The sequence below is a fragment of the Coffea arabica genome, chromosome 6e (assembly GCF_036785885.1).
Source record: "Coffea arabica cultivar ET-39 chromosome 6e, Coffea Arabica ET-39 HiFi, whole genome shotgun sequence".
Classification (NCBI taxonomy): Eukaryota; Viridiplantae; Streptophyta; class Magnoliopsida; order Gentianales; family Rubiaceae; genus Coffea; species Coffea arabica.
In genome coordinates, this window is record NC_092321.1 from 13,144,679 (window position 1) to 13,266,465 (window position 121,787).

The 121,787-nt window shown below is 35.7% G+C and overlaps 13 protein-coding genes, 3 long non-coding RNA genes, 2 other non-coding genes and 1 pseudogene across 25 annotated transcripts; 12 read left to right on the plus strand and 7 right to left on the minus strand.

The window, feature by feature from the left end:
• The first annotated feature begins 4,273 nt into the window (after positions 1-4,273).
• On the plus strand, positions 4,274-6,234 carry LOC113697396 (CBL-interacting serine/threonine-protein kinase 6-like). Its single transcript, XM_027216994.2, has one exon. It carries the CDS (start codon positions 4,646-4,648, stop codon positions 5,951-5,953), a length of 1,308 nt encoding a protein of 435 aa, XP_027072795.1. The 5' UTR covers positions 4,274-4,645; the 3' UTR covers positions 5,954-6,234.
• Positions 6,235-15,723: 9,489 nt separating this feature from the next.
• LOC113695246 (uncharacterized) lies at positions 15,724-17,076 on the plus strand. 2 transcript variants are annotated; one of them, XM_027214266.2, is made up of 4 exons: positions 15,724-15,912; positions 16,051-16,188; positions 16,291-16,366; positions 16,794-17,076. In XM_027214266.2, exons 1-4 carry the CDS (start codon positions 15,829-15,831, stop codon positions 16,799-16,801), a joined length of 306 nt encoding a protein of 101 aa, XP_027070067.1. In that variant the 5' UTR covers positions 15,724-15,828; the 3' UTR covers positions 16,802-17,076. The 2 variants fall into 2 exon arrangements, with proteins under 2 accessions (XP_027070067.1, XP_027070066.1); XM_027214265.2 differs by lacking the exon at positions 16,794-17,076 and having other exon boundaries at positions 16,291-16,626.
• Positions 17,077-25,952: 8,876 nt separating this feature from the next.
• On the minus strand, positions 25,953-31,076 carry LOC113697153 (bHLH transcription factor RHL1-like). Its single transcript, XM_027216631.2, has 7 exons — positions 30,293-31,076; positions 30,052-30,144; positions 29,758-29,928; positions 29,529-29,594; positions 28,303-28,368; positions 27,834-27,896; positions 25,953-26,617 (listed from the first exon to the last, which is right to left on the minus strand). The coding sequence occupies exons 1-7, from the start codon at positions 30,782-30,784 to the stop codon at positions 26,177-26,179; spliced, it is 1,392 nt and encodes a 463-aa protein (XP_027072432.1). The 5' UTR covers positions 30,785-31,076; the 3' UTR covers positions 25,953-26,176.
• A 6,818-nt stretch (positions 31,077-37,894) lies between these two features.
• Positions 37,895-42,715, minus strand: LOC113696176 (NADP-dependent glyceraldehyde-3-phosphate dehydrogenase). Its single transcript, XM_027215552.2, has 9 exons — positions 42,338-42,715; positions 41,612-41,805; positions 41,368-41,496; positions 40,297-40,416; positions 39,874-40,010; positions 39,633-39,788; positions 38,463-38,841; positions 38,247-38,363; positions 37,895-38,128 (listed from the first exon to the last, which is right to left on the minus strand). Exons 1-9 carry the CDS (start codon positions 42,480-42,482, stop codon positions 38,015-38,017), a joined length of 1,491 nt encoding a protein of 496 aa, XP_027071353.1. The 5' UTR covers positions 42,483-42,715; the 3' UTR covers positions 37,895-38,014.
• Positions 42,716-47,084: 4,369 nt separating this feature from the next.
• Positions 47,085-50,813, plus strand: LOC113694775 (uncharacterized). Of its 3 annotated transcripts, XM_027213638.2 has the most exons (5): positions 47,090-47,487; positions 48,917-48,951; positions 49,033-49,124; positions 49,461-49,802; positions 49,937-50,813. In XM_027213638.2, exons 2-5 carry the CDS (start codon positions 48,921-48,923, stop codon positions 50,603-50,605), a joined length of 1,134 nt encoding a protein of 377 aa, XP_027069439.1. In that variant the 5' UTR covers positions 47,090-47,487; positions 48,917-48,920; the 3' UTR covers positions 50,606-50,813. The 3 variants fall into 3 exon arrangements, with proteins under 3 accessions (XP_071911430.1, XP_071911429.1, XP_027069439.1); XM_072055329.1 differs by lacking the exon at positions 49,033-49,124 and having other exon boundaries at positions 47,085-47,487; XM_072055328.1 differs by lacking the exons at positions 48,917-48,951; positions 49,033-49,124 and having other exon boundaries at positions 47,085-47,487.
• Positions 50,814-50,891: 78 nt separating this feature from the next.
• LOC113696399 (uncharacterized) lies at positions 50,892-52,227 on the plus strand. The gene is made up of 2 exons (XM_027215820.2): positions 50,892-51,467; positions 51,538-52,227. The coding sequence occupies exons 1-2, from the start codon at positions 50,949-50,951 to the stop codon at positions 52,198-52,200; spliced, it is 1,182 nt and encodes a 393-aa protein (XP_027071621.1). The 5' UTR covers positions 50,892-50,948; the 3' UTR covers positions 52,201-52,227.
• A 451-nt stretch (positions 52,228-52,678) lies between these two features.
• Positions 52,679-54,028, minus strand: LOC113696400 (large ribosomal subunit protein uL30x-like; annotated as a pseudogene).
• Positions 54,029-54,612: 584 nt separating this feature from the next.
• On the plus strand, positions 54,613-54,715 carry LOC113697662 (U6 spliceosomal RNA). The gene has a single exon (XR_003449945.1). It is a non-coding gene; the product is annotated as a U6 spliceosomal RNA (small nuclear RNA).
• Positions 54,716-54,775: 60 nt separating this feature from the next.
• Positions 54,776-56,383, plus strand: LOC113697481 (uncharacterized). The gene has a single exon (XM_027217120.2). It carries the CDS (start codon positions 55,010-55,012, stop codon positions 56,153-56,155), a length of 1,146 nt encoding a protein of 381 aa, XP_027072921.1. The 5' UTR covers positions 54,776-55,009; the 3' UTR covers positions 56,156-56,383.
• A 2,264-nt stretch (positions 56,384-58,647) lies between these two features.
• Positions 58,648-58,721, minus strand: TRNAT-AGU (transfer RNA threonine (anticodon AGU)). The gene has a single exon. It is a non-coding gene; the product is annotated as a tRNA-Thr (tRNA).
• A 3,976-nt stretch (positions 58,722-62,697) lies between these two features.
• LOC140004075 (probable CCR4-associated factor 1 homolog 7) lies at positions 62,698-64,098 on the plus strand. The gene is made up of 2 exons (XM_072055330.1): positions 62,698-63,001; positions 63,150-64,098. Exon 2 carries the CDS (start codon positions 63,220-63,222, stop codon positions 64,042-64,044), a length of 825 nt encoding a protein of 274 aa, XP_071911431.1. The 5' UTR covers positions 62,698-63,001; positions 63,150-63,219; the 3' UTR covers positions 64,045-64,098.
• A 147-nt stretch (positions 64,099-64,245) lies between these two features.
• Positions 64,246-68,949, plus strand: LOC113697497 (uncharacterized). Of its 2 annotated transcripts, none has more exons than XM_072055332.1 (5): positions 64,246-66,194; positions 66,302-66,752; positions 66,941-66,999; positions 68,267-68,386; positions 68,575-68,949. In XM_072055332.1, the coding sequence occupies exons 2-5, from the start codon at positions 66,713-66,715 to the stop codon at positions 68,584-68,586; spliced, it is 231 nt and encodes a 76-aa protein (XP_071911433.1). In that variant the 5' UTR covers positions 64,246-66,194; positions 66,302-66,712; the 3' UTR covers positions 68,587-68,949. The 2 variants fall into 2 exon arrangements, with proteins under 2 accessions (XP_071911433.1, XP_071911432.1); XM_072055331.1 differs by lacking the exon at positions 66,941-66,999 and adding an exon at positions 68,054-68,127.
• Positions 68,950-69,111: 162 nt separating this feature from the next.
• LOC113697498 (uncharacterized) lies at positions 69,112-74,998 on the minus strand. Its single transcript, XM_027217143.2, has 8 exons — positions 74,784-74,998; positions 74,411-74,499; positions 73,829-73,892; positions 73,028-73,105; positions 70,817-70,893; positions 70,660-70,726; positions 70,464-70,571; positions 69,112-69,529 (listed from the first exon to the last, which is right to left on the minus strand). The coding sequence occupies exons 1-8, from the start codon at positions 74,853-74,855 to the stop codon at positions 69,500-69,502; spliced, it is 585 nt and encodes a 194-aa protein (XP_027072944.1). The 5' UTR covers positions 74,856-74,998; the 3' UTR covers positions 69,112-69,499.
• Positions 74,999-76,155: 1,157 nt separating this feature from the next.
• LOC113695504 (FIP1[V]-like protein) lies at positions 76,156-87,717 on the plus strand. The gene is made up of 9 exons (XM_027214630.2): positions 76,156-77,381; positions 78,906-79,150; positions 81,246-81,372; positions 81,555-81,623; positions 81,745-81,885; positions 82,138-82,239; positions 82,348-82,688; positions 83,252-84,926; positions 86,453-87,717. Exons 1-9 carry the CDS (start codon positions 76,338-76,340, stop codon positions 87,011-87,013), a joined length of 4,305 nt encoding a protein of 1,434 aa, XP_027070431.1. The 5' UTR covers positions 76,156-76,337; the 3' UTR covers positions 87,014-87,717.
• A 1,246-nt stretch (positions 87,718-88,963) lies between these two features.
• Positions 88,964-91,719, plus strand: LOC113694652 (ABC transporter I family member 1-like). Of its 3 annotated transcripts, none has more exons than XR_003449442.2 (3): positions 88,964-89,490; positions 90,121-91,060; positions 91,364-91,719. XR_003449442.2 is itself a non-coding variant. In XM_027213508.2 (2 exons), the coding sequence occupies exon 2, from the start codon at positions 90,253-90,255 to the stop codon at positions 90,940-90,942; it is 690 nt and encodes a 229-aa protein (XP_027069309.1). In that variant the 5' UTR covers positions 88,964-89,455; positions 90,121-90,252; the 3' UTR covers positions 90,943-91,161. The 3 variants fall into 3 exon arrangements, 1 of the variants encoding a protein (XP_027069309.1); XR_003449441.2 differs by having other exon boundaries at positions 88,964-89,455; XM_027213508.2 differs by lacking the exon at positions 91,364-91,719 and having other exon boundaries at positions 88,964-89,455; positions 90,121-91,161.
• A 1,718-nt stretch (positions 91,720-93,437) lies between these two features.
• On the plus strand, positions 93,438-97,939 carry LOC113695038 (uncharacterized). Its single transcript, XM_027213997.2, has 9 exons — positions 93,438-93,828; positions 94,243-94,326; positions 94,984-95,018; positions 95,123-95,234; positions 96,556-96,629; positions 96,995-97,097; positions 97,287-97,417; positions 97,512-97,560; positions 97,645-97,939. The coding sequence occupies exons 1-9, from the start codon at positions 93,649-93,651 to the stop codon at positions 97,720-97,722; spliced, it is 846 nt and encodes a 281-aa protein (XP_027069798.1). The 5' UTR covers positions 93,438-93,648; the 3' UTR covers positions 97,723-97,939.
• Positions 97,940-100,237: 2,298 nt separating this feature from the next.
• On the minus strand, positions 100,238-101,601 carry LOC140009524 (uncharacterized). The gene is made up of 2 exons (XR_011816956.1): positions 100,943-101,601; positions 100,238-100,849 (listed from the first exon to the last, which is right to left on the minus strand). It is a non-coding gene; the product is annotated as an uncharacterized lncRNA (long non-coding RNA).
• A 2,010-nt stretch (positions 101,602-103,611) lies between these two features.
• Positions 103,612-108,753, plus strand: LOC140009199 (uncharacterized). Of its 2 annotated transcripts, none has more exons than XR_011816556.1 (3): positions 103,612-104,087; positions 104,753-104,946; positions 108,558-108,753. It is a non-coding gene; the product is annotated as an uncharacterized lncRNA (long non-coding RNA). The 2 variants fall into 2 exon arrangements; XR_011816557.1 differs by having other exon boundaries at positions 104,753-104,930.
• Positions 108,754-110,852: 2,099 nt separating this feature from the next.
• On the minus strand, positions 110,853-112,541 carry LOC140010031 (uncharacterized). The gene is made up of 3 exons (XR_011817289.1): positions 112,370-112,541; positions 111,302-111,455; positions 110,853-111,122 (listed from the first exon to the last, which is right to left on the minus strand). It is a non-coding gene; the product is annotated as an uncharacterized lncRNA (long non-coding RNA).
• Positions 112,542-121,787: the final 9,246 nt, after the last annotated feature.

Consider the following 121,787-nt stretch of genomic DNA (forward strand, 5'->3'; position numbering starts at 1 on the left):
ATTGGATACATATATTGAAATCGCACGATGCAACCACTATTGTAATTGGAGTTTTACTTATGCACTTTCAAAAAAAAAAAAAAAAAAAAAAAAGTGATTCCTAAAGTGGTCAAAAATTTTGTTGTTCCCGAAGCTGCGAGCATCTCCAATGGGGGTGTAATGGCTCCCCATTACACCCCTCCATGACACGGCTCCCCATTGGAGCCGTGTCATGCGGATTACACGCATCATACATATGATGCGTGTAATCCGTTGATTCTTCTTCCCATGGCAACGGTAATATAACATTCCAACGGCACAATTTTCTTCCGATTGAATTTAACATTCCAACGGCATTATTTTTTAGAATTCTATATAAATACACAACACTTTTTACTAAAACATATCCCAATATTCTACTCTATTATTTCTTTTATTCTCTCACACACTTCTACTCTCTCACTCATTTAATTCATTTTTTGTGATTATGGATGAAAATTGGAGTAGTTTTACAAATATGTTAAATGCTCCAAATATAGAAAATTCATCATCCTCACAAAATCAAAACCCCCAAATTATTTGTTTAATTTCCTACATAATTATTTTTTAAAAAATAACAATATATTATTTTTGAAACATAGAAAAAAATATATTATTCAAACTTAAAAATTAATAATATCATTTTTAGAAAATAAAAAAATTCAAAATGTACAAAATTTAACGAAAGTTAGTACTTTATTTTTTAAAAATAACAAAATTAGTTTTAAAAATTACTTTATTTATTTATGGGATATGAGTTAAGCATTATTAAAATAAATATTTGATTAATTGTGGACCCATGCTATTACACCTTGTGGAGTGTAATCCATTGTGAGTGAAAGTGTAATAAAAGAGGAGAAAGTGGAATGCTGACGTGGCATGTGGATTACACTCCATAAAGTGTAATTCATTGTGGATGCTCGGCGGACTAAGTTCTATTAATCAACTTCTCGAGACAATTCCTAATTTCTGTCCCATTTTTTGAACCATTTTGCTTTGCTTTCATTTACACACAAGCTGCATATTTAAGCTTTCAGTTTTGTCGAAGCCATAGAATAAATGCTAGAATCACCGTTCATACTTAAGGGCTGTGATTAATATCTATGTATCTAAGAATTATATTTTGTCTTTTCATTTCAAAGTGGACCTTTCTAATTGACCCAGTGGTAAGTATTTAGGAACATTAAAAGTATGCATAAATTTAAGAGAGAAGTAAAGACATGTGTAGCCGCTGGTTGTGAAGTCAAGTTACTTTTACAAGTGCACTAATTACGAATATCTAAATTATAGTTAAAAATCAGTAAAAGATGCCAGATCAAAGGGGAAAAATTGGCATTTAAGATTTACAAACTGACAGCTCTAATACTAATAAAATACTGACGGATCAAGGGGAAAGATGGCAGATCAAGGAGAGAAAAAAAACGTTTAAGATTTACAAAGTGACAGCTCTAAGACTAATAAAATATTTTGCAATACCTTAATTTGAGTTTCTTAACATAAGCTTTAATATATTCCAACCTGAAATGTCGAGTATGCTTTAATTATTGATCCATATTTTCTATCACCTTTTCTTTTTTTTCGATATTTATACAATAAATACAAAAGTGAGACAACTTCATTTTGATGAGATTATTTGAAAATTATTGTTTTAATATTTACAAAATACGTTTTTCAATCATATTTTTATTTCACATAATTGACATTAAAATTTAAAATATCAAAACTTCTTTTTCCAAATAACTATCGATCCAAACAAAACCCTCGACACGTCTAAGAAACCATTGGCTTATCAAAGGTTGTCCCATGAGAAGTCCAAGTGGCCTAGGTCAAGGTTACCCCGTGAGAAGTCTAAATGGCCTAGGTAATTTTATTAAATAAGGGATGTAAATGTAAATGTGTATTAAATAATATATTAGATTAAAGTAAAAGATAAACATTTTTTACATGTGAATATTTATTTGTTGATTTAGACAATTTCCATATAATCTTTTTTAAAATTTTAAAATTCATATTTTTCATATGTGATACACATCCGAACACGTTAAAATAAAAATATCTTTATGCTGATAATTGATAAAAGATTTAACCTAAATTAAATATATTAATAATTACTTAATAAAATCCCTTCAAAAATTATACTATATATACACACACACACAGTTTCATTGGACTATTAAGGGTTCCTAAAAGAGAATCTTGCTTTCAGTTACAACAATAAGTCCAAAAGATTTACTTTAGCGAATTGTTGTTGTTGCAGTTTTTTCTTCATAGAAAAAATTATTTCATTCAATCAATTTGTACTATAGAAATACATCAAATCGAACATGACACAGATATATATAGATACAAATTTGAAATCAATAGATACAACAAATCTAAAAAATCAATACAAATAAAAAATGTGGTTATTGTAAACCCATGCATCTGTGCGTGTCTTCTAACAATTAGATCTGATTAAAAACTGGTTCAAACCGAAAAAGAAGTTTGGATTTGACAATAATAAATGGAGAAATTAGATCTATAAAATCTCAAATTTCATAGGAAAAGATAAAAACTGAAACAAAACTCTTACAAAGAAAAACTCTAGGAGCGAATAAGATTCTGAATAGAATAATTTAAGAGAAAGGAAACTGAAACTAGGAGATTTTACGCCAGAAGAATCTCTCTTTAAGATCTCTCCTTAAAAAAACCCTAAAAGAGAAATTATTTCTATAAAATAAGCTAAAAAAAAACTCGAGAGAGGGCTTTCTTCCATGGAGATCCACCAAATGAGTTGTTTCAACTCGGAAGTTTCATCATCTTAGCGATGTTTTGAAAATAGGACCGAACTGCCTGATTTGACCGATTGGATTGTGAACCAGCTCCGATTCACTATTAGTGTTGACTTATCATAAAAATCGATCAAAAATCGCAAAAAATCAGCTAGATCGTTCAATCTGGGTTGACCCATGAACTGTAATTTTTCATTTTTTTTCCATCTTTTATATTAAATGAACCTAAACATAAAACTCATCTATCGAATCTTTTGTTCTCTACCCTAATTTCTAAAAGAATAACCAAACTCTCTCTATTGCTCACCCTTAAACTCAAAGATCGTCGTGTTCTTTTGTAGTTTTATTAGATTTAGTTTAATTTTAGAAGTTCCAATGCATTTTGTTTAATTTGAGAATATGGTTGTGATTCATGTAGGATTTAAGATTTTTTTCCAAATAGGTACAATTGAGATGAATATATTTGTTTGAATTCACAATTTTAAATATTTATTTGTGTTTAAAAATATTTAACATTTTATCCGATGATATCTTAACTTGGTCCATGAGATATCTTATTAGATAAGCGTGTCATCGAACTAGAGTTGAACCTGTTTGAATTTCGATTCGATCACTCTGCCGGTTCAATTAGCGGTCTGAGTTTTAAAACATTTTATTATATCTCAGCAGACAAAAATTTCATGGTGTCAATGTCTTCAATCTCCATTTGACAGCCGACGTTTTGCGGCCTATCATTCGATGAATCAAATGGCGCTTGTGCATTCACAAAAATCACCAGCCCACCGTCTCCTCTTCTGCAATATCAGGGGCCACACAACGTCATTGTGAGCAGTAAGTGCCGTGCGGTTATAATCACGTAGTATGCTTTAATTTCACCACAGTTCTCTAAGCCTACATATTCTCACCGTCCAGCGCTGTCTTACGTGGAACTCTCATTATGCTTGCTGACGTCCTTTTCTACGAATAAATAAACCTCAATAATTGACTTCCTAATTCAACCTTTGCCATCATACATTCCCAAAATTGCACAAACTTTAGACGTTGACGATGTTGCCCCCACCTCAATTCCACCCACATCGTAGACGTGGCACTTCTGTAATTGTCATCTTTTTCTTGGACTACAATTGCATCATATTATATGTATTACTAATATAATAATTTTTTTTTCCTAGTCTGTGCCTTAATATAAATATTATGTACATATAAAACATGGTGACAAGAAGGACAAAAAAGTAATTTCGATAAGACAAGAAGTTGGCTTCAAAGTGTTTTACTCGCTTACCTCTGCTCGTTTACCGCATGTGCCGCACACGTGTCTCGCCCAATCATTCACATAATCCAAACGCTGCAGTTAGTACCCATCGACGATCTTGACACGTAATCCTTCCATCAAGCTGATCACAGCCGTCAGATTGAAGAGCCGGAGGATAATCTAAATTGACCATTTTACCCTACATCGACTATATATTTGCCCACCTGAGGAACTAGGCAAGAAATTAGAGAAGAGAGGCGACTAGAGAGCTCTCGTTGGTTTAGCTCGCCAACCCTAGTGAAAGCCCTTATTTCTTTGCCTTCCTCTACTGCCCCAGTTGCGAATGCAGAGAGATGAGAATTGCTTCGCTTCTTAACCCCCATTTGGGCGGCGGAAGGTCCCAAAAACAACCCACCGGCGGCAGGAATTGCCACCGGAAACACGTCGAAGACGGGTGAATCCTTTCACCCCTTCTCAGCCAGCTTAAATATTTTCCCAGTCCAACAAAACAGTGCAGTTCTTCAGCCTGTCAACCAAAACAAACCCTTTAGTTTTCTTGTACTATTTTCATTTTTTTTCAGCAAAATCATTCTACAGAGCGCCGATGACAATGGGGTCCGAGGAGAAATGCGGAGTACTTCGCGGAAAGTACGAGCTGGGGCGGCTTTTGGGCCACGGGACTTTTGCTAAGGTGTATATGTCGCGGAACCTGCAAACGGGCAAGAGCGTGGCCATGAAAGTTGTCGGGAAAGAGAAGGTGATAAAGGTAGGGATGATGGAGCAAATCAAACGAGAAATCTCCGTCATGAAGATGGTGAAGCATCCCAACATCGTGGATTTGCATGAGGTATTGGCTAGTAAAAGCAAGATTTACTTTGCCATGGAGCTTATTCGCGGCGGAGAATTGTTCGCTAAAATCGCCAAAGGCCGGCTCCGGGAAGAAGTCGCTAGGAATTATTTCCAGCAGTTGATGTCGGCCATTGATTTCTGCCACAGCCGCGGGGTGTATCATAGAGACTTGAAGCCTGAGAATCTCCTCCTAGATGAGGATGGGAATTTGAAGGTGACAGATTTTGGGCTCAGCGCCTTCACCGATCATCTCCGGCAAGATGGACTATTGCATACCACATGCGGAACGCCGGCCTACGTCGCACCGGAGGTGATTGGCAAGAAGGGTTATGATGGGGCTAGAGCGGATATCTGGTCATGTGGGGTAATTCTCTTCGTGCTGTTGGCCGGATATTTGCCTTTCCAGGATGATAATCTTGTTTCCATGTATAGGAAAATTTACCGCGGAGATTTCAAGTGCCCGCCTTGGTTGTCACCGGAAGCTCGGAAATTGATAACCAAGATGTTGGATCCCAACCCAAGTACGAGGGTTTCCATTTCCAAGATTATGGATTCTTCTTGGTTTAAGAAATCGGTGCCTAAAACTTTGAGAAGTAAGGAGGAGCAAGAATTCGCGGTGGTGGAGGATGAAGGTGTTGTAGCAAGGGGGAAGGAGATTGAGACTTTGAATGCTTTCCACATCATCTCTTTATCGGAAGGATTTGACTTGTCGCCCCTTTTTGAGGAGAAGAAAAGGGAGGAGAAAGAAGAGTTGAGATTTGCAACGACAAAGCCAGCTAGCAGTGTCATCTCTAAGCTTGAGGAGGTAGCGAAAACAAAGAATTTCAGCTTCAAGAGGAGCGATTCCTGTGTTAGATTGCAGGGGTTGGAAAACGGAAGAAAAGGCAAGCTAGGAATTGCTGCTGATATCTTCGCCGTGGCACCTTCATTTGTGGTGGTTGAGGTGAAGAAGTCTAGTGGTGATACTTTGGAGTACAACCAATTCTGCAACAAAGAGCTCAGACCAGCACTCAAGGACATTGTTTGGACCACTCCAGCTGGGAATTCAATGCCTGCTGCTTGATTATGCGGGGAAACCAAGATTCATCCATCATATGATTGGATTATCCATTGACGTTGTATTTGTTTCTAGTATTATGTTGAAATTGTGATACTGCTCTTGAATTATGAGGCTCTGAATTGGGATTTGTTCATTTAGCTATAGGATATCTTGATCATTTGTCCAAGTTTCAGTTAGGTTACGTATCCTTGTGTTTTGCTGTGAAATTGTGAATGGATCTGTGAATCAGAATTTCACTGTTGAATTAATCAACTTTGTGAATGGAATCGTGGCTTTTTGTGCAACTTGGATTATTATTTTGTTCACTGTTCCTCTTCTTAGAATATTCATAAAAGGATTCTCCCCTTTAAAACAAGATGCTATCAATTTGTAAGGTTTCAAGACTCGCATCTGCATGGAAGAGAAAGAGAGAAGAAAGATAAAAGAGAATGTTTTAAAAGCTGATTGTTTCGATCATTTATTTAAAACTTGATAGTACGTTAAAAGTTAGGCAGGTTTCAATAACTCAAGTAGGGCTCAAACCAAACCATGTTCATCATCCTACAATAATTGTTGTCACTTTTTCTGTTCCAACTTGCAAGGGACCATGTGCACTTTTTCCAGTTTCAGGACAGTTTGTACCCTCAAATCCAACTTTGGGTTCGGGTTGGGGAAAGATTATGTGAACTAACAACAAATCGTGATCTCTTTTTCTGTAGTATTATTTGCTTTTCAACGCAGAAGGTGTATCTTGGATAGAAGCCAAAAATAGTCCTAGTCCACCACTTGTGTGATTTACCTGCTTTCTTGATGAACATCTTGCAAAAACAGTAGTAGTCTTCCCTTACTCATTCCCTACTTTCTTGATTTCTACATTACTTTCATAGCTGAGATGTTAAGCTTATTGTTAGTGTGATGACACAAGGAATTATAAAATTTCACAAAAAATGTTATACTTTATTTTATGATATCATTTCATAGCACTAAAATTTTACTTCCCCTTTTTTCTGCCATGGGGAGTTGGGTCCAAAACCTTATTGAATTGTTGTACAGCGAAAATAACCCACATCTTATCTCTGTTGGTAGGTGGTTCTATTCTACCCAACCCCAAAAAAAAAAATATCTGGCAGGCGGTGTAAAATGATGGGTATGCATTGCTAAACTGGGCTGTTAAGTTTATTTGGTAGGATCCAAGCTCTACTTCTTTCGCCGGGCCTGCTGTTAAATTTAGCACAAGGGCTTATCTTTAGTCAACGTCACAGTCACATTCATTTTAGGTCTATGATTGAATGTAAACGCTGTCCTGTCCCAAAATTCAGCTAGGCAAAGGTCACAACATTAAAGCAAGGAAGTCACAATATTGGCGAGTGATAAAAACGACTCCAAACACTTCATTTGTATTTTTTTTGCTTGGGATTGACTGCAAATAATCGTCCCAGCCTGACTACTACCTTTTATGACAATGAGAAATTGTTTGACAAATTAATGGTAGTATTCAAGAATCACATTTTATACAAAAACTATTAATACACGATAGAAAAACATACTTTACTTACGATGGAGCTTGGTGAGTTGTCAAGAAGAAATTTGTTGTTGCCCCAGCTTGGTGGAGTAACTAGTACTGTTAGATCTTCTGACCCCTCCAAATTGTGGTAATTGCATGTACTTCAGTGATTCGAACAAATGGGAAAAAGCAAAAGCAATCCTGAAGTACTCAACATTTGTCACATACATGTGAATTAGGGATCGGATGATATGATTTGGTGCCAGAAAACTAACACTAGTCAGTTGCATAACCCTGAAGTACTAGACAGAAAAGCAGGAGGATAAGAATTATTGGTTCCTAAGTTTTGCATGCAGTCAAGACATAGGACACAAGTCCCGTGGCCATGCATGAAATTATTTGATTTCTTGTCTGGTGTTCATGTGCATTATCACTTTCATTTTATGTATATAGCTCACCAATCAATCAACAAGGCTAGGACAGTTAGGTCTTCTTGTTTTGGCAATTCAACTAACTAACATACGTGCATGATGTCCATAATGTGCCACCATTGTTTTCATCCCAAAGATGGATTCAGTTACCATCCCTTGTAGAATTAGTACATGCAATACCCAGAAGATTGCATTTTTTTTTCCTTCCAATTTTTTTTTTTTAAAAATTTGTCCTCTTTTTTTTTTCTGGCAGTTGAGTATTTTGTTAAACTGGGGAGAGAAGATGTATATATATATATTGTGTGCTGAATCAATTGCTTTGGAACCAAGAATATGTAGATTTCAGCTGTTTTTACTTTAACTCCCCGGTTGCTATATATCAAAGCAGGCAAATGGCACTTCGAGATGTAAATATTTTGAGTGTCACGTCATATTTCAGTTTGTTGTTATTCAAATTCATAAAACCTGAAGATTTATACTATTCTCATCGATAACCTAAGCTATCTTATATCGAGAGATCAAAACTAGCACCAAATTAAATCTATAATCGCTTTAGATACAATCTTAGCCAAAATCAGTTGTATCATTAGAGACAGCATAATCAAAATCAATGACTAAAATTACCAAAACTTGTAAGAGAAACTCTTTCCTAATTGAACTTATGATAATTATTATATTCTTGCCATTCAAATATCAGAACTGTTCATACATGTCTGTATGTCTGGTAACTTTGTTGATGAATGACACCTAGCTTAATTAGGAGAATGAAGGAAGATCACCTTGGTGCCAACAATGATAATTAAGACACTAAAAACCACGAGTCTTTCAATAACTAATCAAAGATTCGTCCATGGAAAAACAGATGAATATGGACAAACAAAGCATTAAATAATTGAACTCTCGGTTGTCCAGAGATATCTAGCTTATCTTTGTTATAAAAGAAACAAAAAATGGCAAAGCATAGCATTCGCCATCTCCATCTCCATCTCCATCTCCATCTCGTACAAATTACAAGTAAACTCATAAATCAAGTCTACCTAAAAATCTCATCAGAAGGAAGTCGGCAACCATCATTTATCATATGGATACACTTTTGGTCATGACTTGTTTTTATGTGATAACAGTAGTAGTGTATGCTGTGCAAAAGGTCCCTCGTACTGTTTTACTTTCAACCTGAACTTAGCAATACGTACGTCTGTTGAGTTGCCCACTATAACGGTACGCAAGTATTATGCGCGAGAACAATACAAGAATTTGAGTTACCGGTTAGACACATGATCCTGATGCAAACTGCAGTAGATAGTAGCTGTATTCACATTTTCCTCTTAAGGAGGGGATATTTAGGAAGGATGAAGTGAGTTGTGCTTTCTTTCTTTATACATCTTGATATTTTTGCGTTTGTCTGTCTTCATGAGAGACACGCAAGCCCATATGCTAAGCTTAACTTTATCCATGGATAAACGAAACATTTGATTGACATGCTTTGCAACTTCTTGCTTTATTTTAAAGCATGAAATGAAATTTTGATGCAATTTTGTACCCCCTATCCTATTAAATCGTTGTCTCCCTACCTATAACTGGAGTAAATGTCTGCTACTACTTCAAATGATGTCAAAAAATCATTGGTGGGGGACATGTGCCTCTCGTGAGCTTAGAAAGCTATGTTTTTGGTTTCATGCAGAGATGGCCATTGGTAACTCATCTCTGAAAATTCTTGATCGCTAGGACAATTATCATTAGGTAAGGCAGCCAATGAAGAAGGGTTTTTGGTGGTAGTAATTAAAATGAACTTGCATGAATATTTGTTATCATGTACATGTATATATGCAAGTCAGGTGATGTATAGATTAATCATTCATCACTTCATTTTCAGTTTTCTACTCTTGGCTGAATGCCAGAACCCTCATTCACGCAAAACCACATAGCAGTTATTGCCTGAATTTAAAAGTCACACCTAATTAGTTGGATGTTGCTCTATCAAATCGACAGCCATTCTATTCTATTACTCCATCTGGTTATAGCCGTATTCAGTGCCCATAAAAATCATAGTTGCTTGGATCATGCATTCATTTCTTTGCATGTGAAAGGAAAAGGAAAAAGCCGGCCAGACAGAGAGAGAGAGAGAGAGAGAGATGAATGAGTTCCCTTTGGCCTCCTCTATTTCTGTTGAATTTATGTTAGATAGGGAATGTTTTTTAGCATTGAAACTCACTCAAATGTTTCAATGGTTGTTTTGAACGTTATTCTGAACAAAGTGAAACATGAGTAATAAATTGTTTAGCTGAGCTTAAAGACCACTTTCCAAGACTTGCATGCTAGTTACTGTGGTTTGTACTTCAGTCTGCAACTAATCCTGTTAAAAGTACTGAAGGCATCATTTGACAATGGATGCCAATCAAGCATAATTAGTTAACTTGGTGAGGACAAAACTGCAAGTAGCGGCCAACTAATGCAAAGGCGAAAACCTAGGTCAGTAAAAAAAAAAAAAAAACCATTATAGTTCATGTCCAACAGTCCAAGAAAAATACATATTCGCATGAACAACACCTGAAGAATGAGTGTTTTAATGTTGAATGTACTTGGGTCCTTAATTGGACGACCTCTTTTTATTTTCAATTTCACCTGAATGTGTTGAGAAGTTTGTGGGATTTTTTTTCTTATTGGGTGGGAAAAATATGAGTTCTGAGATGCAAGTATAAAGACATGCAACAAAATTAATTGCCTAGTTTTGGTATATAGTTTGTCCCTTTTTCCCGTTTTCTTTTCAAGGCAGTATGTATGTAGTCATCCCTATACTCTTATGTAGATTTCTCTTCTGAAGAAACTACTGATAGAGATGTGGTGTACAGCCTTGCTTACTCTTCAATCAAATCGTCTAATACTAATTAGTTAAGGCTTACTCCAGAAGTAAGAGTCATTAGGCGCGTTAATAAGAATCAACCCAATAACTAGTCAAGTTAAAAAGCAAGAAAAAAAAAAAAAGGGGAAAAAACTAATCAAGTTGAAAATAGCTACTATTAGCAATTCTTTTCTCTGATAATTAATCACCCCTTCCCAACCAGCCGCCTGGTTGATCTTATAACATCGGCTAATTCATAAATAGGGTTTAATCTGGTCCAAAGCTGTCGGAATGAATCGTTTGCTTCTTGTCCCATACTCGTACACTATTATATAAATCATGATAAATCATAGTTATCCTCGTCAAAACATTCATAACTATCCTCGTCAAAGTTAAGCTAGAAAAATAAATTAAAGGACAGCTTATTTCATTGATTTTAGAAATTTTTATATTTCCGTCTATCGTTTCAAAACATGGTATCAATCACTTTTTACAAGTGGATTCTTCGTTTAATTGTAGCCACAAGTCTACAGCATTAACATCTCCACGATGGGACAGTGATTCGATTCACAGGTTCAATCAATTGGGCAAAATATGGTCCATGTTTGATCGTACCAGAAAATGGACCATGCCGATTGCCAGCAAATTACCAGGTGGACTACTGTCTCGCTCGGCTAATTTTGCATATCGAATTGACCTTCCCGGAAGCAATTGAACAAGTTAATCAAAGATCCAGAGCCAAAATCAATTCACTCGGTTTCAGCTTTGAAAAGATATCCCGTCTCTCTTTGCAACTTCTTATCATAACGAAGACAAACTCTCAAGTTGCACACAATTTCTATGCAAGTTCCAGCGAGCTGATGATGAACATTGTTCTGCACACCAACTTAAAATGCAGCAAATCAAAGTCATTTTCCCAGTGGGATATTCTTTTCTTTCCTTTTTTTTTAATGTGGGCATTTTGCCATTGACAAAATCATAATCCCACAGAATTGGTCACATGTTTACCGGCTAGGAGAACGCTAAATTGGAGAAATTCATAGAACAATATGATTAATGGAGAAGAATTTGGATTGTAGATCCATTTGGAAAAAAAAAGGGACTAATATATTCACTTACCAAAGATCCATAAGGAAGAAAAGGGCTCATTATGTTATAATAAAATTCTAATCAAATGTTAGACAGTGATTAATAAAAGTACTACCTCGTACAGGTGAATTAAAGGAGCCAACAGCACATACGTGCTAAGATTAATTATAGGATCATTAAAGTAGAGGATACAAGTTAGACAAGGATTAGTGGATGGGACCTACATCCTGAGAGTGCTTCTATACAGCCACAACTTTGCTATCTGAGGAAGGCTTCTTGGATTTCATTAGTGACATTATAGCTTCTAAATAATGAGTTCTACTGATTAGTGACATTGTAGCTTCTAAAGAATGAGTTCTCCTAAACATATTCTAATTGAGAAGTTGACAACTGATTGGTTATTCAACTAGGAGTGAGTGGTGGTTATGTAGAGACAATTAGTAGTTGGGAGAAGTGCAAATTCACCGATTGACATGATAATCTCTTTCAGCTAACGTTTAAATTGGAGAATGTGTTTAGATTCTTTATGTGAATTGGAGTGCATATGCTGAAGGAATCTCACCTTGATTATTCATTGTCCTAATCGTGATCAGAGAGATATTTAATGGAAGAGGAAATGGAATTATTGTCCCAACGACTATGTTGTTCAATTATTGAAGTCATTGCGACATTGATAAATTTAATATTCCAACACTTTTTCACGTGTATGCCTTTGCATCGTACATAATTTTACAAATAAATGGGTTCGTGAGACAGCTCCTATCTAGATTTGAGTTCTTTTTTTTGGGGAAATTAAATATGGTGCTACGTCAAAGACAAATGAAAAAGAAAAAAAAAAAAAGAACGAAAAATGAATGCTGACAAGAGCATAAAGCTGAAAACATGTTTTTATTTTTTGCTTAAAAAAAATAAGACTAAATGCAACTCACAGTTTAGGGATGAATAATATAGCCAGCTGATCAAGATTAGAGATAATCCACACTGGGTGGTATACGTACTAAAGTTATAGCAAATTCATACTTTGTGAGACATGATCCTATAATTAAAGGATTCCAGTAGTATCATAGACGCTATAAAATTACAAATGCATATTAAACTGCCTGAATCTAGACGCTGCAAAGTTGCAGATCCATATGAAACTGTCTGAATTTTTACTTGTATTGCTCTGAAATATTAAATAATCGTGAAAGTGTCTAAAAATTTATAGGCATAAGGAAATAGGATAATAATCAATTTGAAAAAATTTTGGCTAAGAGTAGTTTGTGCTTTCTCAAAATTAACATTCCTATTCTCCAAAAATGAAAACACGAACTAGCAACGTACTCCTTGGATCCTGTCATTTTGTTGGTGGAACTATTGATTAACGTTCTTAATTGTGAATTATTTGGTTCAGCTTTCCTTAATTAAGCAAGTTCAAGATCACTTTTGCAGATACGCAGCTAAGCATAGTTTAGTTGCATGTTATTTAATACAAGAACTTCATGAAACAACTTAGTTGCATTTAGTAGTTTGGACTTTGGGGGGGAAGAATTTTGAGGGGATGGACTAATTGAATTCACCAATAATTGTTAATTAGTTGAGAGAAAATACAACAGCACTTTTGACCAAAAAAAAAAGATTAAAAAAAGAAAAGAAAAGTACAACAGTACTGTTAATTAATAAAGATGTATATTTGATATTTTCTCCAAGTATGGGCCTTTCTTGGGCCCATTGAAACAAGTAAAACACAATTCGAGTCTCAAGTGGTCTGTATAGTTGATTTATCCAAAAAAATAAATATAAATTTCACTCAAATGGATAGGTGGGGAAATTTATTGATCCTCTTTCAAAAATTAAAAAAAAAAAAAAATTAGCACAAAACAACATATGAAGTCCCTATTCTTATTTTACTTTTCTTGTTTTCTTTACATTGCTAACTATTTTGCACAGTCTATACTTTGGGTGAGGCTTCCATTTAAATTTGGATACAATTTTTTCTTTGAGAGTACAAGATTTGGAAACAATCATTTCTTTTGAAAGAAAAAGGTTTGGGTACAATTAGAGCTGGCAATTTGTCCCAAGTCCCAATGGGCTACCCATACCCAAAGGAACTTTGGGCGGGATGGGTATTATAATTTGGTATTGGGTTTAAGTTGGGACACATCCCAACTATACCCATTAATGAATGGGAAAGGATGGGAAATACTTGGGTACCCATTGGGCTCAAATGGCAAGGGCTCCGTTTGGATTAGCTGTTTTTGGTAGGTGTTTTTGAAATATTTTATTGTAGCAGTGTATATGAAAAATTTTTACTATAAAATTTTTTTGAAATATTTGATATATTAATATGGATGGGATGTTTCTTGAGTTATTGTATATTACTGTAACATTGTATTTGAAAAACTTATTTTTTGAAAAAAAAGTCAATCCAAACGGAATCTTAGATTCAAAAATTATCTTTAATAATTTTTATAGTCATACCAGCGAATATAATCTAGTAGTCTTCCTAGTCATTATCCACAAGAATTTCCAGCATTTCAGTTAGTTTAGACCTGTCATCCTTGGACAATGATAAGGATAAATATTCAACATCCTAAGGACCTTGGCCATCTTGATATATGTTGGAATATGGCTGTATATCTATCTTTTCCTTTATTTGTTAATCCAATTTTTGGTGGGAATCTTGAGTATAAAGCACTTGCATGTTTATTTAATAAAACTAAAAGAAATTTAATAAATCAAAAATATTAAAATTATATAAAAATAAAAAATGAATTAAAGGAAAAAAAATATGTAGAAAATGGATTTGGGTATTGGGCGGGATCAATCTAAACCCATCCCAAAATGATCCCGCCCAAGTTAGTCCCAAAACACATATGGGTAAGGTTGGGCCCAAACCCATATGACTCGGTTCCATCTCAAACCCAAGCAAATCCCGCCCATCCCGCCCATTTTGCCACCTCTAGGTACAATTTATGATCCCAAAGGCGATTAAACCCAAAGTTTGACTGGGCCAAAATCCCAATTTTTTAGCAAGTAACCACCCCCAGTTGAATAAAATAGTTCTGCCAGTCCCCGGCTCTAGCAAGAACTTTTCTTTCTACAAACGAATAGTACGTAAATGGGCTTCCGAATGTGCGTTAATGTTCTGAGGACATAATTTTAATCAAACAGTACTCCTGCTGTCCTTAAAAGAGACCAAGGTTAATGGCTTAATTCCATGGTTAGTGCTTACAAATGGTCGTAGCTGCTCTCTCAAGGAGTCAAGGACCAATCAATAAGCTAGACCTCAACATAAGTGCGACAAAAAGTCTTTCTAGATGTAAAGTAATGCAGCATGAGCACATTATTAAACCAATGGGCTTTGATACAATGACCATTAGGTTGGAAGTTCAAACCCCCCCCCCCCCTCTAATATATTACAACAAGGAAGTATTTCCCATGCATTAGGTTGGGCGTTGAACCCTCCACCTGATGCACAGCAAGGAAGTATTGTTTGCCACATACATACTTATCATCGTATCTTCTTGATCAAGATCGTGAGATTCTTATTTGTTCGATCGGTACTATTGCATTAATCAAAAATCAACTACTAGACTTCCCCATACGTACCTATCATCATATCGTCTAGATTAATATTATGAGATGCTTATTTGTTGGATCGGTGCTATTATATTAATAAAAAAAATCAACTATCAGGCTTGCCAAACTTAGTAAGTGTCATTTTATTTGTGAGATCCTTATTTGTTCGTTTGGCACTGTTACATTAATAAAAAATCAACTACGAGACTTGCCAAACTTAGTAAGGGTCATTATTTAATATTAGTCAGTGTCTTAAGGCTCTATTGGAGAATCACTCCATTTACAAGTTAATGAAGGAAAAATCCAAATTTGGCCCATCATGAGCCCAAATTTTGGCCCAATAGACGATTAAGGAGTTAATTTTTGTTCCCAGATTAACGCACTGCTATGCCATACTGTTCGCACTTCCAGCGTGAGAGGCGCAGCTCAATAGGACCTTCTTGTTGTTCAAGACGCACACAGAACACACAGTGAGATGGCGCTGGAAGCCTACGCCTCCCAGAACGCGGGCAAAATCCAAACTGACGTTCTCTCCCAAGCTAGACAATCTTGCTATAAGGTAATTTCTCATTTTCTTGTGCACACAAAGTGTGTTGAAATATTGGATAGTGTTATTTGGGCTATTGATTTCGGATAATTTTTCCGAATAAATCTTGAAAGTTGCTGATTAGGACTGAATTTTTTTGATACCCAATAGGCGCGTGATGCATTTTATGCCTGTTTGGAGAAACAATCAAGCAAGAAACCTAGTGAAATTGGCTACGTGGGGCTGCTATACCCTGTGGAATGCAAGAAACCTAGGGAGGAGTTTGTTAAGCAATGCAGGCCTACTTGGGTTAGTTTAGTTTTCTAATCTCAGGAAATTTTTTGGGTTTTTGTGGTTAATTTCGTTTGTATAATTTCTGGGTTTTGATTATCTTTTGCCTTTTGTGGTTAGGTGAAGCATTTTGATAGGCAGTATTGTGCTAAGAGGAGGGTTCAGAGGCTTTTGGATGACAATGAGTCAAGGAGAGGTCCGTTGTCACTCCCACAGCCTTATACTTTCAAACCCAGTTATTAATTTTTGCTGACTAATACGGACACGAATGTATAGAGATGTGGAGGAAAATAGATGTTCTTGACTTCGTTCTTAGAATTTCATTTTTGTTGGAAAACTGTGTAAAATTGCTCCGGTTGATCTTGCAAAAGATACTTAGAAGAACAGAATTGCGGATGTAAACAATTACTATTTTGTCAGCGTGCATCCAATTAACTATTGATAGCTTTACTGTTATCTTGCTGTTACTATTTTGTTTTCCCACCTTTATGCTTGGTGGAGAAGTGACCTCCGAAGTGTTATACTATTTGCTTAGTTTTGGGAAAATGGAATAGTGCTGTTTTGATTATTCAAATTCAAATTGGTTATGGTTTCGTTGGCTTTGAATTAAACTATTTTGGCAGGGGTGTAAAGCTGGGCCCCTGGGAAGATGCAAATGAGTTTATTCGGGTAGCCAGGTTACTTAATCGGTATTTTTGCTTTCAACTGTGCAAAAGTTTCAAGTAAGATCAAGGAGATGTAAAATATGCTGAATCAATTAGGATTCTCTTAGTGAATAGCCTGTTTGTGGCATTCTAGTGGCTAAGTTAAGTTGTCCAACTTTTAGTTTTGTTGTATTGCTGTTTCCTCGGTACCTTGATGGGTTGTAATGCTACCAGACCAGTAAGGTTTTCAGGTTCTAGTTCATGCTTTTGTTCCCTACACTCCCCCCCCCCCCTCTCTTTTATGTTCCAAACTGCTATTCGCTACTTACTATTAAACGATGCAATATGTTTTACCTTTTTAAGTAGTGGTGTGTATTAGTTACTTGTTTTGAAGTTTTGCTTCTTATTGAGAAACTATGTATAGTTTTGAGATGCAGGAAAAACCTGTAGGTCCTTGCACCATATATCTAGTCTTACAATTCTGAGGTATCACTGTTAACAATTCTAGATCATCAACACTTGCATAATGAGGCTGGCTTAGGTAATACACCTAAATAACTGTAGTTGTATGGCTGGAAACCTTGAGGTACCCAGTCCCTTTGCTATTTCGAGACACACTGCTGGCACAGTGGTCTTTCTTTCTGCAACATTCAACCTTCCTCCATCTTAAATCTGATCATTGAGTATAGTGAGTAGGGTCCATCCTAATAGGATTAGATTTTGAAGAATCTAATGTTAACAAATGATGAAAGAAGTAATATGAACTTTTACATCTGGATTGAAGTCAGTTGATCTCAGCATATGTAGATGACAGCTTTGACCAAATTAAGAATATATTTTACTCATTGTTAATTTGCACCTCACTTGTAATTTGGAATTCTAGCAGAAGAGAAGTTTGTTTGACAAGAAAAAATCGGCTGAAGCTGATAACTTAAGCATAAAGTAAAGCAGGTTGACTCACTTAAAACTTTGATTTTGAAAAGAAGTAGTGATAGTATGCATGCCCTTTCATCGTGATAGAACAGCAGTTCAAGTTTGACTGTTACATAGGCTATCAAGTGATGCCCCATATTGGTTGATTACATGAGCTATACAAACAAATGAGAGTGGATAATATATAAGATTAGAAATTCATATAGAATCATCACTTCTACTTACCATGTGATTAAGCAATAGATTTGTTCATGTGGTATAGTATTGTGAAGAATTTGGTTTAGTAATCTCCTTCCTCTCTCTACTCCTCCATACCTCACCAACCAATGCCAAGCCACCAAAAATAAGTAAATAAATTGATTGAAATAGGAAACAGAAAGTGTAACAAATCCAGAAAATTGTAACTTAAGTAAGAATATTTGACTGTGAACTGATATATGAAAAGATTATCCTTCATTGTACTCTTGCTCTGGGAGGAATGCAGGCGTTCATGGATCATACATGCACAATATCTCATGGAATCAATTCAAGCTATGAAGATAATTTGGTTTTTCATTCTTAGCTTTGCGATATAGGCCTTTAGTATGTCCATTTGATACATTGGTGCTTCATCTCATAATATAATAGATATCTTTTCCTTGCATAACTTGTATTAGTGGTGTATTGCTTGACCTTTCTTACTAGATGACATTGCTGCATATTGTCTTCGATGATACTTACTTTTCAACACTATAATTTCTATTCTGTTGCCATAAAATTTGAAGTGCTTTTAGAGCAACCTGATATTTGAAAACTTTGGGGAATAGTTCTATTATGGACTCAATCCAATACTGCTCTTGATAAGGGAAGCAAATGAAACCACCGTATTTGCACCTTAGGATGTCCTTGTCTCTCCTTCAGAAGGGGAAGTTGGTCAAATTGTACAGTTAATGTAGTTTAGGGGAAATTTCAACTGTTTTTTGATTTACCTGAAGTATATTCTAAGTGCACCTTGTATATTTGCTATCACAACCTTTTGGCCTTTTGGTAATTGAGGGGTCATTTGGTTTATGAGATGATGCAGGATTGCATTATTAATCGTGTCATCCTGTTTTGCTGTGTTTCTGGTTGGGATCCATTATCCCATTCTCAAATTTTGTCCTATAGACTAGCAATACATCCTTGTTATTGATGTGCAAACCAAACTTATTCTCTTCCTTTTTGATTTCCCTGTATATATGTGTGTTATATCCACTCCAATTGTATTATCTGCTCTTTTGTATTTTAACGTGATTGTGATTGATATGGTTTTGTGTTGTAAGTATTTGATGGTAATATCTTGGGGAAGATCAAATAGAGGCACACATAAAAAGAGATGCACATGGACAATCACACACACATGCAGGTTTTTTTTGGGGGCTTTTTGAGGGGGGGTGGGGGAGAGGTGAAGAACCGCTTAGGAGAATGAAATGGTTTTGGGAGTTCAAGCATCTTCCTCGTGTCAATCTCCATACCTTTGTGACAGATGACTCCAAAGTCGTCTTATGATTTTTTTGGCAAGCAAGACTGACTTAGTTTGACCTTCAGTGGGGGAGAAAAGGGAAAAAGAATAAATGAAGGTGAAAAAACAGAGGATCATGTTAATAAACATCATACTTAAGAAGATCTTCAACAAAGAAAATGGCTTGTCACCCTATAGATATAATTGAATGCAACATCCAGGAAAAAACAGATTTGGTTTGTGTAGCTGTACTTAGTAGCTGATTTAGCGTTCGTCTTTTGGATGTTTATTTTTAGTTTGTGTCTGTTTTGCCAAATAGTCTATAAAGAGCTGAATTGGAATGCAAAGGGGATTGTGAATAATAGTTAAGTGCTTGGGTAATATCTAGTTAGGAGGGAAAGGAATACTGAGGTCTTTTAAGTTGCTCCCAAATAGTTAATGTTACTGAGTTCTAGGGAAGGGGCCTTCTTTATGTTGGTATCTGCTGTTTGTTCTTAAGCTTTATGTTGGATTGGGTAACCTAGTTAGAAGTATGTATTTGCTTCGAGTGAATAAAGATTCAGTTCATGATCAAATTTGACAAGCAACATTTTGATGTATGATGTGTTTTCTCCCAGTAATTATTAGTTTGGAATTCGATAGACAGAACGAAGATATCTGGACTCGCTGGAACTTCACTGCTTTATCTGCAATCATGCTTGTGCTATGCTGTCATCTTTTTTGACAAAGATGAATCATTTTGAGATCAACATCTCCCATCTTTATCCCATGAACCTTGCCTTCGTTGCATCATGTGTAGACAAAGTTTGTGAAGTCAAAGTTTGTGAAGTGCTGAAGTCCCATCCATCGTCTTTTGCAGTGGGACAGCAGAGCATTTTTTACAATTATGTTCATGGGATAAGGTAAAAATTGAAACCGGGCATTTTGTTACTGTTATTTAGCAAAGGGAAGCGTGGACTTCTGGTGTAAAAAAACAAAAAAAAAAAAAAAGGCAGACGGGTTGCTTTAGCTGATATCAATGAGAAAAGCCAATTTTCTGCTGAAACTACTGATTCAAGATGTGCAGTTTACACCACATATTGTACTCTCGAAACACCACCACTGTACTATAATAAGAAGAAAAAGTTTGCCCTGTGGTGTGGTGCTCTTCCCATTCACGACACGGATAGAATAATGGTAGGATGCTGCTGCTCCCATCAATTTCAGTCAATGAATTTCCGGAAACGCAACTTCCAACTTAGAAATTACGATGGTTTCTTAAGATTTAATGACTCATGTTAGGTGGGAAATTTTTATACATTTTATTACAGCTAAAGATAGCACTAGAAGTCTTTTCATGATGGTGAAAGTTTGAATCTGAGAAATCTATCTTCAATTTTTTATTTTTTTTTAGTTAAAATATGTACTCAGCACCATGTTTGTCAAAAGCGTGTCTTCTTTCTTCGCTACTCAGCACCACCATGGTTTTGGACCTCAGCCACTTCTATTCTGCCGACTTATCGTCCATGATTTGATTCCATAATCATACGTCAATGACAAATAAATTTCTTGGTTGCTTATTTAATGTATACCTTAATTCTCACTTTATCCTCTAACCCTTTTAACCGTGTTACTTCACCCCCTGTTAGACCAAATTACACCCTCTATTATTCTATTCTCATATGCTCATTTCTTAATTCCTCCTTTCCATCCCTGTTGCTATTAAATTCTTTTCCCTTGCACTTGGTTATCATTATTCAAAAAAAAGAAACGAAAAAAAAAACTAGATTTGATGGATTGCTGCTGCCATCAAATCTAGTCAAAGGACAAGGATGATTTTCAATAAAATGTGCTGTATAATTGATGAATTTCATCTTTCAAATCACGATTGAAATAATTGAGGCTGCAAAGTGCAAAGGACAAGGATTGAGTTCCCCTCTCTCTATATATAGACTCTATGTTTATATCCCAGAAAATGGACCATCTCTAATCCCTTTCCCATTGCTTTAATTAAATGGTGTCTTTTGCTATTTTCTTTTTTTAACAATCTATTATTACTATGTTGTTTATTCATTAGTCATCTAACGAAATTAGTGGCTCTAGAATGAAGAGACGATGTGAAAATTAAAAAAAAAATTAGAAAAGATAGAGAAGAGAAAAGAAGACAAAGAAAAATCGAAATTAAGATCAAAGAGAGGCAATTTTGTCTCATGGGGTAAAGTGACACAATTGAAAGGCTAGGGAATAAGGTGAGAATCAGGCCATACCTAAAGGGGATTTATGGTAATTAACCCTAAATCTCTACTTCAAATGATTTGAGAAGGTTATGAATAAAAATGCATCCTAACATTATTTTCTTTGTGGGAGATGGATGTCTAATTCGAATTAATAGTGACTTCTCGTGGTGAAGTGCGGGTTTTTTAAGGTTATGAGTTCAAAATGATTTTTGGGATGTCAAAGGTCATTGGACCGCTGTCCTTTCTTATTAGTTGGTCTTGATTTAGGAAAAGAGCTAGTAGTACTGTGTAGTTGGATTTCATATTATTTCGATTGGACTTTTGTGATGAAACCTTTCGTTATAGTTATCTTTTTTGTCTAAACGGAAGGTTACATGATTTGTCAGATCACCTAAGCAGGATGTTATCATGTTTTCTCTTTTCACATTTGCACTAAGAGATGAGGTTGCAAAAATTTCCTTGTCAATTCGTTTCCAAAAAAAAAAAAAAAAATTTTTTTGATACAAATTGCAAAGATTTTGGTGACACATAAGTTTAGCAATAATTTAAAAATCTTACTAGCGGGTTTAAACTATAATGAAAAATCATACTGTGCTTCAGACAAATGTAGCACTAAAACTAATTATGATTACTAGAGGGTTTAAAAGAGTAGAGTGATAGTGCCAAACTAATTATGATTTTTCTCTTTTTTTTTATAATTGGGAGACTTTGAATTCAAGAACTCATGCTTACAATCAAATCAAAATTTGGTTTTGTGTATTATGCAGTCAGCAAGTAACTAAAACCTTGTTTGGCAAGCAAGTTTTTGGCTAAGTTTGTTTGCTACGAGTTTTTTAACAACTTTAGCTACAGTAATCTCAAAAAATTTCTCAAAGTTTTTAAACTATACACTTCAAAATATCCAAAAAACTACACACTTCAAAAAATTTTTCTATAACTTCTACAGTAAGTTACAATAAAGTTTTGGACAAACACACAAAAAATTCACTTGCCAAATGAGACCTAAATAACTAGTTTAACAATTTCCACAGTTATTTTTGTTGCTGCTCATCCTGATAAGGCCAAGAGATATGATGCTTAAATATCTAGTCTTCTGAACACCATCAAAACCAATTAATTAATTGTTATGGTGGAAACAGTTATCCATCTAAAAGTCAAAGAACCAATCTTAGAAAGAATAGGTTCCGTGGCTGTCAATGAGTTATGGGCTTTATCACACGACAATTCTTGATCAAAAGTAAGACCAGCTAATCAGTCACTACTGGAGAAGGATTAACTTTTCCTGATGTTAATTTAGGTTTAGAAAAAGAAGTCTTTTGGCATAAATTTCCTTACGGGACAAAATTCAATGATGACAACAACCAACCATTCTTTTGGTTTTTTTTCTTTTTTTTTCTTTTTTTTTTTTGTGTGGGGGGGTGGGGGGCTGAAGTAAGTGGTCTAAGTGGTTATGTTAAGATGTGTTCGTTGACCAAAGCACCACAGCTCCTATGAAGGCAACTTAATTTAGGTAAGAATTCAGACATTTGAGTCAATGGCTTAGTGTGAGAATTCTTTGTAAGTTTATCTTTGGACTTTTATGCGTTTCTCGTTTGTATCAAGTTGTCAATTGGACGATTTGGACAGAACTCAAAAGCAGCCGAAATTAGCAATTCAACAACAAGAAACATGTTTTAATTATTGAGAACTGAGAACCCAAAAGTATTGACAAGAAATGTTTAATCTCTAAGCCTAAAAAGAAGGACAGAAGTCTTTTTATTGTAACCATGCACTTATTAAGACTTGATTCCGCCAAAGCTCTACCACCTTGATGTCTATTCCCAGTTACGTATTAAAAGGATTGTTTTTTTTTATTATTATTTGCTTTAGTTATTTTCTTACCTTTTGGATTTTTTTTTTTTGGAGAATTAATTACCTTTTGGAATTCATTCCAATTAACTGTGAGTTTCAGAAGTCTTTTAGAACTTTTGTTTCGTCTATTTCCTCAATAATTAATTGATCATGAGTGTGAATTTGTTTACGTGCATTAGAATAACTTAATGGCACAATTAATTATTCTTTAAATATATGTCATACGTGATTTATAAAAGAGTAAAAAACAAAAAAAAACCCCGTGGTAAACCAAATATACAGAAAAAAAAACCTTCCGTGGTTTCAAAACGTACAACACGAGATCTCATGTTTTGAATTAAATTGTAAAGGTGACGGAATCCGTTAAACTTAACAAAAATGGATGAAATGATAAAAATGCCCTAATATAATTAAGCAAAAGACAGGTCAACAAAATCATTTGTTTTATCCTCTAGAGAAAGCAAATTGAGAGTTAAGGGGTAGAACAGGTATATTTGTTAAAAATTAGATACAAATTTTTTTTTTTAATTCCAATAAGCCATTTCCATCAAGTTTAACGGATTCCGTCACCTTTACAATTTAGATTTACCACAAAAGGTTTTTTTTTTTATTTTTTACCCTTTATAAAAGTGTAAATTGGTCATTAATTGCTTGAGTATTGCAAAAATTGAATGGGGTTAATTTGATGGAAAAAAAAAAAAAGAAAAGAAAACGCATCTTTTAGAGATCCGAAAGTGATGGAAAACAAAGGGTGTCTTTTACATAATTGACCAACTTGGAACTTTTTGGAAAATGATAAAAGCAAGATATAATGTACACACTAAAAATTAATCTCCTTCTTCTAATAAGCTGGAGAGCCACTGGATTTACACGAAGCAAGCAAAAGAGAATCTAAACAATAATGAGTTTAGAAATTGAATTGAAGCCGTGGACAAGGAATTGCTTATTCCGAATTACTCAAAACAAGAGCTGGATTTTGTGATGACTATACAAGAGACGAATATTTTTGGATTCTTCTTGAAAGGTACGGTGCGTGCGTGTTGTGGAAGGATAGAAATGGGTAACTTTGCTTAAGAGAGACAATTGGTATCATTACAACCTGTAAATGCAGGCGAGTTAAATGTGTTTGCTTCCCGTGTTGTCTAATGCATCATTGGGCTCTAAAGGTGAGAGAATCAGAGGAGGGGCAGGGAATCTCGTCTAGCGTGTTTCTCACGTAGACTGCATTGTTTGGGAAGGCATTTTTCTAAAAAAAAAAAAATTACATTTTTCGTGAATATATTTTTTTATTTTACATTTATTAAATTGTTATAATATAATTTTTTTATAAAAATTTCAAGAAATAGTAATCCAAAAAAGATAGACAGTCGAATTCTTTTACGAAACTATGGCATAATTGCTTCACTCTTGTCCCCATCCCTTCCTCTGAATTTTGATAGTATCCCCTTTAACTTCGTAATTGTCCCCTAAAAGAGTATGAGCAGTATCTTCAACATTTCTATGAGGAAACATTGAACTAAAATATATAACAAGCTGATACTTTTTTCCTCTTGTAATAAATGTTATTTACTCATTGAACCTTTCTTAATTAATATTCAACCATATGAATTACAAGTGAAGGAAAAGCATTCATTTGATAGTTTGATTTTATTCGCTTCCTGTATATATTAATTAGAATCTTAATCTTGTATTTTTACTTTAAATTTTTTCTCTTACATTTCATACCGTTAGATGACCTAGTAAATGATAGTAAATCACAAGCAATAAATTTTTTTATTTTCTAATAATGATTACTGAACAAATTGCTGTACTTTTAATAACAAATATTTATTAGTTGTTCTAGTCGAAGAGATCTTGATCTAGTGATTAAAATTGAGAATTCTGAATTTTAAGGTCCCGAATTCTTATCCCTTCTTCCCTTTCCCCCGCTATAATCACTCCTATACACTAATATATAGGGGAAGAAAAAGGAAAAACTGACCTTGAGACAAGTAGAGAATTTTTACGCAAGATGGATCCGAACCATTAATATGTATGTTTGGATTGTCGAATAATTTAGCAGTTTATGAGATGCAATTGGATATGTCAAATGAATCTATTGGCAATCTCAAGCATAATAATAGAGCCAAGAAACCCTAAAGATGTGAGAAATCCACTTCCATTTCGTCCTTTCCACCTAAACAATGCGTTGACCTGAATGGATCGGATCACACATGCACTACTTGCAGTTCCCTTTTCCTTTTCTCTTAAGAGCTAAAGAACCACGGACACATATTATTGTATTAGCTTAGCCAGAATAATTAATTTAAACCTTCCAAAAAAAATTATTTTAAAAGAAGGGATAATTAAGGTGAACCATTGCTGTCAGGGACTTTTTCAAGGCAGCACGAGACCCTATTTTGATCCTTAATCTCCGTCGTTATTATCTTGACTTAATTCATTAATTAATCCTGTTTCAATCATGTAATTACTAATGATACCATCCATTATATTAGTATAGTCAAAATCATCACAGCTCATCTTCACATCATTAGGAAAAAAGCCCAGCACATGATCATACCAATATTTAATGTAAAGAAAAAAAGAAAAGACATAATTCTCAATAAGTTGCATGAACTTATAAAAAAAATATTAAAAGAGAAAAGAAAAAGGAATTCATTTGGAATTTTAGATGGATCTGTCCTTCTGTACTTTTGTTAGCTTCAAGTTAAGCTTCGCTTCCTCGTGCCAAGTCCATCCAAATACGGCGTCGTGCTGCTTACGCATTTGGGTAGACTTGACGGCAGTCGACGAGAGTTTCAAACTTCGAATCAAACACAGTGCAGTCTTTCTCCACTAAACAAGGGTCAGTCAACAGTCAACGCCGTTACGACTCCCAACTTTCAAGGCTTGGAAACGGAAGCCGCGTCTTTGACGGAAGAGGGCTCGCCACCAGGTCCGCCACCACCGTTAACCATCGTGGCTGACTGAACGGTCAACACCGACATGCTAGGAGATGAGGGCCCACCGGCTTCACCAACCCCGTTACCGTTGGCTCCACCTCCCAGCCCCAGGAGCGGGTTGTTAGCGCCATTGCCGTTGAGACCGGGATGCATGGGATTCCTGGAGTGACACGTGGCCGTAGAAATAGCCGTAGCCAGAGAAATAGGCATGAGGCAGAGCCCCTTACCCTGGAGATACTGCATAGCCGATCCCATGTCCTCTTCCATTAGCTTAGCCACCTGGTGCTCCGTTACCGTCATGCTATCATTATTGTTGTTGTTAGATGATGACGCCGTTTGTGTTCCGTTACTGCTCCTTCCATTCCCACAGTCACCGCCTCCCTTTTATATTTATCACAAACAACACAGACACACCAATGTACAATCAAATTAACCAATTATTAAACCACATATTAAATTTTTTTTAAAAAAAAGTGAAAATAAAGGGAAGGAATAAAAAAATAGTAATAGCATTAGGTTGAATCTAGGGCCTCAGCAGCAACGTAGAGTAATGCCAAATGCCAAATGATTATGCCCCCTATATATATAGTTTATTTGCAAAAGTTTTTTTTTTTTTTTTTTTTTAAAGAAAGGTTATTTTAAATAGAAAATTTAGATCATTTTAGAATTGCCATTTTTTGAAATGTTTGAAGAAGAATGTAAGTACTATAGTGATTTAATACATAAGAAGAGATAAAATAAAAAATAATTAAAAAAATATGTTCACGACGACAAAAATGTAGTAAAAATTTTTTTACTGGAAAACTACAATAAAAATGTAGTAGTCACTAGTCAGTCTCTTGACTATTATTAATTGCACGGAAACCAAACCGGGGGTTGCTGAATCAGCCAGCCGCCCCTGCGGGCAGGGTGGTAGTGGTGGGGGAGGCAGTGGAATGTGGAAAGCGAGCACGCGTGATACACTTTTTGATAAATTGTCGTTTTCTAAGGACAAGAAGAGTATTTGATTTTGATTTGAGGGGAAAAATGTAGGAGAAAAAGGTTCGAGGTGCGTGCGTGGTGGTGTTTGGTTGGTTTTGGGAATGTTGCTAATAGGCTAGTATATAGCTCGACGATTCCTACTCGAATCTTTTTTCTGTTTTTGGAAAGATTAAAAGGTTGGAGAGTTAAAGTGAGTTAGAGAGACCATCATCTTATCTCAATGCAAAATATTTGCTGGCTTTTTTTGTTCTAGCAGCTTGGCTCTAGGGAAAAGCAAGGAGCATAGAGGTAAATTAATGCTATTTTTGGTTTAAGTTGAATTAGGTGCTTTTGGTAAGATTAGATTGGCTAACGCAACAATGAATCACTAAAATTTGGTGAACGGAGATTTGTACATTAGATTAATGTGGTGGGATCGTGCTACCTGTCCTGTCCTGTGTGGATTGTTATTTTTTAGAGTTTTAATAGAAAAATATATTATAGTTATTTAATTCTACATGTAAGATTTTTTTTTTAAGAAAAAATTGATTAGAAAATATGTTTACAGAACAGAAGAAAAAAAACGTAAAATTTTTTTTGGATAGAAAATTGCAATGCAAGAAATAGAATGTAGTACCTCAGAAGACATATCGGCAACGAGGGGGGCAACAGCACCACCTAATCTGCTCATGCTCAGAACCTGCGTTACATTGTATAATGACCAACTTAAACGGTTTGTTCATCATCATTAACAAAAAAAAAAATGAAAAAATAAAAGTTTGGTTTTCAACTTTACTAATTATCTTAATCAACCACCCCCAATCCCCATTACTGTTGGTCATGGAATTTTTAGAAACTCGCAATAAACAACAACCAAAGAGAGGAATTTTCTCGGACAACAAAATAAGACGCCCATGTTCACCCAATCCATCTGATTAAAACTATAATAATAGAATTTGTCAACTAAATAAAAGAATCCCTCCCACTTCATTTTTAATAAAGATAGACATCTACTACCCCTCCCATCATCTAAAAGAACACACTACTGACGCTACTTTAATAGTATTAAAGTAAGGAGTGGAAAGGGGGGGATTAGGAGTAAGTACTTTGACTTGGAGCTGGAGGAATTTGACATAGTCGATGATCTCGTCCAGCATTGAAGCCTTGTCCGTCTGTCATTCCCCCACCAAATACATCCAACAACAACACGTTATCAGCCCCATTTAAAAATAGTCTTGAGCAGTACCATATTTATCTAAACATTAAAAACTGTATTTGGAATGCAATTTTCAAAAACAAAATTATTACATTTTTTATGAATATATTTTTTAATCATCTTTTTATCTCACATATATTAAATTACTACAATAATTTTTTAATAAAAAATTTAAAAAAAATACAATCCATACAAAGCGTAAATTTTGTAGATGTGTGATGTACATCTGAATCCGCTAGCATATGCCCTGGTTAGTTCATAAAAGATTATAGTAGTAATATAATTATACTGGCCAAAAGATTCAAGAAAAGTGGGGAAAGAAACCAGGAGTGCCAGTACATTTAAGTCAGGGACTGTGCTTTTTTTTAGGAGGAGTAGCTATCATCTGATTATGAATGATCCCTCTGTCAGTCTCTGTGCTTTCCAGCTTTATATTTTCAGGTACGCACGGAAAGATATATACTGAACAAACTCTCCCCACTTTACCAGAGTCTGTACTCTGTAGTCTGTACTCGCTCTCTTCATGATTGAGTACAAAATGCAGTCCTACCCTACTATTTTGCCCTATGATTTTCACAAATTTTCTTTGAATTTCAATTCAAGAAACCCTCTTGCTTGTAAGTTTGTTCCATATATGATGAAATGGTTATGGAAATTAATTTTTGGTATATACGAAGAAAAAGAAAGCCCACATATATAGCTGCAATATGGGACATATAATTCTTTCTTCTATTCTAATGAAAGCATTAGAAGAGAAGTATAAATGACAAAATGGATATACCACACACAGTAACAGTAGTAAAAGGCTGTAATAATGGTAATAAATTCTTATATTTTTTTTAGAGCTTCATATTATGGTACTATCATTGGATTAAGCAGTTACAAAAAAAAAGCTTCTTAGGAGAAAGCTGCCGAAGTTTAAACACTTCATTGAAGTTCTCCAAATTAAACCGAAAAAATCTTAAATAAATTTGATTACGAGAAAATAAAGAGGGCAATTTGTGGAAGTTTAATCAATGAAAAATTAAAGTTATCACTAATTCTTAGTAGTATTAATCAACAAAAGAAAGAGACAGAGGGAGAAAGATTAGAGTGAAGTAAGTAGGTAGTGTATACCTTGTTTGCATTGGGCACCAGTTCCTGCAGAGCCTTCATTCTCTCTGCAATTCTCTCTCTACGTAACTGTCATCACCCACATTATACAAACAAATTCCAAAAACAGAATCACCAAATTTCAGAAACTAAAAAACAAATTGAAACAAACGAAAAACAAGAAACAAATTTTTGTACTGCTAAACCACTAGCCTAACAGGACTGCAAAGTTACGGCTTCTAGTATAACGTACTCTTTCAGCAATGCTATGTGGATCCGTGGCTTGTCCTCTCCGGGCCCTCACTCTCTGCTGTCGTGGCTGCGCCGCCACCATCCCTCCTCCTCCGGCGGTTCCCATTGAACCGCTTGCCGCTGCCTGGTTCATTGCCTGAGCTCCAAAATTTTGGGCTTGCATCGCTCCGCCCTGTACAAATTAAGCCAAAGACGCAAATAAAACGAAATCCCATTTATCAGTAGAAGTTCCTTTTTAACAAACAAGGGAAAAAAAATGGGATGAATTAGATTTGAAAATAATTAAGAGAGAGACCTGAGGGTGGTGAAAATGCTGAGGCTGAGTAGAGGGTTGACCAAGAGATCCAGTAAATCCGTTGTACAGAGCTTGAACTGATGCATCATTTCCCTGTCATTAAATTCTCAGTTAAAACCCATATTTAATACTACTACTAACAAATTTTTAATCATATAAACTGAAGAATAATTAAATTAATTATAGACCTTAATTAGACTCGTTAATTACACTTGGCCAGAGAAAAACAAAATGAACTCACAGGATTAGCAGATTTAAAGGGGGACCCATCAACGATGACTTCATTCTGATCGCCGTTACCGGCCAAATTCAGCGGCATGGCCAAGAGGCCGCCGTTGGGGCCAGGAGGGGATCTGAGGCCATTTCCGGCGAGGCCCCGAGGGAGCATTAACTGTTGATGAAGCATTAAAGCTTTGGCGCCGCCGATCTGGTGCTGCCGGAGCTTAGAAGCCAACAAAACCGACTGGTCCTCGAGAGAACCCAGAGGGGTCTGGGAAGCAGCAGCCGAGGACAAAGGGTCCCAGGGGGGCTGGGTTTTAATAAGGTCAGGAGCAGGCCAGGAAGAGGTGGAGATGGAAGAAAGCATTTGTTCGAGGAAGTCGTCGTGGGACGACGTCGTTGAGTCGAAGTGGTGGTGGTGGTGCTGTTGGCCGTTTTGGAGGTCGTGGAGTTGTTGGTTAAGGAGGGAATTCATGGCTTGCATTTCTCTGCTACTACTACTACCGGGTTGCATTTTCTGTAAACGTAGGAGAAGTTCTTGAACCTTAAATGTCACGAATAACGAGAGAACTTAAGCTAGCAGTGATTTGGTCTTCTTTCTTTTCTACTATACGATGATTTTCGGCACTCGGGACGAGAGAGAGAGAGGACTTTAGTTGTCAATTGTGCTACGAGACTAGAAGTCGAGAAATAGTAGGAAGTGGCAAGTGATGGAGAAAGAAAGGGTTGTTGTTACTTGTTACTGGTTTTTGAAGATGAGAAGAGGGCTGTGAAGAAGAAGTTTTGTGTTTGGAAATGGAATGTTTCGATTTGTGGGAACTTCTTCGACTGAATAAATAGTGTTTAAGCATTGCTTCTTCTGCTGTTTCTTTTTTTAAAATTAAAAAAAAAAAAAAACTAGTAGTATTTCCTTTTTTATCTTTTTGTTTTTTGAGATCTTTTGGTTGTATTCTTAGGTAGGTTCTGTTCTACTGTTTGGGGATTTTGTTTTGATATTGGATGGATTCACACTTGTAAGCTCTCCTGCCACTTACACATCCAAATCAGTGAATCATACGCGCTTTCGGTTTTTTGTAGTGTCGTTTTCTTTTCAGAATATATATATATATGTTTTTCATTAATTGAATGAACAAATAAACTCCAATTGATAACTGTTTAGGACGTATCATGGTTACTAAATACTCGTATTATACTCTATATAATATATGTTCATATGTGTGATTTAAGAAACTCTCATACTTAGTACGTTTCAAAAGTATTCTGAAATATATTTGCACTCTTCGATTAAACTTGTAATAAACTTTTGATGTTTTATAGTTCATGAATTATACTTTAATATTTTTAAAATTTAAGGTCAATAATTTATCTTTCTAATTATACACAAAATAATACCCACATATAACATAATTATATAAATTTATATATAAAGGTAATAAGGCGATAAAACTTTAATATATTTAGGATCTCATACACAAGGTCAAGAGTTTAAATCTGTATAAATATACCATAATTTTTAAAAATATATATAGTAGTTTTAACCATATTTTTAATTCCATGAATTTCAAATATAATTTTACCATTCACGTACGAATTTATATGCCTAATTTTGTTGAACACGTTTTCTTGCACCGAACTTTAATCGTACTTTTCAAAAAAAAAAAATCGTATAATATGCGACGTATATTATACACGTCTGGCATTTTACTAATTATGGGTCATAGTAAAAATATGGCACGGGAATAATGTGAAATATTGGACGTGTGCATATTATATAATTTTTTTCATCAAAAGTATAGTTACAAGTTTGACTGCAAAATACAAAATTGACAAATTTATGTGAATAATACGAATATGTTTGAAAATTATGGGACAAAAGATACAAGCCCATTCACAATGAGTTTTTGGATGTTATGCTCTATTAATATTAGTTTTACTTCGTGCTTTGGTCCATGAAATAATATATAGATTATGGTTTTATCAAATAAATGTTTTTATATGCATACACAACACAAGGGGCAAAACTTTTTTTTTTTTTTTTTTTTGGGTTGCCCGCCCGGTATCCGAAGCTTTGCCCGACTAATATACAAGGGGCAAAACTATGATACAAGTGTTTGTTACCTTTTTCATAGCTCATAAGGTACACTTTATTACGTGTGTTAATTTTTTTTTTTTCTAAAATGTGTGAGTAATTTTCATAGCATTTGAAAAATCTACGTAATGTGGGAGTTTTTTTGAAATATAGTTACAGAATTACAGATATATAAAGAATAGTAAGAGTTTAGACCGTACCTTTTGATAAGGTACACTTGTGATTATAGAAACTCAGTACTACCAAATTATTGCAATCAAGCTTCCTCTATTTCCTTCTACAAAAAGCTCGATCAATAGTGCGCAGCAAAGTTTTTTTTTTTTTTTTTGATAAAACATCATCTTAATTTCACTAAAATTTACTCTAATGATAGAAGTTACATCATCAAATATACACGGATATCAAAGAATAAATCTGAAAAATGGATGCTATAGATCTAAAAAAAAAATAGATAAAAATCATACTATAGAGCTCCAAAAACATAAATATTTTGTTCCAATCCAATCTTAATTCAAGGGCTGATTTGGATAATTGTCGGTTAAGTGATTTGATGATGAAGGGCAAAAATGAGAATGACTTCCCTTATTCATTTTCTCATCTAATCGCTCTGTCCAGAATGTTACACAAGCTTGCGAAGGGGTGGAGAAAGATTTGCTGAACCACAAGCGGAAATTAGAGACTTGTTGGGCCGTGAATGATACGAAAGGCGCGGCTTTGCTATATTTTACTCTTAGTTAATGGACCATTAAGTCCTCCGATGCACCCAAAAAAAATTGCTCTCTTAATTAAATTTCCAATGAGAATCAATTGAAATTTAAAACATTGAAGGACCTTTTTCTTTTTTACTTTTTCTATTTTTCGGCATGTAAAGAGATAGTGAAGAATATCAAGGCCATTTTTCCAATTCTCTTAAAAAGTAAAATGGAAAAAAAAATAAAAAAATAGCGTAATATAATGCAGTGCACATTGATTTTTAAATGGGCTAGGATTGCAAGACTTTTAACCTAGAATTAAGAGAAGGTATGTTTATGCATGTATGTAATTTCACAACTACATACATATAAGCATACTTGCGTCTGTGCATATGCACACATAATAGTAAATTAGATTATCTTCGAATGACCAAAATCATTTATATATTTTTACGTTCATGGTTCCCAATTAAAAAAAAAAAAAGCTTGGCTTCCCCATGACATCTTGCAACAACGTGATGGCCTTATTAAATAGGCGTTGCTATTTGTGAATACTTTCTCGTCTGGATTGCTATATTTTAGATAGAGTTTCTGTAAACAAATGTACTGTAATAATTTGATATATGTAAATTTAAAAAAATGATTGGAAAATGTACTCGTTAATAATTTGATAGAAAAATGCAATGCAAACACTTATTCACGATTATAGTGAAGAATGTAAAATACACCAATCACCAAAAGATCTACGTGCAACTTGGAACATTTGTTTTTTTTTTTAAAGCATCTTGCATGATGCTATGTGTGATTAAGCGTGATTTTCTAGAACTACTAGTGAGGTGCATGTACATTGCATCATTTGAGATCCAGTAGATAAATGAATCGTATTAAATAAATGAGCCATGTCTAAAATCTTACCCTGTTGATGTTATGACAACGAGTAATTGATTTAAGTTAAGATTCATAGAGAGAATTAAAATAAATTATAATAAAAAAATATTCTCTTAAAATATTTTTCTTTTAACCACTTTTTTTTTTTGGTTTACATCCATCAAATCTCAAAATAATGATACATTGTTATTATTATTTTTTTTAATAAAAGCTCCTCCCAAAACATATATACAATCCAATTGTGGTTGTTGATTAGAATTGCACACTTCTTTCTTCAGTGTATCGATTGTATTACAATATATTTACGCGATATGGGTTTTGGAGAAAAAAACTAATTTGCATTTCTAAACCAAAAAGCACGCCTCCAGCCAGCAAGTGATACTGAATACTCTATATGAATAGAGAAAATTGTAGGAAATTTCATCTACCTCATGCATCCCAAAAAAAAAAAAGAGTACAACAAGAGAATTAATGCATGCCTACATATTTCAAAAATGGCTTTATCAAGAGACGAGTCATAGCCCCTCCTGGGTAATTCGGTTGGTCACGGGAGTCTCTTTAGAACTCGTTGTCCATTCTTCCCCACTAGGGATCGAGTCCCAGTAGTTACCGGTTCGAGGAGATAAGGCCTCTCCTCTCGGGTCTCAGGAGGATTAGTCGGGTCCGGCATACCTGAAGCTCGGATACCCCCTGATTAGACAAAAAAGAAAAAGAAAAAAGAGACGAGTCATACGCCCTTTATAACTCAAAACTAGAAACCTTCCATGAAAGTGAAATCCTAAGTTAATAATTCATAATTGGTAGATATATGTCTTTTAAACAATTATTTGTCTACACTTACCCTTAACGAAAAAAAAATCTACATTAGCTTTAGGGGAGGGAGGGATTGGGTGGTTTGTAAGATGGGAGTATAAATTGGAGATCTCAGATTTGAATCCTTCCCCTTCCGCTTTAAAAAAAAAAAAAGAAAGGAAAAAAATACAATGCTGCAGCAGTAGCAGCAGCTAGCTGCTTAGCAGTTGAATATATCTACAATTATTTTGATATTATGCCTTCGGAATATATCTACAAATAAGTACATGAAAAGTCATTCAAGTCCTTTTTTTTTTTAATCTTATCGTTTCTTGAGAAAGAGAGAGACTTTACAAGCTTATGATCAATAACAATTAGTAAAGCTAGACACTTGTGAAGACGAAGAATTTGTAGGTATACGTCCTTTTCGTGTACCTATCACTGACTCTTTCATTTACATGTTAAGATCCTTCTTTACAGCTCGCCACCACACAAACTATTGATAAAAAGATGAGCTCCATTGAGTTTCATTACAATTATTATATCAACTGAATTATCAAACTGAAAAGGCAGGAATCTTAAGCCAAGTGCACATCTTGACAACATATGGAAATAGGGGAAAAAAATTAATAACAATAGATAAGCTCGATATTTCTTAGACAGCGAAACATTGTCTGATTGGTAAGATGTTTTATCTGTAATCAGGAGATTACGGGTTCGAATCACAACGGGAGTAAGTAGAGAACTGCTATTGATCCTCTTAATAAAAACGAAAAAACAAGTCCGAAAAAGCTTGTATTTATTTTTGAGAAGAAAAAAAAGGAAGCGTGCTTGGGTTTTCCTTAATGTTTCTAGATTATTTTCATTTTTTTTTCCGTTTGACTATAGAGTTATCGATCAGAAACATCTAGCAGGTGTGTTTCTAAATTCGTAATTTTTGTGTTCCATAGCCATTAGGAAAGTCGAATTTTCAAAATAGTGTCTTTAAAGAATCACTTTTCTGTATATATGTTAATTATTAAAAGCTAAAGCAAAAGAGAAATGACTTGGAGAGAATTTCTTGAGAACAATGATTGTTAATTGATGAATGATATGCTCGTCCATATCACACAAATCTTTCATAATCACGGATTATCAACTGTCTCGAGAACTCTTTGAATGACTAAACATTCCATCATTGTTTTAATATGGCACACTATAAGTAGAATTGTACTTGGAAGAAGGCCAACCCACCTCCAAAAAAAAAAGAAAAAGAAAAAGAAAAGAATGAAATAATAGGAACAGGTAATGATATTTAGAAATCTTTCTATTAAAAAAAATGAAAACGAAAACATTACATGGCTTCACATATTAGGCATAGTTGCATGATTGCGTTTTCTAGTTTTTTTTTTTCTCTAATGATAATTCACCTAAAACAGGAATGAAAAAAAAAAAAAGAAAGGAAAAAAAACGTAAAACGAGAATGATGAAGGAGGAAAAAGAAAAGGGTTTATCCATACTTGACAAAAAAAAAAAAAAAAATGAGCCAATTGATTAACTAGAAAATGTAAGTTTAACTAAAAAAAGAGAAAAAAAAAAAAAAGGAAATCAGGGAGCTTATATTCCTATTGAATAAAAAAGAAAAGTGAGATGCTCTTTACAAAAGTAAAGAATTAATAATGTATTAATGATTGGAAGCATCAAATTCAAATCAAGAATTTGTAGTTACATTATTATAATAACCGGAAAATACACTTTAATTTGTGAAAAGGCGACCATGCTTTTGGCTGTACAGATAATTGAAGACCTGATCATTTATTCTAGTCAACCCTTATTGCTAATATTTAATTAATAGTTGTAATTAAAGTGACAGAGGTGTAAGTAAATTCTACTAATATTTATACCACAAAAGCATATTCTGTCGGCAACAGATCCTAATAAAATACATTCTTACAATTTGTACTTGCAGTCTAACAGCAGTGCTAATATTCCATTTTTGAAACTCTGTAAGGATTTTTCTAACGAGTAGCTCGAAATATTTAACGTTGCACTTATTAAAATGTCTAAATTACACCTAATTCATCATGTGAACGTGAATGTACGCATTCACATTATTTGTCGTCTGTATTTAAATGTTTTTTCAAATTAGTTTCTCTTACCAAAAAATTAACAGTTGGAACTATTTAAAACGAGTGTCTCTGTGGATTTGTTAGCCAAATTCAACTCCTATTAAGAAAATTATGGTTTAGAGTAACTAATCTTGTTGGATTAGCCGATCGTAATGGGATTAAGTGCAGCCATGTCAGTGAAGTGACACTCATATATTTTGCTGTTTGCATTACTTTATTTTGATTTCTTCTCTTTAAATATGAAAATTGTGAGATGGAGAGCTGAGTTTGTCTAAATAATATATTTGGATTCGAATAGAGAGCAGAAAATGTTTGTTTCAGACTCAGATCAAGATTCAATATGTGATTTCATCTTGCATATATATTAACTGAACTCCCAAGCAAGATTAAAGACACATAATTTCTGAATTATCATGATTAATCTTGGGATGATTCATCTAATGCTGTTTGCCAATAAATTATTAAAGAGTTAAAGAGTCTTGGATGGACTAAATTGAACTAGGCCTTCACAGAATTTTTTTTTTTTATTAAATTCCATGGTGTAATGCCCAATCCAAAGTGGGCTGGCTTTCAACCAATATGGCTTTCAACTTGTGGAATTTTGATGTGTGAATTTACAGGTTTTGCTGATCAGCTCAATAATATTTTTTTTCTAGCTATTTATATTTGTTTTTGGGAAAACAGAAATTGAATTTTGATCTAAATTTATTTCATGCATGTGAGGAGCGTCAATGAGGAATTTCAACAAATACCTAAGATCGAAAGAATATAAGAGAAAAAGATACGAATACATTACTGTGATCAACGGATTGCTAAGGTAGAGTAGAGATATACAATAGCATACTCGTACGAATAACAAATGTGCCTTGTTTGGACAGCCATTTTCCGCCGGAAAATTGCGTCGTTTTCCGTTATCATATTTCCCTATTACCTTTTTTCCTCACATACATCAAATCGCTACAATAATTTTCCTACAAAAAAATCCTAGAAAATGCAATCCAAACACAATTGGGTAAATGCCTCAATTTGCATCATCAAAATAGACAATAGGGGGCTGCTCCATCAAACAACATATTTATATAGTGCAAAAACAGAATAGAGGTTATTCTATATAGTTGCTGTGTTGTTGTTAACAACACACGGAAATTATTGGTGCTAATTAGCTATTGAAATCATTAGCCCATTGCGTAGGATGGGCATGGCAAGTTAATCACAGTGCTCTTGACCTTAACCATCATGTTAATGCTATTGGTGATGCCTTGTGATCCTATTCCACTGTCCTTAATTCCCTGCACATTAAAATCATATTGTTCTTAGAGACGATGCGGAGGATAGACTTGAAGAAATGAACATTATATAGATGGTTTCTTGATGATATGCATGACTAGGTTAGACTTGTAAGTTCACCTGGAAGGGAAAATGATCAGGTCCACGAGCTGGAGCGGAGTTAATCTGGACGGTTCCCGTCTCCATGGCATCGCTGATCAACATAGCTTTGTTGATATCTTTGGTGAAGACACAACCCTGTTTTTTTCGTGATACGGATCAAGATGTTCAGAAAAAGAAGCACAGAAAAATCTTTTGAGGCTGAGATATTTAGATGGTAAGCTAGATGAGTTATACCTGTAGGCCAAAATTGCTTGCATTGCAATGGTGAATTCCTTCTTCAGCAGAGGTAATCCTAATCACTGGCAAAACTGGCCCAAATGGCTCCTCCCATGCTATCCTCATGTCTGGCCTCACATGGTCTAGCAAAAGTGGCCAGATTAGATTACCCTCTCTTTTATATTCCTGGCAAAATGTTGCTCCCTTCTGCTTAGCATCCACAACTAACCCTTCAATGAAGTTTGCTGATGACTCTGAGACAACTGCAGTTATATCACAATCATCTTCGGGAGGTCCAACTTTTAGTTTTGCTACTTTGGCATTTACTTTTGCAACAAGATCATCAGCCACGGATTCCATCACCAAAACAACCTTAACAGCTGTGCACCTTTGACCACTGTTAAAGTCCAACAATCAGTTAGAAGTTCTTGCTGATTACAATAAAAACAACACGCAATGCAGAGTAGAGCTCCATCCATTTCCTGAGGCAGCTAAAGGGTGTAAAAGGCAGTGCCTAAATCTTGTCCACCATTACCACCCCCTACATTATATGGGATAGAGGTTCTTCTACTTGTGAGGAGTATGAGATTGATCCTAAAATTCTGAATAAGTTCCAAAACTTGGATCTTTAGTAGTACGACCAATCTAAACTAGCAAAGTCCAGTCATGTGTAGACATTAGATCACTCAAAGATATTGGCTGTAATAACCTATTTGTGGGGAAAATTGAACTCTGATATCCATCTCCACCAAGCATTCATTTTCCTAATTTTATGTTTCAATTTCAAGTTATTTTAGACATTTAATTGTTGTTTTATTCATCAACTTCCAACTTATGATGTAAGTGGATGAATATTCTTTAGTGAGTGGGCCTAATTTTTTCTGTAATCAAGTGCTTTTCTAATCCTTTTAGCCTTCATGTATTGACTAATGCAACAGCAATAATGCCATCTTCGTTTGTCCAATTCAACCTGGCATGTATACATTCATATGAGTTGCAAGCATCTTTCCTTGCTTAATTTCAAGATGAATGATGAAGACAGCAATTTATGTGTATGGCACAGACCAAAAATAGAGAAATCGCAACTCGAACAATTTCAGAGGTTGAAATTTCAATGTTGGTACCAAGTTTTAGATTGATAAAGCAAGTTTTCTAGAGCACCATAAGCAAAAAAGAGAGATGCTAAACCTGTAAGAAAAACCTCCTTTGATAATATTTGCTGCAACCAAATCTAAATCTGCATCCTCAAGGACAATACAAGCATCTTTTCCTCCCAGCTCCATTTGTAAGGGGATCATGCCTGCTTTCTTTGAGATTGCAATCCCAGTGTCACCGCCAGTAAAGCTACAGAAAGCACGCAATTTGTACTATCAGCATTACTGGAAAAAGTGGCTTAGGAAACCGCCAAGAATTAAGAAATCTGGTTTACCTTATACAGTTCACACCAGGATGCATGGTGAGGAAATCACCAATCTCAGAACCTTTCCCAGTGACACAGTTAATAAGGCCCTTTGGAAAACCAGCTAAGTGGAAACAATGAACCATATGTAGGGCTGACACAGCACCCTGTATCAAAGAAATAAGGCACTCTTTTAGGTAACCAAGTCCCTATACACAAGAAGTATATGGATTGCACTTTTACGGCACATGTAGCCCAAAAAGTATGTGGAGAGAGAATTATTACTCAAAAAGAAACCAATGAAAAGTCACAACCTAACAACTCCTGTCAAGCATTCGAATGGACCAAACTGTGAATGCTTTTGTTCCATGGTTATATTGTAGGAGAATACATAACAACTAGCCAGCTTGCTTAAAACCTACATGCAGCAATTAGTAAGTTGCATGGAAGTACCTGAGTAGGAGGCTTGAGAACAATAGAATTCCCAGCAATCAATGCAGGCGCTAGTTTGGAGACGGCAAGGTTAACAGGATAGTTAAAGGGGGGAATGGCTAGGACAACACCAAGTGGGATCTGTGGCACAAAATTTGATCAGTATAATAAATACTCAGTATCTTGTGAAACAAGCTTTCCTGATTCTTTTGGCAATGCTGGTCAGGTAATTGTCAAAAATAAAGCATAGTAATAAAGGTGCAATTGATGCTAGGTATCTAATGAGAGTTTTCCATCACCAATCAACTGAAAATAATTGAAGAAGACAGCCGTTCTGAAGCTGCACACTAAAACACTCGAATGCCGATGACCAAGTAAATTCATCCAGATTGGCAACTGAAAACATGATCTTGAACCTTTAAGGAAATTCTCTATTTGATATAGCTTCTTTTATTTTCTATGATGGGCCATGATTTCAGATTAGGAATACATGTGAAGATAGTTCAGTGGCAATCAAGTACACGGACATCTTAAGTAGAATTGCTGATTCAAAATGATGAAGGATTGGTAGAAGTCATCTTAGATGAAGCCATTGCAAGTTGTGCAGGTTCCAGTCACTAATTAGTAAGTCCAAACAATCAACTATCTTTGGCATTATTCTGCTTACAATAGCAAAATTATGGCTATTTATTACTTCCCAACATGTGACAAGCGACCTCTGCCAAATTTTTGTGACACGATTTTGAAACAAAGGTGGCAGCATAGAAACTTTCATTCCTCTGAAAAGAGATCATTTTAGTGATTGAATCCACGAAAATTATGATTCATGCAAAAAAACCAAATTTAAGAAGATCAAATTGCCATATATAGTTCATAAAGATTAAGGAACTTCAGGTGTGTTAATTCACAATTTATATATACATATAGTACAAGAAAAATGGAATCACGATCTGCAATTTATGACTGGATTTTGCTACTTTGGTTGAGTAAATAAACCAAGCAGTAAAGAGAAGAAAATTTTAACTTTGTTAGTCCAATATTCGTGCAGTGCATTGTGCATTAAGTTTAGTAGAAAATGAGAGCAAAATGTACCTTGGAACTGAGGCAGTATTTGGTCCTCTCATTTCCAGGAAAACTATCAGAGACCAAGTATGTGCCCTGTCCCAAAATCCTTACTCCTTCTTCAGCAGTGTAAGAAACCAGATCTCCAGACCTCACGACCTTCATCAAATCCAAGTGACTATTATCATTATGTTTTGCTAACAAGATCTTGATTCTATGTGCAATGCACACTTGCTAGAGCAGCAAATTTTCAAAAAGTACACATATCAGCTACCTCAGTGACAGCATCTTTTGCTGGTTTTGCAATCTCCTTTACTAGACATTCTGCAATTGGCGCTTTGTGCTCTTTGAGAATAGCAGCGGCCTTGTGAAGCAGCTCTGCGCGCTTCCAAAGTGGAGTTTTGGCCCATAACTTTTGTGCAGCCTTAGCTATTTCCATTACCTTGTTAACCTCTTCTTGTGTACATGCTGGTTGAAAATTTCATATATCGAGAATCAGAGGCCAAATCTAGCCCCAATCAAGGTTGCTCAAATAAACTCGACAATGACGGTAGCAATAGTTCATCTTACATATAACCAAATTTCTTGGCAATCCCCTACCGTTTCTTAGAGAAACAAAAGCAAGAAGATGTGGGTAATAGTTATGATGTTGGAACTGGTCAGTTAAACAAGGTTCAGCATTTCTGAAAAGGTGGAAGAGAATTTCTTCATATCGATTTATCAAAAATAACAAGAGTCCTTGTATCCAACTGGAGTCAAATTCGCTGGATAATGCCGAGAAATTTCACATAACATGTAGTACTAAAACAAAGAAACCGTTTGACTTTTAATTGTACAGTGATCTCTTCAAGCAAGAGCTGCAAAAACCCTGTAAAATTATAGCTGGTAGGCCAATTCTATGATCAAATAGTTCTACAGGCTACAGTACAAGTAGAAATTCAAAAGAATCAAAGTCCATCATCATCAATTTCAAGTCAAACATGCATAACAAAAGTAATACCTTGTACTTTGTACTGAGTTTTTCTCGTAGTTGGATTAATGATAGAAACAGATTTCCCAGAGGCAGACTTCTTCCACTCCCCTTCAATGTAGTACTTGAACTCATCTCCATCAGTAATCTCAGCAAAAACTCCACTCCCAGCCATTGCTAATTTAGACACTAAACTGCTTTTCGTCTCAAGACTGATCAACCCTCTTGGAACGGAACAGAACAAAACAGATGAAGAAATTGAGGGAAATTTTTAGCTTCAAAGCTCAGAGAAACAGAATCAGGTTGTTTCTTCTGCTGCCCTGGGAGTAGCTACCTAGCGAGTGATGATCACTGGTGAGTATTTGGGGGTGGGGCCCTTTAAATAGAGGAAAAAGGTTAGCCACATTTGGGCTTCAGGGAATTCTGAGGCATAGATTTCTTGTTCTCTCGGATTTTGACATCAGCTTTTTGGACCAACTGGATCGTGGCAGCTGTGGAGGAAAAGAAAAAAAGAAAAAAGAAAAAGCCAAAGCTTGGTTGATGACTAATCACTTTGATATTCAGCTCCGAGCCGTTGGAAATTAAATGTTAGTTGGCCACGTTTTTACTTGGTGTATCCACCACATGCATTCCATTTTTTTTTTTTGGGTAATAATTTTGGGGATTAATTACTACCATAATGTTCTACACTTACTAGGTTGATATGATATATTGCACAACACGACGTGCAGGTGTTTTCACTTCTTCCATTGGATTCTTTTTTGGTTCTTGTCTATTTCTTTTTTTTTTTTTTCTAAATTTATGGTTCTTGTTTTGTTGATTTTACTAGTGTTTGGTTTTGCTGGTTCAATTATGGTGTGAATTAGATAGAATTGTGAAGGTGAAATGGGTTTGTTTGGATTGTGGTTTATTTGTCAAAATATATTTGCTTACATCATCATTACAATTTCCAACGCACTTTTTTATCTTCTCAATTATTTTTTTATCTCACATACATCACATCACAAAAAGTGCTATAGTAAAAATATCTCTAATAATTCACAATCCAAACAAACCCACTGTACTCTGTCGGAATTTGGACCAGACGACCATATTTTGAAACAATCGAAACTAAAATCAGTGGAAGTTGGCCATAAATCTGTGACCAAGAATTTGACAAATACAGATGAAATAGTCTTGTTCTAGGGAGTAATAAGTTGGGTGTTTCGGAGAAGTAAGTGTAAATAAAAAAATCTGAATTCAAATCATCTTACTTATATCTAAAAGAAAAACAAGGTCTGGTTTTGAGTTTCGTCAATTATGAGTTAAAGATTTCAATAATCAAAGAAAGGTGAATAAATGTCAATTTTTAGTGTAAAATCAAAAGAATGCGTGACACCATATGAATCCAATTCAACGAAAGGGTATCATAAGCTTGATATCAATTCCTAATATACAAAGTTTTGAGATGTTTAAGTTGAATTAGTTAAACATTTTTCTCTCAAAATTAAGGATGGAGCCAAAAGTTAAGCATTTTTCTTCATCCAATTGGCTTGATGAAATGCAATTATTTTACATCATTGTTTGCAAAGACCCTTCCAAGTTCCAAAAACCAGAGAAAATCAGAATAATTAAGCAACAAATTTTGGTGAAAAAGATAGAAGAACCTTTTCTGGAGCTCGTGCAAAAAGTGATGGTAGCAAGAACCCTTTTTTTTTTTTTTTTTTTTTTCCCTTAGCATGAATCAAGACAAATTTTAAGAACTTTTCCAAATGCCTTTTTTCCCCCATTTTTTGATAACTATGGATGTTCATAAATATGTCAGCAGGAGCAGTCAACGGAAGTTGGAACCGTATACAATTCTTGTCCAGATTATGAATAAAACTACAAAAGCAATTCAATCAAACAAACCCTATCGGTTTCTGCATGTTTCTATATCTTCTATAAACTCCCTGCTACTGGGAATGGGTAATTCAACCATGCTTCTTTTTTCTTTCTCTTTTTTTTTCCAAAGAATAAATGCTGTAACCATTCTGTTTACGAATATTCTTTGTATATACTAGCGTGATGGTTGATCCTCCCCCAGTTTCCATTGCAACGTTTTCAATATGTAACTTTTTCTTCTCAAAAGGAAGAGCTAGTAGAGAGTAGGGAGGCCAAATGGACCATTCTCTGCCAAATCTGTCCTCCTCATTTTGGAGGATGAACTGAAGAAAAAGAACCCTCGAGGAGATTTTCCCCCGTGGTCTTGGGTTTGGAAGGCCAAAACAAAGTCCAAGATTAAACATTTTCTTTGGCTAGCTTGCCAAAACAGACTGCCTTCTAAGCCAGTCCTCCTAGAGAGAAATATCACTGCTGACTCTTCTTGCCCTCGTTGCAGCCATCCCTGTGTAAGATTCAGCGCATGTTCTTAGATATTGTTCCCATGCCTGACCCTTTTGGCAAAGCCTCAGCATTCCTACCTCCATTGGTTGGTCTACTGATCTGGATTTTACATTTTGGCTTAAAAATGGTTGCTTGTCAAAACATATTTCTCCTTTTTATGGAATTCCCTGGGGTACTTTTATTTCTGTTGCCTGCTGGAATCTTTGGATTGCCAGAAACAAGGCTATTTTTGAACACTCTAACCCCTTCTCCATCCTGCACAATACTCTAGTAATGGTGGCTGAATACTCCTTGCTAGGACCTATTCAGAACTTAGCACCCCCTAGAACTGAAGTGCTCATTAATTGGATTCCCCCCAAACCTTCTTATTTCAAAGTCAACACTGACGGTTCCTCCTTAGGGAATTCGGTCCAGCGGGATCAGGTGGCATGATCAGAGATCACCTAGTCCACTGGGTAGCTGGCTTTGGCCGAAAATTAGGCCATGCTACTAATGTCCTTGCCGAACTGTGGGGAACAAGCAAAAGGGTATGCTTAGCTTCCTCTCTCAACTTGCAAAATGTTGAACCAGAAGTTGATGCTACAACTGCTTTGGACTTGCTTAAATCTGCTGATATCTCAACTCATGAGCATGCTTCAATTATCTATGATTTCCAAGTTTTTGATCTCTACTCTACCGAAAGTCACTCTTAGACATGCTTACCGAGAAACTAACAACTGTACAGACAGATTGGTGAAACTGAATTCTCAACAAGAACGCAAAATAGAACTTTCGTATTCTATGAAAGTGTCCCTCCCAATTTAAGAAAACTAGTAAATGAAAATATTAAAGGAATTTACTTGACTCGTTTTGTACCTAATTCCTCTCCTTACCAAAAAAAATATATATATATATATTCTGCTAGCATTGTCTCCACTTTCCAGTCAGAGGTACGGAGCAGGTCAATACCAAGCAACAGTACACTTTATTACAGACTTTGATTTACAGATTGAAAATACTCCATAAATTCCAAGCTGCAGTTGCAAATTTAAAATATCCAAGCTATGTCCTCGGCACTATTTTAAGAGAAATTAGTGCCTATATCTGAAGTGTCTTACTAGTTTTAAATGAATTGAGGAACACTTACATTGTACCACTTGCATCTTAATTAACCAATTATTCTTGTACAAAGCTAGAACACTTATCTTGACTACACATGGTGATGACTTATGATACATAAAATAATATGGTTCAATGCTTATAGCAAACATCAATGATTTGAGCTTGTGACAATATAATTGGATGGTCTGCGAATTTAGAGTTTCAAATTGGAAAAAAAAAAAAAAAAAAAAGAGTTAAGATTGAAGTCACTTGACATGTGTGCAACATATCCTTCTTGTTTTATCACCCATATGATAACATCACATGATCACATCACTATTTTGTATGTAGGTGTTACTCTGGGATAAAAAGAACACAGAAGAAAGAAAAAGAATAATAAAGAAAACCATAGCGTAGCGCTATTGAGCATTTGAAAAAAGATGGGCAGATAAAGAAATCCAAGTATGCGGAACACGAGATGAGATTACAGCCATGAAGAAGAGCGGGCCAAGAGTTATGAAAGAAGTGACTTCATGATGGAGTAGCTGGAGGATAATTTGTGGCTTAGGCTAAGAGTCGGTGGGCTTCCCAACTCTTGGGTGTGGCAGAGATCGCCTTCTCTTTTATCCTCTTCAGAACCACCAGTATTCTTGTTTCGGACCACTTCGATATTTCCAAACCAATTTCTGTATTTTGGAGATTGAAAATGCTTTAGGAACTAAATAGAGGAACTAAATAACATGCCAAAATATATATATAGATTTTTTTTTGTTACAACAATTACTTTCTAACCTATTTCTACACTGTGAGAAAAGGGGAAGGACTCAATGGTTTGACAAGGGAGCAAAGAGGGGAGGAAGGCACCTTCTTCAATCCAAACTAAAGCATTAGTGCACTAGTCAAGACAAATTCCAAGAAAATCCCAAGAATAATGCAGGCTACCTAAGAGGGACTCAAGTCCTTCGTGATGGTCACTAGATCAAGGTCTTGGAAGACAAAATATAGAGTAGGAATTCATTCGAATCTATGATGTCGTCGACAGATTTGATGTGTGGATCTTCTCTTGAATTTTTGTCACGGCTTGCTTTTGAGGGAAGCCCGTCTCAAAATTTATTATTGAACTAGATAAAAGATTACCTAACCAAAGCCCATAAAAAGCTTCATCAATCATCAGTAAATGCTTCACCGGATTAAATAGCACCGGACATCAACTAATAATAATGGCCCTGTTTGGAACGTAGGTTTTTAAGCAAGTTTGTTTGCTACTAGTTTTTTAACAACTTTTGCTACAGGAACCCCAAAAAACTCTACAAAACTTTCTTGGAATGGTCTGAAACTTTTAATGAAACTGCGTCGTTTTGGGCAAAAACTCAAAAACTCAAAAAAAAGTCTGCCCGTCCTCGCGTCTTCGTCAACTCAAAGAGTGCTAGGTTCTTCCTCAGCTCAACGCACAGAAGGCAGGCTTCCTGTTGCTGAATCGCAGGTGAACAAGCTAGATCGTGTCGCTGGTAGGCTGATAAACCCAAACACAAGCTACGGACGAGGTTGTTCTACACTTCTGTACTGGTGTAGCAGTCTCGCTGGTGCCGACCTTGGAGTAGCATTTTCATTTTCATCGGTCGACACTTGCTGAAGTCCGGCAAGAGCCTTGGGTGGCTGATAGTAGTGTCGTCCACCACGGTGAGCTCTGCAACAGCTACCCTTCTCCGGCCGCTACAAAAGCCCTCTACTTTCAGGTGCATAACTGGTAGAACTGAACTCTAAGATTAGCTCGGATGCTTGATTTTTCTTTTTTTTTTTGGAGCGGCAGCTTGCTAAAATGACTGAGCAGTCGCTTGTCCTAGTACATTTCTTTCCATGTGGGTAATTTTTTTTAATTGGTGGGATTGTTGCTAATTTTTATGGCCTTTGCGGTACATTTGTAATGTTGTGGTCAACTACTTGTGAATAATTTCAGTTGAAGCCAAGAGAACTCTGTGTGTAATTATTTGTAAAAAAATTGCTACTGGTCAGATCTTATACTTAAATTAGATGCTTTTTAATGGAAATTATCTTATGACACGGGATTGAAGTATGAATTATGAAGACAAAAATAGTTCCGGTTTGGCCATGATTTGGTGTTTTTCCTGATTACTTGAGTTTTTTGTAATCTGTTGGATGGACCATCATAATTGACTCTTGTAATGGAAAAAAGGCGAAAGCAAATCTGGTATTTTAGTTAGGAATATGTGTTGGTTTAGAGTGGTTGAATGGCCATTATTTCCCTGTAAGATCATTTTCCAATATTTGGAATTCATTTCTGGTTTAGAGTGGTTGAGGCTTGTGTAAGTCGCACCTCCTAGATGTTGTGTGTATGAAATGGGCATGTTGTGTGTATGGAACTTCCAAGTTTTCGAACTTTGCACTATTTCTTGGTTTTTCTATTGCATTTTGTTCACGGAATTCATACTAGAGGTTGGTCTATTAGACATCATATTATTATTTATTGGCCCTGTAGCATGCAATTAATTTCATCAGGATGAATCTGCTATTGTATATACTGGTACTTTGAGAGTAATTTCCTTTTTGCAGCCTATAAATAGCTTTTAAATTTTCTGGAGTTACTTGAGTATTTGTTGCTTGTTGCCTGTTTAGTTGGTTGCTTTTTCTTGGGCCAGCAATGGTACAAATTTCTACAGCTTAAACTAGCGAATAAGATGGACTTGCATGACAACATGAGATTTAATCATGTCAATAAGTTGTTTTTTATCGCCAATATCTGGTCTTAAATGTTTGTTTTCCAGATGAAGATGTCAATATCTGTTTACATATGAGTACAGTTTGTGTTGTTTGACCATTTCTTTTAGCTGTAAAAACACTGGTTCTGGATATTAAGATGCTTTTTTCTTCTATGCACAACCCTATCGGTTCGGTCCAAGCAATGCCAAATGCTAATGTGTCTTCACCGTGATTATATACCATGCCAAATGCTAATGTGTGTGCTGAATTGATTCGTTATATACTATGGCAGTTTGACATGGAATTGACTGGAAATAGCTATCTTGGTTGAATGTGGAATTTTTCGTTTCTTTCTTTAGCTCATTTTTCTGTTTTTTATAGCGCAGTGGTAATTTGGTGCTTATTTCCAACATGACTTATCATAGCCATACATTCTTCTGTCCACAGGTTTATGCCGCCGCGCACTAGATCCATTTCTAGAGGTTTGTTTTGTGGTTTTTTTTTTCAACTTGCATGTCGGATAGTTAAGAAATGGACTAGCTAATTTTCACTTTCGCTAACAGTAGCAAAACTCTTACTTCCTGATCCTGTTACTACTGTTTGGTCCGAGTGTGGAGAGAACAACTTACAGCTTTGTATCACCAATTACTTCAAGGTATTCTATAACCAGTCTCTTTTGCTTTTCGGATATATAAGAGTTAACTATTTTGTGTATCCTGAGTTGGGATTGGCTGTCCTAGTTGTTCTTTGCTATTATTTACACGTGATTCACCGGTGTTAATACTCCTATTGCTATATATGCAATAAGAGAATCCATACATAAATATCTGTATAAGATTTCTATTTACTTTCATTGGGGCTATAGATAAATTACTGTTTATTTTTTCTTGGGCTATACATATAAACTACTTGCATTGGATGCTATAGATGCCTTTCAATTTCTGTTTAGCTTAATTGCCAAGTTTCGCTAATCTATTTTCCCTGCATAAAGTGTAAAAAATCAATGGCTGGTAAGGTTGGTTCATCAAGGCAAGGTCGCGCCCAATTTCCAATGGAGCGAGAACTTGAATTTGCGGAGTACTTGGTTGAAATTAAACGGGATAATAGAATGAACAAGGGCAACTTAAAGAGCGAGGTCTTCCCGGCAATTGTTGATAAATTTGCCAAAAAAGGATGCCACTTTGACAAAAATCAAATCAAGGCGAAGTATTATGCATTAAGGCATCTGACACAAGAATACAATCGCATGCGATTGAGGGTGACTGGGGCCGGATGGGATCCCCTCCTCCAGACTGTAACCATGGACGAAAGCAAATGGCAAGCTATTATTAAGGTAGAAAATTAATTTTTTGTATTTCATTACATAAAGTGAAATGGCAAGCTATTATTAAAATGGCAAGCTTATAAAGTGAAAAAACTGTTTTTTTAACATCCTCTAATGGTACATTTTTGGTGTTAAATGTGTAGGAGAACCCATCTTTTGAGACTTTCCATAACAAAGATTGCCGTGTCTTCTACATGTTATCGGAGGTGTTTGACAAAATGGATGCCCAAGGCCGATATGCAAGGGACTCAAATCAGCCACCAGTTGACATCAATGATGAGATAAGGGTGAGGCAAAGTCAAGCATTGAACAATATGGGTGGCCAGAGCATGGAGCACGTGGACCTGACTGATGAAATGATCTCTCCTATGGCTCCAACTGGAAAATCAGATGCCAAACATTCAAAAAGCAAAGGCAAAGGGAAAAGGAAGACTCCGGAATCTTCATCCGGCAGGGACACCGACCTCCCGCCTGGTCTAAGTCGCACCTCCTACAATAATGCCATATCTTGGATGGATGCGACATTTGCTTCCGATCGGAACACCTCCCAGACCGTAGATGCCCCAGCACCCCCACCTGCTGCTACTCCAGCTCCTCCTTCTCCGATTTACGTGGATGATGACCCTTTCAGCCCTCTAAAGGCAGATGCAGCCTTAACCAAAATAGAAGGCTTGCCCGAGAAAGTATACATTAAAGCAGCTGTGAAGTTGGCTGATTCCGCTGACCATCGGAAGATGTTTTTGAGTCAAAAGAGTGAAGCTAGGATGCGGTTATATGCAATGACTATTGGGGGGGGTGAAATAGATGATTAAGACCTGCATGTGCCTCGAGGTTCATCACCAGTTGGAAGGCCATAAGTTTGCATGTTTTAATGTAAAATATTTGTATTCGTGGTTGTACGATGCAGGTTTTCCCTGTTGGGAAACGAACTTGCACTGTGGTTGTCTTATTTCATAGTTTGGATCATTTTAAGACGATTTGAGAAACTTTCAGTATTTCGGATATGCATTTTTTAGAAAATTAATAATAAATAGGATTTCTACTTTAATATAAGCGTTGCTTCACTAGTTCACATATTCTTAGCTTTTCAGCCATGAAAGGCCTTATCCTGTACTCTATTTCCCCATGCAGGTGTTTTGTCTATACAGAGGATAAATGGCTAGCGCTCCGCCCAATTTTGGAGTAAATTTAGATGACCCAGAGGATGCAAGGAGAGCCGCAACAGCTGTGTTGATTCTACAGTGGCACTTTCAAACCCATCGAGTTCCAAGGACAAGGCAGCTAGTCCATACGAGTGCTATGACTGGTCAGGGTTGGGTTGAGGACCTACTGGGGGGAAAGTGCATTAGGATGCTTAACAACATGCGCATGGATGTGGCCACATTTATTCAACTATGTCGGATAATGCGAGAAGGTGGATACATTATTGAGGGTCCCTGTGATAAAGTGACAGTAGAGGAAAGCGTAGCAATTGGGTTATATGGGTTGAGCCATGATTTGACACAAAGAGTGCTAGGTGAACGATTCCAGCATTCCACTGAGACAATTCATCGACATGTTCGCCGTCTATGCCAGGCCTTAGTCCAATTAGCACCTATTGCACTCCGACATAGGAATACAGATACTACTTATCCTCGGATTCGGAATAATAGACGATTGTATCCTTGGTTTAAGGTACGTGGCCGAATCTTAAAACTCATAAGTTATATTAGATAGATAATTTACATTCAAATGCAATATGTAGGATTGCATTGGCGCTATAGATGGAACACATGTATCGGCAAGCGTGCCAAGAGGGGAACAGGATGCCTTTCGTAACAGAAAAGGCACGCTTTCACAGAATGTTTTAGCTGCATGTGACCACGATATGAGGTTCGTATATGTCAGAGTTGGCTGGGAAGGAAGTGCCCATGATAGCCGCGTCTTATTGGATGCTCTTTCCAATCCGGATGCAGCATTTCCCGTACCACCGGCTGGAAAATATTACGCGGTTGATGCAGCCTACAGACACATGCCAGGATTCATGGCGCCTTTCAAGAGTGGTCCAGGAGGGAGATCACAGACTGCACAGAAAGGATTATTTAATCGCCGTCATTCTTCGGTTCGGAACATAATAGAGAGGACGTTTGGGGTATGGAAAATGAGATTCAAGATTTTGGATGGACCAATGAAAAACTATCCTATTGAGGCACAGAGGAACATTGTAGTGGCATGCTGTGTACTGCACAATTTCATTAGGGAGATGCAGCCATACGACGTTTACTTGACCGATGAAGCGAATATGGAAGGCGCAGATACCGAAGGAGCTCAAATGCAACAATTCCATGTTACTCCAGAAGCAATCCATGATTGGAAGGAATTACGCAATGCAATGGCTGATCACATGTACTTTCATCGAAATGAGTAGTATATGGTTGCCACGCTTGATTTCCACGTAGCCCTAACTAATTTCAATTGTATAATATGACTCTTTTTTAATATTTGGGATGAATATTTGGTACTGTAAAAATTTAAGCCTTCTGGTCAAGGTTGGGTTAACGGATTCCTTTTCCACTTGAGTGAATGTAATATTTTCACAACTTGTCCAAATTATTTTGTTATAACAAATTATTTGCATACAGGTGTGAGAATTTATATTACTGTGAAATATAAGAAAAGTTCCATGTGTATTTTTTTTAAAAAAATTTTAGAACAAAATCACCATAAATTCTCACAAAATCTAAGGTCCGGCAAAATTGCTTTAAGGTGACAATTAAAAAATGAAAATAAAAAATTGATCTCAATACGATCCTAAATCACGTCTACAAAAGGGGTTATGGATAAACTTAAAAATCGATCGGGAAGGACGTCCAAAATTTAGACAATATGATTCATTTATTACTACAATCAATCTAGTTCATTCTCCTGATAAGTTCATTGATATAGTCTTCACGGTTGCCAGCATCGCCTAGTGATTTCTCTTCTTCTTCAAGCCACTAAGAGGTGCCATAAGTTTGAATGGCCAGAGAAAATTGTTTGCTACTAGTTAAACTGAGGTCTAACTGTCAGGATCTCATGGGCAAGGTCAAATGCAGCTAATACCATGTTTTTAATAAGCCCGTTCAATGATTGAGTTGTCAATTAATGCAATTCTCTGCTTGTTTACCTTGTCATAGCCTCTCTTGTAAATCAATTCCTTAACACTCTTCAAGTTGGGTATCCATAAGCAACATAAGGCTCAAGTCGGTGTAGCATATTCAGCATTGCCTTGTTAACCTTTAAGAATACACCATTAAATATCTGTCTCAGGTGCAGAAGCTGCAAAATCTTCTTAGTCATTGGATGCATAGCATTGATACCTCGAATGCGAACAATGAAAAGCAACTTGGCTTCCGGGTTGAAAAAAATGTAATCCTAATTTTGATACAGTAAGAGCACAATTTTTGGAAAAAGGAACAAAAAAATGTAGGGAGGAGTTTTTTTTATAAAAAAAAATTTGTAAAAAAATTGCTACACTTTTTGTAATTTGTAAAAAAAATAAAAAATTGCTACAGTAAAGTTTTTAAAAAACTTTATACAATAGTAAAGTTTTTTCTACTACTTCTACAGTGATCTACAGTAAAGTTTTAGACAAACTCCCAAAAAACTCAGGTTCCAAACGGGCCCAATGTTCCTTAGGCAAATCCGTTAAATTGTAGATTTGTTATTTCTAGTGCGTGTTTAATTTGTCGTATTAAAATAATGACGTAAATTAAATTGTGCTGAATGATTTCTAAATGTCCCTAATAAAATTTGCATTTGTAAAAAAGAAAAGTCCTTTGGGGACAGCCAAAAAATTACCATTTATAGAGAAGATTAGTTTAGTCCCTATGCAATTACGACAGTCGAGAAATAGTTTGATTTTCTTTTGACAATTCTGCCCATACTTCTCGCGGGTGATGTTACAAAAATACCCATTTCTGACTCCTCATAAAAATGGTATGCTGCACAACTTGGCTTCCATAGGGATCTGTAAAGTGTAATTACTTTTAATTAATTTAAATGGTTTCTCTGTATAATTTGTTTTATTTTTTATCGGACTTTTTTTTCCGAGTTTCTCATCTAAGTTGATGTGATTAAAATTAAAAAGAACAAATTTTGTTTGAATACTTGTTAAAAGATTGAAGATGTAAAGTGAATTACTTTTTTTTTTTTTTTTTGGTTATCAAAGAGAGCTAAGCAGCTCAGTACAAAGTGAATTACTTTACCTCACCCATTAGCCCCCAAATACCGTGTCAATTTTGGAAAATTGAAATAAGTAACTTGATTATAATCTTCAGAAAACCTATCAGAATTTGATTAATATGTATCAACTTCATAATTTTGTCCTGTACATAATAAGTTTACCTATCTCGATTGAAGATTATTTAGAGAAAAAATTTTCTCTTTGATGCAAGCAAGCGATTAACAAAAAGAAAAAAAATGTGATTGAAAATAATTTTTTTAAAAAAAAATAATAATGAAGGGTGTTTTAAAAATCTTAAAAGAAAAATGCCAAATAATTGCTATCCAAACAAACTCAATAATGTTAGAAAGTTTTCTAACGTTTTGATTAATCAATATGTGAATTTCTTGACTACATTCTCTACATTATTAATAAGTGGAAATTAATTTCCATCTACTTTCTCCAAAATCTTTTTGACTACAAATGTAAAAGAGTTACAAGTTCATCAAAATCGCGGATGTAACAAAGCCCAAAGTGGCGTCCCTTGGGATGTAACTAAGGCCCAAGAGTGTCCCACATCGACTAAATAGCAGCTCCTTTAACTCTTTAAATACATCAGCTCCGCACGGACAAGACGTCCCTTCGGGGACATCCGATAAAATTGGAACGATACAGAGAAGATTAGCATGGCCCCTGCGCAAGGATGACACGCACAAATCGAGAAATGGTCCAAATTTTTTTTGACTATTCTGCCCATACTCCTCACGTGTCTTTTTACCGAAACACCCCCTCTCTTTTGACGATTCAAGGTCGGTGCACTAGATCTCAAGTGCACCCGTAATACGAGATAGCCCCGTCCCCAAATACAAAATCCTTGTAGTTGGAGAGTTTGGTGTTTATTTCAAAGGCGGCGGGGCGCTGAAATTCATCCGGAGAGTTTCTTCGCAGGTACACTTTCTGTTTTCCAGCTCCGATCAATTTCTTGAATATTTTTGTCGTAATACAAGCGAATTCTGATTTATTTTTTGAAAAAATGATCACCAAAACTCAAAAATTTCAAGTCTTTATTCAATCCCCTGAACTACAAATCCCAACCCAAGCTCTAAATTTCGAAAACCCTAACCCTAATTTCACTTTACAAGATCTCAAATCCTCTCTCTTCGCCAAAGCCCATCAAAATCTTAGCTCCCTTTACTTCACCTTGAATGGTAAACCCCTCTCTGATTCGACTAAGTTACCGAATTCCCAAATTGCCCCTCTTTCCACATTAACACTTCGGTGCCGCCTTCTCGGTGGCGGTGGAGATGGCGGCGCCACTGGGGCGGAATCCCGGGATTGTTACCTTAACATGTATGCTATTAAAAAGCCTGATAAAGTTGACCCGAATGAGACGAGGCTGTCGAAATGGCTGAATTGTGCGATTTCCAATGAGCCGTTGAAGCGGCCGGTTGTGATCGATAAGCTTGGGAATTTGTTCAATAAGGAGGCGTTAGTTGAGGCGTTGTTGATGAAAAAGGTACCTAAGGAGTTTTGGTATATAAAAGGTTTGAAGGATATGATCGCGGTCGAGTTGGATGTGATTCCTGGGTTGGAGGATGAGAGAGGGAGTCGGACCGGGGCAAAGTTTCAGTGCCCTATAACGGGGTCGGAGTTCAATGGGAAGTATAAGTTTTTCGCGTTGAGGTCATGTGGACATGTGCTGAGTGCGAAGGCATTGAAGGAGGTTAAGTCGTCAGCATGTTTGGTGTGTCATAAAGAGTTCTCTGAAAGTGATAAGATGCCGATCAATGGGAATGAAGAGGAAGTGACGGTTTTGAGAGAAAGAATGGAAGCAGAAAGGGTTAATATAAAGGATAAGAAGGTAAAGAAGGTGAAGACTGGGGGTTTGGTGGCTAATGGTGCTGAGGATGGGTCAGTGGGATTGCCAAGGTTGAGTGGGACAAAACATGGAATTGATACTAAGGTACCTGACAAGGCTTCAGCCAAAGTGGAAGGAAATTCCAAGCTCGTGTCGACTGGCAAAGTTGAGACGAATGGAACAGCTAAGAGATTCAAGGCTGTTGATGCTGCCCCAGCTAATGCCACGAAGGAAGTATATGCATCTATTTTTACTTCATCAAGAAAGTCTGACTTCAAAGAGACGTTTACATGCAGGTCACTGCCACTTGGGAGAAATTAATTGAGGTGGGATTGTTAAGGTGATCTTGTAGTGTTGTTTAGTTGCATTGTAACCTGGGACTATATATTGATGAAGAAAATGAATTGTTTCCTCTGGTTATTAGCTGCCGTGATTTGCTATACGGAAGCTTTCTGTTGATGTATCATATTAGCAGTGATTGTACTGTGAATAATTACATTGATGACTTGCTTCCCTGATTTATGGAGTTGGATCTGTTTCTTGTGGTAATATATGTTTTCATGAGATGTCTCAAGCGCTTCCTTATTTTCACATTGTATCAATGATCCAGCAGATCATTACGCTTTTCAACTTAGTTGATGAATATATACCTGAAAGATTCTTTACTTCTATACTGATAAGATTAAAAATAAAAACTTGCAAACATAAATTAAAGAAAAAAAAAATGGTAACTGTGAAGAACGAAGACTTCTCAATATCTTGTAGCGACTGTGATCTGAAGTCATTTTCTGTCTGTAGTCATGTGTTGTAGTTGGCAGCTGCCTGCAAGATATGAGATAGGCATTTATATCTGGCTAGCTCATTGTAGCATACTGAATCATTTTCTGATATGCTTACATTTGATGAATTATTGTGTTGAAGTTTTGTTAACAATGAATTGTGGAAGTCAAATTTTTTTCTCCATAAATGCATTCTATAAGTTTTATAGATTCTCCTAGCACTTAATAATGCCATTTACAGGAAGTCAAAATTGTACAAGCTGCCCATCATGATAGTGGAATTAGATATAAACATGTAATGAATGTTCCAAGGCGTGGTGACCAAGTGGTGGAAATTTGGAGGGTGTCATGGGTATTTAGTAGAGCTGTTTTTACCTTCTCTGAGTTGTACGTTTACTTGCTTTTTTCCTTGCAAAAGTTAGACATTACCTTAATTTTTTGAATCATGTGATATATTGCTCAGCAAATGATTATTAATCAAGATAAAAGAGGAAGTTTATGGCCGACTGGGCAGAATTATTGGTTAGAACATGAGACGTAATCTCTATTTTTCTTTGTTCTGGGTTGTGAGCTTAACATCCCGTGCTAGCTTCTCATGAGGCTATTAGCCAACTAGTACTACAGAACATGAGTTTTGCCAAGTTAACTTTAGAAGATAAACAAGGTGTTTTGCTTTCCAAAATGGCTTGTTAATCTTGTTCCCCTTTTCACAGTCTCTGAGCTTCAATTCAAAGGGTAACTGCTTTGAAGCTCACTGTTCTTTGTAGTAGATTTAGGTTCACCATATGCAGAAGGCAAGTATGGATTGCATGTGCAGAAGCATTTTGGCAGTTCTGGTCTCTGCTGCTGGATTGCCGCTGCCATCAGCGCATTATTCACTGCTACAGTTGCCATCCATCAATGGCATTTGTCCCACCGCTACCATCATTATATTAAGTTACTCGTGCCCGAATTTTTTTAAATTAATCTCTTCATTTGCTTGATTTGAAAAGTTTTGAATATAACGTGTCATGTAAGTGGTGAATTTCAACTTTCAGACCACAATTGAAATAATTGAGGCTACAGAATGCAAAAGAAAAAGATTGAGTTCCTTTTCAATCTCTCTATGTAGACTCTTATGTTTGTATCCCAGAATATGGTAAATCTATAATTCCTTTCCTTTTACTCCAATCAAATGGTGGCTTTTGCTAACTTTTTTTTTTTTTGGGCCTTTTAATGGTCTATGTTTTTTTTTATTCATTAGTCATCTAAAGATCAATGGTTCTTGAATGAAGAGATGGCGTGAAAAAAAAAAATGGGAATAAGCTGGGAGAAGGAGAAAGAAGGAAAGAAAGAAGACAAAGGAAAATCAAAATTAAGATTACGAAGGAGATTTATTATAATTAACCCTCACTTAAAATATTAGAATCCCATCTCAACTAGTTGGAAGAAAGAATGTCAGACAAAAATTACCTGTCTCACAGGAATGAGCTTTCTATCTACCATTCTGCTGAAACAAACTAATCCGTTTGGATTAGCTGTTTTTTAGGGGTATTTTTGAAATATTTTATTGTAACAATGTAGTTGAAAAACTTTTACCGTAGATGAGGTTATTTTTTAGGTTATTTTTTGTATTTTTGGTGTTTTTTAAGGTTATTTTTTTTTATGTTTTTGGTATTTTTTAAGTTGTCTTTGATATTTTTGAGATTATTTTTGTTTGTGTATTATTGTAACATTGTAATTGAAAAACTTGTTTTTCAAAAAATGATCAATCCAAATAGATTGAAGAATTAACTGAAGCTTGAGGTTTAATCTACAAGAGTTGGTATTTACTGCAAGTTTAGACTTGGCATTTGAAAAATAATAAAATTAAATCCCTCTCGAAGTGGATCTTTGAAGATATCCTGGCTTGTTATTCAAAGAATCAAAAGGTTTCTACTGAATTTCTACTTTCCGTTTGTACTCAGAACAGCCAAAGTACCGTGGAACCTGAAAGGATCTCTTTTGATTCGTAAAGTACTATAGGGTGGGGAAAAAATAACATGGAAGCATCGTTGCTCTCGTTGAGAGTCGAACTCAAGACCTCCCGCTTACTAAACGGGTGCTCTAACCAACTGAGCTACGAGAGCTTGTTGCTGATGCCTTCGCGTTCTTATAATGGTAGTAGAATACAAGAAATTCGTATATCCAACCAAATAGTGATCAATTAAGTAAAAGATAAAATTTCATTTTTACAACAAGTGAATCTTTTATTTTAATAAATAATTGAACTCTTTTAATTTATACTTCGAACTAGGGTCAATACTAAAATTCAAACTTCAACTAAATAAATTATCTTCTTTAAAAATTGGACACCAAGCCAGCTTATGAGCACTAGTACAAATTACTCAGTACTATATCAGATGGACATTTAAAATTCTAAATGGACAAGATGTGCTAATTTTTTTAAAAAAAAATAAAAATAAAACTTGGTTACTTTGCTTATGAATTCATTGCTTTTCTTTTTTATTTTAATTACTTTTATGTATCTTAAATTTTGTGATGGTAGACATACTTGACAAAGACTAAAAGCTCATAGCAGTTAAAAATTTGAAGTCCTTAGCACTGAAAAAATTCGTATTACATCAATTCATATGTTCTTTAAACCTCATTAAACTGCAGTTAGATAAACATTTTCTTTGTTTTAAATTTAATCATAACATTTCCTTATATATAGATAGTTCAAACCATGATATTATAAAGCAGAAAAAAATTTTACTTTGTTTTTTAATCATGCTAATTAGTGGTAGTTTGTACTGGTTATCCCATTAAATCATTTCTTTTCTTTGTCTTGTGTCATAAAGACAAATGCAAATAAGGGATTTGGCATTATATTTTTAAACTTTTGTCTCATCTTGAAATTTTTCTTCATGAGAAACATTCTGATTCCTGAAGTTGTGATTGACACAGTTTTTGCCAAAATAGCCTTTATGTATTTCTTTAGCTAATTAACTCCTCCGAATCTTAGGACCATGAAAAGCTAGGGTTAATTGCACTTGACCCTCGTCAATATTAGCCAAGTTGCACGTTACCCTCTTGAATTTTTTCAGGGGATTAAACTATTTCTACAAACTTCATTATTTTTTCTTTTCTTTCCTATTCGTTTTTTTCAAAATTTTCATCTCTTCCCTCTTATTTTTCTTTTTCCTTTCATCCTTTTTCAACACTACAATATTATATTTAGTGCACTCATTGTTAAAATTTGTATAGCGTATTTTAATAAAATTTTATAGAGTTTTAGTTACTTAGATGCACTAATTGTGATTTTTTAATAAATAGTGCATTTAAAAATAAAAAGCTACCACCAACTTTATCATTTTAGCTTGTTTAACTTTATACTTTTAGATATAGTTAATTTCCAATTTTAATAATCCATAAGAAGTATTGAATCATATAGTCTATATGCTGTGCAATTTAACACGCATATATTTTGTTATTGTATAGAGTTGATGATGAATTATTAAAAGTGAAATGTAACAAATACACAAATGTGAGTGGGGAAGGGATGAGTTTGATGGTATGTAGGGAGGGAGTGTAAGTGAGAGATTTCGGGTTCGAGACCTTCCACTTATATAAAAAAAACTATAATAGGAGAAAATATTTTAAAAGAAAATTAAAATATTTAGCATAAATATTTTATTAACAGAGAGACAAAAGTGCCTAATAGTGTTAGAGAGCAAGGAAATAGAAAAAAATTAAAAAAGGAAAAGGAAAAGTGAAAAACAAAAAAAAAAAGTAAAAATAAAAATAATTAAGATGGCAGTGATGATTTTGTCCAAATACATCATGAGAGGGTTAAGCGCCTACAAAGCAAGTTGAAAAAATACAGTGCAACTCGAATAATAGTTGGAGAGGGTTTAGTACAATTATCATAAAAAAATTGGATTAATTATAAGAACCACCAATGAGGTTTCGTCAAATTATAGATTAGGCCCTAATGTTTGATGATATTGCGAAAAGCTCCTCTATCCTAAGAGATGTGTAACAAATACGCCTAACGTTGACAACCATATTCTAATGACATCAGCAAGATTATTCTCCCAAAAGTCCCGAAATACCCCAAACGTTGGACTTTCTCTTTTTTCCCTACTAATCCTCAACAGCCAAACAATTCCAGTATCGCTATAAAAAACTTAGGTGTATCACTAAAGTAAATCATTACTCCGACCATATTTATAACCTCAAAAGTATTGAAGTGTAGGAAAATTAATAATATCAAATCTAGTCAGCTAAACATTCTTAGTATTCTATATCTTTTTATTCTTGAAAGCACAAATACGGTCTTCTTTCTTCTCCCCTCAAGATCTTCTTAATCTTTTTTGATTGCTTATTCATAGTTCTTCTATACTTTCCTCAAATTCTCACAATGAAAGTCGTTACACGGACAAAATTGAACAATGAGATATACTTGAACAAATAGACATGGGGCTCTTAGACATTAGTTGCATTGGCAATAAGATGATATGAATAAAAGAAATTTGTAAAGGGCGATGGTGGGCGGTTTAGAGTGGAAAAGTAATGGCCCAAAGACAATCCATTGAGGTTTAGGCAAAGGAATGAAGGCATTTTTGATAAATAATTCTTAAATGAGAGGGAAGAACAAAGAGATTTAAGGCTTGGAACAGATAGAGGATTAGGGAGAATTGTTGAGGAAAGAGTTTGGAAGAGAGAAAACGAACAACAAGAAAATTGAGAGGGGTTACCAATAGTGGCGAGTGCTTTTATTCCAAATTTTGCTTCTTTTCTTTTGCTAATTTTTGGAGATTTTGGCAAAAATAGTCTTTTTCTAGATTTCCACCTTTTTATTCCCTTATTTGATCTCTTGTTAGTTTTGTGATGATTGTGGACGATTTTCCTCAGTCACAGTACTTGATTTCACAAATATATTATTCATGCTTCTAAACTTTTTTAATGTTAATATTGTGATCTTTAACAGGAAAAATTGAGCTTTTCGTACAAAGGGTACTTCTATAATTTCATTGGTTCCGTTTGTTGGGCTTAGGCGTTGTTAGTGATAGGGGGCTAACAGTAATATAACTAAACCACAAGGCTTGATTTGTATTATGGACAAATCTCAAGGAAGGCAGATATATAATTAACCCAGAAAAACTAGGACAAAAGTCAAATAGTTATCAAATTGTTTGGATAAGAGTTTATTTGGATGATTTATTTGAGATATTTACTGTAGCACTTTTTGTGATGTGATGTGTGTGAAATAAAAAGGTGATTGGGAAAATAAAAAGGTGATTGGGATTTGTGAGGCAAAATTTTTTTTTCCAAATTCTCTCTACCAGGAAAAGCGAAGAAGAAAATTGCTCACATCAAAATGCATGATGCCATTAAGATCAAATTACATTTTTCAAAGCAAAACGACTTAAATTAGAATTCTTAGACTATGAAGTTAATATATGCTATTAAAATGACTAGCATTCACTTTCATGTGTGACTATCTTTTTGAATAATGTTCCAAAATTACCTAAGACCTCGGCAATTGCATTAAAGGCTCTTGATAATGCATAGGATGTACTATAAAATTCCTTCTAGATTTAACGAGGATAAACTTAAGAGAACCTTTACCTCCATTCTAGCAATTCCATATATTGGATCACTAAGTAATAAATAACTCATGAATCAGTATCTTGGATCTTTATTTTTCTTTTTCATATATATATATATATATATATATATATATATATATATATTAATGTAAGTGAGAGGTGTTGAAGTACAAGTGATAAGTGGGAGGTCTCAAACTCGAGAGATATTTGATTCGAGATTTCCTATTTACTATTTACACTTTGTCACGTTTTACTTATATTCTCTTTCTTCAATACCAACAACTCATCCTTTCTCCTTTCAAAATTACTATATTGAACATATTATTGTTATCTTAGAGAAGCCAAATGATATGATTGAAAATTTTAGAAACTTCTTACCAAAAAAAAAAAAAACAGAAAATTTTAGAAACTGATACGAAACCAAAAGGTTTGATGGTGTAAAACGCAAATAAGATGCTCTGTTTCTAGAAGCGCCTGATCTGCATCTCTATATATACCCGACTTCACTGTCAAGCCCCCACTTTCCTGCCCCCGCTTTCCTGTTCACCTGAATAAACTTTCACTTTGTAAAATGCTCTTACAATGTGAGAGCTAAGGGGACTTCCGAGGCCCCATTTCGATTTTTCAGTCAATTTTGCCTTCCTTTTTTAAAATTGAAACCTAGCTCTCATTCGTCCTCAAAAATCCCCAATTTTATTTCATGAATCAAAGTTGAGCCGCCTACATACTTTCAAAATAGCGCAAAATTTTTATCAACCCAAAACCCAGAAGAATCCATCCCTTCTGAACCATACAAAGTTCGAAACTTTAAGGTCAGATCTATTTCTTGTTGCATGTTTTTCAATTCCAGCCCTTAGTTTAACTTGATTTCTGTATTTTTGTGAGGTTCTATTTTCTGGGTTCTGTTCGATTTTGTTGATAAGGACTTGTTTGGATTTGTTATTTTGTTGATGTTTGCAGATTTAGGGTCTTGGGTTTGTTGTACTGGGTTTTGTGGGTTTTGGCAATTTCCTGCAAATTTGATGAGAAAATGACCGTGTTGCCCAGCCATGATTCAATTCATATAAGGGAAGTTTGGAATGACAACCTTGAGGATGAGTTTGCACTGATCAGGGAAATTGTTGATGATTACCCTTATATAGCTATGGATACTGAGTTTCCGGGCGTTGTTCTTCGTCCTTTAGGGGATTATAAGAACTTCACTGATTTTCATTTTAAAACCTTGAAGGCTAATGTGGACCTTCTCAAGTTGATTCAGTTGGGCCTCACGTTTTCTGATGAGAAAGGAAATCTTCCCACCTGTGGAACTGGTAAGTACTGCGTCTGGCAATTCAATTTCCGGGAGTTTAATCCCAATGAGGATGTCTATGCTCATGACTCCATCGAGCTTCTGAGGCGAAGTGGATTTGACTTCAAGAAGAATGTTGATAACGGTGTTGATGCTTATCGGTTCAGTGAGCTCCTGATGTCGTCTGGGATTGTGTTGAATGATAGTGTCAGCTGGGTTGCCTTTCACAGTGGATATGATTTTGGGTACTTGCTGAAGATCCTGACGTGCCAGAACCTGCCTGAAACTCAGGAGGGTTTTTTCAAATTGATCAAGATGTATTTTCCAACTGTTTATGATATCAAGCATATGATGAGGTTCTGCAATCACCTCCATGGTGGATTAAACAAGCTTGCTGAGCTGTTGGAAGTGGAAAGAGTTGGTATCTGCCATCAGGCTGGTTCAGATAGTTTGCTTACTTGTTGTACATTTATGAAGTTGAAAGAGAGTTTCTTTCATGGGACAACTGAGAAGTATGCAGGTGTATTGTATGGTCTTGGTGTTGACAATGGACCTAATAGTACTTGAAAGAAAAGAATATCAACTCATAAATAACTAAATAAAAAGCTATTTTCTCGTGAATGGATGCCTACTCCTTTTGCTGTCCTCTGTGTGTTCTTATTTCATTATTCTTAGAAGACCAGTGTTCATCTTCATTGATAGTCATTTTTTCTTTCTAATTTTGGTGTTCTTGGACACAGTTGACTTGAATAGGAATCCTTTCAAGTATTTTCCTTCGTAAAGCATGCCTCTGCATTCTTATGGTACTCCATTTGTCATTAGAAAAAGCCCAGGAAAAAAACATGCAAAAACTAAAAGCATGTGTGTTGTTTACCTGTAACGATATGAATACGGAAAGTTAAGCAGTGACAGAGATTATGTGAGCAGAAGGCCTAACTAGTTGCTCTTGTGTCTTAATTGTGCCTGATTGGCCTCTCATGTAGTCAGCAAAACCTGATGAAAAATACTAAACATGAATATGTGCCCCAAAGTATGTAATTGTCATTCTAGTCTGCCCACTACTGTCTAGGTTCTACGTTAGTGATCCTTATTAGAGTTTAGAATTTGATATGGGTATTGCAAAATTTTCCTCCTTTTGAGCTTGGTTACTTCGTTAGGATCAGGTCATGGCTAGGGTTTCATTAATTTATGAAGATTCTGTAGATTATTTAAGAGATTTGGCGTGGTGGTGGATGCTACTATTCTTGTTAATTATTATCACCTGCAGCAAAGCGAAAGCTCTCTCTTTTACCAGATTTGCTGGAGCTCAAAAGAAGCTGATTTAGAAAAAGAATATTTTCTTCCACCTCATTGGCCTTACAAGGATCAGCCGTCATTATGTCTTTGTACTCTGAAGAATTTTCTTATATTATGTTCTTTTGGATAATCTTGCCATGTCATCATAATTTGATTTGTGAAAGATGGTCAACTATCTATAAACCTGGTGGCAAGTGAAATTCGCCAAGCCGGTTTCTTTTTTTGGTCATTTAATTTTTCTACCTATTAAGTTATGGATATAGAATTACTGCCGTCCCTCTCCCTCCCTCCATCTGTCTCACTCTCTTTAATGTACTTCTTCTTTTGATGTTGTTAATGCTAGTTACCGTATTTGTCAACTAGAAAATTTGAGAGCTTGCTTTCTTCCAGATGTTAATAATGGAGAAAGGTAAGGAAGCTAACATCATAATGTGCAACAGATGGCATTAGGGCTTTATTTTGTTCAGAGAGATATCGATTGAAAACAAGATAAGCAACTAGAAATAAAGATGTATCGAAATAATTGCAATTGCCTTTAAACAGGTTCTGAGCCCATCTTGTTCTTTATGCTTAGAGTCACCTATGATTAATACAGGTGGAATTTATATTTTCTGAGATCTAAAATCAGAAATCTCTCAATCTTACGGGCTATGTAGTTCTCTTGTTAGCATGGGGGCAATTGTGCATTGTCCTTTGCTGAAAGTATAAAAAACGTAGGATATGACACATTTCCATGGAGGCTGAAGAGAAGAGAGACAAGGTAAAATGTGGAGGGCTTACATAGGCCCACAATAGTTGCAATCCACAAGTGTCTATGACATCGGAAAGTCGTGGGAGTGTCATGCTAGAAGTTCTTGCTTTTGCACAGGTTTGTTTAGATGTCAAGTACTGATAGCACTGTAGGTTTCTTCTCATAACCTAATTTTTCTGGATTTGCCAATTTGACCAGGCATATAAAGTTTCTCTGAACAAGATTACCGGTCTCACCTGTCACTCTGATCAGGTTAAGAGTCATTTACAAGATGGCTGACTCTTTGTTCTGAGGTGTGGATCAATGAATATGATGTTTGCAACTTTTGGTATTTTCTGTTTTTGAGGTTCATTAAGCATCATCTTTTCGTAGAATAGTATTCATTTAAGTGCCAGTTTTAGGTCGATTCGTTAAGTTTGCATAATGAGACATGGGGAGGCACGGGGGAAGGCCAAGAATGGCAGGAAAAAAAATCCGCTTTTTGGTTTTGGTAATACAGGGCGAATAAATGTGCCATTGTGCTTAATTTGAGATTGTTTTTGCTACTTCTATGCTCTATTTTTTTTGCTTCTGGATAAATTTTTTTCTTACACACACAGTTGGGAACATGCTGAGAGATCTTTCTGACTTTGTAGCTTCCAAGTTACCATTTCCTTGAACAATAAATCAGGTTTGTCAGTTCAAATATTATAAAAATTAGCTTTTAATAATCATTTGGTTTTCTGGACATTAGGTTATCACACTTTCTTTTCTCTTTGGATTTGTCTTTCCATGCAGCTTTGTAGTTCCAAGTTTTCCCAACTTCTGGTGGATGTTTGCATCTCTTGCTGGTTGACAACGAGCTTGAGGAATCCACTAAAAGGTCCAAGTAGTATCTGTCTTGGTTTGATCAGATATACTTGACAAGCCACATTTTGGAATGTTTTTCTGGATCTTCATTTTTTATGTTGACAAGAGAGCAATCATTTGTCATTCTTGGTTAAACTTCAATTTGCATATTGGTGAGTGGTGGAATTTCAGGGGAGGCATATCTAGTTGTGCTCGTGACCTAAAGATGTGAAATATTTATTGCTTGTAATAACCCCTTATTAGCCAATCTTGGAGCCAGAAAAATTTAAAGAAAAATGATAGACATGGTTTTTCTTTGCAGAGATTGCAGTGCTAGCATTGTAAGATACTTAACAAGTTATGCAGAAGCGTCTAACCTGTGCTGAAAACAGATCCCATGGTACTTAAGATGATGCTGTTGCATGGACTTCTCATGCTATTTTGACCTCTAGTATTCTGATTTTACCTTTTTCCTCGTGTTTTCAGAATCTTACAAGTTATCCTTTTTCTATTCCAAGCTTTGATTACTTGGTTAAGCATGAAGTTAGTCTAAGGTTTGATTACTTCATGATTTTTATTTTTTTCCAGATGTGGAGTTGGGGTGGTATTTCAATTTGCTGCATCAAGGGGATAACTTTTCTCCACCAGTATTCCTTGATCTTTTGTCCATAATTTATCATCCTTTATTCTTCCCCCAAGCACCACTTGGCAGCCTCAGCTGCACTGTGGAGCTCAAAATATAGTGGACCTGTTTTAAGATGTGTTTTCTTCCGTTTCATTGACAATATGAGGACCAGTCATACTTGAATTTTATATGAAGAATTTGAAAAAATTTCTTCCTTTTAAGCTGTTTGTGTTGACATTTCCACTTCATAACAATTTGATTTTGGAGTGATAGTAATATGCTTTGACAAGAGATGGTGCCTAGGTTTAGCATAAACCAGGTTGCAAGCAAAACTTGCAAAGCTGACTTCTGTCTTTATTCATTTAACTTTATTTTCGAATTAATTATGGACAAATCATTTCCTGCCTCTCACCTGATGGTGCCCTTTTGATTTTCTTTTGAGTTCATTAAAATACTAATTTCCATACTTGTTAGCCAGAAGAAGTTTAAGAGCCTGCTTTCTTTCAGAGGTAGATATTGGTGAGGGAGAATAATAAAGAAGTTGACTTTGTGAGAGTAATCAAGAGATGTTTGCATTCATGCCCATCTTCACCACCATCCCATTCCTGGCTTGATACCATGTGTTAAACATGTTTTGGATGACATTCTGAACTGCTGATTGGAGCTTGTGTTTAGGATGGTTTAAGCGTCCTTACCTCCTTTTTTATCCTCTCTTCATCTAATACTTCCTGCATGCTCATCATACTTGTTGGTCAGTAGTACATCAGAACTTTCCTTTATATAGCAATGGTTTGTTTTGCTTCATAAGACCATCATGTGCAGGAACTCTCTCATTTTATAAACACCCATAAAATGTCTTTTGGACACTATTTAGGGTTCTTGTACCAATTGTTTTCTTTTCTGGCATCATGTATTGTTCGCTTCCAAACCTCATAGAGCACCTTATTGATCTGGATGATATGCATCGTGTCAGAGAATATGCAAGCCTAGATAAAGTAGGTGTAGAATACCTTGATAGAGCAGAAGCTTTAACTTAGATCGTTGGATTTTATTCACATTTTTCTTTTCTCAACTAGGAAGAAGTTTATTCAGCCAGAATGAAGTTTATCAATGTGCTAGGTGCATGATTTTATCTGTATCCTGTATCAAGGTACCAAGACCTTACCCATGAAAAACGTATCAAGTGCTTTACTTTATTACTGAAGGGGATTAAAGTTTTGATTTTCTACGACAGTTGAAACTCACATTTAGCTATGATGAACTGACCTGATGGGCCTTGATGTTCACAGAACCATCTTTCCCTGTATGAATATGAAGCAAGCGCAAGTATGATGACACATGGAAGATTGTGCAGTCTCTATTATGAATTATTACTACATTCCTGGCTTGCCAAGAGTGACATGTCCCAGGTGTTTAGCATTTGTTGTTCACGAACTCATTTGACGTGTTAAGAGTGAGACTAAACCCTGAGTAGACACAAATTTTCAATGAAATTTATTGAAATATGTGTCTATATGATTGTGCTTGAATACGTGTAATCTACAAGTATGAAACAACAAACTTTTGAAAATTCATTTACTTTGAATGTTTGTTACAGATTTGCAGGTAGCTAGAATTGCTGATTCATCCCAGTTAAGGGCAAGAATATTGGTTTGCTACCCATACATATCAACTCCAGATGCATATTTTCGGGAATTTGGCATTCCAGAAGCTTCTCTGAACTTCCTGCAGCTCCGGACAGAGAGAGGAAGAGGGGTTCCTGCTTGGTGCTTGCTGAATGTCCTGCGAATTTCATCTGCACGGATTGCTTATGCATCGCTTAGTGGATTTTTGGTTTCAAATAGCATGTCTTTTACCCATTAAGTAGCCCCTTTTTTAACCCATTGTTCTGGATTGCATAAATGTCAAATTTCGCCTGAAATGCTCACATATTCTTCTATGAGATTACGTGCATCACTACTGTGTTACCTTCCTTCGACACTTGAAGCTGGAGTTTGACGTTTCATTTCGTTCAGACCATGGAATAGTTGCTGCGATTAAACTTGTGTCTAAGAAAATAAAGAAGGAAACATCATTTTTTGTCTTTGTGCTCTTTGATTTCTGCATTTTCTAATCCATGTCATAGAGCTGACTGTTGATGATACCAAACATTTTGTTAAAAGAAAGCCAAAGTATTCAATTCCCATACATTTAACTCATCCTGGTTAAAATGTAACTTCCTGTGTTGATGTCCATAAATTTCCTCAAAAGAGCTTGCGAATTGCAAAAGTTTCCACCAATCATATCTTAAAATGGCACTCTAAACCGGCTGCTATGATACTTTTGACAGGTACAGATATACTGCCAGGAAGGGCAGTAGGTATGCATCATGGACCATGAAAATGCTAATTTCCAGTAATCAATTGACAGCTTTCACGAACTGCAAACTTCTTGGACTATGAAAATGCCAGTTTCTAGTAATGAAATGACAGCTTTCACGATCTGCAACTTCTTATTGATTAATGAACATTGAAAAGTAAGTATCAGCCCAATCTTGCCTCTCTTCGTAGTACCTGGAAAAGATGTAACAGTCAACCATAAGTGGCAGAAAGTACTCCAGGAGTCGCAAGAAAAATTTCCAAATTACCTTAGCATCTAACTCCAGCTCATCCATCATTTAACATGTGCTCAAAACCCACAAAATGAACAGGTCAAACAAGCTAGCCACTTAATAATATGGGGAATATTTACGAAAAACTGCTTGAAAGTTTATCTAGTCTAGGTGGCAGACGACAAAGAAAGGAAGAAAACATGCTGTAGCCTTAGAATTAACTGAGTTTTCATCAAAATTGAGACCAATGCCATTCAAACGTCAATAGATTAAAACTTCTGAAGAACATTAATAAATATTGCTCACTATAACCTAATATTTCAGGCTAGAGACTATCAAGCTGGGAAAAGAAAAGCTGGATTGGCTAAATAATAACTTAAACAATTAAAGCTGAGTCGTTTCAAGCCAGTTAAGACAAGGTGAGATCTGGAATCTGTACAGTATTAATGAACCGCTAAAGCCGGAAGAGGTGATTCATCATTTCACTACTTTAGTGAAAGAATTAACCAAAAACAATTATGAATAAACCTGTAAAAAACCAGCATCCTGAATAATTTCACTTTATTCCTCCAAAAAAAGAAGCAAAAAATTCTCGTTTTTGAATAAGTTACAGGTTACTATGTCTTTAATTCTCAGACTTGCTATGTGGAAAGCACAAAATTCAATATTAAAAGACAACTACCAACAACTGCAATATCTAAGATAGCATGCCCCTTTTGAGGCCAATCTGCCCTGTAAAAAGAATTGATCAAAAAGCAGACTCAACAAGAGTTGGAGTATGCACCAATTATAAAACCTGCAACTTTTGTATTCTTAAACCCCAAGCACTTTCTAAAAGAGAACTAAAGGAACATGGGAGCCATGCTTAAAGAATGATAGAGTCAAACATTTTGTACCTCCTCAGCAAATTTTATCAAGATGGTTGTTCGAGGTCGCTGCTGTCCTTCAACAGGAACAAAATGAGCTGTTACCACAGCAGGGAAACCTGCATTATCCAAAACGCCCTTCAAAAGAAAAAGCACATCAACTAGAGGCCAACTCCAAAATTATCAATAGGTATTTGTACCAAAAAGATAAAAATGTAAGACATACCCTTACAATTCCAGCAACAAAAGCTCCGCAATTAAAAGTACCCATATCTTTGGGAATTGATATAAATCTAGAATCAAATGAATGCATGTTAGCAGACCATTAAGAGGACAGCTAATACAAATCAGATACAAGCATGCAACAAAGGGAGAAAGATAACCTGTTGACCAAAAGTTCCTTCTCGCTAATCATGTATTCATCTTCATGTTCAGTACCTTTCTCAAGAGAGTCAGCTACCTGAAATTTACATGGATAAGAGGATAAAAGATACATTCATGTCCCTTTCTAAAACAACTACGTCTTCAGAAAATTCTCACCAATACAGACAGTATTGGTGTCTGAATAATAATAATAATAATATGCACATGAAAAGCTTAATATAAAGGTGTCTGATATTACAAGTTGATTATGTGGAGGACCAAGGACAGATATGATGAAAATGCTCCTTCTGGACAGTAGAAGCCCCTTACATACATTATGATCTAAGGCACAAATTTGTGTGCACCCAGCACTTTGAAGCCACCAGTAGCAAATTCTTGTCAGTTCTTTTATTACACAACCTACTAAAAATAACTCTTCAGATTGTCAACCCTGACACAAACTCCATCGTTATTTAAGCTTCGGAAGCAATGTGCTTTCTAAACTGGAGGTCATGCTTTTAAAAGAAGAAGTTAGCAGAGAACTAAAGAAACATTAACCTCAACCACATAGAAAAGAAGATCGGTTAGCAGTGATAGAAGCATGCTAAAATTTTCCAATCTGTATTGATACGGTTTTTGTGCTATTTAGACCATCATTTACAGATGTGAGAATCTAAAAAGAAGATAAAATTATCACCTCAGATGGCTATCTTCAGCAGTAAAGTCAAATTGGTGGCTTTACCAGTTAGAAAAGTAACACTAAAATTTTGAGATGCAAATAAGCAATTTTTCTCACTAAATGCTTAATTCAGGGTAGCATGTCTTTTTTAAAGCTTGTGCCAAAGTTCTGGATTTGATTCTTCTTTCCAGTAGTAACGCTCCACAGCTGTACTTAAATTAAATAAAAGTGAATGGGTGAAGCATCTTCATAAAATGCAGATATGCTATTTTCCAGGTTTACTTTTATGTGCACAAGTAACAAGCTGCAGAATAGTTGAAGCATAAACGCTACAATAAGATTATGCAATTTATTATTAAAGTCGGAAGAAACTTTGTTCCCTATGTTGTTGCATTCACATTGAAGCAATTTGGTCTCTGCAGATCCCATCTCCAAGGGATCACCATTCAACATAAAAAGTGGCCAAAGGTTGTCATTTTACAAATACAGAATATGAGCAACCTTACAGTCAATATGGTTTTTCATTGACTTGCAAACTCATAGTTTTGCAATCTTCTACATTTCATTGCGTATGTTTAAACAAATATTTGGGGATTAGCAACATATTGAAATTTGAAAACACTCAGTGTATCTGGATTATTCATTTGAATATGCTTCTTTGCGGATTGTCCTGATCTGACAATTGAATACGCTCTAGCGAAATATTGGGCAGAAAAACATATCAAGGGCATGCAACAAAGGCATTGAGGGGAATATATAAAATTATACTACAAGAATTTCAGTTTCTCAGTGCTCTATCTAATTTCTGAAGCAGCTATCCTAGATTTTCATTCTCAGTATAGGTCAAATCTTAAAACAGCAAGCTGACATATACTGTGCAGTATGAATCCAAAACCAGCAACCGTCTTGATAGTTCAGAGCTGGAAAGTTAGGTTAATCCTTACTCAACATCATGAACTCGGAAAAAATCCCAAACTTAATTACCTGAGAAAATAGTCAATATAAGATTCAGAAAATAATAGAATATTACTTTTGCAAACGACAAATGGATTTTGACATCCATGACAGTTGTCATAAGGAACAGGGAACAGGTCGCAACAACATTCATATCACATAAATGGTTTTCATGACATAGAGGCTCTTAGTTTTCAGATTATAATCCTGCACCACCTAAGTTCACATTTCTAAAAGAGTGTGGTAAACTTGCAAAATGCCTTTCAAGTCAGATTAGTATTGAGAACACACCCATATTGGGATCATGGTGATCATCAATCCTTTCAAAAATTAAAAATCAGGAGCAAGAAACTATGAAGGTATGTGGAGCCTATCTCACCATACCAGGCAAGGAAAGGTGGCAATACTGAAAAGAGGAAAGGATTAGTTTGGCGAGTTAACAAAGACACGGGAAGATATACTTCCACTAAAGTTTTCAGGTCTTCAAAATAAACCAAGATAGATCTACCACAAAAAGAGTAAAAATTACTAAAGTTTCAAGAGACAAATTTATTTAAGCAATGCACCATATCTTGAGAGGCCGCAAGTCAATACCAACCTTTCCAAACAACACCTTCCATACTGTGCTGTGTACAAAAGATAAGATACCCAGGAGTCGTGTCTCTCTTCTGTTTCCCTAAAGCATCAAATAAATAGTAAAAACATAAGCCAGTCAACTTAGAGAAGAACAAAAGCCATAAACATAGATTTAGAGACCCCTCTGAGAAGTTCTTATATAACATTAATCACTTCACAAACAGTTACTCAGATGTCCCTTTAATAATTCAACCAATAATTGATCAACATGTTGCACCATCACCATTCACCAGATCTTGCAGTGACCAATATGTTGCATACATGAATCTTCGTGTGCGAAAAATTACTCAAGGTAATGCTTCAGTTAAAGACAAGAATAAATAAGCATACAAAGTTAGCTGATTTAATATTTTCTTTCAAACAGTAATAGCTTTGTTTAGGAGAATAGTTTTAAAACCTCAACACCAAAAAGAAATTACTTGGTTTCTCCCTTGATTTTTCAGTGTATGTCCTATAGCAAAGTAGCAGTGGAATTACTTCAAAAAAAAAAAAAAAGAAAACTAAAAACATTATAAACACATGAACTTGCTGCAAATAAGAATCTAATCTGAATCAATTTATTGAACTTCAATCACTTCAGCCACAATAGGCAGATGTTAAATGGACAAAAATATCCAGCTCTTCAGCTTTGCAATTGATGCAGATGTTTTAGTTTCACTTCAAAGATTAGGATGATTTAACATGCATAAAACTTGCCATGGGCTACCATAGAGAATAACTTCCAAGTAAGAATATTTGCATGAACTCTCTCGATTTTCCGCACCTTTTCTCTGTGGCAAAGAAGTTCCAAAACCCTTGCTCCAACAGCATATCCTGCATCTTCGAGCCTGCAAGCCCAAAACTAAGATATCATCAAATTAATACAACGGAATCCATGCATAAATCAAGCAGTCACACAACTTCAGTAACCCAAAGTAAACCATCAGAAATCCAAGGATTGTGAATCCAGTTCCAGATTAATCAGAACAACAAAAATAATCATTTTGGATGGTGTGGCGAGAATGTTTGACGAAAGCAGATTAGTAAAGGACGATTCTTGCCATAAATTTTCAAAATGCACACTAAACTAACTATTTATATTGCTGTTGCATATGCCCCCCCCCCCTCTCAACCCCTTTCTCCAATCCCCACAATTTAGCATGTTATTAGTCAGTTCAATTTTTTGTTTCCAAAACAGTACCAGATGATAATTACTTGCGCATAATTGCTTTGAACCGGTGACTGATTTTCCATCCTGAGCACATCTCACAAGTTTGATTCAAGAAATCTCAAGAACTATAAATTAACGCCAACCATTCTTCACAGCATATACATATTGACCTACATGAGTGGAAGATAGTATCACCTTCTTTCGAGTTCAGCAATGTTGTCAACTTGAGTCTGATTGTACTGAACCAGCTCTGAGAACAAGAATGCAAATGCACTCAAACTCACCTGACCAAAAAATTATCATTTTTTTTAGAACAAAGAAGAGATTTCAATCAACAGCCAGCAGAAAGAACAAAACCCCAAAAAGAAATACTAAACAACAAATACATTTCAATTGTGACCATGAAAAGAGTCAAAAACAAAAACCCATCCACATTGAGCCGCAAAACTACATGATTTGAGATGAAACCAAGCTAAGTACCTTATAATTTGCTCAACTACAGTTAATTAAAACCCTTTAATCCGTTAACCTGTTACCGGCTAGATCTGAATAGGGAGTGAAAGAAAACCTCTTGTTTGCCTTTACTGAGGGGTCTGTCGAGGACATTTGTGTACTGCTTCATCTTTCCAACTCCTATCATCCTGCGATCCTTCACCAATTTGTTGGGTTGCTTTTTTGATTGCTACTGTGTCTGCTTTCGCTCAAAGTACTTACCAGTCGTAGTTGAAAACTTAAAAGCGAAGATCAATTCGGGTTTTTGAATGATAAAAGCAAATTTTTGTGCTCCTAAGATTAATGGAAGTATACAAGGGTTTATTGTAGTTGAAACCCTTAAACTTTTGCGTGAGTTGCACTTTGCGCCCTCAACTTTTTACCAACGTTTTTTTTCCCATTTTGTTATGTGTTTCTGTTCTAATCCATTTCCTATTTTCTCCAAACTCTCTCATTTTACCATAATCTCAAAAGATCATAAATGTGAGCTTCTAATCCCTTTTTCTATTTTTTTTACCTTCTTTTATTATGATATGTGATACATAACTACTTGATATGTTTATTTACTTTTGAAATTGGTAAGCTGAAAAAGTAGATGAGAAAGATGGTTTGTGACCAAACTAAAGTTTCGTATTTCAAGAATCAAAATATTTTAAGTCAATTTAATGTGAATTAAAAAGCATAAAGTCTTGCTGTATCATATAATAAATAGTTTCGAGATTCTTTTGGCCAAAAACCATTGTAAGTACCAATTGTTTTACACAATAAGGAAATTGCACATCATCATGAAATTGTATATATTTTTCCATGAGCATGCATACATTGTCTGCCGTTATTATAAATTTTTACTTTTTTTCACTTGTAACATCTGTTAGAAAAATTGTTAAAAAAATTTGTTTGATTAGGAGATTATTTAGAATAATCACCGTATCACTTTTTTGTGATGTAATGTATATGAAATAAAAGAGTGATTAATAATATAAAAAAGTGATTGCAAAACGTATTTATGATGCATGCAAAATTATATTAAAAAAATTAGTATCCAAACACACCCAATATTAACTTTTCTTCTCATTCATTTACTAAGTAAAATAATTGGTTTACTTAACATGCAATGATAAATTATTTTTAATGTTCCATTTACGAATAATTAGCTTTGCATTGATCAAGCGTAGAAGGAAAAAAAAAATAACTTTTAGACCATGAACTAGTGTGTTTGGGTGGCAAATTATTTGAAAAAACAAAAAATCAGAATAATACTAGCTATAATGCTTTTAGCTATTTGATGTTTCATTTTTTACCCTCCTTTTAAGTGCCTAATGAAGCTCTTTGTGAGTTAATTACATGTAAATATTTTTCTAGTCCCATGCGCCGCAACTTGCAGCCATGAAACAAAAATTGGCTGTGATTTCTCCTATTAGGCCATACATATACTAGTACTGTATTATATAGTTGCAGTCTTGAGAAGTAGTAGTACAAGTTGCCTCAAAAAAAAAAAAAAAAAAAAAAAGTAGTAGCACTGGTACTTACCAAGAGGCTCCGAACGAGATTCAAAACCCTCCATTTCTCTGATTGAGGCTCACACACTAGACACACTCAAAAACACGCACTCGCGTTGTTCTCTTTCTTCATGGAAGACGATGATGAGTTCGGAGATCTCTATACTGATGACGTCTTAAAGCCTCTAACGACGTCGTTTCAATCTCAACCTCAGCAGCAGCAGCAGCAGCAGCAGCCACCTGCTCCGCCTCCTCCTCAGTTCCAGCGTGAAAATAAAGAATCATCCAAACCGACGGCGTATCAAGGCCGTCCGATCGATCTAAACGTCAATAGAGATAAGGATGATGACGACGACGATGATGATGAGGATAAATTTTTCCGAGCTGCGAATTCCAGTTCTACTGGAAAGATTCAAACCCTAGCCTCGTCGCAATCCGGATTCTATTCTCGTCCTGACCCGACGAATTTTGATTTGAATAAGATTTCCGGTCAAGTGGAGGGCAGCTCGGGGGGTTTAGCTGGGGCTGGATCGGATTCGCAAGCTAGGGTTTTGGGGACGAAGGAAGGAGATGCGAAATTGCCGGAAAGGGCTCGGGGGAGTTCCGGCTTAGGTGACGACGCTGATATTGACGTCATGGTTGAAGAGAGGGACGAAAAAGACGACAATTTCGTTGTTAAAGGTGGAAATTTGACGGATAGAAGTGGAAATGTTGAGAATTTTGGCACGGGAGACCCGATGATTCCGGGGCTGTCGATTCCCGGAGTTTCTGGCAGAGTAGAAAGCCGTGCCAACGCTAATTATGATGATGATTGGGATAGTGATAGCGAGGATGACTTGCAAATCGTGTTGAATGATACTAATCATGGGCCGATGGGGATGGAGAGGATGGGAGGAGGAGGAGGAGGTATGGGGGATGAAGATGACGACGATGAGGATGACGAAGATGGGGAGCCATTGGTGATTGTTGCAGACAATGATGACCCGAGCCATCAGCCAATGATGATGGAAGAGCAAGATTGGGGAGGGGAGGAAGTGGGAGCTGGTGGCGATGGGGAGAAAAAGGAATTAGGTGAAGCTGCAAAAATAAATGGGGCAGGAGGTGGAGCTGTGGCGGCACAGAAGATTGGGTATAGCGGTCACGGGTATCATCATCCGTTCCATTCACAGTTCAAGGTCAGTGATGTTGCCGCACACCTGGGGTTTGGTGCTTTCACCCTCTTGTTTGATGAGAACTTGCAATGTACTAAACTGGCTAGTAATTGTTGTATAGAGTTCTGGAAATTGGTTACATTAGAATTCATCAATGCGGTTGTCGTATGTGTTAATGAGGTTGACTGTTGTACTGGTTTCAAATCTCCAGTAATAAAATTTAGTATGATTTGTGACCAATTTCATACTCCAGTGCTTTTACTCATTCTTAGCTTCTTACTTGTTCATTTGGTGGCTTTAAATTTTACAGACGATGAACATATGTCCAATGTGGCAATAGCATGTAGCTTCTTGTTTCTGGCGCATAGGGAACTAGTTTGTTTCAGTCCATCCTAATCTCTTTGTGCTTTCGAGGAGAGTTTCCGGTGACCATACACAACCTTATTCACCAAGCGTCTTCTAAAAGTTGTCAATCTGTATGTCTGTCCAAGTTTTGAGTAGCAGAATTCAATGAATAACCACTGTCAAGATTGAACTAAAATTGTCTGCTATCACTCATTCCTAAAATTTCTTCTGAAACTGCTCCTTGGGGGTTAAGTGTTGAGAAGATAGCTGGCATTTTACAAGAACTGGTTATGAGTGAATTTCCTTCCTTGCCTGGGTGGCTTGCATTGAGCATCTAGACATGCTGCAACACAGAAGTTATACAACTTCATGCAACATACCGCCAGCGACCCAGTTTTGTCCTTTTGAACCTTAAACTGATTATTGCTTGTGGAAACAAAGCAAATGGTGCATTTAGCAGTTTCCCTTGCACTGGTGCAAACACATTTTCCTACACGTTGCGACTCACTATTGGCTGGAAACCGGCTGTTATTGTTGTTTGATGAGAAATGTTGTAAAATATCTACATCAAGTATTTAGCTACCTTAAGTTTTAGAAAATCCCTTTTGGTAGTTATTATATTTCGTATCTTTTTTCAAAACTTTCTTGGTATGGAATTGATTTTAGTATGAGGATATCATTTTCACCTGAAGTAATTACACTGGTGGCCTTTTAAGTGTCGTTTAGATGTTAGTTAATAGATGCTTCTAACTAAAGCTATTCCACAGCTGTGACAAAATGATGTTGCTTTTAATTGATTTCTCTTTGTTATTAGTCATGTCATTTGTTAGCTTCTTGGTACTTTATGCTTTTCATTTTCAACTAATAATAATTTATCAAGATTGCCATCTTCTATCATGACACAAACTGTTCCTTTTTTAGGGTCTCTAACCCTTCAATTTTTCCTTTCCTATCCTACTCATTAGCCTTATTAGTTGAAATACTGTTGATATTTTCGAATAATGCAAGATATCCGAACTACGTGAAAATTTGTAATTTTAGTACTGTGAATGTTTAGCTAAAGGTTTTCGATATTTAGTTGATTTTTTTTTTAGATCATTGAGCATGTGTTTGAAAGGCTTGCGTCATATTAAAGATTTGCTCTTATGTTGATTCTCCATTTGTTGATACTTTTTCTGTTCTTTTCTTTGGAAAACCGTGTAGTATGTGAGACCTGGTGCGTCACCAATGCCTGGAGCAGCTGCTATGGGTCCCGGGGGCACTTCAGGTCAAGTTCGTCCACCTGTGAGCATGGTTCCTGGTGCTGGACGTGGCAGAGGTGATTGGCGACCGACTGGAGTAAAGGGTCCTCCAGCAATGCAGAAAGGTTTTCATCCAGGCTATGGAATGCCTATTTGGGGAAGTGGGGCTTCAGGACGTGGATTGGAGTTTACACTTCCATCACATAAGTATGTTTATTTTGATGAGGATACTGGTAGTGCTATTCTATCACAAGCATTTTGCTCATTTTCTCAAAAATTTAAACAAAAAATGTCCATGGGGTGAATGGATTTGAAGTTAAAACTGTTACATCCACCTGCTGAAAGCTGTTAAGGTTGGGGTTAAGACATTCTCATGTTCACCTGCCGAAAACTGTTATTTGGCAGGCAAATGTTTTGATCTTCTCAAGTTAAAGACCTGTTTTTCTGCCTTAGTTGCTTTTCTGTAGAAGTGCCTTTTTGTAGCCTTTCATGGTGGAGATGTTTGCATGTTCTAATACAAACATCTTTTCCGATGCATACAAAGTCCAAAACAAGTGGTTGGTGGAAATCTTAAGCTTTTGTTAATTGTCGATAAGTTTATGCATGTATTTGATTATCTCATGCACATTTGGGATGCGGATATTAAGGTAAAGTATGGGACTTTCACAATCCCTGGAGAGATTGTTCACTAATAGACTAGGGGATAAGTAATTCAACTTATTCACATCCAGATCATGAATGTTTGGAATCCATATTATGCAAGGAGACATTGCTTTTGCTAATTCAATTTGAAGAGTGATATAAAATTGGTCTATTTCTGGCATCATATCCATAGCGCATTCATCATGGTTAGCAGCTCCAGCTCCATATCAAGGCTATATTGTCTCTAGCATCAATATTGATTTATTTTTGCTGTTTAGCTGATTTGAGAAAGACAATAGATACTTCTAATTTTAGATGAGCAAAATAACCAAGAATGCAAGTAGAAGGGACTTAATTCTTTTATTTTTTTTGTCAAACAGAAGGGACTTAATTCTTTTAGGAGAAGTGAAAAGTTGAAGGTCAACAGTAGTTTTGGGATTCTTACTCTTGGATCAGTTTAGACACTTGGTTACTGTCATGCTAGTCAAACTTGTCGAATCATTAAATCTTTCCCTTAGATTCTATACAGGTGTCGAGTCGGAGTTGCCTCTTCCATCTTTGGCTTTTACTCATGATTGGTACAAACGTATAAAGGAAATGGTGAGGTCGTCTAATCATATGTGCTTCCTTGTCTGCCATGTACATTCTGGTCTTGGTCACTTCTGTAACTTGTCTGTCAAATTAAACTTTTTTACAGTAACTTTGTAATGTATATCTATAAAGGAAACAAGAAAGGGCAAAAATTGGGAAGAAGGGAGAGAGATACAGAAAGGCAGCAGAGGAAGTACATCTCTAGTTTGTATTTATGAACCAGTGATAGAATTTTTTTATTTCTGTGAGGGCCATGTTGAATTATGTTTGAAGTGTTTTTAATCCTAGACCATCTATTACCACTGATAGTATGCCTGTGTTTGGATATTAAGATCAGTAATCATCTTTACTTGACCTGGAGAATATCCCATTGGAGAAGTTTGACATCTAGCATTAGACTTGTATGGGATTGAGAAAGATGAGGAGGGTTGTATATTACACTTCCTTAAACCTCAGAGAGCAAGAATGCAAATTCGACGAGGATACAGCTTGACATATGCAAGCTTGATCATTACACTGTAACAGAAGGTTATTAATTGAGGAAGATCACAAATTTCATAACATTGGACTGCCATAACATTGGACTGCAAGTGAAGCCTTATAGCATTTCACGTTGAAAATACTCATTATCCCGTAATGCGGTGAAAGGTTGACCCTTTGAGCTAGTATGTGAATGTGAATAAGTAAATAAGCACTGAAAACTCTTTTTTGTCCTTTTGACAAAAACTTTGTGGAAATTCTTATTTGAGTTTGTAAGTATCCCTTGTTAGAGATACTCCCACTTTAGGAAAAAATTTCTACCTCCTTGTAAAAGCTTGCTGCTTTAAACTTCATTGCCGGTCAGAGTTTCTGGGTTGTCTCGATGATAAATTGGTTTTGGTGTTTGTTAACATGTCTGTTTTGCTTTTTAAAAAGATATCTGCCTTTGGTTGTGCATGGCGGCCAAGTAGTATTTCTAGACAAAGATTTTGCCGTTTTCTATTTGTTTCTGTGCATGTAATGGTGAAGTTTTTTTTTTTAAATTAAAGTTTGTTATAATTGGCCTTTTAACCTTATGTTTTATTACCAGGACCATATTTGAAGTTGACATTGATGGTTTTGAGGAAAAACCATGGAGACATGCTGGTGTGGATATAACAGATTTTTTCAACTTTGGATTGATCGAGGAAAGTTGGAAAGATTATTGCAAACAGCTCGTAGGTTTCACCAACAGCTTTTTGCATGCCTTAAAAAGAATTTTACCTTGTGATTTATCCTTCTACTTTTATAATTTTGTGTGATTGTGTATCAATTCCTTGTTGGGTAAAATCTGATCTGCACAAAGTGTAATAAAAAATTGTGTGCACATTTTAAAATAAAAATTAATGCTAATTTTCAGGAGCAACTCCGTCTTGAAACAACAATGCAAAGCAAAATTCGTGTTTATGAAAGTGGGAGAACAGAACAGGTACACAGTCTTTTAAAATTTGGATATGTAATATTCTGAATATTTGCATGAGATTTTTTGTGGTTGAGAAAGAAAATTGTATTTTATATCTGATTTGTTTTTCCTCTTGTATTATGTTCAGGAGTATGATCCAGATCTTCCACCTGAGCTTGCAGCAGCTGCTGGTATTCAAGATACTCCATCTGAAAGCTTGAAAGTTGGGAAGCCAGATGCTGTTCAAAATGACTTAGGAAGAGTACATGCTCGTGCGCGACCACCCGTGGTATGTAGTTTTCTTAGACCTTTTGCTTTGCTACTCGTGAAACATTTTGACCATTTTATAAAATTCATGTTGTTATTTTACATCTAGGCTAAATTTTTGGTGCTAGGATCACTTCTTCCTTGTGTTCTTTCTCTACCTCATCTGATTGTGGAATATTTTACAGATTAAATAACCAAGAAAAGAAAATGCACCTATAGAGTTCATTCTCTCTACTGAATTGATTTAATTATTTACTTTTTAATCTGCCACCAGCCAACTGGAAGAGCAATACAAGTGGAAACTGGTTATGGTGAACGTCTGCCGTCTATTGACACTAGAAAACCGCGGATTAGTGATTTAGATGTAATTATTGAGGTAAGTTTTCAGGTCTTCCTATTCTGTCTAACTCAACCTTCGTTTTTGTATCAATTGTAATGTAGTTTTCATGTATTGATGTTTCTTTTCTATTTTCTTCCTTAACAGATTGTGTGTCAAGACCCTGCTGATGATGATACCAACACTGGAAATGAGATGACAGAGCAAGCTGACAATGATCCTTCGAGGGAGGATCTTAGGGATGGTGATGAGTTTGAAGACCTTCCCAAAGAAGATACTGAAGATGTGGATCGTGTTCCACATGCTCACAGCAGTCGCAGGAGGGAAGTTGTGGGCGGAAGAGTGCCAATTTCGAAATCTGTTCACGATAACTTGGCTGAAGGAAATGGCGATTTGCCTCTCTCTTCGGAAGCACCGTCAGCATCCCATCCTGACTCTAGAGAACAGACCCCTGTTTATCCTGGTAGAGATTTTGCTCATGAGGAGAGGTATGAAAAATTGCTGGAAATTCAGTGCATTTTTATTTTTATCTTGAACTCTTTTTATGGCATAAGCATGTGAAACCACTTAATTGGATTTGAAATTTTGATAAATTTTTCTCCTTATTATGCTGTATCACATTTTTAACTGTCGGTCTATATAGTAGACCGATTCAATCCAGAGCTTTGCTTGTTACTTGGTTAGTAGGTCCTATCTGTATGCAGAAGGATGATGGCTTACTAGAGATTAATGATCATGAAATTCATAGAGGGACGAAGCTCATCTTGATGACAAGTCTGCTCCAACATTTTTGTTAGTTAAATTTGCTTGCTGCAGCTCCCTTCCACAAAAGCTTCAGCTTTGTGTTTTGGCTGTTAGTGGACAACTAACTGTGCAACTTTTTAAGTTGTTGACAATGTAGGAGACTATACATGAATTTTCTTCAAACTTTCTTGTGATGAACTGTCGCTGATGTTATACACAAAAATTAGTTGTGACTTACATTTAGGTTTTGGCTTCATGATCATCATTGACTTGTTAAGTGACAGTAATTTTCTTTTTGTGAATCCAGGCGGACAAAGGAGAGAGCACGTGACAGTTCCCCCATGATTGCCAATAAGGATTGTACTGCCGAAGAACGAATAACTGATAATAAAGAATCTTCAGTTGAAAGTTTAGAAGGCAAACATAGTCTTCCATCATCTCCTCTAGCTGTTCGAGGTGCTAGTGAACAAAATAGTGAACCTAAAGATGCTATGAATGATGAAGTTGCCCTGACTGAGATAGGCTCTGACATGATTGACAAGGATGTGTCTTTGAATGCTAAAACAAGTAGTGATTCACTTACAGATGAAACAGGGAACCATGCTTTGAAAAAACAGAAAGTGAGTTCAAATGATGAACAGCATCTGCCGCAAGAAATTGATGAGGATGAAGACTCAAAAGCTGCAAGAAGTAGTGAAAATAGTAAAGCAAAATCAGGAAGTAGCAATTACCGGAAGCTACGGGACAGTGTTGAAGAAGAAGAGGTTCAAGGAGCGCGCTCAAAACACATGGGTAATCTTAAAAGGTCAACTGTGGGCAGCGAGGACAGTGTCCGAAGGAAAGTTCGTGATGATAGACAAGAAAATGATAGACACCGCACCTCAGTGAAAGGGAGGGAAGATTTATATCAGCATAAAGGGTTGGATCCTTATTCTGCACATCCTTCTCGAGGGAAATCTGTGAATATAGACCTGCGAAAGGATATGGATAGTATTGAGGGAGCCCGTCATCGCAGAGAAGAAGATTTACATGGGAGGAGACCTAGAGCTGAAGACACAAGAAAAAGGGAGCATAGGGATGAGACTGATTCTAGACACCGCAGTAAGGTTCGAGAAATTGAAAGGGATGAAAAAGATGAACATTATCAATTGAGAAAACAATTGGATAATGGGAATTGGAAAGGCGGTTATGATAAAGATGTGGGATTGAGGCACAGAGACAGGGACGATAATGTGAAAAGTCGAAATGAAATAATAGATGACCTTCACAACAAGAGAAGGAAAGAAGATGCACAGTTAAGGAGGGAGCATGCTGAAAAGGAAGAAATGTTGCATGCTCATCGAGAAAGTAGCAGTCGTAGAAAGAGAGAAAGGGATGATGTGTTAGATCACCGGAGGAGGGATGACCAAGTAAGAATGAGAGATGATGATCAACATGGTGTTAGGTACAAAGAAGAGGGATTGTTTCAGAGGGAAAGGGGCGAGAGGCAACGAGAGCGAGAGGAATGGCATAGGCTTAAACAATTGAATGAGGATATTCCATCAAAGAAGGAGAAAGAAGACTTGCGGGTTGGAATGAGGAGTGGGCGAGCTACTGAAGAGAAAACATGGGGCAGTCAATCTAGAGGCAAAGATGACCGCAGAAGTTCTGATAAGGAGTACCATTCAAAGGATGCATTGCGGCAGAGTGAGTTAATCAACAGGAGGGATCGAGCTGAAAATGAGAGTCTTTCACAACATAGGGGTCGTGAGGAGTATTATGCACATGGGAACCAGCTCAATACTGACGAGAGAAGAGGAGCAAGGCATGAGAGGATGAACACTCGTGATGATCGGGCTGCCAATGTTGAGAACTACAAGGTGCATGAGAGAAAACACAGAGAAAATCCAAGGAAGGGTAAGGAATCTGAGAGTGTTGATCGGAATTTCTTGGCCCGTTCTAGGAAGAATCAAGATGAAATCAGTGCGCAGACAAGCGACATGGTATGTTACATTTCTGAACTGGCTTTTCTTTTTCTTCTTCCTGTTTTTCTGAAGGGATGGGTATTATTGATTAAATAGCCTTGCAGGTTTAGTTAGGCCATTTACTGCCTGACTTTCATTAACCAACTTCCCCTTGGGATGATTTCGAATCCTGTTGCCTGCCTTTGTGATTGGATGGGATTGAGTGGTTTTTTTATCTCATTTTCAAGGATTATGTGCTGAATGGTTCTGGATATTGTGACAAAGCTGACCTTGAATACATGAAATGAACATTTTTGGACTTGAGATACTTAGTGGAAATTCATTGGCCGTCCATTCTCTAATAATTGATCATGGGAGGAATGCACGTTCAGTTTTTCATTACTACTGGATTTTGCTTAATGAAGTGGAGATTTTCTAAACTTTCTCATGCCCATAGCTAGACGACCATTTGATGCGTCTTGATGTCTACGCTTTCCTGGTTGACTATTTGTTTTCATATATCCTTTTACTCTTATGGTCTCTGTGAGGACCTTGTTTACTTTTGATCAACTACTTCTTTAGCACTTATCTTGAAACTTAAGCGAATATTTTTTCTTTTATTCCATGTTCTCTGGCACAGTATGCATATCATCAATGAGAATTGACTTTTTCATGATTTTTAGTTTTTCTTCTCCCTAGGCAAATCTCTAAATTTTTGGTCATAGAACTGTAACTTCATACCTTTTCTAAGTTTAATTAGCAAATTAGTAACCCTGGGTGTGTTATCCCAAGCGAGACTGCCAATGTTTGTAAAACTTGTATAATCCTTCAAACCATTTTTGTCTAAAGAAGCTTCTGGAAAGCTGATATTTCCAATGTACCATTTAACATGCAATTTCTGTGCATGGTACCATATATTTCCTTGTGATGCACTGCTGATGTCAAAACAATTTTGAATGTCCTTCAATACCTTAATCTTTGAATCGGAAAAGGTGACTAATAGATTTTTTTTTTCTTTTTATGATCAAGTTGTTATGCATTGCTGACTCAGGCAAAGCTTAGCATAGCAATAAAAATAGCTGGACTGTAATATCTTGTTGAACATGATAGCACTTCTGAGAATGCTTGGCTAGTATTAAATATGGTACACATCTAGATTCTTCTTGATCTTCTAGTAGAAGGGATTGTGTCTAGCTTTCAGCCTCTTTGTATGGTTTCATTGTATTTGTCAAACTGGAAATAGCAATATTTGCTTTGACTAGCTTATAAAATGGTAGCCAGTTAATCCCAATGAATAAGCGCGATATTAGTCAGAGTAATTCTTTGTGACCAAAACATCACCATGTGGATACTTCTTTTGCAAAATCTGCTTGTGTCGATTCTATAATGTATCTGTGGCTAGGCAGCCGTCTCCATTGATTGTAGCATGTGGTATATCCCTTGCACAGATCAGAATCATGCTGGCAAGTAAATGGGAAGTACATGTCAAGTTACATCACACAGATGCATGGAAGTATTTGTATCTGTATGTATAGCTTCAAATTTATGATTTTCCTCTTTCTCAGGTGAGATTCAAAGGCAGAATTGAGCAGGGAAAAAGTGAAAATGAGATCCATGTGAATATTCCGCCATCTAAAAAGCATAGGGAAGAGGCTTCATCAGATGATGAAGTGTCGGAATCCAGGAGGGGACGCTCCAAACTAGAACGCTGGACCAGCCATAAGGAAAGGGATTTCAGTATCAGCAGCAAGGCTTCATCTTCCGTGAAGATGAAGCAGCCTGAGGCATACGGTAGTGGCGGGCCTTCCATTGGCAGCAAACTTCATGATGAAGCTTCTAACCCAGTGGAGGATAAGCAACACCCCTCAGGTAATGAGAAAGATGCTGCCAGTTTGGAGACGAATAACACTGATAAGAAGCCCATAGAGGATAGACACTTGGACACTGTGGAAAAACTAAAGAAGCGCAGTGAACGTTTCAAACTTCCAATGCCGAGTGAGAAAGAAGCCACAACAGTCAAAAAGGTGGAAAATGAAGCTTTGTTGTCTGCCCAAAGTGAAAGTCGTGCAGATTTTGAAGTTAAAGCAGAGCGTCCAGCTCGTAAAAGGAGGTGGACCGGCAATTAATTGCGAGAAGACATTGATTTTAGGTGGATAAAGCAGTTCACTTCGTGGAGCAAATATCTCATTGGCTATCATATTTTTAAATTTGGCACCCTCGTGGAGATGTCCTTGATATGTGATTTGAGTACCTCTTTGATTCAGAGTTCTGTACCTTTCAGCATAGAGGATACGACCTTGTGATGTGCTGCAGGCAGCCATCTATTTCAGTTCTAAACTTTCTGTTATTGTCATCTGAAGTATATGTATATACTGATAAATGTTGACATCATACCTCAGCAAGCTGGGTAATAGAAAGTTTGATAGTGTTTGTAGTTAGTGTATTACTAGTAGCAATTTGTATTGCATGGTCACCTAATGTTCCTGACCATGCCAAGATCGGATCTGGATTGCCTGATGCCTCGGTGCTTTTGGAGGAGAAGCTCTTCATTTGCTGCTTTCCTCAAATTATAGTAAGGGAATGGGAGATACTGCGCAGCCAGAACATGGAGCCGGGGTCTTCGTGAAACCTGTAGGTAGGAGCTCGTAGGTTATTTGAATGAGATTAGATTTTACCTGTTTTAGATTGCAATGTATTCTAGATGTAGAGCCTTTTTGAGTCACAAAGGCAACAGGCTATATAGCGATTCATACATCTTCATTGTGCTGAGACCTCTAATGGAGTGACAAACATATGGTCAAAAGCAATATAGAATGCAATATTTAGACCAGTTCGCTTTTTAGCAGTGTTTACTTGGGGTTTGCCTGCAGATATAATATCAACTCCGACCAGGTGGTTAACACAACATTCGTAGGGTTGAATTGGATTCCTGCAACCAAACCAAGTTCTTAGTTATGATTTGGGAGGATAAAGTATTCGGCCAAGCTGTGAGATTTTGGAAATGTGATGGTTACCGTGGTGGGATATAAAGTATTCGACCATTAGAAATAATAACGAGTTTTTCCCTTCACCATTAAGTACATATTTGAGAAAGGTATTGCAAATTAGCTGTTGGCTACCACCATAGCTTGTAAGATTTGGTGGGGTGGGAGGTCAACGGTTCAAACGTTGTCTTTCACCATTTGCCATTATATGTGGCCCGTCACTTTAAGTGTTTTTTTAAACGGGCGTACACCCGTCTGGGACGGTAGTGATTCAATCCTTTCCGATCTCTCCTTGGTCTTTTTCAGGTCCTCTTCCCTTAGTATAAATTAAGTGTAGGTCTATTGTAGGCGTGCAAACAAGTCGAGTTGAGTATAATTTTGACTTAATCGAGTCGAGTCTCAAATTAATTTTACGAAGTTCAAACTTGAGATCGAACTCGATGAGTTCAAAATGTCGAGCTCGAGACTCAAATTTGAGTTGAGCTTAAAATATTTTAAAAAAATAATTATTTTATTTTAAAAATAAATAAATAAATATTTTATTTTTTAAAAATGAATAAAATCATAATTTTTCTTAACAAATAATAAAATATTAGGAATATATATATGTAATTTTACTATTAAAATAAAAAATAAAAAAATATATAATCGAGCTCACGAGTCGCTCGCGAACTAACAAACTTAGTATTTTTGAATTTGAGTTCGACTTGATCAGCTCGAACTCGATATTGATTGAATTCGACTCGAACTCGTATTTGAGCGGCTCGCGAGCGATTCGATTCGTTTGCAATCATAGTCTATCGCATCGAAAAAAAGGGAAGGTATTGCAAATTCTACTGACACTGCTTGGTTACAAATAATAATGATAGGATATATTTTTTTTATTTACAATTTGTCTATAACCGAGTAGATAAGATTTGACTCATTATCACTACTTGGCGATATAATATTGATATTGACCCTAGTGCAGCGCATTAGAATTATTAGTGGTGTATGTGAAAAATCATATTTTTTTATTTAAAAAAAAATTAATGAATGCTCATGTCATTAAGACCAATCTTAGCAACTACACTAATAAATTGAGTGACTAGTGACTAAATTAATACCGGAAAAACAAATGGTGATTTTGGTGCAGAAATAAGCACAGTAATAACTTAGGTGCTTTTTCCTAATTTAGAGTATATGACTTTTAGTCTCATCACCATCTGACTAATATTCCTAACAACTTAACTTAGGTTTTCGGACATTTATGAAGTAACGATAAGCTTACGTCTTAGGAGATAGATTAATCTAAAATGCGTGCAATTTAACATATGATTTCTACATAGTTGAAATAGGTTCGATTGGCTAGGCCCGAAGTCCAAAAATGTTACATAAATTGACTTGATTCTTGATAATTGAAATACTATTCCGTGTCTGATGAAACTGAAGTCGAAAGAAGATCAGAAACATTTGCATCTGAAACTTTCTTGAGCCGTCCCATTGATTTAACTTGTGCAGGGAATAAAGGAGCAGCATCAACCCAGCTAATAGAGCTCACGGGAAATTTCTTCATTGGGCAATCCATCAATATCAGATGAAGCCGTAAGAGCAGTTTTTTACTTCCAATATTCACTCACGTAATTTGCAGCTATACTCACCTCTATGTTTGTTCGTAATTAAGTTTGAGTTCTACTTTATCTTGAAGTTTTGCTCCAACTTTTCAGTAACTGCAGGAGAGTCGCCCCGTGACGCATCTGGGTTATAGAAATGTCACATGCGTATTAGGTGTTTGTGAGAATGACTGTTTGAAAGATGAGTATTCATAGTTGGGTTCTCTGCCTGGGATCGAGTTATTTAGCTTATTTGGTCTTCATTCCAGCTCTTTTTTCTTTTTTTTTTGGTTGGGTCAATGATGATGTCAATAATGAGTAGTAATTATCTACTGCTGACTGTAAATTCTTAGTCTGGCAGTTCATTGATCATTTGTATCAATTTCCTAATCAGTCTACTTTACCATATGCACTTCCTTTACGGTTGTCCTTTGGCTTAAATGTTCATTAAGTTCAATTGAGATTGTTCATTGATCATATTGACTAGGAAATCAATGCACGCAATAGAAATTTTGAAGAGTTTTGCAGACCTTGTTTCTGTCCTACGTCTGTATTTTACGCATTTCAATCTACTTCTTCGTCTAATTCATAATATTCTAATATCAAGTAATTGTTGTCTTTATAACCTAGTGGTGATTTTATTTTCAAAATTGACAGGAAATCTCTTTGGCACATCTAAACTCCTGCAGCTCTTATAACTGGCTTTGGCCAAAGGGAAACTTTATTCATCGTATTATCCTGGACTTTTGGTACTGCTAAGAACATTGGCCGAGTATTTTACAGATTATAATGTCCTTGCGTAGGCCTCCGCTTCCTCGCCTTGTCCTGAACAATGTCTCTTGCATGCGAAATGCTCAGCAAATACTTCGTCATGTAAATGTTTCTGTTCATGATGGTGGTGCACTTGTGCTGACAGGCACCAATGGCTCAGGCAAAACTACTTTCTTGCGCATGTTAGCAGGATTTTCCAAACCATCAGCAGGTGAGATACTCTGGAATGGTCATGACATCACAGAATCTGGCGTTTTCCATCAGTACAAGCTTCAGCTTAATTGGCTCTCTCTTAAAGATGCTATCAAAGATAAGTTCACCGTCCTTGACAATGTTCAGTGGTTTGAAGTTCTTGAAGGCAAGCAAGGAAGGTCTCTGCCTGCTTTGGAGCTTATGGGGCTTGGACGATTGGCAAAAGAGAAAGCACGAATGCTTTCTATGGGTCAACGAAAAAGGCTGCAGCTAGCAAGGCTGTTAGCAATTGATCGGCCAATTTGGTTACTTGACGAGCCTTCAGTGGCATTGGACGATGATGGGGTGAAATTGCTAGAATATATAATTGCAGAGCACAGAAAGAAGGGAGGGATCGTCATTGTGGCCACTCATCTGCCAATTAAGATTGACGATGCAATGATCTTAAGATTGCCGCCAAGGTTCCCAAGGAGGATGACTTTAGTAGACATGCTTGATCGAGGTGGATTAGATTGAGGATATTGATGTTCCTAATCCATACATGTGAAATGGTTTATTGGAGAAACGTCATGGATCAAACAAAAATCACAAGTAGGACTTCAGACAAAATGAAGATTCTTCATTAATTGTCACTGTAAGTTTAACATTTATGTACAGAGTTTGTGCTTGCTAAAATTGCATCCGCATCTTTCATTTAAAGAAAACGCAGTGAGACACAGGCATCTTATTCTGTAACGGTCTTTCTTTTGTTTCTGGTTCTATTCTTTGGTGCATGGCCTCTAAATAACCATCCTTGCATGGACTAATCAGAAATCCATCATGCAACACTTTTGTTGCCTTCATCCAACATTTTGTTGTTCATGTTGCATGATTTTAGTCTTCAATCTATATGGCTTTGTGATCATGGCAATAGCATCTTTGAATTCTTGTGCTGCAGAGCCTGTGCTCAAGGAAAACCAAATTAATTCTTGGGAAGTTGAGGATAAGTAGTTCAGCAATCTGCACTTCATTCTCGCTCTCGCCACAACGCTGGGAAGGTTGGGATGAGTTTCTTTTTTTTTTTCCCCGTGCTTTTATCTTTACTAAGGTTGGGCTGTTGGGCGATATGTCCAGCATTCCCATTTTGTATCGCATCAGAGCAAAATCTGAATTTGTTAGTGCCTCAATGTTAGATGGGATCTTTAGTTCCTCAATATATTTGCCTCAGTTGCACTGGAAATCAATGTCTGTACTTCCACAATTTTGCACTAAAAGTTACATCGTATCAAAGATGATGGGATTTACACTTCACAACTTCATTAATTCTAGAAAAGTAAAAGCTCTGAATGGAGATTTTGATACATGGGATGCCTTCTTTGGTTATACGATCTAAAAATCAAAATTCCATTTGGAGCTCAAACATTCTCCAAAGTATTCAGTGGCTTTGGTGACTCGTTACTAAAATCCAAGGCTCAAGGGACTGTTCACTGCACGGAGTAAAGACAGCGCAATATCAAATGCTTTCAGTTCAGGGTCCTTTTCCATTTTCTTTCCTGGTTTGGTTGAGGGTTATATACTCTATCCTTCTTATTTTCAGCAAGGAAAAAGTTTAGGAGGGGAGGAAGGTTACCCCAGCACGAGGTGATTGCAGTTTTTTTTAATTATTTTGTTACAGATTGATTATCAATTGGAAACTGCTGATAGTGAAACTCAAACCCGAGCTTCTCTTGAACAAGGCGAACGATCTTTACCAGTTGAGGCAACTCTTATTGGCTTTATGGTTAGTCACTATTCACTCAATAATCTAAAATACAAAACTTGTCCCAATGACATAACTGAGGGAGTATTCTAATTTTGATTTTGATTCAATGTCCTCAATAATGATAGTTGGAATGTTATAGACACATTATACATAACTTGATATAATGATTTTGATCCAAGGTCCACAAGACACATGTTTGTAGTTGGTTTTGAGTGCTTTGGAATCATAAATCTTCTTCGGACTCGTAATTGTATCTCAGGAAAAGTGAGCAGTTCTAGAAACTCTTCAGGAAATGATGGGACGACTTGTCCAATTTGCTATTTCTTGATTGCCTATACCAATTGGCAACATCTTCAGCACCTTTCATACCTCTTGAAAAAGTGAATGATGGACCCGCCATTGTTCATTTCTTCATCAAAATGGACATTATTTACCATAACCAACCAAACAACAGAAGTTGTTGCCCGCGGGATAAGGAAACTATATGACGAGACGTAATTGTAAAATTGATAACTATCAACACTTTCGAGTGTTGACTACATATTTTGAAATCAAGGGCCAAATTTCGTACTAGTATTGGATGTTTTGTGATTTTTTGTGTTAATTCAGTTTTCTCAATGTTGCCTTCAAATATTTTTTTTTTATTAATACATGTTTCACTCATTATAACAGTAGAATAAAATAGATAAGACTTAAAAATAAAGTAAAAGAAATCAATATAAAAGTGAATTTCTCACTGGTTTTAAAAAATTAGATGGTGCTAGAAACTAAGAGAGCATCTCAAGGCAAAAAAAAAAAAAAAATAGAAAGGGAATCACTAACATGGACATTAATATAATTTTACTCTTATTTTCTCGAGGTGGCATTTAGGCATTTTTTCCTTTAATTTTTTTAACATTAATGGTTCCTCAACTTTGAAAGGTGATTTAATTATTTTTTTGAGAAGGCAAAAAAAGGTTTAAGAATTCTTTTGGGAGAAGAAAGATTTAAAGTACGTGTATCAACACGTATCCTTGGTAAGAATCTCATTTTATTCAAATTTTTTTTTTAAGTTTTAACAACTACTAACAAAGTAAAAAAAATTTAAATATAGCATACTACAAAAATAAAATGTAATAGAATGAAATAATTATTTTTTGGCTATATTTTGTTTTTGTAGTCCATTGTATTTTATTTCTTACCCGGTTAAGAGTTACTGAAACTTTAAAAAGAAAATGAATTATGAAAAGTGAGACGGGAAAAAATTGAAAAAAAAAAAAAAAACACACACACACACACACACACACACACCGTAATTGGAAGAGATATACGTAATGCCTGCGCAGTAAGAACTAGTGTTCCATTCTCAGTACTTATCGGATCTACATGCCGCATTATGCGCATGTTCTTCCACTATCAGCAAAAAAAATTAAGGGAACTTGGTGGTATTCTTTTTGATTGTTTCAGCCGTCTGGAATCTGAACTAAGTTCAGGCAATAATAATGAAGGAACATTCATGGCTTTGCACTTTCATCACACAGATTTCCCTCTGTTTCTGTGTTTACCTTGCATTTAACATGGGTGACAGAACTGAGAGTAGCAGCAGGCCTGTTGAGACGTACTTTATGAGTGTTGCAGGAGGTTTTAGGCCTGAAAAAGAACAGACCCTTCTTCTCAAACTGGTCAGTTTCTTGTAGTTTGCATGGCTTTTCTATTGGTAATAAAGAAAAATTTGTGTTTTTTCATCCCTTTTCATTAGATACCGGGTTTTAAATTAGAGGTTTGGATTATTGGGTTTGAACTGTTGGTCTAATCTGTTTTATTTGGTGACTTTGAAGGTTGTTTCTTGGCTGGATTTAATTACTGCTTTGTTGTTTAGGTTATGGCCGAAAGGCATTCTTGTACAGAGATCATTTAGTTCATCTGACAGTACTAGTACTGATAGGATTTTCTCTGTAGTTTTAATATGAATGTTTGTTTATTAGCTGTTCCAATTAAAGCCATCCAATTATGCGGTGAGAGTTTTGCTTTATTGTCATCTTGCTTTTGGTGCTTGATTTGACTGGAAATTTGGATTCTCTGTAATGTTGATGCAGATGGCGAAGGTGGCAAAAGTGTACAAAGTACAATTTGTAGTGAGCATTAGTGAACTTGGAGAAAATGATCCTCTCGGCCTGAATGTAAGGCATGACTTTTTAATCGTTTAATGCACCTTTATGCTGGGTGAAACCTTTATGCTGGATTGTTCGCCCAGTTCGAAGTTACCTAGATAAGCACAATTAGGTAAAATTTGCTTGGTTAGACGTGTACATATTGAAAAAATGACAGGCAATCAATAAACTCAATACAGGAATCGGTTAACATTAGAAACTAACAATGGATATTTTCTCAGTCACCTACCTACCTGTCTCCTGCAGAAAAGATTACTGTTTTTGATATTGCTGTAAATATATGTACTAATGGTGAAACTGATTTCGTTGCTGTTGTAATAAATTCTACTTCTTCTTCAAAGTACGGTTTACTCTTGTGAGGAACGGTTGTTTGTGGTCACCTACACCTGATTTATTTGTGCCAAATAGTTTCATGAATCTGATAATTTGTGCATGGTTCATCATCTCTTGAAGTTTCCTCATATATTCCGTTCTGTAGAGCAAAATACATTTCATCTTGAACTTGTTCTTTTGAAGTATCCTTGTGGTAGCAAAATTTAGTTTTTATACCAAAAAATTACACCAGTTACATTATGGGTCTGATTGGGATCTCATCAGTTATTTAGGATCTTGTTTTACTTGGTAGTTTTAGCTATAAGCAACTAACATGCATTTCTTTCCTAACAGGCCACGTGGTATTTTCTGTCTCTAAAACTTCCCTGGTATACCATCCTTTACCATGTCTGACTTTGGCAGTTTTAGTTGGAGGTTCAAATTTGTTAAGAGTCCTTTTTCCCAATTTCTCTTCAGCTGCTGTAACTTGTAGGTACACAACAAAATCATTCAAAGGACAAAGACCTGGTTCCTACCTCGAGCATACAAAAGTTCAATATGGGAATACCTTGGATATTGTAATTGTGAATACAGAGTTATTTCAGGTATGAATCATGCTTAACACATGAACTTGAATATTCCCTTTCTTGCAAATAATAGTAGTCATTTAATTTTCTGATGTATCATTAAAAATCAATTGACATTGAGGATACATGTTTTTGGTTTGTTTGACTGGGAGCAGTCTGTATACTCGTAGGGTCAAGGTAAGGTTGGCAACCCTTGCCTTTTCAAATAGTGCTTTCTAGTTCTTTGAATCTACTGTTGTGTTTAAGGGGTATACATCATAGAAATCTGCAGAAGATCCTGTCTGTAATTGGTAGCCCCAGTTTCTGTGCTAGATGCATCTATACTATGAATTAGTTTCCCCATTTCAAGATTTTGCCTTCATCCCTGTTTTCAGTGAAACCATTTAAGGACATTACCTTAATTGTACAGTTTTGAGACATGGTTTTGATGCATGGTTCTGATGATGAATTGAAATGAAGAATAAATACCATGTGCAGGAGTGCTAGATGCATGAGCCTAAATGATACTCGCATTGTGTTATTCTCTTCGGAAAATAGATTATATAAGAACCTGGAAATCTCAAAGGAAAAACCAAGTTTCCCCGTAAGATGGACATGGAAATAATCAAAGCTAAGGAGAAAGTGGCTTAAGTAGCATTTACTTTTGTCTTGCAATTGCCTGGGGATTTGGGTTTGATCTTATTCTTTCTTTACTTGAACATAATCCCATTCACTTTATACCTTCTAAACTTGTTTGGTTTTAAGGGGAGTTCAGTGTACTAATTAAAAATTCGGGTCACTATGTATAAAAGTTCAAATTCAGAAGCAAAAAGCCTACATTCAAGAGATTACATCATATGTAGGCATTGAAAATGTTCAGTTTCGGAATAAAGAGATGCCTATATATATTACACATAAGCGGTTCTCTTGCCCTCTCCAGAAGTATGCTCCACTGTAACTGCACAATCCCTGTTATTAAGCTCTTCTCATCTGTCTTATAGCCCCGCATTTATGAGTTTTGACAGGTTTCCTAGAACTAGATTTCACTTGAACCTTTTTATACCTAGGTCCCACCCTTTTGGCAGTCCTTGCCTGAGGTCATAGATCAGCTAGAGTGATCAAAGAGCTACTATGTTTTGCTGCGTACTTGAACCAGCTCATTGTTAATCCTGTAATGGTGTCCGCAACTGTTAAATGAATATGAAGAGAAGAAGAAACATACTTCCATTTTCTAGTGGACCATTATGGTCCTTAGCTGCATACTTCACTAACTCTTTTCCCGCACTCTCCTTTTTGTTACCTCTCAGTGAATAACAAAGACATTTTTGATGGTTCATTTTAACAAACTTGAATTCTCCAGGGCCCTTCAGCTGGTGCTATGGAGCATCAGTTACTATGGCTCACGAAGACACTGGAAGAAAGCACCAGTGACTGGTAAGCTATTTATTGGAAATGGACAAAAATTAATTTAATGTGAACAATGTTGTGGCTTATCTTCCTGAAAATAAGGTTGTCAACTTTGGAACCAATTTCAAGGGTAAATGAAAAGTAGCTTTTTTCTTCTGAAAATTTTTTGCAACTATTGTGTAGCTTAGTTGTATGACCATGCAGTAAAAGAATAAAAAACCAATGGTCTAAAGCTTAGAATCTTGCACTACTTCTTAAAAAGGATTACATTTCTTCTTTCAAGGCCTGTTGCTACCATCCGTGGCAGCTTGCTGCATACTTTTTACATTCAACCCACTTTCAATTATTAACATCTTCTGGTTTGCTTTTTGGTTTTCCTATTGGGGCTAAAGGCGCATTGTTGTTGGTTTCCACCCACTGTTAGCTTGTAATGGAAGTACGGAAGCTAAAGACAATCCTCTCTGTCTTAATGAAATGTTTTTGAATCATCGAGTGGTGAGTGGTAGTTTTGGCGATCAAATTCTGTCCATAGCATTCAAATAGTAAACCTTCAAAGCAAATACCTTTTCCCCAAAATTCCTGACATCACTGAGTTCAGAGGCCAGTACTTCTCTGATGTTTCATGTATCATAAAGCTTACTCCTGAATCTCCTGAATCTTTGCACATGAACTTTGTCCTAGTAGGACGCTTACCTCAGTGGCCATGCTTGTACCAAACATGTTCACAAACAGAGTGCAAAACAGCCTGGTAATGCTGATCAACCGGGCAAAGGACCTTGTCTTACTCCAATTCGTAGGATATTTGATCAAAACAAGTGAGTGCTTCATCCTTAGTTCTAATCTTCTAAGGTGATGTTTTGCCTGAAGCATTATTGATAACCATCTTCTACTGTTTTGTATCTTTTCCAGGGAAAAGGTGAATGGTTTTCTTCTACACAGAGTCAGTTCCCTAGAACTCGTGAGTGTTAACATGTTATGATTTGTCCTTTGAATAATCTAAATTTTGAACTTCTGTAACCTTCAATTTTTTTTTTTATAACAGGTAACTTATTCAATAAACTTGAAGGGGGATGTTGCACACAAGATTGAACTTCAACAAAGTGGTAGAGAAGTCATGTGATGTACTCAAAGACCTTATAATCATCCCAAAGCCTTGGTGCTTGTTTTGCTCTACCTTTTTCTTCTGTATAGATTTTCAATTATTTTCATAATTTTAAATACCATGTATTTGATCTCTTTCTGAGTTTCTGGCTTAACAGTAACAATCTTTGTTTTGGTTCCTGAGGTACTATATTAGGCCCTGCAATTAAAGCATACTGAGTGGTACATTTGCTGGAGTTGTTTCTTGTACCCTTAATGAGAGGCTTGTTATTCTTGCTTCTGGTCGTTGTGGATAAGGTCAGGAAATACACATCCTTTCCACTACCAATTGATATGCTAAAAGTCTTCCCTTTCCAAGATATGCAACCATGAGCAAGTCATTCCTTCCAAGATAAAGTTTTGGGCACTCCTATTAACATGACCTTACAGAAAACTGCTGAATAATATGGGTAAAATTTTTGCATGTTGCCCCCCTATATATCAAATAACTTTGAAGAATCTTGATTTACAAATCATGTGAATGAACATTCTTTATTCGGAACTGTAGAGAGAGAGAATTTTCATGTAGTTGCCCTTTTGTTTTCTAGTCAAGTCCTACAAATTTATTCACTAGTAAGTTGTTAGATTCTAAAGTTGTCATGGCATTATCATTCAGATGGGATTAGAAACTGGGCTGTACAGTCTTCCAGTCGCTTTATTTTTCTATACATACATGTTAATCGCTTTGCTTCTAAGTTACTCTTGAGCCTATGTTGGTTTTGGCCGACTATAATTCTTATGTATATGAACTGTTGTACTAGGTGAGGTTTTGGTGATATAGAATAGAGCTGGTTGCCTTCCAAAGGGCCTTAGTGTGATTCTTTCTTGATCTTTTTGTGCCATGATCATAAATGTCCTACAAGTGGAATTAGTCTTTCTAGGTATTCACTTGTTGGATTGTAGAAATTGATCCTAGGGTCTCCCAATTGTCAGGTTCCATAAATTGTAGAGAAATGATCCTCAGGTCTATTGTTGGAGAAATTGATCCTAGACTATTTTGTTAAAATTTGTGTTCGAGAAATTGATCATTGTCTCCTGTTGAATTTTGGAGTACTCGAACATCGAATATACTGGGGTTCTCAACTTCATAAAATTTGCCTAATCAGCAAATCGGCCAAAGATATAAAAGGAGGGATCCTGTAGAGATTATAGTCGAAGTTATTGTGTTTGGTGTTGAACAGTTGTCTAAGTTATTGGTTGTGCTCGCCTCGATTAAGCCATCTGCCAAGTGACACCCAATCCAATGTATGAAGATGGAAGGGAAGGCGGCTATGCAAGGGAGGCGAAGCAGAGATGACAACTACCTGAGATTGATCCTCAGCACATCGAGTCATGGCACTCACATTGATCCTCAGCGCACCCACGAAGAGGAAGCCTACCTTGGCATTGAAGACAATTCTTGGGATAGAGTTGAAGACAATTCTCCAGCTTCTTGGGATAGAGTGATAGACTTTTTGCCAAGAATCCGTTGGATATCAGATTACAGCTCTATGTTTTGTTACTGACAGGCGACTAAAGGAATGCATGATACTTCAATGGCCCCAACATCAGGTGCCTTAGAATATGAGAAATGGTTGAGCTGCTTTATGGGGTTTAATCTGTTTAAGAGGCATCGGCAAGGCGGTGCATTTTGCGTACCTTGGAAGCACAACATCCAGACAGGTATTCAAGCTATTCACGATGCCGTGCAGATGAAAAGAATCATACCATGTGACCGGAAAAGCATTTTCTGAGAAGAAGATGTCTCCTGCTGAGAGTGGAAAGTCATGAGATACTCAGGATTTGGAAGCCTTTGGTGAACTCACTAGTGTTACTTAGGTTCATCAATAACATCAGGTGGTTTTACTTAGAACTTTCCTCAGCATGAATTCATGCAGGATTGTTTTTCTTTGACAGTCTCAAAACATTCAGCATTGGTCTGCTGTTACTGATGATAACATTGTACTAGTTAAATATTTGATGGAAACAAATATCCAAAAGAAGAACTTTTTTTTTTTTTTTTTTGAACCATGTGAGTGATGCGTCCTCAAGAATGAACGGATCATCAATACGATTTAACTACTCCAACTTCAATTCTCCACTTCCTCCAGATGGAGGAGCCTTAGGATTTACTTATTAATGTGCTTTAATTAGTTTGATCTAACATGTTAAAGTATTATTTGACCTTTGCAACTGTGTCCAAATTTATTGGGTGGTTCTCTGCCTTGTGTTTGAAGGAATGCCAGTTCAAATTTTCCAATAAACACCTTCTTTCTTCTGTCTAATTGAACTTTGGAAAATTTCCTAGGATTCTCACCTCAACTGTATCCTACCCTGCGTTGTACTTATAAATACAAACCCCATATAGTTTCACGTGGACAATGATCAATCAGGAACGTACTTTGGTGCTCTATTTCTGAGAGAAATCCTTCACAGAATCGAACTCATCAAAAATTCAGAAAGCCCCATCTTCTGAGTCTAGCACAAAAAAAAAAGTAGTAATTCGTCTCAAACAGTTGATCAAGAAAACCAAACTTGAATCCTCTTATAAAAAGCATCCATCAAACATCTAAGATGCTGAAGGACATAAGATTGAATCTCTCATCTTCCAATCAATATTCAAGGACATTTCCTTACAATTGCAACAAATCAAAGACTAATAGCAGGAATTGCAAGAACTCTGTGGAAAGTAGTTCTGCTCAAAAGAACCAGGAATTCATCTGTGACACAAGCTACCACCATTCAAATTGTTTTGATCAGTTCTGTAAATTGCATGGGTTATCCCCATCAAAATCAACTTCCACTGATCAACCAAACGGGTCTTTTCCTTGTGGAAACAGACGGGTTCTTGAACTTGTGTGCCCTCTTTCTCGGGGAAACATCAGTGGTTGGATTGTGGTACAAGGTGCTCGCACGTACATGAACTCGGGAACACGGGGTTGTGCTCTGGAATCTTGTGATTTTTCTGGGAATTATGATGAATTAAGGAAACATGCTAGGATTCAACATCCATGGGTGAGGCCAATGGAGGCAGATGACGAGAGGCAGTCTGTTTGGGATCGTTTGGAGCAGAATGATAATAGGCAGTATGAATTTATGAATCAATACCTCTACAATGGAACTTCCACCTGAATCCATATCAAAATTACCAAATTCAGACACCTATCATGTCACCGTATGATAGGATTGCTGAAGTTCAGTACACTACAACTCTTACTTACTGAAATTTGGCAGCAGGATGTTCGTCGAAGAAGTGTTCAAGACATTGCAGCTGGAGTACAAATTGCAATTCTAGGTCATTTTATTAGCTTGTAGAGACACCCAAATATATTCTGTAAAGAATAGTTATACCTAATAACGTATTTGTATTCTGCAATCATCTTTTGTTTTTCCCCACTAGAGAAGGAAAGAGTGAATTAGCTAAGGCTCTCATAGGCTACCCCAGAAACATCAGGAAAACAATTTTTCCCTACATCAGTTGGTCACTTCGTCTTTGATAACATTCTTGTGGAGTGTGAAATTTGAAGCTTCAAATCTCTAAACTAAACTACCAAAACTCTAGATATGCAAACAGAGAGACTATCATTAGCCAATATTGTTGTCCTCAATATGTCCTTAAAACGAAACCTAACAGCAAAGGACAGCAATAAAGAACAATCAGGCTCTGTCTTCTTTAAAAATGTAAATGGATTTTGCTTATTTTTCACTACATATTGACATCATCTCTCTTCTGATATACCACAGTGCAAATTATCCAAAGTGCATTTTAAAGATCCTGCAATTTTTCGAAACTGAAATTTGCTGCATTTAGTAAAATGCTACCAAAATCATGCAACACACCAGAAAGGGGGAGGGGGGGGGGGCTCAGGAGAGAAACAAAGCACACCTGATATTCAAAATTGACCAGAAGTTGTAGTGTCAAAGCCCAAAGTGTCCTCAGAGATGTTCATGCGATACCATTGAAGCAAACCATTATAGCAGCAGGGTAATTAAAGCAAAGCATAAGTCCATGTGTAAAACCAGTAAAATTAATATAACAAAGATCGCTGCAAAATGATTGACGAGTGAGATACGTTAGAGTCCTTAGTCTCCTAATTAAGATCTGTCCATTGAATAATCCCCTTTCAAAGTACCAATATATGGAACTCAGATGTGCTTATCTGTGCCGGAAATTGATCAGTGCATGACCAGCATCAACTTCCTAAGACCAAAATTGAAACAGAAACCGAATTATATCAAACAAATCATGGTTGACCGCAGATTCTACTTGTTGAGCCCCAAAACATATGGAAAACTAGTACCAAGACTGTAGGAGGTGGGAAAATACTCTTTTAACTGGTCTTTAGCCCTAACGAAGATGGTCACTAACATGACAAGGGCGTAAAAGTCAAAATTAATGTTTCATAACAGATAATTGCTGCATAAAATTTCTTGGTTGCTCCTGGCTTAATGACTTGATGCTTCTAGGTCCATCAATGTATTGTTTCCAATGGAATTCATCCACCAACAAATCAACATACCAGAAGACTGAAACAAAAACAATCGAGTAATTAAAAGATACAGAGAAGATACATGCAATGATCAATCAGGCTCAGATCTGTAAAAAGTGGAGGCAAAATGGAGGGAGACACCGCCATGGCTGCAAATTCCCAGTTACATATGCGGATGAGTCCTATCTCATCCCACACGCCATCTGGGTTGCCCAGCCAAGATACGGGCTCGAATTTACCTCCATGAATTTCGCCATCAATAACTCAAGAAAGGATTTTCATCGTCACTGCCCGGAAATATACACAAACCTCAACGCCCAAATGCAAAAAGGCATCAGTAATTATGACTACACAGCAGAGCAGCAGCAGCAACAACAAAGAATTAAGGTTGTGATGAAACAAGCACTGCTATCTCAGCAGATCTTTCAGAAATAATCTCCAATCCAAACAGGCCTCGTTTGATAACATTTCCAGTTTCTGATTTCTGCAAAGGGCTGTTAATTTCTTTCTTTTTTCAAAAAGAATTGCCGAAATCATAGGCAGGAAAACAGAGAGGGCAACAACCCTTTAGAAACTCCCCAGCTCTCTGCTGCCTCATTCATTTTTCCTTCAGTTAATGGTGGCTGCAACAGTGCAACCATCAGACTTCAATAAAAGTTCTCCAACTTTCATTTAAGCTGATTGATTGGGCAAATGACGGTTACGTCTACGGTGGAAAGTTAACTTTTCTGCCCATAGTAGGCAGAAGCAATGCAAGGAGGACAACTGTGCCATGTGGGAACGCACAAAGAAGGATATCGGGCACCACTGGAGAAAGCCGGTTGGGCCTGGATGAAAAACGTAATACATTTTAAAATCACAATAAAAGTCCTCTTAAAAATTTATTCATCATCTAATGCCCAATATTTATATTTGATAAATTAAAATAGTTAATTAAATATTCTATTATAATATAAACAACTATATGTCAGTGAGTTGATTGAATAATATTTTCTTTTTTTTTTTTTGGTATTTCAACTAGTTGTCAATTAAGTTTCAATTGAAATAAATATTTTATAAATATTTAAATTATTCAATAAAATTATCAATTTAAGATGAAAATAAATATAATACATTAAATTGTATTATTGAAATGTTTGATTTAATATAAAGGAAAGCCAAGAAGAAATAGCAAGAAATTTTTTAAAAATTCATGTGAGCCCTCTATATTAGTAATCACCTTTACTTGTTATTATAATCACAATGCCTAACCATAACCAATTGAAACTCATATGCACAAGTCATACAACAATTTGTGTTATACTGTTTACAATTAAAGTTACTATACATATGGGTAGCATAAATTAGATACATTGAGAGCCAACTAACTTAGATACATTAACTTAGATACAACGGAGCCCGTCCCTGAGCGGTCCTCTCACAAAAAAAAAATGAGAGGACTGCAATAGGCCACGTATAATGGGAGCAACAGCAAAGGAAAACGACGTTGTTTTAGCAAGTGAGTAGGAAAAAAAATAAAAAAATATCTGAGGGGCTAACGGGCTCCGTTAAAATACCTCAGCTGTTCCGTTCCAAAAATTCCCGCTCAAATTAATGAGGCACGACTCTTCATCTGAAATTTTCAAATGAAATAGAATTTTGGTCTCCCTCCAAAAACATATCTTGTGAACATTCATTCACAATTCCAGAGTATCAGCAAAATAATATCCCTACCCCAAATTGGGAAGTTTCAGATGAGAGGTTTTTAGAGAAAGTGTATAGTGTTGCAGAAGTAACTGTTGCGGGACAAAAATTTTTCATCAAGGCTGCAACAAGACGGAAGTTGGTGAGATCTAAAGCAGAGATAGACTCAATTGAATTGGACTAAACCCCAAAGGTAAGAATATTGCAAACTCATTGCACTATTTGGCTTGTTTTGCGACAGAAGAGGGATGAATTTACTTGCATGATTTTGTTTGTACAACTCGTTTAAGACAGTGTGGCATGAATAATGAAATTGAAATTCTGGCGAAAACTCCTAAACAAGGAAATCATATGGGTAGCATAAATTAGATACATTGAGAGCCAACTTAAAGAACGTATGCACAGGGAACTTATGCATGCCAAGTGTTTGTAAATTTGACTCAATTGATGAATTAAAGTTCTCACCTTTTAAAATCTGGTTGCATAGTATACATATATCTTGGCTAAAAGAGGTTGAGTGGGGTGGCTTGCGTAGCAAAAACTATCAGGGTAGTTGATAAGTACATGTCTATCAAAATTTATAACCGCATGGCGAGAAATTTACATAACTTAGTTGTTTCTTTGAATTTGCAATTGCGTGTTGGTTCATCGGTAATGTTATCTACATGGCACATAATATGATATTAAAATTGCTATACAGATGGTTAGTAATTATGTTGACTTCATCGTAGTGTGTATGTGTTGAAATGGGCCAAACGTGTACATAATTAATGACTTATGTGCAATCTTTTTGTTGATGGAATGAGTAAGTGCAATGGTTCACATTGTGATGACTGATGTACACGTGGTAATTGACAGAAAATGCAGTTGTTGATAGCAACAAGTTGACAGAGAATGGGATTCCTAAAACAGGAATGGGGTTTGATGCAGAAGATGAGGCTTATAAATTTTACAATACATATGGTTTTGTCATGAGCTTCAACATCCAAAAAGACTACTTGAACAAGGACTAGGATGGCTTGACAACATCAAGAAGGTACACTTGTTGTAAGGTATCCCATAATACTTGTGTATGCTTACATGGTCATAAATTTATAGAAGTTAGCTTATTGTTTAAATTTGCAATTAATTATTGGCCCTTACATACTATCACGTACATACACATAATGTGAAAATGAATTTGGATTAATATCAGAAACCTCCCTTGAGGTTTCTTCTAATCACATCTAGCACCCCCCATATTTTTTGAAATCACACTTAGCACCCCTGGAATGACAACTTTGGTTTCTTGTCAACCCCTTTATTTAAAAATGGTAGTAAAAAATGAATTGTAGGAGAGAGACTTTATTTTTGTTTCACTTTTACCCAAAGCCCAAAATGATTAGTGAATTTTAGAAGATAAAAATAGAAATAAATAGGCATATGATATTAATTTAGAAGCTGAGGGTGTAAAAGTGTAATAAAAAGAATGTTATAACTAATTATCAGAGATTTTGGCAATATAGAGATGCATAACTAATTATGGACCTGGGGCCGGAACGGTTGCACTCCGGAAGCTTGTGTGCATTTTGCACACGGTGTAACATCATTTGTACACGTTGTAACACTAGAATAACAGCGAGTAATTATACTACCTTTAACAGCAGTAACCGTCCCTGCCCCTTCTCCACTAATTACATAGTCCATGATACTACATTGGATCAGTCCAGTAACATGATACGTAAGCCTTATATTGCAATCCAATTCTGAACAAAAACACCATCTACAACTAGTTGTTTAGATAGTGAGCATTGCAATGCACAAAACTATACACAAGTAGTTCTAAGATTAGTCAAACAGCACCATAAGTGGCAGGAAATATAAATCAGATGCATATTGCACCACTTATCAAAAAATTGTCCACAAAAGCTAACATTGCTTCAGTATTGCTGGGAGCTAAGAAGACTAGTACCTAAACTACTTCAGATACCACAAGCAAGGATTGCGGGGAACCTTTAGCACTCTCAAAACATCATAGAGAAACTGCTGGTTATAGTGTTAGAGGCCACTATTGCAGCAGTATTAATGCTAACAGAAGTTTCGGCTTGAGATCCACCATTTAGAGTAGTTTGAGCATTTGGTACAAAGGGAATTATACCTTGCTTATTTACAGCAGCATTGGTTTTCATTGAAGACCTTCCTCTCTGCATCAGAAAAGAACAAATTTAAACTTTTTTGCTGCAAAACTTTAAATTACTCAAGTAGTGCACTAGTTCTGAATTTTGCAGCAGCAATGTATGACATTATAATGCTTACCCTCTTAGTAGAAGTGCTTGTGCTAGCCTGCAAATTAACTTGCACATTGACAGCTACATCTTGTTGGCGAAAACTTGGATTACTCCCCTGACTTGAAACAACCACTGGCACATTTCCTTGTACCTGATCCTAGATCACAGAAGACATGATAAACAAGTTAATAATATGTGCAACGTATATACTTTGGTACATGATCAGATGATCAGATTGAACTTAGTTACCCAAAGCACAGCCCCTGCCAATCCCGTGTTAGCTATGCCTCTACCAGGCTTTCCTCTCCTTAGAGCACCCTGCAATGTAACAACTTCAAAATTGAGCATATAATTATCTAGCTCCCACAAGTTAGCTAATATTTTGTGATTATCAGGACAAATTTGGTCCCTTTTACATGTATACATAGTCAAGTAACTAACACCTAACGTGATGTATATTTTTGTAAACTGATTGTACCTCATAAATCACCCTGTGTAAAGTACTCACAGATAAGCAAGAACTACTCATACAAGTAAAATTACATATCTACTATAGGGAGATGCACAAATTGATCAAAGGGCTAAATAACCATTCGAAATTTATGCATATACATGCATTACCTTTTATAGATATACACAGTCAAGTAACTAACATCTAACATAATGTACATTTTTGTAAACTGATCGTACATCATACATCACCCCTTGTAAAGTACTCATAAATAAGCAAGGACTACTCATACAAGCAAAATTACACATCTACTATAGGGAGATGCATAAATTGATCAAAGGGCTAAATAACCATTCCAAATTATGCGTACCATTACACTACCTTTTATAGATATACATAATCAAGTAACTAAGATCTAACATAGTGTACATATTTGTAAACTGATTGTACCTCATAAATCACCCCGTGTAAGGTGTTTATAGGCAAATTGTGCGCCAAAACAATGGCATTTTTGTTATTTTCTGGTTTCCAATAATTTTTCTTATTCATTATTTTTTTCCAGCATTTCCCCGCTTAAAACTTTGCATGGTGTTGGTGGTTTTTGGGTAATTTCTCACCTTTTGATTAGGACAACCTATCACATCCTATTGCCAGGGGTGCTAAGTGTGATTTCAAAAACATGGGAGGTACTAGATGTGATTAGAAGAAACCTCAGGGGAGGTTTCTGATATTAACCCAATGAATTTACTATATAGTTGTTCGCTGGTTATATAGAATCGATATAAGCGTACAAATTGGGATCTAATATGTTATACCCTGCATGCAATTGTTAATACATTATATCTTGTTCAATTTATTTTACAGCATACCAAGGATAAATACAGCTTCTTTTCACAAATTAATGGATATCAATCAAAGGTGGTAGAGCAAAGAAGTTAGATTGGATAATTAGATAGTTTTTTTTTTTATTTTGCCAAACTCATAACACTCATTAGAATATATTTACACTTAGTTCTTAGTGCATTACCACATGTTCAATCTATTTTATAATGTACTAGGGGAAAGAAAGGTTAAATTGCTAATTTTAGATTTTGTTTATTGATATTGCTAATTTGCAGTTATTTGTCCACATGTATATCGCAACCACATGCATAGTGCAATGGTATGCATACATTTGGAATGATTATTGGTGCTTTAATCCACCTGTGCATCTCTTTGCAGGCTACAGTGGGTGTGTAATTATATTTGTATGACTAATACTAATTTGTCTATAAGCAAATTACATGGGATGATCTATCAGTACAATCAGTTTACAAAAATGTACATCATATTAGATGTTAGTTACTTGACTGTGTATATCTATGAAAGGTAGTGCAATGGTATGCATAACTTTGGAATGGTTATTAGCCATTTGATCAACTTGTGCATCTCTCTACAATTGATGCATAATTTTACTTGTATGAGTAATACTAGTTTGTCTGTGAGTATCTTACACGGGGTGATCTATGAGGTACAATCAGTTTATAAAAATGTACATCATGTTAGGTGTTTGTTACTTGACTATGTATATCTGTAACAGTGAGATTAGATATAGTGCAATAAAAAGTAGCCACCTGAGTTGGAATGTATTTTAGAAACTTTGGTATAATGCTATTAGTATTTTTTTGTGAAGTGTACACGTTGTTAGTAGGTACGGAGTAGTGCTATATGTTATGTATGCTTACATGGTCATAAATTTATAAAAAGTTAGTCTATTATTTAAATTTGTAATTGGTTGTTAACTCTTACACATTGTCACGTACATATACATAATGTAAGAATGAATTTACCATATAATTGTTTGCTGGTTACATAGAGTTCATATAAGCATACAAATTGGGGTTTGATTAGCTATACCGTGTATGTAATTGTTAACACATTATATCTTTTTCTCCTTATTTTGTAGCATGTGAAGGGCAAAGATAGCTTCTTTGACAAATCAATGGATTTCAATCAATGCTGGTGGAGCAAAGAAATTATATTGGATAATTAGATAGTTTCATTATGCTAGACTCATAACACTCACTAGAATGTACTTACATTTAGTTCTTAATGCATTATCACATGTTCAATCTATTTTACAATGTACTAGAGGAAAAAAAGTTAAATTGCTAATTTTAGATTCTATTTATCAGTATTGTACATCTAGTTAGTATTTAAGTAGTATTTGTTGTTAATTTTTTTTATTGTTAGCTCGATTTGTTTTACAATATATCCAAAGTAGTAACTTCGATTCTATGAATTGGTAAAAAAAAATTTCTATTGCTAATTAGTAACATCCCGATGTTGTACCCCATGTTAGTATTTATTGACTTTTTGTTGCTATCATCTTACAAACGGTTTAGTCCATTTTATGATATGTTTTAGGAAATAAAAATTTTTGTTTTACAAATTGGTGAAAACTAGTTACATTTAGTTATTTATAAGTTACATACATGTTGATTAAACACAAATTTAACTAGTCATATACCACTATTATGGAAATAGTAGCTTTAGGTAAAATTTTAGTTGTCAATATATTATAATCTCAAAAAGTAGTAATTGCCCATCAGTAAATTTGTTACACTCAATCATAGTGTCACTCGTTTCTGTTTTTATCAAACCCCAAACTAAAAACCTTAAAAACGTGGTTGGAATATCAATTTTGGCATACTTCTATCATTTAATTGATCTTTGAACAAATATCCTTAAGTTTATTAACTGTGATGCATATAAAAATAAACCAAATGAATACTCTAGTTATAACATTATGGACAACAATTCTAATGGATATATACAATGCTTCAAACAAATCTACAAATTGAACAAAAATCTACGATGATTACAATGATATCTACAAGGATTCTTACCTATCACTACATAACATTTTGTATAAATCGAAATTGAAAATCTACAAATATTGTGCTAACAAAAATCTATAAAAATAAATTAAAAGAGTTATACAATGCTGTTAACTGAGTTTCACTTGCTCCATTTCTTCTTCTCAAGTTGATTTCTTCTTTTTCTTTCTAATTATAAATGGTGGGATTGGTTCTGCAAGGTCAATAGCTCCCACTTTTTATATTTCTTCCTTTTCATTTGGATTCTTTTTTATCCTTTTCCGTGCCATCTTGCCACTGCTCATGCAAATTGTAAAGGCTATTTACTTTGTTCAATACATATCAGTTTGACTATTAGTGATAGATGACTAATTAAATTTTTATTCAATCAGCGTGTATGTAACTTATAAGTAACTAAGGGTCCGTTTGGTTGGATCAAAATGGAAAATATTTTCCTAGGGACAAGGGAAAATATTTTCCATTGAAGTCATTTTCCTGAAAAATCACTTCTTTCTCCATAATTTTCCAGTGTCTGGTTATTAAGTGAAAATATTTTCCAAATTCCTTTTTTCATAATTTTCCAATGTTTGGTTTATTAATGAAAATATTTTCTAATATGTTTGTTGAGGATTTGGGGCAGGGACGGTCATCAGTATGACCGTCCCTGCACGGTTAAGGGCCAAGATTTGCCCTCAAAATTTTGTGCGGCTGAGATTACACCATGTAACTCGATTTCCGCGTCAAGTGTGGGGCCCACCACTAACTGTTGTGAAAATACATTCTGTGAAAAAAAAGTTACACGATGTACAAAGAAAGTTACGCGCAGTTGATAATGACCAAAATTGCCCGGGACGGTTGCAGCACCTGCAACCGTCCGTGCCCCGAGTCCGTTTGTTGATATGTTGCAAATATTTTTCTACTCTTAAAACTTTCATTTCGTTAGAAGTTAATTTTAGTTTCTATCCATTATAATCATATTATCATTTCTATAAAATATTTATTCATATTACACCATGAATTCTTAAATGGAATTATTAATGATACTAATGAATTGGTTGGGAAAGAAGAGTTAAAAACCAAACAAAAACCTAGCTGAACACTATTCTTTATTGGTATAGTATCATGTCATTATGTTGTTCCTTTGAAAAGGGAAAAGAACCTAAATGCAGAGAATCCTATATTGGAATATAAACCAAGATTTCAGCTCCAGAATCAAAAATCTTATTCATGGTACAGAGTTAGAACCATTGGTACATACAAGCACCCTAATCAAGCCTAGAGTGATTCAAATCCCTGCTTTAAATGTTGTTGGCCTCAGTTGGATCAAAAATCTGGAACAATTCAATACATACAAAGGCAAATATAAGCCAAAATATAAAATATTGCTCAACAAAAAGGAAAATCACATCTCCAAATGGAAAATGGTCCCAAAAATATCAGTTGCCTAGGTAGTAAATCATGGATACAAAAGGAAACATCTATACAACACGTCACCAATGTTCATGTGAACGTTTTACAGGAAAAAATTTAGTGACCAGAGCTTTGAACAAATCCAGTTGGCCTGCACCTACAAATTCCCAAGACCAAGGCAAGTGGCAAGGTACTCAGTTAGCCCTCCTTTTTTCCACTTGTAGATCACCTCCAAGGTGATGCTGAAACACAACAGGAAAAATAAATATCTTAATACGTGATAGGATCTAGTTCTTTCTTAACTAACTGATGCTTTCTTTTTATTTTAACCTGCCACATGCGTTGATAACTTAGCAATGACACAATGGACATTGTGAATAGCCAGTAAATAAACCCTCAACAAGGATTTATAATGACTTACCTTACTATCTATGTGACATACATATGGGCATGTTGGACAAAAGAATCTGGCAGGGCGGTCCATATGCGGCAATTCATACTGCAATAACATCCCACAAGTCCGGCAAAATTCCATTGCAGTCTCTTTTAGGATAATCCACTATTTATGTATGTCTCTACAAAATTAAAACAAGGGGAAAAAAGCATCAGAGTAACATAATATTAGCACACAAACTTAATCTTCACTTGATTGTTTCATTCACAATTTAAAATAAATAAGTAATACATATGCAAGATGCGTAAAAATGAAGCACTAACACAGTGGCCATAAAGAAAGAAAAACAGAAGTATCTAGATGATTAGAAAAGAAAACAAACTCTTTGATTTGACTCAAAATGATGAGCATTTCATTCCTTTCTATTGTTTACCTTTCGACACACACGCTCTCTCCTTTCTCTTCTTTCTTCTCCCTAATCCCAGAAGAGTATATGCGCAACTGAATGAATATTTAAGATACTAGAGAGCCTCACCTTGCGAACGTCTTAACAACTTAACCTTTACCCCAATCCCAAAACATAAATCCTAAAATTTAAATTCTCTAGACAAGAAATCCCAACATTCAGTATTCATATCGCTCAGAGAAATCAATAACAGCCATATACATTTAACAACAAATTTCTCAATAGAAAGACAAAATCAAACTCTAAGGACACCAATTGATTGATAATTTACAAAAAAACTACTGAAGTTTCTTAATCTATCAATCAATTGATACAAAAACAATCATGCAAGCTCAAGCCCTTACCTCAATAAGAATCGTCAGAAAATGGGAGTGGAGCAATAAATTTTACCAGAATTCCTAGAGCTTCATATAATTATAGAAAAAGAAAACTGAAAACTAAAGATAAAAGAAACATCTTTAAAAAAAATCCAAATTCCTCTGTGAAACTAGTGCCACAATTCTCAAGAATTATAGCAACAAAATTACAAAAAAATCGATAGAATCCTAGATTGGAACAACCGATTTTATCAGATTTTTTTGGAAAAAATAAAAAGATATTCAAGACAAAGCCCTAAATAAGAATCTCACCCAAGGCACCTTGCCAGAGTTGGAGATGGCTGCCATCAGAAATGATCATATTGTTGGTGATTTCTGAGTCTCTCCAATCTTCATTGCCCACTCTCTGTATCTTTAGCCGCAAAGTCTTTGTTTGTTTTTGTTAGAATGTGGGTAGGGAGCTCTATTGTGAAGTGCAAGAGCCGCTCGTTTTAATGAAGGAAAATAACTTCAGTAAGTCAAAAGATGAAGTTATTTTCCACCAAGTGAAGTAAAATATATTCCCCGCATAAATCTTTTTCCAAGATAAAATGATTACCAAACACAGGAAAATTTGGAAAACATTTTCAGGAAAACATTTTACATTCAAACAAACACACCCCAAATGTAACTAATTTTCACCAATTTGTGAAATAAAAATCTTTATTTCCTTAAACATATCGTAAAATAGGCTAAACATACCTAATGTCTTTGCTTCACCAGTATTGATTGATATCCATTAATTTGTCAAAAGACACTATCTTTGCCCATGACATGCTGCAAAATAAGGTGAATACGATATAATGTGTTAACAATTATATACAGAGTATAGCTAATCAAACCCCAATTTGTATGCCTATATGAACTCTATGTAACCAATTAACAACTATATATTAAATTCATTCTTACATTATGTGTATGCATGTGACAGTGTGTAAGGGTTAACAACCAATTACAAATTTAAACGATGGACAAACTTCTGTAAATTTATGACCATGTAAGCGTACATAACATATAGCACTACTCCATATCCACTAACAACGTGTACCCTCAACAGAGAAATTTTAATATCAACTATACCAAAGTTTGTATAATACATTCCAACTCATGTAATTACTTTTTTCTGCGTTATATCTAATCTCTCTTTTATATATATACATAGTCAAGTAACTAACACCTAACATGATGTACATTTTTGTAAACTGATTGTATCTCGTAGATCACCTTGTGTAAGATACTCACAGACAAACAAAGACTATTCATACAAGTAAAATTACACATCTACTATAGGAAGATGTACAAATTGATCAAATGGCTAAATAACTGCTTCAAATTTATGTATACAATTGCACTACCTTTTATAGATATACGCATTGAAGTAACTAACATCTAACATAATGTACATTTTTGTAAACTGATTGTACCTCATAGATCACCCTGTGTAAGGTGTTTATAAGCAAATTAGTATTATTCACCTAGATAAAATTACACGCGCACTGCAGCCTGCAAGGAGATGCACAAGTGGGTCAAAACATCAATAACCATTCCAAATGTATGCATACCATTGCACTATGCATATTGCTGTGATGACTAATTGCAATATGCATGTGAACAAATAACTGTATATTTAACAATTTCTATGCATCGTATTGATGAATAACATATTGTACATTCTGATAAATATGGTGTACATCACACACCTTATCTAGGCTAATAACCATTTCAAAGTTATAGATACCATTGCAGTACCTTTCACAGATATACACAGTCAAGTAACTAATACCTAACATGATGTACATTTTTATAAACTGATTGTACCTTTTAGATTACCCAGTATAAGGTACTTATAGGCAAATTAGTATTACTCATACAAGTAATATTACACATCTACTGCAGCTTGTAAGGAGATGCCTAAGTTGGTCGAAACACCAATAACATTTCCAAAGGTATGCATACCATTGTACTATCTTTTATAGATATACACATTTAAATAACTAATACCTAAGATGATGTACATTTTCGTAAACTAATTGTATTTATACATCACACTGTATAAAGTGTTTACAGACAAATCAGTACTACTCATACAAGTAAAAAAATTTACTAAAAATCAGTACAAGTTGTGGCTGCAACGGCTAATTGCAATATGCATGTGGACAACTAACCGCATATTCAAAAATTTGTACACATTGTATTTGGTCGGTTACATGGTGTACATTATTTCAATCAGATTGTACATTCACTAAGTATGTATGTACTGGCCATTCATTGAAGTAAACTATCTATCTAATTTAATGCACTCTCATAAGCACTAATTGTCAATTTCATAGACAATTGGAACAAATAACCATCTAATAAAAACATCTGATATAAATGTTATTAATGACTAACATGCTATACGTTCCAATAAACATGGTGTACATCACATACGTTGTCTAGGCAAAATCTTACAAGTTATCAAAATTTTCGCCATACTTTAAAAGCAATTACAAGTAGTAAAATTTATACCGTGCAACAAGTTACACCATACTTTAAAAGCAATTACGAGTAGGCAAATATCATTGTAATCATGTTATGTGATACCTTGCAACAAGTGTACCTTCTTGATGTTGTCAAGCCATCCTAATCCTTGTTTAGTTAGACTTTTCGGATGCTGAAATCTATGACAAAATCATATATGTGAGTGATGGTCACATAGTGTCACAATTGTGCACAATAGGTTTCCGATAATATACATGTTGTTAGATGACAGTTACGGTTTATAGTCATAAATGTACGCATTGTGAGTCAGGCATTGCAGTGTTGTACTCCCTATTTCATTAGTGTAACTCGCTTTACTTAACTTTTATCTTTGTCTACTGTGATGTAAGCGTCCATACACGGTCGGTAATACAGTTTAAACTATACGGTGTCACTGCTATTCTGCAACAAGAATAAAAAAAAAAAAGCAAGTAACAATTACCTTCACACTCTCCCTGTTATTTTATATACCTATAAATATTCTAAGTCATTTAATTCGTCTATTGAATCAAATTTACAAACACTTGGCATGCATAAGTTCCCTGTGCATACGTTCTTTAAGTTGGCTCTCAATGTATCTAATTTATGCTACCTATATGATTTCCTTGTTTAGGAGTTTTCGCCAGAATTTCAATTTCATTATTCATGTCACATTGTCTTAAAACGAGTTGTACAAACAAAATCATGCAAGTAAATTCATCCCCCTTCTGTCGTAAAACAAGCCAAATAGTGCAATGAGTTTGCAATATTCTTACCTTTGGGGTTTAGTCCAATTCGATTGAGTCTATCTCTGTTTTAGATCTCACCAACTTCCGTCTTTTTGCAGCCTTCATGAAAAATTTTTGTCCCGCAACAGTTACTTCTGCAACACTATACACTTTCTCCAAAAACCTCTCATCTGAAACTTCCCAATTTGGGGTAGGGATATTATTTTACTGATACTCTGGAATTGTGAATGAATGTTCACAAGATATGGTTTTGGAGGGAGACCAAAATTTTATTTCATTTGAAGAGTTCAGATGAAGAGTCGTGCCTCATTAATTTGAGCGGGAATTTTTGGAACGAACAGCTGAGGTATTTTAACGGAGCCCGTTAGCCCCTCAGATGTTTTTTTATTTCTTTTCCTACTCACTCACTAAAACAACGTCGTTTTTCTTTGCTGTTGCTCCCATTATACGTGGCCTATTGCAGTCCTCTCATTTTTTTTTGTGAGAGGACCGCTCAGGGACGGTCCTTCTGAGGACCGTCCCTGCCCCGTATCCATCATTTATCTGTCCGTCTTTGTGCGTCCCCACAGAACACAGTTGACCTCCTTGCATTGGGCAGAAAAGTGAACTTTCCACCGTAGACGTAACCGGCAAATGTCCAATATAGTCCTCTAACTTTAATGAAAGTTCCAGTTCTTGAGATTTCCGCCAAGGGCCTTTTTTTTTTTTTTTTTTTTTTGACACCCTCTGAAACTCTCCAGCCCCCTGCTGCCTCATTTTTTATTCGTGTATTCATTTTAATTTCAACCAGTGGAGAGCACGAATTCTGAGACAGTTTTAGGAAATCAAAACAAGAACAATTTGCCAAACACGGCCTTGTTTACTGTACTAGTTCTAGGATTATGGTATTAAACAACAGGTCCAAGGGGAGTATAAATAAGATTCATATATACACTTAGAACTTGTCTCTCGATAAGGGTTGTGGCATAGGAAACGGGACGGGGAAGCTGGAACGGTTATTTAGCATCATGGTCAGCCCAAAGCGTGCTTCTTATCCGTACCCTGATTAATAAATTTGGCCTCCCGGCCCACAGCTCTGTAATCTAATGACATTTCATTCCCACTTTATTTTATTTTAATTTTTAGAGGGTACTACAAGAGTCAAATTTCCTTTGTTTGGTATAAATGTGTGGAAAGAATGAAAAAGTCGAGCGTGTATGGTTTTATACAGATTGTGTTTATGCACAACAAGAAACAAAGGATGGTCATTTTGGGCCTCTAGTTCCTGTTATAAGGTGAAAGCTAAAGTTTCAAACGAGTCGAGTTGAATCGATGTTTAGTCTAATCGAATCAAATTTTGAGTTAATTTTATCAAGTTCGAACTTGAATTCAAATGCAACTTCAAATTCGAACCAGGTCAACCACAAACTCGAGTTTAAAAAAAATAAAAAATAATTATTTTATTTTTAAAAAATGAATAAATTATTAATTTTTCTTAACAAATGATAAAATATTAATATATATATGTAATTTTACAATTAAAATAAATTTATATATATGTGTAATCGAGGTAATAAGTATTTTTAGACTTAAATTTGAGCTCAAATTTGAATTTGAATTGAATTTTGATTAAGGCTGAACGACTTTACTCATGCAGCCCAGTGAAAGCCACCGCTGAAGCCCTACAGATTAATACAAAAGCGCGCCTTTGGCATCGAATTCCACCAGAAGGTGCAGTACCAGTCTACCAGAGGGAAGTGTTGTCGTAAATAAAAATGGTCGCGCGACACTGATATGGACCAAAAGTCAAAACAGCTTCAAAAGTTTGTAGGCGGGCTTAGACTCATGGTGAATGCAGCCCTTAAAAGTGTCGTGACACAGAGTGCATTTGCAAGATCTGAGATTTTAAAAAAAAAAAAAAAAATCAATTGAAGCAGCAGGGCAATCCAAAGTAAATCGTGCTCATTATTATTTTTTTAGATAAAAAAACCATCAAATTTAAGGATCAAAACAGCTTCCACAGTTTGTAGGTGGTCTTGATCAATACAGGCTTTCAGAGTTTACTGAAACAATGGCATTTGTAAGAGCTGAGATCAAAAGAGAAGGGAGAAGCTACGTTTTAAAATATTGGTGCCACAATAGAAAAGCTTGGCAGATCCTGTCAGAATACTTATAAACTTAACCTATAAGAGAAGTGAATGCCTAAAAGCTTCTGGCCCTCCCATCTCTCTGGAGTGTGATGCTTCGTTTTTCTTTTGAGCTTTATCGCAGAGTTTTCTTCATTTCTTTGTTCGCAATCCCATGCCTATGTTTCATGTAAATGAGTTTCCAGAGAACTGGATCACTATGGCCTCTGGTTCTTTGACAGAAACAAGAGCCGCAAGAATTTCACCAGGAAGAAGAAAAGGACGCGAAGAAAGCCTAGTTCGACTCTTCGATCGAGAGATGGCAACAATTGAATCAAAGTCTTCCACCAACAGCGCAACCAAAAAAAAAAAAGATATGTCCTCGTTATCATGATCACAAACAAGATAGCAATATGCATCAGGGATAAGGGGTCACTCCAGTCTATAGTTAAAAGACTGCTTAGTTCACAAAGTTGTGGTGTCTTTGGTTTTCTATTTTTACCTACAAATGCATGAATGTCTAGATTGATCTGCTTTCAGTTCAAGTTAGTATAGCAACAAATGATGAACAACCTGCAATTCTAGACTTTCTGTCCATAATTAGCCCCATAATGATGTATAAAGAGAGAACCTTTAGTCCCTCGCGCCTTCGAGTATCAATCAACATGAAGAATTTCACCTCCTATTTCAGGCTGAACTGCTGAACTTTAACAAGTTTTATTTGAGATAATTACCGTAGCACTTTTTGTGATGTGATGTATGTAAGATAAAAAGATAATTGGAAAGATAAAAATGTGATTGGGATTTGTAAGGCAAATTATTTTTTTTCAAATTATCTCTATCCAAACACACTCAAGTCCAAGCAAGATTTATCAAAACATACCACAGGACTGAAAGTGATATCACCACTCCGTTTTCATTCTACCTCAACTAAAAAGAGATGAAGTATTCACCTACGTAGCATCACAGAGAAAGAGCTCATGCATTGACCTAAGTAACATCAAAGAAAAATAGCTCAACCATACTACAGAAACATAAATGTGATCATTTGATCGTCAAAAAACCTAAGCTTTCACTAGCTACTATCTAGCTTAAGTAGGCATATTACTCGAGTTCACTTAGCTTTCAAGCCAAAATTATAGAGCAATAAGCAAGTTTGGTAGCCAGAAAATAAATTATCTTCCCTAGTGCCGATCAGATATTTCATTTTCTTGGGTCAAAATACTGATAGAATTATAGCATTCAAAAATTGAGTCTAAAAGCACGATAAAACCTAGTAAAAATGTCGAATGCAAACTAAACAAACTCATTCCTTTCGGGAAGTTGAGAGAAGACAGTAAATCATCATGCACAGTTCAACTAGGCTCAGATCCGCATCAAGAGGAGGCAAAATGGAGGAAGACACCGCCATGGCTGCAAAAATTCCCAGTTGCATATGCGAATGAGAAAATCTCAGCTCACATGCCATCAGGGTTGCCCAGCCAAGATACGGGTCGGATGAACTCCGTGCCCCAACAACAACAACAAACTCAAGAAAAGATTCCTGCAATCATCACAGCCTGAATATTACTGAAGTCTCAGAGCCTTAAAAGCAAAAGAAAAGGCTTTATAGATTATGGTTGTGGAATAATACAGCAACAGCGACAGCATCAACGATATTCTAAAGCAAACAAGACAGATTTTTGAGAAATAACCCAAAACGGTCCTCGATTTCAAAACACAAACATCACCAGTTACCAAACGCACCCGGGAAACAACATGGTTCTTTTCAGCATCTTGATTTTTCTGCAAAGGGCTGTTTAAGCATGTATTTTTGGGCAGGAAATCATCGGCAATACAGAGAGGGGCAACAACCCTTTAAGAACTCCCCGGCTCTCCGCAGCCTCATACATTTTTCTTGAGTTTTGGCTGAGGCCTGAAGCCCTCAGATCAGATTATGAGTGTGTTTGGATTTAAGATTATTTGGGAAACCATTTTCTGTTTTATTCACAGACAAGATCGAAGTGACCCACTTCTATCTTCTTCTTGTATTAGCTTCTAGTGCTGCAGCAGAGAGAGCTCGAATCACGAGTAGAAGTCAAAAAAAAAAAGGAAACAACATTAAAAAATAAAAAAAAAGGAGGAAAATCTGGAAAATGAGGATGGGAAGATTCAATGTCCATTAGAAAAATTTGTAAATGGTGCATAAGTTATGGTTCAGGCAATAATTACTAAATTTATTCTTAAATGATTGAATAAGGCTCATAGTAATGTGCCTTTAAAAAAAAATTTTGCAAGTTGATAAACAAAACTATGCATCCATATAAAAGTGTGCATTTTGATATACTTGATATCTACAATATACAGATATAAATTTGCACGTATAAGCATATGTGCATCAATACAAACATGCAGTTTGGTGAATTATGTGTACATATGAATAAGCACATTTGAATTTATATATATATATATATATATATATATGGGCATGTGTATATGCTAGTAACCTATGACATATTTACAAAATTCCCAAAACTTATGGCTTTCTTATGAATATTTAATCGTCCTATCTTCTATTTCACAAATCTTGCCATGATATTCTTGAAAATGCGAGAAGAAGCAATTATAAGTAACTCCTTGAAGATAGACTTAAAATACAAATTTTATAACAATTGATTAAAGGGATAATTTTAGAAACCTCGATTGAGGTTTCTGATAATTGCAACCATCTCCTCTAAAGTTTGAAAAATTGTAAAAATCTCCCCTACAAATTATATCTTGGTAGCAATTGATGATGCAAGTGAAAAAAATCCAATGAATATCCAATATTACCCCACTCTAATATGTAAAACAAATTAAATGCTAAAAAGTCAACTATCACCATTATCCGATGGGTAAAATTTCAAGTTAGTATTTTGTAGGAAAATTTAAGACATGTTTTAAAAGCATTCCTTTTTAGTACTTTATACTTTTTTTGGTTAAGTAATTTTTGAAAATACTTATTTTAATTAATGCCTCCCTAATTGGTTGGTCAAATTTTTGTAAATTGATTAACAAATCTAGTTAGAAAAAATGGGAATGAAGTATAATGTACTAGATTAAATAACATTAGAGTTTTAGGACAAAGAAGTATTACCAAACAAGAATTTCTATTTTTCTCTTTTAAACTCATTTTCACTTAAATTTTGTGAAGTTTGTGAAGGTTATTATAGTCTTTTCATGGCATCAATGGAGATAAGCATAATTTTTCAAACCTTATGGGAGGTGGTCGAAATTGTTAGAAACTTCAAAAGAAGTTATTGAAATTATCCCTTGATTAAAATACAAATTTTAATGTGAGTTACTGAAGTAATTTATTTTCAATGTGATAAACCTCAAAAGTAAGAACTAAGTATTTATCAACTACGTCATTTTTCCAATAAAAATAAAAATTGAGTATGTTTTAATAGAATATTATTTGAAATAATTATTATAGCATATTTTTTGTGACGTGATGTATGTGAGAAAAAAATTTGAATATAAAAAAAATTTGAAAAGCATATTTATGATGCAATTGAAATCATATTTAAAATGTATTTTTAATATCCTAACACACCCACTGATACTTCTTTCATGGTAAATTGGAGTAGCAACTGTAGTTGAAGCATGACACATATACAATACAGTTGTTGAATTTATTTGATATATATATATATTTGTTATTTGTACATTTAGATTTTATTGTCATGCTTTATAAATATTTTTGTTGCACGTCTTCTAATTATAAGTAGAATTAGTAAAGGATGTAAAACCAGGGAAAAGAATGCAAGTGGGAGGATTCAAGTGCAAGTGAGTATGAATTCGAGCCCTTCCACAAACACTAAAAAAAATGAAAAACTATACCCCAGAAGACTATTATCCCATACTCTATTGTTATTTATAATTAGTCATCATATTCTTTTTTTTAAAAAATAGAGGGCAAATTACTTGTATAACACCCTTTATGGATTCGTAAAACTTTTTAATTTGGTATGATTTGCAATTAATTATTTATTTTTAGTTGTGGAATCTAAAAGATCAAGTTAATTTAGTTCTACAAGCAGAACTAGAGCTGTTAATCGAGCCGAGTCGAGCCGAGTATTTGGTTGCCGAGCTCGACTCGAGTTTAATTCGAGCCGAACTTGACTCGAGCTCGTTAGGAAAACGAGCTTTAAAATGTGTTCGAACTCGACTCGTTAAATGTACATGTGGCTCGAGCTCGTGCAAATTAACCTTAATGAAAACCTATAATTTTTAATTTTTATAATTTTGATTTCTAAAATGACAAATATGCCCTTCATTAACGAGCTCTAACGAGCTACTCGAGTATCACTCGGCTCG

What these genes read in the sequence shown, in the direction of transcription:
- LOC113697396 (XM_027216994.2), top strand. Translation starts at nt 4,646, where the DNA reads ATGACAATGGGGTCCGAGGAGAAATGCGGAGTACTTCGCGGAAAGTAC.
- LOC113695246 (XM_027214265.2), top strand. Translation starts at nt 15,829, where the DNA reads ATGGCGCTGGAAGCCTACGCCTCCCAGAACGCGGGCAAAATCCAAACT. An exon ending in CTAGACAATCTTGCTATAAG is followed by an intron (nt 15,913 to 16,050) that starts GTAATTTCTCAT and finishes GATACCCAATAG; the next exon opens with GCGCGTGATGCATTTTATGC. An exon ending in AGCAATGCAGGCCTACTTGG is followed by an intron (nt 16,189 to 16,290) that starts GTTAGTTTAGTT and finishes TTTTGTGGTTAG; the next exon opens with GTGAAGCATTTTGATAGGCA.
- LOC113697153 (XM_027216631.2), bottom strand. Translation starts at nt 30,784, where the DNA reads ATGCAACCCGGTAGTAGTAGTAGCAGAGAAATGCAAGCCATGAATTCC. An exon ending in AGCATTTTCACCACCCTCAG is followed by an intron (nt 29,929 to 30,051) that starts GTCTCTCTCTTA and finishes TAATTTGTACAG; the next exon opens with GGCGGAGCGATGCAAGCCCA. An exon ending in TGGTGCCCAATGCAAACAAG is followed by an intron (nt 28,369 to 29,528) that starts GTATACACTACC and finishes GGGGAATGACAG; the next exon opens with ACGGACAAGGCTTCAATGCT.
- LOC113696176 (XM_027215552.2), bottom strand. Translation starts at nt 42,482, where the DNA reads ATGGCTGGGAGTGGAGTTTTTGCTGAGATTACTGATGGAGATGAGTTC. An exon ending in CCTGGTGTGAACTGTATAAG is followed by an intron (nt 39,789 to 39,873) that starts GTAAACCAGATT and finishes TGCTTTCTGTAG; the next exon opens with CTTTACTGGCGGTGACACTG. An exon ending in AAAGGAGGTTTTTCTTACAG is followed by an intron (nt 38,842 to 39,632) that starts GTTTAGCATCTC and finishes GGACTTTAACAG; the next exon opens with TGGTCAAAGGTGCACAGCTG.
- LOC113694775 (XM_027213638.2), top strand. Translation starts at nt 48,921, where the DNA reads ATGCCGCCGCGCACTAGATCCATTTCTAGAG. An exon ending in CACTAGATCCATTTCTAGAG is followed by an intron (nt 48,952 to 49,032) that starts GTTTGTTTTGTG and finishes TTTCGCTAACAG; the next exon opens with TAGCAAAACTCTTACTTCCT. An exon ending in AATGGCAAGCTATTATTAAG is followed by an intron (nt 49,803 to 49,936) that starts GTAGAAAATTAA and finishes TTAAATGTGTAG; the next exon opens with GAGAACCCATCTTTTGAGAC.
- LOC113696399 (XM_027215820.2), top strand. Translation starts at nt 50,949, where the DNA reads ATGGCTAGCGCTCCGCCCAATTTTGGAGTAAATTTAGATGACCCAGAG. An exon ending in GATTGTATCCTTGGTTTAAG is followed by an intron (nt 51,468 to 51,537) that starts GTACGTGGCCGA and finishes TGCAATATGTAG; the next exon opens with GATTGCATTGGCGCTATAGA.
- LOC113697481 (XM_027217120.2), top strand. Translation starts at nt 55,010, where the DNA reads ATGATCACCAAAACTCAAAAATTTCAAGTCTTTATTCAATCCCCTGAA.
- LOC140004075 (XM_072055330.1), top strand. Translation starts at nt 63,220, where the DNA reads ATGACCGTGTTGCCCAGCCATGATTCAATTCATATAAGGGAAGTTTGG.
- LOC113697497 (XM_072055331.1), top strand. Translation starts at nt 66,713, where the DNA reads ATGCAGAAGCGTCTAACCTGTGCTGAAAACAGATCCCATG. An exon ending in TGCTGAAAACAGATCCCATG is followed by an intron (nt 66,753 to 68,053) that starts GTACTTAAGATG and finishes TTTCTCAACTAG; the next exon opens with GAAGAAGTTTATTCAGCCAG. An exon ending in TATCTGTATCCTGTATCAAG is followed by an intron (nt 68,128 to 68,266) that starts GTACCAAGACCT and finishes TGATGTTCACAG; the next exon opens with AACCATCTTTCCCTGTATGA.
- LOC113697498 (XM_027217143.2), bottom strand. Translation starts at nt 74,855, where the DNA reads ATGATAGGAGTTGGAAAGATGAAGCAGTACACAAATGTCCTCGACAGA. An exon ending in ATTGCTGAACTCGAAAGAAG is followed by an intron (nt 73,893 to 74,410) that starts GTGATACTATCT and finishes TTGGGCTTGCAG; the next exon opens with GCTCGAAGATGCAGGATATG. An exon ending in AAGGAACTTTTGGTCAACAG is followed by an intron (nt 70,727 to 70,816) that starts GTTATCTTTCTC and finishes ATTTGATTCTAG; the next exon opens with ATTTATATCAATTCCCAAAG.
- LOC113695504 (XM_027214630.2), top strand. Translation starts at nt 76,338, where the DNA reads ATGGAAGACGATGATGAGTTCGGAGATCTCTATACTGATGACGTCTTA. An exon ending in TTTACACTTCCATCACATAA is followed by an intron (nt 79,151 to 81,245) that starts GTATGTTTATTT and finishes TTTTATTACCAG; the next exon opens with GACCATATTTGAAGTTGACA. An exon ending in AAGATTATTGCAAACAGCTC is followed by an intron (nt 81,373 to 81,554) that starts GTAGGTTTCACC and finishes GCTAATTTTCAG; the next exon opens with GAGCAACTCCGTCTTGAAAC.
- LOC113694652 (XM_027213508.2), top strand. Translation starts at nt 90,253, where the DNA reads ATGTCCTTGCGTAGGCCTCCGCTTCCTCGCCTTGTCCTGAACAATGTC.
- LOC113695038 (XM_027213997.2), top strand. Translation starts at nt 93,649, where the DNA reads ATGAAGGAACATTCATGGCTTTGCACTTTCATCACACAGATTTCCCTC. An exon ending in TGAATACAGAGTTATTTCAG is followed by an intron (nt 95,235 to 96,555) that starts GTATGAATCATG and finishes TGAATTCTCCAG; the next exon opens with GGCCCTTCAGCTGGTGCTAT. An exon ending in AGGATATTTGATCAAAACAA is followed by an intron (nt 97,418 to 97,511) that starts GTGAGTGCTTCA and finishes TATCTTTTCCAG; the next exon opens with GGAAAAGGTGAATGGTTTTC.